General features: G+C 35.5%; 1 protein-coding gene across 1 annotated transcript; it reads right to left on the bottom strand.

The window, feature by feature from the left end:
* Positions 1-43,600: 43,600 nt before the first annotated feature.
* Positions 43,601-90,156, bottom strand: LOC133048458 (calcium-binding protein 1-like). Its single transcript, XM_061132119.1, has 5 exons — positions 90,011-90,156; positions 86,951-87,050; positions 83,335-83,457; positions 47,565-47,675; positions 43,601-44,335 (listed from the first exon to the last, which is right to left on the bottom strand). Exons 1-5 carry the CDS (start codon positions 90,154-90,156, stop codon positions 43,601-43,603), a joined length of 1,215 nt encoding a protein of 404 aa, XP_060988102.1.
* Positions 90,157-144,179: the final 54,023 nt, after the last annotated feature.

The raw sequence follows: 144,179 nt of genomic DNA, 5'->3' as shown, positions 1-144,179 counted from the left end.
AATGGCAAATGGTATTGAGCATCATTTTATGTACAGTTACATAGTTTCTTTGGAAAAATATATATGTATTTTTTTTCTTTTTTGGGGGGGCATGCCATGCATGGCATGCAGAATCTTAATCCCCAGACCAGGAATCCAACCTATGGCCCCTGCAGTGAAAGCCCAGACACTGGCCTACCAGGAAATTCCATTTATATGCATTTTCTTTGCAAAAATTTTAATTCTGTTGCTTCTCTTGTTATATGTGAATTGTAAGCCTCCTTTATATGTTCTGGATACAACTCCTTTATCAAATATATAATCTAAAAGAATTTTCTTCAATTCTGAGCTTTGTGCTTCAAGTTTCTTAGAAGTATCCTTTGTAGCACACACACACACACACATAAAGAAATGTTAATTTTGATTAAGTCCCCTGTATCTTTCTCTTCTTTCAGTGCTTGTTCTTTTTGTACTGCATATAAAAAAAGGTCTTCCTTAAGCAAAAATCACAAAAAAATGTACTCCTGTATTTCCTTCTAAATTTTATATAAGTTTAGCTCTTACATTTAAGTTTTTGATCCATTTGTACTTTATTCATTCATTTATTTAGTATCTTTTTGAATATGGTGTGAGATAAGGTTTCACCTTCATTCGTTCACATGTGTATATCCAGTTGTTCCAACACCATCTATGTTAACAGAATAAGTTACTATTTTCCCATTGAATTCTCTGGCATAGAATTTGGTCTAAACCTATCAAATTAATTCTTCATTCTTTTTTTATGGTTTTCATTTCCTGGAAATTTCAGTTAAACTCTTTTTAGCTCTGTACCAATTTTTCTCTCATATTTTCAACACAGTGTTCTCCTTTTCCAATTAATCCTTTGACATACTTAAACATTATTATCTTAAACCTATCTGCTAATTTTAACATTGAGGCTATCTTTGTAAATGTTTTTTATTGTTTCTTTGGTATTCACGTGCCAGATATTCTTCCTTTTTCCCATGTCTCATTATTTTTTAACTTACACTGAATAAAATAGGTAAGTAAGCAGATGAGATCAAAGTAAGTAGTATTTATCTCCAGAAAGTGGCATACTCCTTTTCAGGCTTCTACTATTGGGTGAATATTTAATCTTGTCTGTATTCTTCTTACTTTAGGCCTGTGTTCACCTTTAGATGAATTTATTTTGATATTGGCTTTAGATGTCTTGAGAGACTGTACAATGCCATCCTTTCAGAAGTGTTTGGAATATGAATATCAACAAGACTCTGGAAATCATCATTTCTCTTTCTTTCCATTTTTTCCTTTTTTAACCTGTTTACCAGCTTTGTGGATCACAGGAGAGTTTTCTTCACTACCTAATTTTATACTTTTTTTTTTTTACACTACAGAACGTTTTATCATAATCCCTTGCTATCTTATCCCCAATTACTCTCAGTCTGGACCAAAGTTGCACTGAAAGGATTAACGGAAACTGCTGCAATGCACACAGTTTTAACAGTCTATTATTTTGCATGTAATCAAGTCAACATAGGTCTCAGTTTCTTTCATCTCTCTCTCTGTCCACAACTTTCAAAATGCTCTTAGTAAATGCCTATGGGAAAGAGCTGGCAGGTAGTTACAGGTTTGCTCTGTGGCTGGTTGGTCTAGTAAGTTAAAAAAAATAAAAGTGAACTATGACGATGTAGCTTTTCCAGATACTCTTTATAATTGTGTTTCTTGCAATGTTTTACATCGTAAAGTGGAAAGTCTGAATAATTATATAAGTTTGGAAGTAATGGGAAATGAACTTTTTAATTATACCTTTAAATGCATATGCCATTTCTTATCATTTCTGTCTACATGGTTCATAAGAATAACTTGAGCATCATCATCATGGATATTAAAATATCAGTTCACAAGTAAAGATAACTGGCAACTAAGGATGCTAAGAAAATATTTCTGTTAATATAGAACTTATAACAAAGCATATTTTAAAAATTTGGTTTTGTCAAAGTCTAGAGAAGACAAAAAAAAAGAAAATCAAGATCAGGACAGTGCAGATATCTGAAATATATTCTACATTATGGTATAGAGACTAACTGCAAACCATAGTAATACTTTTGAGTGTGACTGAAGCTTTTTCTGAGTGTTGGGGATAAACTGAATGGCATAATTTATGTTATTCTATTTTTTGTTGTTGTTGTTGTTCTAGCCAATGATCAGTAGCACCTAAAATAGAAACTGGCTTAACTTAATGAATTATATTTGAATTAAAGTCATCTGATTATCAACAGACTTTGACTGTAATAATCTGCACTTCCCTGATGGCTCAGATGGTAGAGTCTGCCTGCAATGCAGGATACCTGGGTTCAATCCCTGGGTCAGGAATATGCCCTGGGAAGGAAATGGCAATCCACTTCAGTATTCTTGCCTGGAGAATTCCATGGACTTGGATATACTACAAGTTCATTGGTCGCAAAGAGTCAGACACAACTGAGTGATTCACTTAATCTGGACTTATCTTGACTGCAATAGCTACAGTTACATTATTTTCCTGCCCAGAGATATTTGTATACAAAAATGAAGAAAAATAATGTGAGGATAACACAATGTTTTAACAATTTAATTGACTAATATTAGAAAATATAACCGTATAAGTTATTTTTTCTGTTATCCACAGGTTCAAAGCAATAGAGCAAGCCCTTTTCTAAATGTTTAAGCACTTTATTCTTATCTATTTCTTTTCAGAAGTGTTTAGATGATTTTGTTTTCTTGCTAATCTTGGTTTTTATTTTCCATTTTAAAAGGTTTTATTATTTTGAGATATTATCATTTTTCCAATCACTAGTTAAAAATATTTAAACATTTGTATTATATATTTTAACATTATTTATTACAGATATATTCAACTAATTTTATATTAATGAACATTTTAGCTATTTCTCACTATTTCTCACTTCATGAATTCATATTAAAATGGAAAATCAAGAGGTAGGTAACATATTCTCTAAAAAATTGAGTAGTTTCAAAAGTCATATATCTAAATAAAAAGCTTTTCATTTCTATAGTCCAAAATGATTAACAATGAAATAAACTCTGATTAATAAGTGTTTTTCTATCAAATAGCCAATTCATTATTTAAATTACACACTGTATTGCCACTTTCCGTCTTACCCACAAGGAAATTCTCAAAGTTGGTGTGCACTATACACTAAATAAAAATGGAAATAAGTGGAAGAATAAAAAATGAATATGTAAATTAAAAACTCAAACTGAGATATACTTTCTTAACAATACTAATTCACAATCTACCATTTTTAATTTTAGAAAGTATGCAAATTAAAGAAGAACAGCCTTACTAAGCACTAATAATTAATTAAACTGAACATAAAAGTATGTTAAAGTAAGGACAGATGTTTTGGTGAAGTATGGTACGGGCAGATCTATGGTAGTGTTTTCTGCCATAAAAGGATCTGTTTTCGTCACTGATGTAAGATTAAGACCAAATATAACATGGAAAAGCCTAGTATCTCCTTTCCCATGGTTATAGCTTGAATTCTCAAAAAGGCCCAGTTCTTAGAGATGTTATATTTTGAATACCAAAATTACAGGACAAAATCATTCTCACTCTAACATACACATCTCAGTTTCTAAACACGTTTATGCAAGATAAAGGGAAAAATAAAGAAAAATGTCTTTTGCATTGTATATCACTACAAAGAATTTCTGCTAAAGTTACTTTCTGTTGTAAATATTAATATATGAGTTGGTTTAACAGATGTTTCTATATCATAATTTAGTCTAACTACAAGGGAAATAAGTAAAATGCATCAATTTTAAATGGACAGTCTCATTTTTCACCTGTTTTCTATACTCAGCACAAATAGTTTTCTTGTAAGTATAAAAAATACAGATATGATGCTGCAAAATTCATGAATCTTAAATTCGTGTACAACTTTCAAAAAGTTTTCTCCATTTAATAAAACAGGCACCTAAGTTTGAAATTGCTGTTATACTCAAGAAACTGAGTACAACTCACTCCATAGAATCTTTATCACTAGTTATTCAGAAGCACGAGAGAATCATGGTTATATACATATTTACTCATGTGCTAGTAAAATGAATTATTTTAAATATCCAGACTGCATACTCTGCATCAACATTTGTTCTTTTCACTTCTGTCTAATTGAAATTCAAATTGGAAATACAAAATAATATGAAGTACCACTCTATCATTCATACTGTATTTAAATATTGTCTCTACATGGGAAAAAAAATTAGCTCAAACTGGGAAAAAAAAATCACAAATGGGAATTAAACTACCCTTTAGGAATCCAAAAACAAAGCAAAAAAAACAATTGAAAATAACTGAAGACATATACAGAAGCTGAAGAATCTACTGAGGACATATGTAAGCAATCACTTAGCAAATGAAAAGTAACCTGGAACTTCCCTGGTGGGCCAATGGCTATGACTCCACCTCCCATTGGTTCAATCACTGGTCAGGAAACTAGATACACAAGCTATAAGTAAGAGTTCATGTGCTGCATTTAAGATCCTGCATGCCACAACTAAGACTCGGGACAAATGAATAAGTAATTGTTTTTTTAAAGAAGAAAAAAAAAAAAAAGTAGATAAAAGTAACCCACCCAGATATATTTCAGAAACTCCTATCATACAGCTTTACATGGCTCCTTAAACTTATCAGGGTCAGCTTCATGGATGTGTGACTTATGTTGTCGCCCAAGCCCTGCATTCAAAGGTTCTACACTTGGTTTAATGCTCTGCTTTCCTCCAGAAATTAAACTCTTAACCATCTAGCCTTTGAATTGTGTTTTGTAAACGAAGTCTGTTCAGACAGTGAAGCAATAGCATACGCAGAGCACTATATGTATAAAGCGTGTCAGCTACAGAATGGTAACTGTAGTTCCTTTTCCTCTCTCTTCTTTCTTACTCATCAATATACTGAAGGTTGGAAGCATTGGCATCATGCACATGAATCAAGAAATATAAACAGCTGAGTCAATGTGTGGAATATGTTTAAGGTTCTGAGAAGAAAACAATACATATGCATGCATGAGTGATGGAATACAAATTTTGTAATTTGGTTATTACACATAATAAGTGAAATGCTTTTATATTAGCATTTAAAACTGGTATGGCATATTGTAACCCTATTTATTTAACTTCTATGCAGAGAATATCAAGCAAAATGTTGGGCTGGATGAATCACAAGCTGGAAACAAGATTGTCAGGAGAAATATCAACAACCTCAGAGATGCAGATGATACCACTCTAACGGCAGAAAATGAAGAGGCACTAAAGGGCCTCCTGATGAAAGTGAAAGAGGAGAGTAAAAAAGCTGGTTTAAAACTCTATATTCAAAAAACTAAGATCATGGCATCTGGTCCCATCACTTCATGACAAATACAAGGGGGAAAAGTGGAAGCAGCGAAAGATTGTATTTTCTTGGGCTCCAAAATCACTATGGATGGTGACTGCAGCCATGAAATTAAAAGATGCCTGATCCTTAGAAGGGAAGCTATGACAAACCTAGACAGTGTATTAAAAAGCAGAGACATCACTTTGCTGACAAAGGTCTGCAGAGTCAAAGCTATGTTTTTTCCAGTAGTCATGTACTGTTGTGAGAGTTGGACCATAAAGAAGGCTGCTTGCATGCTAAATCATTTCAGCTATGTGTCACTCTTGGCGACCCTTTGGACTGTAGCCCACCAGGCTCCACTGTCCATGGGATTCTCTAGGCAAGACTCCTGGAGCGGGCTCTCATGCCCTCCTCCAGAGGATCTTCCCAATTGAGGGATCATACCTGTGTCTCATGTCTCCTGCATTGACTGGAGGGTTCTTTACCACTAGTGCCACCTGGGAAGCCCTGTCTCTGTTGATGTTATTAGATACTTTTTCTTACATTTCTTTTAATACCCTCCTACTGGATTCCCCTGTTATTTTTCTTTCTCTCCTTTGATATTCCATAATGCCATCAGTGTTACTGTTCTAAAATGCAAATTCAAAGAATTAACTCCTTAGCTCCAGTGACTCTATGTTGCCTGTAGAATGAAGTCTACACACCACACAAGGTTTCTCACTAGCTTGGCCTTCCTTCTATGTTCAAGCTCATATCAGAGTTTGCCTCTTCCCCCAAATTCCCTGAGTTCCAGCAATAACAAGTTGAATTAGCCATAATTTCTTATGTGTCCTTTTTTCATTTGCCTTTCCCCCACCCCCTATCCTCCGCCCTTAATATTCTGACATTCTTGATTTTCCTTTATGAAACTGGTTGCACAATATGAGCAGAGGCTACATAGAATAGTGAAGAGAATAGGCACTACATTATGATTATCCAGGTCATCTTGCATTCACTACTTGTAGGACACTGATTAAATCACTTAACCTCTGATCTACAGTAGGAAGAGACATTTTGACGGGCAACGTGTGATTCCCTCTAACCTTGTGGAGCTGTAGGAGGGAATACTTGAGCTCCATTGAATTGTCTTGGAAACCTATTTCCCTTCAAACAAGCCAGCAATATTTACTATCAGGAAGATATAACAGGTCTTTGGGGAAAAATTATAATAGACTATACTTGGTCTATCTTGAGTATCTTTTGACAATAAGCTTAGAATTTATGGATTGAAGGGACATGACTGCATGGAGAATGAAAATTATTCATGAAGAACTTTACTATCCACAAGACAAGTAGAATACATAGCTGAGAAGCTTTGAAAACTTATAATACAAAACTCACTTTAAGAAAACTGTTCAACAAGCACAGTAAAATGGTCTTTCCACAGTTACACCTAAAGCAAAAGTGTCCCAGAGGGGGATAAAGGGACAGTTAGGAAACTGCATCTTCAGATTTGGCACCTCTAGAAAGGAATGCTTCATGTCTGTCTGTTTCTTGCTTGTATCCTTTGAATTATTAGTAAAGTTTGTTTGGGGGCTGGGTATAAGAAGCTGTGATGCTACATTGACAATCCAACACTTTGACGTAAACACAGTGACAACACTGGCTTATTTTCTTTAAGGCCCATGAGTCATAACAGATAATGAATGCATTCTTGGGCAAGAAGAGGGAGGATGAAGATAAAGATGGTAAGTTGTTATCACAATATTTTTCCAATGTAATTTGGAGGAAATCAGTGTAGACCTTAGAGAACTAACTAAACAGAAAGACAAAGCACAAAGCAAACAGAACGTTAGCACACACACCATTTCTTGCTCATTAATAGCAGCTCTATTAACATCATCTAAAGGGGAAAATGGACACTTTGAAAGATTTTGAAAAAGAAACTCTGCCTTTTTCTGATTACTATAAACACTTAACGTGTTTCCTTGTTCACTTAGAAGACTATATTTATGAGCTAAGTAATCCTGTTATGACCATGATTTTGGCAGTCTATTTATGACTATTAAAGTAGCTATGTCAGTTGACTGTGAAAACTGATAAGCATCTTTACTATTGTGATTATTAACTATTACTCACTTAATACCACTGTATCATGATTGGTCAACAGAAAAATAATGGAATTCTATATCACCAAAATTACCACTTAATAGAAAAATCTGTGATCATTTTCTAAAATTCAGAATTACCTTGGGATTTTTTTTTTCCGAAAAATACAAATGCCCAGGTATTGCTGTTTTTTTTAATCTAGATCTCCAGATATATTTCTAATGAGCAGCCATGTTTAAAAATATCTGGACGATATGATGATCTTTTACTTTTATCTAATTTGTTTCACCTTTTCTATTTTATATTCAGTGTTCCCATTTCATTTAGTTTATGTTTCCCAATTTCTCCAACCTTTTTTTTTGATGCTTTCTTAAGCCTTTATCAAGCATAGAAAAACTTTTATGTGTATATATGCATATATATATATATAATATGTATGATATATATATTTTATAAAATTTATGCATTTTTGCCTAACTAAAAAAATTATGACATTTTGATTCCACTTGTTTGTTAGTATGGATAGAATGCTAGATTTCTGATTAAAAATAAATATGCAACAAGCAACAAAGGTTTACTGTACAGCACAGGTAACTATAGTCAACATCTTATAATAATGTAAAATAGAAAATTATTTAAAAATAATACATTGTATATGTACAACTGAATTGCACTGCTGTGTACCTGCAACACTGTAAACCAACTATACTTCAATTATTTATATATATTTATATATTTATATTTATATTATAAACTTATAATATAAGTTTATATTTATATTTATTTATAAAGAAAAAGTAAAATAGCTAGGGCAACTGCTAGGCAACTGCTAGGTAACTTGCTAAGAACCAAGATACTACACAAAAAGTTGGGAAACTTTACAGAGAAATGTCAGTAAAGACTGATTAATCCCAGCTAATATTCTTTGAATCAAACATCCAAGTGTCATATTCCTTATTTGAGAGTTTTCTATATGAAATATATTAGTTTGTTGATGACCAGTCTCCAAGCAGGTCCAAACTTCTGTGAGCAGACTCTTCTTGATGTTAAGATTTGCTAACTTGTTGCCATTAATAGGTGTGAGTTTGGCGGACTGTTTTCTTACACACATTTCCTGTCACATGATTTGTTTCCTTACATGTTAGAGTTGTTAACAGAATTCAGTTCCTTGAAAGGACTAAAGTGACCTTTCCCTTGTTGCCTGTATAGCCTGGGGGTCATCCCCAGTTTCTAGACCCATTGACATTTCTTGACTTGGGTTGCTTTATTGCATCTTCAACAAAAGCAACTTTCAAAGTTAGGGTTAAGTTTGCCTCTTGTCATGTTTCTGACATGAATCTCCTAGATTCCCAAAGGGTGATTTACTTCCTACTGTGATCTTTCTTCCAGTTTGGGATACTGATTAGAGACAACATTTAAATACAATATTAATGTTATATTCCTGCTTCATATTAGTTTGAATTTCCAAATGATTTCAGTTTTCCAGAAGCAAAACCAAATGTTGATTCTGAGTATGTAATCTGGATATTTAAAATAATTCATTTTAGTAGGACATGAGTAAATAGTTAAAAATTTTATCCTTTCTTGCTTTCTGAACAACTCTAGCAGTGAAGATTCTGTGAGCAAGTATTTAGAATCAATTTCTTGATTGTAATAGCACTTTAAAATGTAAGTGCCTATTTTACTAAGTAAAGAAAACTTTTTGAAAGTTGTGCACTAATTTAAGATTCATGAACTTATGCTGAATTTTGCAACATCACATTTGTCTACTTTTTATACTTACAGGAAAATTTCATTTGTGCTGAGTATAAGAAATAGGTAAAAAAAAAAAAAAATGAGACTGTCCATTTAAAATTGATGCATTTTACTTATTTCCCTTGTAGTTAGACTAAGTTTTATCTGTCATTTTTCTCTTCTACATTTTCTTCCACTTTCAAAGACTCATATAATTAGATTGGGCTAATCAGGATAATCTAGGATATCTTTCCATTTCATTGTTAGGTTCATTACCAATCTGAATTTCATTTGCCACCCTAATTAACTTTTTAAAGGTAATTTGTACTAATTTCCACAGAATAGGTAATGCACATCTTTGGTGGGAGGCACTAACCTCCTTACCAAAATAGCTATCACAAGTATAGCTAAGAGTTGATAATTTAAGATTCTGGAGGAAAGACTGTAACAGCTGATCTCTGTGTTCTAAAGAAGCAGTTACCCACTTTGTTAGTAAACTGATCAGAGGATATATCTCTGACTCAAGAGCCCAACCTATTCTGTGTCTAACATGGTACCTCCTGTATCAGTGAGAACAGAACCAATATAGTTTCCAAATAAACACAGAAGTGAAGAGAGTCATGTTTCCGTTTACACCAGGTGTTCTCTTTTCTGCTTATATTAAGATTTCATTCAAAATTATTGCTTTAATACAGTGTATCAATACTCCAAAATCACTATGGATGATGACTGTGGCCAGGAAATTAAAAGACATTCATTCCTTTGAAGAACAGCTGTGACAGATAGTGTATTAAAAAGCAGAGACATCACTTTGCCAACAAAGGTCTGTCTAGTCAAAGCTATGGTTTTATCAGTAGTCATGAATGGATGGGAGTTGGACCATATAGAAGGCTGAGTGCCGAAGAATTGATGCTTTTGAATCATGGTGCTGGAGAAGACTCCTGAGAGTCACTTGGACAGCAAGAAGATCTAACCAGTCAATCCTAAAGGAAATCAACCCTGAATATTCATTGGAAGGACTGATGCTGAAGCTGAAGCTCTGATACTTTGGCCACCTCTGATACAAAGAGTAGACTCAAGGAAAAGACCCTGATGCTGGGAAAGCTTGATGGCAGGAGAATGAGGCAACAGAGGATGAGATGGTTGGATGACATCATCAACTCAATGGATTTGAGTTTCAGCAAACTCTGAGAGAGAGTGAAGGATAGGGAAGCCCAGCATGCTGCAGCCCATGGACTCACAAAGAGTTGGATGTGACTTAGGGACTAAACAACAACAACAATCAAAAACAATAAAAAGATGGATTTCCAAGAGAACAAAGGACCTGTATATTACTTTGCATAGTCTTGTTACTTTCTTAGAATGTATATTACTTTGCATAGTCTTGTTACTTTCTTAGAATGTGAATACTGAATGATATCACCTAAGTAAATTAAGCTGAAAATGGTTAGAATTAATGCATACAATATCAAAGATACTCTAGGTAGACATTTTTTATATTCATATCCCACTGGTTGGACACATACTTAATCAGAAAAAGTAAGGAACATACTTTACTGAATACTGCTTTATGTATGCCATAGAAATATACCTGATGTAGATATTTTTCATGCTTTTATATAACTTATGTATGTGGATTATTTTCTCTATTTACAGATGAAGAAACTGAAACTCACTACGGCTACATGACTTGGTCTAGGACATTTAGATTCTAAACAAATTCAATCAGGTTAAGACTCCATTCCTGATTACAGAGTCTGTGCTCATTCTACTTCATGATGTGGGTTTCTATTCTCTGTAAAGAATCTCTGATGTTACTAAAATACTTCTGTATATGAAATAAAGCATGTGATCATGCTTATCTTTAGAATATTGAGTGGATGTAGAGTGATTATTTTATTTGGAGATAACTGATACAATAGAGAAAAGGGACAACTGGATGATAGATTTATCATCAATATGTTAACTCTTAACTGTCATTTTTGGTGAACATTTTAAAAAATAGCCTTAGAGTTAAAAATCACCCTAAAAAGATATATAGCTTTATATATATGTATATAATACATATATATACACATATATAATATACACATATATATACATGTATGCCTATATCTGTATGCATATAATAATGCATTGCTGTTATGACATATAATATATTATTACTATAATAATAATGTAATAATGTGCTATTATAATATATAAATTGTATTATAACAAAGTATTTTATATAATATATAAAATTTATATTATATATAATTATAACATTATGATATTATAAAAAGATATATGTGCATGCATATAATAATAATGTGTGTATGCCTATAAAAATTACATACTGGAAAATCATGCAAAAGATATATTAGAGACCCCTGGTGTGACAAGTTACATATGTAACAAGGGTTTTCAGAGAGAATGCAAGCAGAGAAGCAGCAGAACTCATGCTCACAACCAAGATCTCATTATTGCATACTCTAAGGCATAGTTGTTCCATATGCATGTCCTTGGTTCTAGGAGGTAGGGTCCTATCTGGGTAGCATGTTCAACATGAGACTGAAAAGCAACCAAGAAGAGAAAAAGCTTCACTCAAATACTGTATTATATTATGTAGATGTCAGCTGAAGAGGGAGTTAAGCAACACCAAGTTTCCATAGGTATCAGATTCATCGTGTTTTCAGTACCAAGAAATAACTAGGAAGCTGCATTCTAAAAATGAAGATTTACATACGGAGGATATAGGAATCTACCTTGCAACTTAGAATGCTGACATCATGCTAAAGCTTTGCTGTCTCTCAGCAGATAGGTTTAACCAATCTCGACCAGCTTTTTCTAAGCTTTGAAAAGTAAGAAAATGATCCTCTTGGGTCATTCAGATTTATAACTCTTCAAAAAATATAGCCCGTTATAAATATGCATATTTATAATTTATATCATATCCAAAGTCAAAATATGCATATTTGAATTGATGTCTGGCAATACCAAATTATTCTTAATTATCTAAAGTATTTCTTCTTCTACAGTAATAATCTTCATTAAGCAATAAATTAGAATAGGTATGTTAGATTAAAAAAACTGGACAAACAGCCGCTATGGAGAACAGCATGGAGATTTCTTAAAAAACTGGAAATAGAACTGCCATGTGACCCAGCAATCCCACTCCTGGGCATACACACCGAGGAAACCAGATCTGAAAGAGACACGTGCACCCCAATGTTCATCACAGCACTATTTATAATAGCCAGGACATGGAAGCAACCTAGATGCCCATCAGCAGACGAATGGATAAGGAAGCTGTGGTACATATACACCATGGAATATTACTCAACCATTAAAAATAATACATTTGAATCAGTTCTAATGAGATGGATGAAACTGGAGCCCATCATACAGAGAGAAGTAAGCCAGAAAGATAAATGCCAATACAGTATACTAACACATATATATGGAATTTAGAAAGATGGTAACGATAACCCTATATGCAAAACAGAAAACGAGACACAGATGTACAGAACAGACTTTTAGACTCTGGGAGAAGGCGAGGGTGGGATGTTCTGAGAGAATAGCATTGAAACAAGTATACTATCAAGGGTGAAACAGATCACCAGCCCAGGTTGGATGCATGAGACAAGTGCTCAGGGCTGGTGCACTGGGAAGACCCAGAGGGATGGGATGGGGAGGGAGGTGGGAGGGGGGACTGGGATGGGGAACACATGTAAATTCATGGCTGATTCATGTCAATGCATGGCAAAAACCACTACAATATTGTAAAGTAATTAGCCTACAACTAATAAAAATAAATGGAAAAAAAAAAAGAAAGTGCACAATAAAAAATAAATAAATAAATAAATAAATAAACTGGACAAGAAAAGCAAAGGGATCTGGCTTGGGGTGGGGCGCAGTATGTTAGACTTACGGCATATTTGCAAATAGAACATGGCACATCAGAAAACAATCTAGATTTCTATTTTCTTTTTTTTTTATCTGTAATTTTCCTTATTTCCTTTCAAGCATTCAGGTTTTAATTTACATTTTATTCTTCCAAAACCATTGTTATGACCAATATTTGTCTATTTACTTCATGTGAAAGTCTTATGCATATTGCCAGAAGTAACAAAATTTTAAAAGTTTTAATGAAATAATCATCCCTAAATTAATCTATATATTTAATGCAATCTTGGTCAAATTATCAGTGGCTATTTTGTGGACATTGTCAACCTGATTCTAAAATTCATATGAGGACTTCCTTGGTGGCCATGTGGCTAAGACATCACACTCCTGATCAGAGAACTAGATCCCACATGCCACAACTTAAAGATGTTCATGCCCCAACCTAGACTGAAGATCTGATATCCCACATGTCACAACTAAGACTCAGCACAGCCGAATCAACAAATAATATTTAAAAAAATTTAATAGCATTCATATGCAAAGAAAGTGGTCCAAAACAGTTAAAGCAATAATCACAATGGTGAATAAATTCAGAAAATTTAGATTATCAAATATCAAGATTTTATTATAAAGTCACCATGATTAAGGCAGTGTGATTATTTTTTGACTAAACAGCCACAATTAAGAAAATGGAAAATGTATTTTATAAATAATTTGTTAATAACTTTTATTTTTTTTTTCTTTTTTAATTTTTATTATTATTTTTTCCCAGTGGGTTTTGTCATACATTGATATGAATCAGCCATGGATTTACATGTATTCCCAATCCCGATCCCCCCTCCCACCTCCCTCTCCACCCGATTCCTCTGGGTCTTCCCAGTGCACCAGGCCCGAGCACTTGTCTCGTGCATCCCACCTGGGCTGGTGATCTGTTTCACCATAGATAGTATACATGCTGTTCTTTTCAAATATCCCACCCTCACATTCTCCCACAAAGTTCAAAAGTCTGTTCTGTATTTCTGTGTCTCTTTTTCTGTTCTGCATATAGGGTTATCGTTATCACCTTTCTAAATTCCATATACATGTGTCAGTATGCTGTAATGTTCTTTATCTTTCTGGCTTACTTCACTCTGTATAATGGGCTCCAGCTTCATCCATCTCATTAGGACTGGTTCAAATGAATTCTTTTTAATGGCTGAGTAATATTCCATGGTGTATATGTACCACAGCTTCCTTATCCATTCATCTGCTGATGGGCATCTAGGTTGCTTCCATGTCCTGGCTATTATAAACAGTGCTGCGATGAACATTGGGGTGCACGTGTCTCTTTCAGATCTGGTTTCCTCAGTGTGTATGCCCAGAAGTGGGATTGCTGGGTCATATGGCAGTTCTATTTCCAGTTTTTTAAGAAATCTCCACACTGTTTTCCATAGTTAATAACTTTTAAAAAAGTGAGTTGTCAGTTAAGTTTCACAGGGCAAAATGAATATAATATGACATGTGAATGATGAGTTAAGTCTCATTTGGGGAAAAATGAACATTATAGCCCAGAGGACAGCCTGTCAAACAGCTCTGAGGAACTGCTCCAAAGATGTAAGGGAGAAGGTCAGCACATATGTGATTTTAGTGAAGAGGGATACATACAGTCAAGCACACATTTTGGCAGAAGATTGCTGCTAGCCATGAGGAGCAGATGCCTTTGTCAACAATTTTGGTATTTTTCTGATACGACAAGATGCAATAAACTGGGCTCATAAAATCTTCTCCTGAAAATACCTAACCATCTGAAACCCGTTCTGTTCAGGGTACAGAGTGCTTCCTTTCTGATCTCCACCCTGAACTCCTTTCAGGGTGTGTTGAAGGTCAACAACTACAATGGGCTAGTGGTCTTACTCTTGTAAAAACCAACGGGCACTGACAATTTTTAGTTGTTGCTTCTGTTATATTCCAGGCACCACAGTTTCAAATTTAAAAAATAATCAATAAAGTTTCTTTAAAAAAAAATTAGAAGACAACCATCAGGTTCTTAATTTTCTTGTACAAGTGAAATAAGGCAATAAATAACCATTGTGAACAGAAAATTAAAATGGAGCTGGTATTGCTAGGAGAGCTCTCTAAATGACCTGAGAGGATAGTGAGGTAGTGCAACAAATGCACTGCTCAGCCTGGAGGGAAATTCAACTTTGACTATTTGTGGTTCTACAGATGATATTCAAGATATGTCTCAGAATCAAGAAACTCAAGACCCTCAAGATGTTTATCAGACCCTTACCCTAAAATAACTCCTGACAGCCTATGTGCTTATTGGAAGCTTTGGAAATCCCATGGACAGAGGAGCCTGGTGGGCTACAGTTCATGGGGCACAAAGAGTCAGACATGCCTGAAGTGACTTAGCACCATAAAAAAACTTGTGACACCCTATTCTGTAAGGACAAATATTTACTTTGTGTCAGAGTATGACATTGTGACTTTTGCCTTATAAGATCCTAAGTTTTTCCCTTCTCTGAAAAACTCTTTCAGTTTTACTAGAAACTGTGTCTCTACATTGTAATTCTTAAAGACCCCCAATAAGCTCTTTGTTCTCTGCAGGCTTGTTATTGATTATTGTTTTAACACCACAAAGGAAAAACAGGGCCATATTAAAGTTCAGAACTTTTCATCAAAAGATACCATGAAGAGAGTGAAAATAAGCCTCAATATGATAAATATATTTTCAATAGAACATCCAATAGAGGATCCATCCTAAAATACTAACAACACTAAGTGATGAAAGAAAATATGACATAATTTCTATTTAACTCATGATGATGATTATCTCAATCTACCTCCCAATTACCTGCCCTAACTAGTAAAGGAGTTAGGGTTGAGTCTGCCTATTAAGAAGAATAGAGTAGGTATTCACATAGTAGAAGACACCAGTAGATAGACGAATACAGATAAAAGTAGACAAATAACTTTTCATCAATAATTAACCATTTCCTGGTGTCTCAGATGGTAAAGTGTCTGCCTGCAATGTAGGAGACTGGGGTTCAATCCCTGGATTGAGAAGATGCCCTGGAGAAGGAAATGGCAACCCCCCTCCCCCGCCCCGCCCCCCAGTACTCTTGCCTGGAAAATTACATGGACCGAGGAGCCTGGTAGGCTAGTTCATGGGGTAGCAGAGTCAGACATAACTAAACGACTACACTTTCTCTTTTTCTTTCAACCATTAACAAAGATAATTATTAGTAAATAAAATCATTTCAAACTGTGGTTCTGGAGAAGACTCTTGAGAATCCCTTGGATGGCAAGGAGATCAAACTAGTCAATCCTAAAAGGAATCAACCCTAAATAATCATTGGAAGGACTGGTGCTGAAGCTGAAGCTCCAAAACTTTGGCCACCTGATATGAAGAGCAGAAACATTGGGAAAGATCCTGATGCTGGGAAAGATTGAAGGCAAAAGGAGAAGAGCGAGACAGAGGACAAGATGGTTGGATGGCATCACTGACTCAACAGACGTGAGTTTCAGCAAACTGCAGGAGATAGTGAAGGACAGGGAAGCCTGGTGTGCTGCAGTTCATGGGTCACAAAGAGTTGGATGTGACTGAACAACAGCAATAAAATCATTAGTAACTTTAAGGCTATTACTTACCCTTACTCAAGTGCACTGAAGGGCATCTTCTAAGAATCAAAAGCTTGAGTCGTGTCTGTCACACAAGTAGTACTATTATCTGATTTCCTAATCTCACTTGTACTCGTGTTATCACATTGTGGTACTTGATTTCTGATTAGAAGATACTGAATATTTATTAAGAAATACACATGCACGACTGCTTTCTTAACCTAAATTTCAAAAATTTTCAATATGTGAACTGTTTTGAAATATTCTTCCCAGCCATCTCCATGTTTCTTAAAATATAAAATTTAATGAGAAAATGCAAAGAGTGGACAAAAGGGATTAAATACCACAAACAAATCAACATTTGTGTACATTTCCTGGTACTCTCCATTTTGCAATATCTTTTGCTTTCTGCTTCTTTAGGATTTTAGTATCTGATGATGTGATTCTTTCTTTCTCACTCTATTGGTACTTATTAGTGGATGCCAGCCCACACAACTGCCAACTGAAAACCTTATTACACTTTTGTATTCATGCTCTTAAGATTATTTTCATGTTATCCCAAGGTCCAAACAACCATTTTATTTAGAAATTATTGTGTGAAAAGCCTTGCACTAGGTGGTATTGTAATGTACATTTAATTGAAACTAAACAAGAAGGTGACTTGTGTTAGTTCACAAATTACACAAACTACTGTTCATCCATTGTGGTTCATTCTATTTCACATTGAGCTTTTCAGCTGATTTCACAGATTTCATCCCTTTTGAATATCATATTTATGTTTCACTTTTATTTTAGTGAAGAATAATCTTTTCAAGTATAACCCCATGGTGACTTTTTTGTCTCTTTTCAGCTAGAAATGTGATTTTAGACTCAGCAAAACTCATTATCCTTTTCTTCAAGCTTCCCTTTCACATGCTTTTCAAAAGCTCTTCAGGATGTGATTTCTTCTCAATTTGGACACAATTGACATATGCCACTATATAAGTTTTAGGTGTACAATGTAATAATTGGTTACTTGTATATACTGTAAAATGATCACCACAGTAACTAGTTACCATTTAATTTCAAATATTTTTTCCTGCGATGACAACTTTTAAGATCTATTCTCTCGCAACTTTCAAATATACAGCAGAGTACTGTGAACCACAATTGCCACCTGTAAATTGCATCCCTGACATTCACTGTACAGCTGGAGTTTGTAAGTTTTAACTGTTTTCACCCATTTTGCCCACCCCTGTCTGGGGACCACCAATCTCTTCAGTACATCTATGAATTTCTGTGTGTGTTTGTTTTTATTCTACACGTAAGGGAACTTATACAGTTGTCTTTCTCTGATTTGTCTCAGTAAGCATAATGCCCTTGAGGTCCGTTCATGTTGTCACAAATGGTAAGATTTCCTTTTTTTAGGGCTGAATAATGCATCTACATGTATTTTCATTGTGTGTCTACACACACACATCCCCACACAGCATGTGTGTGTGTGTGTGTGTGTGTGTGTGTAGACTACACAGCATGTGTAGGCTTTCCATGGTGGCTCAGTGGTAAAGAATCTGCCTGCCAAGGCAGGATATGCAAGAGACATGGGTTTGATCTCTGGGTCAGGAAGATCTCCTGGAGGAGGAAATGGCAACCCACACCAGTATTCTTGCCTCGGAAATCCCACAGACAGAGGTGCCTGGCAGGCTGCAGAGTTGGACACTACTTAGCAACTAAGCATGCATGCATGTATAGATACATGATGGAATAGATGTAGATATAGATACATAACATTGTCTACATCCATTTCTCCACTGATGAATGCTTGGGTTGCTTCTGTGTGTTGGATATTGGAAATAATGCTGCAGTGACCATGAGGCTGTAGATATCCTTTACATATAGGACACATTTCTAGGTTTGTCCTTAGCTTAGACCTACCATCCTATTTCTTTTGCGTTTTAGATAATATTATATTTACATAATATTAATATTAAAATATTTAAATGAATAAAAACATAATGTTTTTCAAGTTCATAAGAAGCATCTTACATGTTATGCTTCATTTAATAATTTAGCATGGTTACTCAAGTGAAAAAACCACCCACTATAAAATGCATTTCATTCTTCCTTAACAGTATCAAAATAATGTTTAGGGGAAAATATTCCCTTTATTTTCTTCCCTCTGTGGACACTCATTCTCCTGACTAAACTTTATAGTTCTGTTTTGTAATAGCTGAGAAAAATAACATCCTCTTACTTCATAAATACAAAGATCATTGCAAATATTATGATATTTTTATCTTACACACATGTATATGGCAAGTATTTAAAATTAAGACTCAAAAGTCATTTAAATTAATCTACAATATACTTAATATTTAATATTATCTATAATATAATTTCATCTTAAACGTTAGTTTAGTGATTGTATCTTAAAGATAATGAAAATTTTGTTTCATTTTGCTGCTAACCTAACTCTTTTGCTCTGGCCAAACAGTCTAAGGATATGCTTCTTCTGTCACATATTCCTAGACTGTTTTGGCATTCCATTCCTTAAATTACATTTATTTACCTGTGATTCTACACCTCTCTCCTCTGAGTCTCTTGAGGGTAAGAAAGGGATGTTAGTTGTGTTTTTATAATTCACACAGACTTGCATATAATAAGTCTCCTGCTAAATTTTGATTAATGAATGAATGAATGCATGAATTGGAATCAATTTCTGACATCCGTCCAGGGGTCTGAGGTTACATGTTTTATGCACTTTAAGTTGAACTAGAATTGTTATAGGGGAATTAAGGAATTATTTTTTTGGAGTAGAGCCTACACAAAAGTGTACTAGATATTTAACATTTACCAAATACTAGGACCCGCCCCCCATGAATACTAAATTGATTTTATGCCCCTTAATTCTACCAAGTATATTCTTACTCAACTTTTCTATTTAAAATTGTATTTCTTTTTTAAACAGACATAATTAATTCAGACTGTTAGCACTTAAGACAGCGGTTATGCAGGATGATGGGGGAAAACAGCAGTGATGGGTTGGCATATAAAGGCATGTTCTGGGATGCTAACACTCTCAGTGCAACTTATAAGCATATATATATATATATATTTACTTTGTAAAAACAACCATTGTCCTGTATATTCCTATTTGGAGATTTTCTGATAAATACATTTTAATTAAAATTATTACCAAATATTCCCTTATTCCATTCAAAAATGCAATAAATTATTATTAATTTTTTAAACTGTTCTTATAATGTTCTTAGAACAAATTTTCTTACGTGGGGAATGACTATCAGTAAATAAACTAATTAAGAGCAATAACAACTCCAATTTCTACCACAGTAATTAACTTCTTCAAAACTGAGGGCTACTAAGATTATGGCTAATAGCCTTTCATTTCTCAAATTGTTCATTTATACTTTCTGCTTTTCAATCCACAGTCAATATTATCAAGTAGTTTTAGTTTACCAAATCCATTTTTTTGTTTTTACATTTTATTTTTTATAAGAACACTTACCCTTTTCCTAAAGACCCACCCTCTTAACAAATCTTCAAGGGTATAATGCATTCTTGTTGTAACTGATCTACAGTTACAATGTAGATCAGATCTCTAGAGTTTACTCATCTTAAGCAAATTGTTGCGGCTGCTATGGAACACTGTATTGAAGTTCCTCAAAAAATCAAAAGTAGGACTATCATATGATCTAGCAATTCCACTTATGGTTGTTCATCCAAAGAAACTGAAATAGAAGCTTCAAAAAGATATAAGTACTGCCATTTTCACTCCATCACGATTCACAATAGCTAAGATGTAAAAGCAATCTAAATGTCCACTTGCTGATATGGATACAGAAAATGTGCCATACATATACAATGCAATAATTCTCAGCCTTAAAAGAGAAGGAAATTCTATAATATGCCCAACAAAGATGAAATTTGAGAACATTATTCTAAGTGAAATATGCCAGTCATAGAAAGACGAGTCTTGTACAATTCAAATTTTACCTAAAATAGTCAAAATCATAGACTCGGAGTAGAATGGTGTTTGCCAGAGCCTGGGAGAAACAGGAAATTGGAGCTCCCAAAAAAACCATAGCATTTTTTAATCATTGTATATTTTATTTTTTAATCTTCTTTAAATTAGTACTAGAATGAGTCAATTTGCTCCCAGTTGCTCTCTTTTAAGAAACAGTCTAATTTCAGTTTTCATTGTGTTTTCATCATCATATCTGTAAATGCAAAAAAAAAATAATAATAATTCTAGTTCTTGTCCTATGCTTCTGTTATTTCAATAATAAATGCATCAACTTTACTAATTTTAACATGCTCATTTTGGCACTAAACAAGGCTAATACAGACCTAGAGACTATCTCTTGTGAAATGAATGTTATTAACAAAGGATTCTTTGCATAACCACTAACATATAATTGAGAGTATAATTTTACCTATGAAAATTGCTTTCTACAACTTGTCATAGTTTTACACATTTACAGGATAATTACATCATTTCTCTCCAATGAAAAGGAAATTGTAAAAATGCAGAAATGAGTTCATTTTGGAAGTTATAATCACTTATAACAATTTAGTCCAAATTATATGGATGAATTTATGCATGAAAACTTTTGTTATATGTGAATAAAATGCTTCTTTTGACAGTTCTGGGTGCTGGGATCGTCCACAAACATAACTTCAAACACATATTTGCACACATATATGAACACATATACACACACAGAAGCATAAACTGATAGAATATTTCTAATAGTCATTCATTTATTTACATATTTTTAATGATTTATTGCATTATATATTGGTTTACCCTATCTATCCAAATTAACTTTGATGACTATGAATATTTTTTATAGAAAATTCCCTTCTTCAGAATAAATCATATGCTTTTCTGTTTTGCTACTGCATTTCATTCAACCTCTACAATTGTGCAAAATGCAGTCATGTCATATCAAGTGGAATTTTTGGGCTTATGTAACAGATTCTTCTTGATCCAACTAACCCTGCTAGGAGGTTATAAGCCTTACTCATATTTAAATACCTAGTTCTAAGTACAAAACTTGGCATACAGTTGTTGTTCAACAAATATTTATTTACTTGATCCATGTTCACTCTAAAAAAAATAGGGTGTGATATTTACAAAATAGTAACTTTCCAAAGCTGATTCTATTAAAAGTTATACTGTATGTCTTCAATTATTATTTTTAAAAATTATGATTCATATAATTACATATGGGTGTCCCTGGTGGCTCAGACGGTAAGGAGTCCGTCTGCAATGCTGGAGACCTGGGTTCGATCCTTGGATTAGGAAGATCTCCTGAAGAAGGAAATGGCAACTGACTCCAGTACCCTTGCTCGGAAATACCATGGACAGAAGGAGCCTGGTGGGCTACAGTCCACGGGGTCATAAAGAGTCAGACACGACTTAGTGTCTAAACGACAACATAAATACATATGCATTAAATCAGTGGAAACTTTAGGCAATCAGAAATATCCCAAGAATATAAATATACATATTACATGCCTAAATGTCGCATACAGTCTAGTCAAATATGGAAATAGGGGCCACTGTTCTATTTTCAATTATCATATCAACACCGGGAATACTTAAAACAAATCAAAAGAAGTACTTACTTATCTAAAATTAATTTGCTAATAAGAGTCTAAGTGCTTATTATGGAAGAAAAAGGTTGTCCTTGTCTTTAAATATAAGTAAGTAACTCATAGATTCACTAAATCATTTTTTCTATTCTTTTTTAAAATGAAAGTAATATATGCTCATTGGTTAAAAAATGACATAGAAAAGAGTAAAGAATCGATTTAAAAAAATAAACTGTACCCCTATAACATAAAGACACCCGTTCTAATATAGAAATGGTACATTTCATTTCAAATATTATCTGTATATAGGCATGTACATGTGTGTATTCCCTTGCATATGTGTGTGTCCTTGCATATTTATGTTTATTCACAAAAAAGTGTTGGTATGATGTGACTGATGTGGAATCTAAGGTTTTTGTAGTCTGCTCAACATTATTTATCACTATCAAGACGAAATGAGAGAGTAGCATGGAAACATATACATTACCATATGTAAAATACATAGTGGGAATTTCTGTATGATGCAGGGAGCTAAACAAAGTGCTCTGTGACAACCTAGAGGGGTGGGACAGGAAGGGAGGTGGCAAGAAGGTTCAAGGGGGAGGGGGCATGCATATTCATATTCATATATGTTGATGTATGGCAGAAACCAACACAATACTGTAAAGCAATTATCTTACAATTAAAAAGAATAAAGAAAAATACTAATAAATATTAAATTAAAATATTTTAAAATTCTGTCATTAATATATTTTAATATTTGTATTACAATCTATTGAGTAGGTATCACAGTTTAATTACCTGTCTTCTTTAATCAGATATACAATTAAAAAAATTTCTGTCTATAAATTATTCTACCAATGATCTTTGCATCAATCTGTGCTGATATTTCTGAGATAATCCTTCATGTGCCTCAGATTTAAGGCCAATATCTACCTTTGTGATGATCAACTTCAATGTTTTTGTTCTATAGATCAAGTAAATTACTTGACTGAGCATGTCAAGAGAACTTCTATAATGAAATCTAAGTCTAAATATTCAAGGAAATATTTTATTGATGTTTCATATATTGTTTGTTAGAGACTAAATGAAATATATAGAATGCTTTGCAGAGTTACACTTTGATATTCACTACCAAAACTAGCTATGAGAATCAATATTATATTTCTTTACCACTTCAAATAAGATACAGTTCGTTAGAAGAAAATGTATTCATTTTTATATCCTTAAAGCTTTATGTAAATATTATGAGTTACTCTAACAGTGTAAGATAAAAAGTAAGTAACAAAATCAACATTAAGTATATGAAAATAGGTCACATTATAGTGTTGTGTGATACACATAATGTTAATTTCTTTATTATTTATTTGTTTTATTGACTTTTCTTAGATTTTAGAAGTTATTTCCAATGACAGGAAATTGTAATAACAGAATCTTTAGATGAAATCTCCCCAGTATAAAACAACATGAAAAGTACCCTCATTTTATAATTTCTTGTTAGAGAAATTAAGTGTGTTCAAAATTTAAAGTCCAAACCTGGCAGATGATAAAACTAGTGAGCAAAAATTTTTGCGTGACTACTGTAACCTTCACTGCTTGAATGACAGAGTGATGCTTATACAATTCAACTACGTCTGTGCTAACTGCAATACAACTTATAACACAGGTTACCCACTACTGTTCTCCAGCAAATATTTTTCAAAAGAGATTATGTAACACAATTTATCTGAGGCTTGTCTTTCTCTCCTGTGGGTTGAGTCCATCTATTCCTTTAAACATTCAGAAAATGTGAATAATAGAGTCCTGAGTAACTAATCACACCATATAAAAATACAATCATATTAAAAATGTATTTTTCTTCTAGCTTTAAAATTACTTCTGATGTTAAATTACTGGGAAGCAAGGCAAATAATATTGGTGCATTTGTACAGCTCTTTGACATCATGGAAAATACACATTAAAATTAAACTCAAGCTGAACAGGACAGGTGACTGGAGTGGAGAGAGCATTTTGATGCAAATGGAAAGAGAAAGACTTCTTGCAATAATGAAAAAAGCAATGAACCTGAGCTGAGCGTGACAGTCTATGAGAATCTTGTCCCCACATATATAGTTCACAGCTCCTATCTCCTCTCAGACTCTGTCCAAACTCATTAGAAAGGTAATTGCAACTGTCTGTTCAAATACTGGAGAACAGCAATTGCCTTTTTCCCCCTTTCCTTTCTATTTCGTTCACAGGTAATCTCTCTACTACCTCTGCTCATGATAAGGGAAGAGCAAACCTTGAATCCCTTGTAACCACTGGGCTATTCACTGCCAGAATGAAATCCAATCTCTGGTATTTAAAGTAGATTTAATATTTTTAGGCACTATAATTCTTGGTAGGAGTTAATGTATATTAATGTTAAAACTCTGTTAAAAGAGGATTACTCTTCTATCTGAGAAGCCAAATCAATGCTAGTCATTTTTAAATACTTTTGGCATTCACATACTTAATCTTTTAACATGCACCGCTGCAAAAATGTATTTCTACCTTAAAGGAAAGAGTGGATTCCTCACAGAGATTAGGTCTGTATCTTAACTGTCCATCATCATGACAAATGTAGTTTTGTTACTAACTTTCTAATGTAACTACCATCATTACTCTAGTAAGTCATTTTTCAAGGAGCTAAACCCCATAATCTAATTAGCAGATTAAACTAATATGTGATCTAACATAAAGCCATGTTCCTTAACCTAAATTACATATGATACAATGGAATAAGCAATGGTTGGAGTTATACTTTAGTTCTAGCTCTAACATGTGTTGGTCAACAGGTTATCAACTTTAAAATGCAAGTAACATACCATCAGTACAGTACTATTTCAAGTAAATAAGGCATTTCCTTAAGTCAGACATATAGTGATTTCTTATTAAATTATATATACATACCTTTATAATCTTATAAGCCTTTCTCAAAATTCTCTTTATTTATTTTTGTTGTTTCTCCCCAAAAAGATCATACATATTTATGTGTAAGTTATATCTATATTTATTTAAATTATTTTTCAAAAATTCTGTCAAATGTCACTGTGCATAGTCAAAAGATATTGGTCCTTATATATGTCTCCATAACTTATGGCAAAGCATATAGAGAGAAATGCATTGATTTGATGTCTAAGATAGAAGAGCAATCACTGTGGAACAGAGTTTTAACATTAATATGTTGTTGTTCAATTTCTAAGTTGTGTCTGACTCTTTGCAACCCCATGAACACAGCGTGTACCAGGTTTCCCTGTCCTTCACTATCTCCCTGAGTTTGCTCAAATTCATGTCCATTGAGTCAGTGATAACATCCACCCATCTCAAAATTCTGGCATAGCTGAAGGAGTTAAATCTTTATTATTTATTTACATTTTCATGTAGAACTCAAAAGTAGTTTGCAAATTTCATGAGCACTGTTACTCATCTCCAATAAGTTTATACAGACTTTGATTTTCTGTTTCTTTCTGACCCATAATTATGTCAAAGAGCAAAGGACAAACCAATTTGCAAAGCACCTGTTGTAGTCATCATAAAACATCAAATCCTATCATTTTGCTGTCTATAAAGTACAATTGCTTCCAGAAGTTTCATGATGTTAATTGTATGTCATTATTTACCAGGTTTCAATAGGAGACAAAAATACACCTAGAGATTCTCACAATATTTATGGATATTATTGCTATCTTGAAATACCTGGATTATTTATTAAGAAAGTTTGAAGCCCTAATTATTCAATGGAAGATAATAAGTATATAAACACTGATAATGGTATAAAACCTGTTTTTATGTACTATTACTGAAACCTTAATAAATGTATTGTGCTGTAAATACTCTGATATATAATCAATAAATTTCAATACGTTTTGAAACCACAGAACAATATTGAACAATGCCATGGCTATAAATTACACTTTTCATTCAGTAGATTCATTTTTTTCAAGTAAATTTTACCTTTGTAGGTGAGAAATGTGGTACTCAAAAACCCAATATTCTTTTGCATCAATAATTCTTAGAAAAAATATAGATATATAATATGCCTGTATGTGTATGTCTCACCAAGTTTTCCCCATTTAATTTACCCATCTATGAAAGGTAAACTCTTCCTTATAAAGAATCGGGCAAGAGACTATTCTACAATAAAACTTTGAAGTTACTTCTTACCGTATTAATAGTCTATTTTACAGTTAGGTACACTAAATGGAAATTAATTTTGAAATGTACCTCAGTAAATTATAAGGGTTCACATTTTATAAAAACTAACAACTATATAAGTAACTTTTAACATAAGTCCTTGGTTTTCTCTTCTGTATTTTTTGCCTGCATGATTATCATAGGTAAATTAGTAGTCTATTAAATCTCTCAAAAATCATATTTCTTAATTAAACAAATAAGATAATAAAAGGTGGTATTTATTTTGGTACAATATGGACTTATCTAAATTATTAACTATATAGAATGGTTTTATGCTAGAGATATCCAAATCTATGGTGGTGGTTTAGTCTATAAGTCATGTCCTACTCTTGAGACCCCATGTACTCTAGCCCATCAGGCACCTCTGTCCATGGGATTTCAGAGACAGGAATATTGGAGTCGGTTGCCAATTCCAGAAGATCTTCCCAAACCAGGGATCAAACTCAGGTCCTATGCACTGCAGGCAGTCTCCTGCATTGCAGGCAGATTTTTTGCTGACTAAGCCACCAGGGAAGCCCATCCAAATATTATAAGTTACAATTCACAGGAGTCATGGTTCCTTTAGCTTGTACATACATTCAAAAGAATAAAAATATTCATCATTTTTATAATGAACATAAATGAACACAGAAAATCATTAAGAAAATCTATGATAGTAATTAAGCCTTTGAAAACTCACCTCCTATAATGTCTTACTATCATCTCTCCCAAAGCCTTTCTTCTTCTGGTCAAATACTGTCTGTTCTCCTAGCCGTCTAATATGAGTTTAGACTTATCAAAGTCTGGGTCAGGGTTTTATAACAAATATACCATCACTGTCCAGTCAAGCACATTCCATGTCTGTGGTGACGGAATGTTCTACATATGCTCTTTCCATTGTGTCAGTCACTGGTCACATGTGGTTGCTAAGCACTTCAGATATGGCAAATATGATTGAAGGACTTAATTAAAAAAAAACATTTAATTTAACAGCTATATTTAAATAGCTATACGTGGCTAGTTGCTATTGCACTGGAAAACTTAGAAGTAGAGTTCTTTCCTAATATCAAACACAATATCACAGACGTGATGTAAACAGTACTTTTTCTAGACAGGATTTGTTCCCACTTCCCATGGTATTCTCTAGGCTGTTACTATCACCTGTAACTATAACTTGGTCAAGCTGTAGCATAAACCTAGCTGTGGATATGCTAGATCTGCAAAGAGAGGAAAGGGAATGTACTCCAAAGGAGCTATTAAACACTGGCAGGGTATACTTGATGGAAAATCGCCAATTCACAAAGAAAGCAGAAAAGTGGAATAAACAAAATAAGGGAAATTAAAAACAACCAGAAAACAATGAATAATGTAAACGTTAGTAAGTTCATATCTATACTATTTATTTAATGTTAATGAATTGGGTTCTCCAATCAAATGGCAAAGAGTGGCTGGATGGATTAAAACAAGCAAACAAAAAAATGAACAAACAAGACCCAGCTACATGCTGCCTAAAGAAACTCATATTAGCTTTAAGAACACATAGTCTCAAAGTTAAGACATGGAAACAGATACTCTATGCAAGTAGGAACCAAAAGAAAGCAATAGCAGTTAAACTTATATCAGACAAGAGTCTTTAAGCCAAAAATTATAGCAAGAAATTAACAAGTTTATTAGACAAAGTATTCAATTCATCAAGAAGATATGGCAATCATAAATATATACCTATGTAACACTGACTGTGTCATAAATAGTCAGTGTATGACATACACAGTATGTCATGACATACACAGTATGTGTGACATACACAGTATGTATGACATACACAGTATGAGGAAAATACTAACAGATCTAAATAAATAAACAGACCATGATACAATAATAGTCATACACAGTCAGTGTATGACATACACAGTATGTCATGACATACACAGTATGTATGACATACACAGTATGAGGAAAATACTAACAGATCTAAATAAATAAACAGACCATGATACAATAATAGTCATACACAGTCAGTGTATGACATACACAGTATGTGTGACATACACAGTATGTATGACATACACAGTATGAGGAAAATACTAACAGATCTAAACAGATAAACAGACCATGATACAATAATAGTAGGGGACTTCAAATAGTGCACTTTCAAAAATGATAGATCATCTAGACAGAAAGTCAATAAGGAAATGTTGGACTTGAACCGCATTTTAGACCATACAGATCTAACAGGTATACATAGACCATTTCACACAACAGCAGCAGAACACGCTATACTCAGGAACACATGGACAGAACATTCTCTAAGACACATCATATGGCAGATCAAAAAAACATTTGGTAAATTCAAGAAGACTGAAATCACACCAAATACCTTTTCTTATTAATTACAGGAGGAAAGCTAAAAAGTCTTAAATATGTGACAATTAAACAAAGCACTCATGACAATGGATATGTCAAAGAAGATATATCAAAAACATATTAGGACAAATGAAAATAGAAACAAAAAATCCTATGAGATGTAGCAAAAGCAGTTCTAAGTGGGAAATTTACAGCAACAAGTGTCTTTTAAGGAAAAAGAATGATCTTAAAACAACCTAACATTATACCTCAATAAACCAGACAAAGAATAAAGCAATTCCAAATTTAGCAAAAACAAAACAAAACAAAACAAAAAAAAAAAACAGATGAGAGCAGAGATAAAGGTAGTAGAGATCAAAAACAATATAAAAGATCAATAAAATTAAAAGTCGCTTTTTTGAGAATGTAAGCAAAACTGAGAAACCTTTAGCTGCACTAAAAAAAAAAAAAAAAGAAATTTCAAACAAAATTAGAAATGAAAGAGGAAGCATTACAACTGATACCACGAAAATACAATGAAAGAAATTACTATGAAAATTATACTCCAACAAATTAGATAACCTAGAATAAATGGTTACATTGCTGGAAATATACAATCTACAAAAACTGAATGATGAAGAAATGAAAAATCTAAACGGACCAATAATGAGTAAGGCAACTGAATCAGTGATCCAAACTCTCTCATCAAAGAAAACCCAAGGATCAGACAATTCCCTGGTGAATTCACCCAAACATTTTAAGAATTAACATCAAGATTTCTCATACTCTTTCTTTGGAAATCACTAATCCAACTTTACAAGACCAGTATTGTCCTGATACTAAAAACAGGCAAGAACTCTATGGGAAAATGAACTATAAGCCAATATTACAGATAAATGTCTATGCAAAATTCCTCAAAAATATTAGCAAACCAAATATAACAGCACATTAAAAAGAGCATATACCATAATAAAGTGGGATTTATACCTGGGAGGCAACAATGATTCAACACAAGCAAATTGATATATGTGATACACCACAGTAAGAAAATGAAAAATAAAATAAATAAGCAATTTTCAATTCATGTAGAAAATGCATTTGAGAAACTTCAACATCTTTTCATGATGAAAACTGTCAACAAATTGAGTATAGAAGAAATGTACCCCAAGATAATAAAGCCTATATGTGATAAGCCCATAGCTAACACCATATTCTATAATGGAAAGCTGAAAGGTTTTCCTCCAAGATCAGGAACTAGACAAGGTACACTCCTACCACTAGCATTCAACACAGTACTGGAAGTTCCAGCTAGAGCAATTGAGACCAGAAAGTAAATAAATAAACAAAAGGCATCCAAATCAGAAGAATATAAGCTAAACTCTGTTTACAAATATCATCTTACATATATAAAACCCTAAAGACACATCAAAAAGTTGTTGAAATTAATCAATAAACTCAGTAATAGTTACAGGATATAAAATCAACATACAGAAATCAGTTGAGTTTCAATATAGAAAAAGAAAGTTTCTGAAAAAGAAATATAGAAAACAACTTATTCACAGTAGCATAAACAAGCAAAATACTTAGGGATATATTTAACCAAGGATGTCAAAGTTTTGTACACTGAACACTTTTACCTATGACTGACTCATGTTGAGGTTTGACAGAAAACAACAAAAATTCTGTAAAGCAATTATCCTTCAACATAAAAATAAATAAATGTAAAAAAGAAAAAAGAAGACAATAAATGAAAATACACTTTATGAACATGGATTAGAAGAATTAACATAATTAAAATATTCAAACTACCCAAAGTCATCTACAGATTCAATGCAATTCCTATTAAAACTCCTATGCTATGGTATTTTCCACAGGAATTGAAAACAAGATATAAAATTTGTATGGGATGACAAAAGACCCTGGGCAACCAAAGAAACACTGAGAAAGGAAATACAGCTGGAGGCATCACACTCCCTGATTTCAAACTGTATCACAAATCTACAGAAATTAAAACTGTATGGAATTGGCAAAAAAAAAAAATAGACACACAGACCAATAGATGAAAAAATATTTCAAAACTAAACTTGCACATATACAGCTAATAAAAATTTGACCAAAGCCAATGATGTTCAATGCAGAAATTATAGTCTCTTCAGTAAATTTTGCTGGAGAAAACTAGATAATGATAGCAGTAAAATTAGGTTAGAGCCCTATCTCACACCTCTCACAAAACAAGTTAACTTGAAATAAATTAAAGACTTAAACATAAGGACTAAAACTGTAAAACTCCTATTGGAAACCAAGGCAAAAGCTCCTTGACATTGGTCTTAGCAAGAAATTATTTGGATGTAATACCAAAAGTGCAAGCATTGAAAGCTATTAACAAAATGTAAAGGTGACCTACAGGACGGAAGATGACATTTGCAAATCACATATATAAAAAAGTGTTACTATCCAAGATATTAGAGGAATTTATACAATTTAATAGAGAAGAAGCAAATATTTTTTTTAATGGACAGAGAAATCAAACAGATATTTTTCCAAAGAAGGCATATAAATGGCTGATAATTACATGAACAGATACTCAAAATCACTAACCAATGGGGAGATGACATTATAAAAACACAATGAGAAACCACTTTACATCAGTTAGAACGGCTACCATAAAAAAAGACAAGAGACAAGTGTTAGCAAGGATGTGGTGAAAAGGAAACCCTTGTGCACTGATGGTGGGAATGGGAAATTGGTTCAAACACTATGGAAAAATAGCACAGCAGTTACTCAAAAACTAAAAACAAAAAAATCCTACCATATAATACAGCAGTCCTACTTCTGTGTATTTACTTAAATGAAATAAAATCATTATTTCAGAGATAACGCACTCCCATGTTCAATGCAACGATTTACAATAGACAAGACAAACAGCCTAAGTGTCCATCTACGGATGAGTAAATAAAGAATATACAAAATATATACACAATGGAACATTATTCACCGTGAGAAGGGGAACATCCTGCCAGTTGGGACAGCACGGATGGACCTAGGGAACAGGATGCTAAGTGAAATAAGCCAGACAGAGGACACAGACTGTAGGTATGTATATTTAGAATAATAGAAAAAAAGCACAAACAATAGGATCAGAAAGTAGTATGCAGGGCTGTTGCCATGAGCTTAAAGGTAAGAGAAATGAGATGTTTGTCAAAGGGTATAATCTTCAAGTTATAAAACACACGAGTTTTGGGGATCTAATATACATCATGGAGATTATAATTTACAACAATACCCTACATACTTGGAAGTTTCTAAGAGGAGATTTTAAATGTTATTACGACACACACACACACACACAAACCAAACAGTAAATATATGATGGCAATATTAGCTAATGGTACTCTGGTAGTCATTTCACAATATCAAACCAGTATGATGTACATCATAAGCCATTAATAAAACATGTGAATTTTATCTCAATAAACTTGGACAAATATTAGTGCTACTTTGCTATGCTAATAATATAGAAACAACAATTACACCATAGCGATCTCCCTCAAATATGAAATATTGAGATTTGATATTTGTAATACAACTTGCACATTATCTCACTGATGGCATTAGAATATTTGGAGTACACACCCAGTACCCATTGCTTTATTGCCTTCATTTTGTTGTTGTTGTTGATATCCTATTAACTCACTCCAATATACCACAGTTCTGTATCCTGTAATTACTGTGCATCCTAGGAATAATGAAATACAACACATAAAGTGAGCATATATATAAAAGCATGGGGAATTCTGCACCAAATTGACTTTGTACATCTAATTATCTTTTTAAGTTAATATTCATGTCAGGTTTTTTTTAAAATAAAAATATCAGGACCAAAAGATGCCCAAGGCCATGTTTCAAACAGGAGGATAAAAATAGCAATTGGTCCAGATGTCTGCTGAGAGATTTTTCCCTTCTGCTAGAACATAAACAAACCACCCATAAATAACTGCACTGGCAAGGTGTAAACCTTTACCCCTCAGTCTTATTTTAGTAAAGTTTTGCAGAATTGATTTATCCTTACATTGTACCTACTATTAATACTATGTCAAAACAGCTTATTGGGCCTCTCCTCTTGATTATTAACTGATTATCATAACACAAAACTGAATAAGCTAAGGGTTTCACTTAGGCATTATAAAATGACTATTCAAGAACCAAAGCCCATGATATTGCTTATTATTTTAATGTTGTGATACTACTGCATAAAATAATGGGAGATGCAGATGTATTTATAACTGTTCTATTGAAAGACTGAGGGAGGATTTATTTTCTTCATGTTATTCAATTAAAAACACACACATACACTGCATCTTGCCACTTTCCACTACAAGACTCCAAAGGTAGTTTCAGTAGTCCATTGAGCATATGTGCAGTCCCTGATCTTCTGACATCTTATACTGTATATTTATTCATATGTTTCTGCTTTGCTGCTCAAAAAATTACTTTTATGCATTATGGTTCTGCATCATGACACACCAGCAGTGGCCTTGGATAAGCATGGGTGAATCACTGTATTGGCATCATCATAAAGATAAGTGTTTTCTATATTCAGGGTGAGAGATCCTATCAAAACAATCACCCCACCGTGTTCTTAAACAGAGAAAGAAACGTGATGATGGGATCTGAGCAGAAGCTGCCATGTTAATCCATGTCAGTTTTCCTATGGGAGAAAGAGTGGAAAGATGCCCCTGTGCTTTTCTTTTTTTCCATATTCACATTTCAGCTCTATCACTTATTAGTTATGTTCTTCTACAAATTAGTATCCTTGAGTCTCAGTGTCTCAATAGCAGTACTCTACCACTCCCTTCAGATCATCATATCTGGCCAAAAATAAGTACTTTTTTAATGATAAATTTGGATTTAAAAAAAAATACCTGATTTTTCTATGCTAAAACTAGGGTGATTTTTTACTGATTGGTAAAATCCTATAACACAAGAGATGAGTAGAAACTACATATTCATGACCATCAACCTACCTGCCTATAAATTCTATTGCACCTTTGTGGTCCCTGAATTAAAAAATGCAGTGGCTGTTACAATTAGCCACTCTCTTCAAATTTCCTTGTATCATCCTGATCCCCACTCTATATGTCTCTCTTCCTGGCACTAGATTACTTAACATTGTGTTTTATACAGATACTGGAGTTGTGAGACATAAACCCCTCAACCACCAAGTGGACCTACATCTGCAAATTATCCCATTTATTTAAACACAGAAGTGTATATCAGTAACTAAAAGTTTGTAAACTTCATTAACTTTTCTATGTAAGTTTTTCTTTCTTCCTGTCTTTACTGTGTTTCTATTCCTGATTTATTTTTTTAATTTTGATATTTAGTATTTCCCTTCTTCTACTTATTTTGCATGTAGTCTTATTTTTCTAATCCATTTATTTAACATGGCCTTATTGATCACTGATTTATCTATTTTCTTTAACACAGTCAGTTATAGAAAAATGTCCTTGTTAGTACTACTTTAACATGCATTCAATAACATTTTGGTATGTTGAGTGTGTGTGTGTTTCCACTCATCTCAGGGTATTTTCTCATTTCTGTTGTGACTTCCTCTTTGATTCACTGTTTTTTTATAACTGTTATATTTAATGTTCATATGGCTATAAATTTCCCAAATTGCCATCTGTTATTCTCTAATTTCCTTACACTATGGTCTGAGAACACCCATTGTATGATTTTGATCTTCTGATATGTATAACATGTTTTATGATCTAACATACAGTCTTTCTTGAAGAAAGTTCCATACACATTTGAAAAAAATGCATACCCTGTACTTTGTGTGGAACGTCCTATATGTGTCTATTAGGTCTAACTTGTTATAAAGGTTGTGTTGCTCAGTTCTTCTAGTTTGCTGTTGATCTGCCTTTTTATGCTTTTTGCTATCAAAGGTGGTTTATCATTCTCCTCAATTTTATATTTATCTCAATTCTCATTTTTATTTATATGTTTTGGTACTTCACTATTGTATGCATTTACAAAGTTTATAAAAGTTATATTTTCTTGACGGACACTTTCATTATTTCAAAATGTCCTCTTAGTATGCAGTATCAACTTTGTCCTAAATTTCTTCTATCTAACTATTGTTACTACAGGTTTTTTGTTTTTGTTTTTGTTTTCAATTACTATTTGCATCCTAAAGGAAATCAAACCAGAATATTCACTGGAAGGACTGATACTGAAGCTGAAGCTCCAATACTTTGGCCACCTGATATGAAGAATCAACTCATTGGCAAAGATCCTACTGCTGGGAAAGATTGAGGGGAGGAAGAGATGGGGTTGACAGAGAATGAGATGGTTAGATGGCCCATCACTAACTCATTGGACATGAGTCTGAGCAAACTCCAGGAGATAGTGAAGGACAGCAAAGCCTAGAGTACTACAGTCCATAGGGTCATAAAGAGTTGGACATGATTTGGTGACTGAACAACAACAATTTGCATCCTATATGATTTCCCACTCCTTTACTTTCAAATAAATGTAGCAATTTTCAGACTTATTTCTTTCTTTGTGCTTCTTTTGCCCTACTGTCTTCCTCTGAGATTTCACTGTGCATAAGTTTACATGCTCACTGTTGCCCCATGGGTCTCTGAAGCTCTGTTCTTCTACACTATTTCTATCTCAGTTTCTAAGACTGGACATTATAAGTTGATCTATTTTCAAGGTCACCTGTTGTGATCACAAATCTGCTGTTGACACCCTAGTATATTTTTAATTTTAGTTTTTGTACTTTCCAACATCCAACATCCAAATTTCCAGTTGGCTTTATTTTATGATTTCTATATCTTTACCAATATTCTCTAATTAATGAGATAACTTTATATTTGTCAGTTCTTCAGACTTTTTTACTTTAATTCTTTTAACATATTTAAAACAGCCAATATATGTTTTTCATTTGCTAAAATCTAATATTTGTGCTTCCTCCAGGACAGTTTCTATTGATTTTTTAATACCTATGTATGGGTCATGATTCCTTGTATCTTTACCTATTTAATATAATTTTCATTTGTTGAAAAAAAGTGAAATTTTAAATAACATATAACAACTCTGGAACAAAGATTCTCCTCATCCCCCCCACCCCTGGAGTTTGTTGTTACGTCTGTTTGCTTATTTAGGTGCTTTCCTGAATTAATTGCTTAAAGTCTGTATTTGCCAGCCATAGCAACTGGAGTCGCAGCTTAGTTCGTTTAATGATCAGACAATGACTGGGGCAAGATTATCTTAAATGCCTCAAACAAATAATTCTAGCATTTGTTGAGGGACTGTGTGTGCAGTTTAGGGCATATTCTCAGTGCTCAGACAGGAAGTTTATGGGTCTAGCTAGATTTCACTTTTTGCCTGCTTGGATACTTAAGATCGGCCAGAAAGGAGAGCTAAGGGCATACTTAGCTCTTTCCTCAGTAAACACATAAGTCTGGAGCTGTATGTGACCTTCTTAATTCCGAGGGATATGTTGAAACTTTTCCAAATCCCCTTTGGGTATCTCCTTCCATAGTTTTTTTTTTTTTTCATTTTAAATAATCTTCAGCCTTACATCATCCTCAAAAGTTAGCACCATCTCAGGCAGCTGCACTGGTAACCAGTTGCTACAAATTGTTTAAAAAAAAAAAAAAAAAAAAAAAACAGGCGGAAGGCTATAGTTAGCTTTGCAATGTCTCTCAGTAAGGTCAAATAAAGAAGAGTCTAGAGAGTGGTGTTCTACAGGAAATCATTACACAGGCCCAGTATGACCACTCTGTGGATATAGGACTTTGGGGGAGCTCCAATTCTGTTGCGTTCCATCCACTGGCTTTTAAGCTCTGGGTTTTCATAACCATTTTAGGCTGCAGGTGTTCAAGGCTATCCCAGAGATGAGGGGACAGAAATTGGAACAAAAATATTTGCAATACCACTATTACAAAATTACAAAGCTCACTATTCTTACCTAGATTTAACCATTTTTTGAAGAAATGCTCCCAAGATTGTTGCACATTCTGGTTAACTTCCAAAGTACTGAAAAAGTTGATGATGACAAATTTTGCCAATACTTTCACTGTTTTTTTTTTTTTTTTTGGTAAAAAAAAGATAACTTTTCTGGAAGTCCTTCCACCATTCCCAGTGGAACATTCCTATCTCTCTTTTACATCTTTGAATATCTATATTTTTAGTTTCATTTTCTTTGGAACACCAGTTTCATTTTTTTTTTTACATTTGTATTTTTCTACACTTATTATCTACCCTTAATTATTGTATAGGGTGCTCCTCTACCATTTAAAGTCTTGCATCATATGTGCTTTACTGCTCCCAGTTTATCATTCAGCTCTATTTAACATTTTAATTTTTATATAGATATTTCTATTTTCATCTTTACTCCTTTGAATCTCTATTTTCTCAGAATCTCATTTCTGAGGCCATATAACTCTTATTTAAAAAGAAAAAATTAAGCCTAGCATTTCTTTGAAATTCTAGAGATGTTTTCCCTGAACTCTGCTCCTATTTCACTGAAAATCATAATGAGAAAAATATCTTTTCATCTTCCATTTGCAAGTGTTTATTCCTACCTTTTTTTCTTTGATATCATTACCTAAGTCTTGAAAGTTCTTTTGTCAATATTACTCATTTTTTTTGAATGAGGGCAATTTTGCTCAAAACTATCATGATGAAGAGTGGGAGGATAAATCACAGCTTCAATTCACATTGTTATATCCAACAGCTTCTTGCCAAATATTATTTCCTTTGCCTTAAGAGCACATCTTCACTCCATTTTTACTATCCAGTTATTTAAGATGCATAGAATGATACATGTCAACTTGATATTTTCATATGGCCATTGCTGCCTTCTCTCTCCTTTATTCATTTTGAGAAAGTCTGAAAACCTGAGTAAGAGACTATGAAACGTGGTACTACCTCTGGGAATATAGTCCCAGTAATGTATTCATGTAGAACTCCTGCATTGAGTCTTGTCCAAGAGTGGGGGAATTCACTTAACTTAGATATAATTTTGAAATAGGTCTGATTTTGCTTCAAAGTTTAATCTACTGCTCTAAAAATGAAAAACATTTTATGAAAGTGAAAGAAAATTTCAGAGAAGAATGATGCTACATACTTAATTCAGTCACTGAAAAATACATGTCTGAAACAACTTGAGTATGTGAATCAATTTTTTCAAATGTAAATATTATGACATCTAAGTACAGAACCAGTATTTCTATTGAATGTTTATGTGTGTGCTCAGGTATGTCCCACTCTTTGCAGTCCCATGGACTGTGGCCCGTCAGGGTCCTCTGTCCATGGAATTTTCCAGGTCAGAATACTGGAGCAGGTTGCCATTTCCTTCTCCAGAGGATCTTCCCAACCCAGGGGCAGAACATGCATCTCTTTGTCTCCTGCATTGCAGGTGGATTCTTTACCACTAGTGCCACCTGAGAAACCCAACTGGATGTCTAGTACTCAAAGTAAATGTGCTGTAAATATAAATCACTCATTACAAAGATTTTTCCCAGCATCAGGGACTTTTCCAATGAGTTGTCTATTTCGCATCAGATGACTAAAATACTGGAGCTTCAGAATCAGTCCTTCCAGTCAATATTCAGGGGTGATTTCCCTTAAGATGGACTGGTTTCATTTCCTTGCTGTCCAAGGGACATTCAGGAGTCTTCTCCAGCACCTCAGTTGGAAGGCCTCAATTCTTTGGCACTCTGCCTTCTTTAAAGTTCAGCTCTCACAACCACATGTGACCACTGGGAAGACTATACCCTTGACTACACAGACCTTTGTTGGCAGAATAATGCCTCTGCTTTTCAACACACTGTCTAGGTTGTCATAGCTTTCCTACCAAGAAGCGACCATCTTCTGATTTCATGGCTGCAGTCACCATCTGTAGTGATGTCAGAGCCCAAGAAGAGGAAATCTGTCACTATTTTCCCCTTCTATTTGCCATGGAATAAGGGGGCCGGATGCTATGATCTTAGTTTTTTGTTTTGTTTTAATAGTTAGTTTTAGCTGGCTCTTTCACTCTTCTCCTTCACCCTCATTAAAAAGCTCTTTAGTTCCTCTTCACTAATGGAACACTATTCAGCTATAAAAATAATGAATATGAGTCTGTTCTAGTGAGCTGGACGAACCTCGTGTGAGTTATACTGAGTGAAGTAGATCAGAAAGAGAAAAAAAAATATTGTATATCAACGCATATTTATGGAATCTAGAAAAAAATGGTATTGATGAACCTATTTGCAGGGAAGGTATAGAGACCCAGACATAGAGAACTCACTTGTGGACACAGTGGGGGAAGGAGAGAAGGAATGAATGGATAAGGTAGCATAGACATCCCATGTGTAAAACAGATAGCTAGTGAGAAGTTGCTATAGTACACAGGGAGCCCAGCCAGGCACTCTGAGATTATCTAGTGAGGTTGGATGGGGGGAAGCTCAGGAGAGAGGCTCAAGAGGGAGGTGAGCCTCCCTCTTGCACATATATGTACAATTACAACTGATTTGCATTGTTTTATGGCAGAAACTATCACAACACTGTAAAGCAATTTTCCTCCAATTAAAAAATAAGCTAAAGATATTTAAATTGCCAGTAAAATATAGTGGAAAAATCCTTAACAAAGTTAAATACCATACTAGAAATCTTCACTTAGTGGAAAGGGAAGGCGTTAAAGAAGAACTGGGGCTTCTCTGGTGACTCAGACAGTAAATAAACTATTTGCAATGAGGGAGACCCAGGTTTGATCCCTGGGTCGGGACGATTCCTTGAAGAAGGGAATAGCTACTCACTCCCGTATTCTTGGAGGGCTTCATGGACAGAGGAGTCTGGCAATCTACAGTCCATGGGCTCACAAAGAGTTGGACATGACTATGCAACTAACATTTAAGGAAGAACAGAAAAGGATAAACATTAGGCATTTGGAAAGTAAAACTAAAATGGCAGACATAACTCCAACATCAATGAGATTATTGAATGTGAGTGGTTTAAACAGTGCAGGCAAAATGTAGAATCTGTCAGAGAGGATTAAAAACAAGATATATCTCTATGTTGCCTACTGGAGCAGACTTCAAATGCAATGCTACAAATTGGCTGAAATTAAAAGAATGGGAAAAGAGACATGCAAACAGCAAACACATGGAAGCTAAAGCTGTTATGCTAATACATGACAAAACAGACTTTAAAACCGAAATGTTATTAGAGATTAGGGATTCATTTCTAAATGATATAATATATCTAAAAGATTATAAATATACATTTTCCTAACAACAACTCAGAATGTAAAAAGCAAAAATTGGTATCACTAAAGGGAGAAATAATTCAACTCAATCATAATATCAGAGACTTCAATACTTTTCTTTAAATAATGGATATAAAAAACAATTAGACATTAAAATAGAAAACAGAAGACTTTAAGAACATCATAAAAACAACTAGATCTAACAATCACCCACAGAATATTATACTTGACAGCAGCAGACTACACATTCTTCTTAAGATCACAGAAAATATTCTATATAACAGGTGATATATTATTTCAATTAAATTTAAATTGAAATGATGCAAGTTTGTTTTCTGAACATTATTAAGTGAAATTAGAAATCAGTAACAGTAGAAAAATTTGAATTTGCAAATATGTAGAAATTAAAAAAACTTCTAAATAACTAATAAGTTAAAGATATAAATCATAAAAAATAAAAATACATCCAGGTGAAAAAATTAATATATAATATACACAAATTTATTGGATTAACCTAAGATAGTGCTTTGTGGCTCTGATTGCTTATATTAAAAAAACAAACAAAAAAAAACCCAAAAAAATCCTCAAATCAATAACCTAACTTTGTAAGTTAAGAAATTAGAAAACAAAACTAAACTAAATTTAAAGCCATAAAAGGGAAGTAATCATAAATACTAAAGTGGAAATGAAGCAAATTGAGGATACCAAAACACTAGGGAAAATCAAGAAAATAAAAACTGATCATTTGTAGTATCAACAAGAGTGACATAATTTTAGCTAGATAGATTAAGGAAAAGAGAGAGGAAAAAAAAAAGACTCAAGTGACTGAAACAATAGAAATTATTATTGACCTTTCAGAAATAAAAATGATTATATGAAACTACTTTGAGTAATTATATGCCAACAAATTAAATAATTTGAATGAAACAGGTTGTTGTTCAGACACCAAGTTCTGTCCAACTCTTTATGACCCCACGGACTGCAGCACACCAGGGCTTCAAGAGCAGGAGGTAGAACTCTGGACATGGCTCTTTTTTTAAGGATGAGTTTTGAAATCTACATGCTAGCCTTCTGCTTATCTATTTTACCAAACTGATTGCAGGACCTGAAATATTGTAATGAGTTTGAAGAATTGAGTCTTTCATTGGGCAGCAAATTTGGGAGACTATCAACAGCCTAGGCCCCAGATAATAACTGAAGTTCCTTTAGTAAAGAACATAATAACTCACAAAGAGTGAATAGAGTGCAAAGAGAAAACATAACAGAGAAAAGTAAAACTGATTTTAAAGATATAAGCAGATTTGAAAGAAAGAAAACCTCAGAGACATAATCAGGAAGCTACAGTCAAACTAATTAGACTATTGAGGTTGGGCGCAAATAATCAATCAAAATTTTAATGTGAAAATAGAATTAGACATCATAACTCAGAAATTCTCAAATTAAAGATAGATAAGTTTCAATCACCTGACTGGATGATGACTGCCTTGATCCCTTCCGTCTCAGAAAACTGATTTAGTTATTAACCAAATATGATCATAACTGTGTAGGTATTTACAGCCTTACTCCAAAGAAGTGCTTAGCATTACAAGGCAAGGAAAAATAATTTAACCTATCTCTATCTATCTATCTATGTACTTACCTACCTACCTACTTATATAAAATTAAGGACATTTAATGTTTGGAATATGGTGAACTGCAGTCATATTTTGGCCTATTTGGAATATCAAAGGACAAAGAAAGAACCCCAAATTTGATACCTGTAAAATATCTTATCCTGTCTTTCCTAGACACATTCAGCAAGCTAAATCGTATCTGTATTACCCTGCACTGCCCACCTATTCTAGAAACCACAAATATAGGGCAATAAAGCCTAAACATTTATAGTGTAAATGATCAAATAGCTTTGCATCTATTAACTAACTGAACTTTAACCTATCAGGTTGAAACAAATATTATCTCTATTATATAATTGAGGCAACTGAAGAACACCAACAAAGTAAGTTTCCTAAAATCATACAACCCCAGCTTGTAAATGATGGAGACAGGATGAAAATTCGTTCATCTGGCCCCAGGGCCTCCTCTCTCAAATACTATACAGTTTACCCTGATAATCTGAAATCCAGGAAAATCAGGACTTTTTGTTGTTGCTGTTATAAAAACCAAAATAAAGAATCATTTGAGGAAACAAGTGATCAAGAGCTTAAAATATTAAAGATAGATAAAAGATTAAAATATTTCTATGTAAGTGGCAACAAGGAAGTCATAGGTGAGATAATAAAGTTGGGTAATTGAGTATGAGAAGGAGGGCATTTTGATTTAAATGAGTCCTCCTGATAAAAAGAAGACACAGGCAAAGACACAGAGAAAGACAAATAGAAAGCTCAAGGGCATGATGAGTAGGGTACTGATGGCTGACATTCTTATAGTCATTAAACAATAGATGCAGAAATGACTAATAGATTAAAGCTTATCTTTGATCCCCACCACTGTGTGCATAGATCTTCTTGATGACTAAGCCCACTGATAAAGTGTTCTCTTGTTTAACACAAATCATTTAGCTGTGGCTCTCAGAGACAACTTCCTCCATACAATTTTTTCAGTTCCCCGTGTGGCTCTACTTCTGCAATTGCATTTGATGATTCTCATAGAATCATAGGTTGTTGACACATTTAAACTTCCAATTCTACATGTACAGATCTTCCCATAGCTTTGAAGCTTTGAAGTTCTAATTCCCAACTTAAATAATTTATTTCATAACTCACAATAGAGTCTGCTACCATGATAAAATATTTATATACTAGGTATCCTCCTATACCTCACAAAGCAAGTAAATAATATTTCAACATTGAGTGTGATGTAGGTGTTTTGTACATATAACTTAAAACACTAAGAATATTTCCATATCTAATGTGCTGAGTGTCTTTTAAGAAATGATAATTTAAACAAATGAATTTTATTCTTTTTTTGAGATAACCATATGTTTTTTAACTGTTTTCTCTTTGTAATAGGTTTTGAATAATAAAGCTTATATTCTTAGAATAAATCAGATATATTTATTGTAACAATTCAATTTGCTAAAGTTTTGTTCATGAGTCTTTGAATCTACGTTCATGGGGTTTATTTTCCTTTAACTTTTCTATAAGTGTAATATTCTCTAGTTAGTATTAGAGTTACACTGGTTTTAAATCTTAACTAATATTGGTATTATATCTTCTTTTAGTGTTTGTAGTTTTTATGAATGGGAGACTTTTAAACTAAAAATTCAACAGGCAAGAGATTAACCATACTTTTTTATTTCTTTTTCTCAGTTTTGGCAAGCTAAAACTTACCAAAGTTTTATTACTTAAAGAAATAAATCTATTTTTTTCTGGATTTTCATGTTTTGACATAAATTTCTTTATTATCTTTTTTAATGTGGGGAGGGCTTGAAAATAATGATAAACACCCATGTGCAAGCTTTTGCACGGATATAACATTTTCAAGTTCTTTGGGTAAATATCAAACAATTACTGGATTATATGAAAATAGCTTGTTTAGTCTTATTAGAAACTGCAAACTGTCTTCCAAAAGTGGCTGTACATTTTTGCATCCCCTCTAGGAATCAATGAGAACTCCAGTTGCTCAACAACCTCACTGAGGTCCACAACTCCGCTAATCTCCGCTGTGTCTCGGGGTCCCACCTGATGACCCAGGAGTTTCCTCGTGGCCTCTGGTAACTCATTGGTGCTTACCTCCCCGTCACCATTGGTGCCAAACCCTCGGAAGGCATCTCGCAGGTCCTTTACTCCAATCATATCTACTGTCTCCGCCAGTTTAGGTCCCATTAGCTCCACAAAGTCACCAAAATCTACGTGGTTACCCGGGTTAATATTGATCTGTTGAGACAGCTCAATGAGCTCCATCTCGGTGGGCATGTAGCCCATGGTGCGCATGCAGTTACCCAGGTCCCGGCAGGTGATGTAGCCATCTTCGTCCTTGTCAAATTCTCTGATGGCCTCCCTGAGCTCTTCAATCTCCTCTGGCTGCAGAGATCTGTCAGGCTGCCTGTTCTCCGCGAAGCCGTTACGCAGAAAGATGAAGGCTGGGCCCAGCAGGTTGTGTATGACCGCGCAGTTCTGGGCCAGCATCAGGAGGGGCCTGGGAAGCTCGCCGCTGGCTGCCAGCCCCTCTTCACTCGTCTGCACCACTGTGTAGCTAGTCTCCTCTTGGCACACCTTCCTTGAGAGATAGACCAGTGGAGGCTTGACACAGTTGCCTATCCTAAGCTGAGGCAGCCCCTTTCAGGATCCCGGGGGCCATGAGACCCGAGTCCCAGTCCGCGCCAACCTCTGCCTGCGCGGTTCTTCCTCCAGGAATGGCTGAGCCGTCTCTCCTGCGTGGGTGCCCTCTTACTCTTCTGCCTGCTCCAGCTCCCTGATTTTTTCTTTCTTTTTTTTTTTTTGGTGGACTGTGTGTGTGTTTCATTTTCTGGACACTTTCTTAAGGAGATGAAGGCAGGAGGGGGGAGTACAGGCACAGAGAAAATCGCCTGGAGAGCTGATGGCGGAGGGCAGCTGAGCTGGAGAAGGTGGCAGGATCATCTTCCCAGCTGTATGCATCTTTTAGAGGTATGTGTCTTTCAGAAATATTTTCTCCTAGTATATGTCATGGCTTCTAATTCTCTTCACATTGTCTTTTACTGGGTAGCTTTATTTTATTTTTTTTAATTTTAATGACGTCTAGCATAGCTACTATTTCTTTCATGATCATACCTTTGCTATTAAATATATAAAGCCATCACTATAACTAGGGTCATCTAGGTTAACTCCTTTGTTATCTTTTAGTTTTGTGCTTTACATTTAGGTGTGTAATACATTTTTAGTTTAGTTTTTCTTTTTTTGTAAGGGTGTAAGGTCTCTGTCATATTTTCTTGTTTGTTTGCATCTGGCTATCCAGGTTTTGTTTTTTGTTTTTGTTTTGTTTTTCACACATTTTGATGTATCTTTCTGCTATCAACATATATATTTTTTCTTACATTTTGTTTCACCACAATCTTGATTACTGAGATAATCCAAGATTGAACTTGAATCCTTGAAAATGCTTGTATACTAATAGTGCACATATATTCCAAAATTATAGCTATATAGGGTCAATAAAATTGTATAAAATATATATTTAGGAACTTATTTTGCTTTTGTTTCAAATGAGGGATGACTAGAGGTTTTCCCACCAAATGCATCAAAAGATGTAAAACTGGTAGAGATTTTGATCAAGCAAATTATATCAAGTCAAAGAATAATTGCTCTCAAGATTTATGTCTAATTGTGGCTCATTTATTAGGATACAGTTATCTAGGAGACAGCTATTACCTAAATAGCTGGGTATTCTTTAGCGTGAAAGCATGTTCTCAGAAAAGATATGAGATATTCCTATGTGCATAGATGTAAAGACTATCAATGAACATGTCCTATAGAGCAGTATCCCCAGTCAACTATGAGATTTATCTTACAAATTAAACATGCTTCTCTAGTGGATTAATACCATCAATTTTTTGCTATTAAAACTAGTCCTTGGAACAAAATTCTTCATTGAAATATGGTCTTGGTTACTGATTAAAATATGGAAATTATGTGTACAAGACCCCTAGAAATGGTAGAACTTCCGTATTCCCTATCTTTTTCTTTTAGGGCAGTCGGTTATTTAAAGGTAAAGGGAAAATAATGGCATGACTTACTACAGAATTAGTGCAACATAGTGAAGCACCTACAGAACCTTGGAAGCAAAGGAGCATATAACTTGTCAGCTAAGACTTGCACCATAAGCTTAAATAGTCTGCATCCTCAATTAATCTTTGAGTATAAGGAGAGAAAAAATGAATAATTAAATATGAGCTATTAATTTTAAAAATAAAGTAAAAATAAAAGCTACCTATTTACTTAATTTTATTAGATGTAGGCTATATAACACTGACAGTATTATCTCTGATCTCAAGGCAATTATAAACTCACTATCAGTCTATTGCCAGTTACAGAGAAAGTATAAAATAAAATGAAAATGTAATCCTCCATATCTATTTTTATTTAGAAAATGGAGCCCAGAAATAGAGTCACATGCTATTAGCTACAAAATCCAGAGGAATAAGTCTGATATTTTATTGATCCGTTATGCATAAGGTGATTTATCTTCTATTCAAAGACATCTTGGGCAGTTTTTATTCTGCTGAAACTGAATGCAATAAATAAAAAGGTAGTGACTTTTTATTAGAATTGATAATACAAGTGAATATTATTTATGAGTGCAAGTGGACACATTAAAATGCCAAATAACAATCATATTTCAGGATATATTTGGTTATTTACAAGTATAAAATGTGTGATTATATTATTTTTAACAAAGCTTAAGTAGGACAACTTTTTGTAAAAGAATGACTATTGCAATATTCATTATAATTATGAAGTGTTATTAGCAATGGACTTAGCACATTTTATGTGTTTATATTTGGTCTCAGCACAACAGAGAGATGTGGGCTACAGTCTATGGGGTCACAGTCAGTCACAACTGAGCATGCACATATGCATAAGACATAGTTGTAAGCACATTTAAAATATTTCATAATAATAATTAAATATTGTAAGTGTATAATTCATTGAGCTTATCTTGATTTTATATTTTAACAGACATATAAGAAATGCTGATTTAAAGTTGTGTTATATTTCCTATACTTTTGTTACTGTATTTTATCAGCCAGAAGCACTAATATTGTAGGATGTCTATTTATAATACAAATTGTTTTCAAATAGTTAAACTGGAGAGATCAATCAAGATGGCAGAGAAAAAGAACATGAAACTCACCTCACTTCATGAACACATCAAAAATACATCCATATGTGGAAAAATCCTCACTGAACACTACCTGGAAACCGGCAGAAAGACTTGTACAACCAAGGCTTTAAGCAAAGACAGACACAGAGTCCGGTAAAGAGAAAACAAACCATCAGGTTGGGATCTGTGTCCCCAGGAAGGAGACTCAGAGGGGAAGAGAGCTTACAGAAGCAGCAATTCGCCCTGTGGAGTGAGTGCTTCGACTGACATACTGAATGCTTACAAAGTGAAGATGAACCTGCTTGATTGGTTGGAGGGCTGGTAGGAGTGACAAGAGGGCTATGGAAATCCCAGACACTCTCCTGAGAAGCACATACATGCTGACTTGCACCCAAGGCCATGTGGAGGTGGGAGATTGAGGACTGCTCCAGGGGCTGCCTCGATTTCCATGACCATCAATCCCATGACCCAGCCTACACAAGCAAACACTCCAACCTTATTTACGCCATGTCACACTGGATCTAGGGCTGCCACAATGAGTGAGAGAGTAGGATCGTGGGCCAGAGGGGCAGACCTGGGTGGGTCTTGGTGGCCACTGCTGGTACTTACTTAGGCAGCACAACAGAAGGAGCCCGGGATAATGATGGTGTCTAGTCCTCCACGGTCCATACTCAGATACGTGTAAAGAGTCAATATGGGCCTTGCCTGCCCTGCGGTCTGGGGCGACAGAGGCTGGTGGCAGTAGTCAGTTGAGGCATAAAGTGATTTGGACCCAAGGTTAATTCTGAGCAGGTTGAGAGCAACACCTGCTGTCACCTAGAAAGGTAGTGCATCAGAAGGAACTCAGACTTCTACCTGCAGCCAATCCACTGCAGGTCATGTCCCAGCATGATCCAATAGCCTTAACAGGACCTTCTAGCTTCAGCATTCTCCCCTGTGGGGAAAAGGTCCTGGTGTTAAGAGAGGAGAAAGTTAAGCACTGAAAACTGAGGCAGCTCATAGCTGACCCTGTGTTTCTGGTCCAAAAACATGGGCTCAGGTCCCAACTGCAGCACACCAGTCCTCCTTGTTCATCACCAACTACTGGAATTTACCCAAACTCATGTTCATTGAGTCAGTGATGTCATTCAACCATCTCGTCCTCTGTCGTCCCCTTCTCCCACCTACAATCTTTCCCAGCATCAGGATCTTTTCAAATGAGTCAGTTCTTCACATCAGGTGGCCAAAGTATTGGAGTTTCAGCTTCAGCCTCAGTCCTTCCAATGAATATTAAGGACTGATTTCCTTTAGGATGGACCAGTTGGATCTCCATGCAGTCCAAGGGACTCTCAAGAGTCTTCTCCAACACCACAGTTCAAAAGCATCAATTCTCCGGTGCTCAGCTTTCTTTATAGTTCAACTCTCACATCCATGCATGACTACTGGAAAAAACCATAGCCTTGACTAGACAGACTTTTGTTGGCAAAATAATGTCTCTGATTTTTAATATGCTGTCTAGGGTGGCCATAACTTTTCTTCCAAGGAGTAAGCATGTAAACATCTTTTAATTTCATGGCTGCATTCACTATCTGCAGTGATTCTGGAGCCTCAAAAGATAAAGTCTCTCACTGCTTCTACTGTTTCCCCATCTATTTGCCATGAAGTGATAGGACCAGGTGCCATGACCCTAGTTTTCTGAACGTTGAGCTTTAAGCCAACTTTTCCCCTTTCATCAGGAGGCTCTTTCACTTTAATCAAGAGGCTCTTTAGTTCTTCTTCATTTCCTGCCATAAGGGTGGTGTCATCTGCCTATCTGAGGTTATTGATATTTCTCCCAGCAATCTTGATTCCAGCTTATGCTTCATCGAGTCCAGCATTTCTCATGGTGTACTTTGCATGAATGTTAAATAAGCAGGGTGACAATATACAGCCTTCACATACTCCTTTCCCAATTTGGAATCAGTCTGTTCCATTTCCAGTTCTAACTGTTGTCTCCTGACCTGCGTACAGATTTCTCAAGAGGCAGGTCAGGTGGTCTGGTATTCCCACATTTTTAAGAACTTTCCAAAGTTTATTGTGACCCACACAGTCAAAGGCTTTGGCACAGTCAATAAAGCAGAAGTAGATGTTTTTCTGTCTCTGTTGCTTTTTCGATAATCCAACAGAAGTTGGCAATTTTTTCTCTGGTTCCTCTGCCTTTTATAAAACCAGCTTGAACATCTGGAAGTTCATGGTTCATGTACTGTTGAAGCCTTGCTTGGAGAATTTTGAGCATTACCTTACTAGCATGTGAGATGAGTGCAATTGTGCAGTAGTTTGAGAATTCTTTGGCACTGCCTTTCTTTGGGACTGGAATGAAAACAGACCTTTTCAAGTTCTGTCGCCACTGCTGAGTTTTCCAAATTACTGGCATTTTGAGTGCAGCACTTTCACATCATGATCTTATAGGATTTGAAATAGCCCAACTAGAATTCCATCACCTTCACTAGCTTTTTTCATAAGTGATGTTTCCTAAGTCACACTTGACTTCACATTCTAGGATTTCTGGCTCCATGTGAGTGATCACATGGATCATGGTTATCTGGGTCGTGAAGATATTTTTGTTCAGTTCTTCTGTGTATTCCTGCCACCTCTTCTTAATATCTTCTGCTTATGTTAGGTCCATATTATTTCTGTCCTTTATTGAGCCCATCTTTGCATGAAATGTTCCCTTGGTATCTATAATTTTCCTAAAGAGATCTCTAGTCTTTCCCATTCTATTGTTTTCCTCTATTTCTTTGCATTGGTCACCGAGGAGAGCTTTCTCATCTCTCCTTGCTATTCTTTGGAACTCTGCATTCAAATGGGAATATCTTTCCTTTTCTCCTTTGCCTTTCATGTCTCTTCTTTTCACAGCTATTTGTAAGGCCTCCTCAAACAGCCATTTGGCTTTTTGTGCATTTCTTTTTCTTAGGGTGGTCTTAATCCCTGTCTCCTGTACAATGTCATGAACCTCCATCCATAGTTCATCAGGCACTCTATCAGATGTAATCCCTTGAATCTATTTGTTACTTATACTGTAAAATCATAACGGGTTTGATTTAGGTCATACCTGAATAGTAGTAGTTTTCCCTTTTCTTCAATTTAAGTCTGAATCTGGCAATAAGGAGTTCATTATCTGAGCCACAGTCAGCTCCTGGTCTTGTTTTTGCTGACTGTATAGAGCTGCTCCATTTTTGGCTGCAAAGAATATAATAAGTCTGATTTTGGTATTGACCATCTGGTGATGTCCATGTGTAGAGTCTTCTTTTGTAGAGGATGTTTGCTCTTGGTGAAACTCTATTAGCCTTTGCCCTGCTTCATTCTGTACTCCAAGGCCAAATTTGCCTGTTATTCCAGGTGTTTCTTGATTTCCTACTTTTGCATTCCAGTCCTCTATAATGAAAAGGACATCTTTTATGGGTGTTAGTTCTAGAAGATCTTGCAGGTCTTCATAGAACTGTTCAACTTCAGCTTCTTCAGCATTAGTGGTCGGGGCATAGACTTGGATTACTGTGATAATGAATGGTTTGCCTTGGAAATGAACAGAGATCATTCTGTACTGTTTGAGATTGCATCCAAGTACTGCATTTCAGACTCTTGGTGACTATGAGGGCTACTTCATTTCTTCTGAGGAATTCTTGCCCACAGTAGTAGATACAATGGTCATCTGAGTTAAATTCACCCATTCCAGTCCATTTTAGTTTGCTTATCCCTAAAATGTCAATGTTCACTCTTGTTATCTCTTGTTTGACTACTTCCAATTTGCCTTGATTTATGGACATAACATTCCAGGTTCCTATGCAGTATTGCTCTTTACAGCATTGGACTTGCTTCTATCACCAGTCCCATCCACAACTGGGTGTTGCTGTTGCTTTGGCTCCATCTCTTCATTCTTTCAGAGTTGTTTCTCCACTGATGTCCAGTAACATATTGGGTCCCTACCAACCTGGGGAGTTCATCTTTCAGTGTCCTACTTTTTGCCTTTTCATACTGTTCATGGGGTTCTCAAGACACAAATACTGAAGTGGTTTGCCATTCCCTTTTCCAGTGGACCACATTTTGTCAGAACTCTCCATATATATATATGTGTGTGTGTGTGTGTGTGTGTGTGTGTGTATACACACACACCAAAACATAAACAGACTCAGATTTTGTAACAAACTAGTAGTCAGCAGTGGGTCAAGGAAGGAGACGGGGCAAGACAGGGGTATAGGACTAAGTAATACACATTACTACATATAAAATAGATAAGTCATAGTATATTGTGCAGAATACAAGAAGTATAACCATTACCTTGTAATAAATTGAAATGGAATATAATCTATAAAAATCTTGTTCACTATGTGGTACAACTGAAACACAAAATATTGTAAGTCAGCTATGTGTGTGCATGCTAAGTTGGCTCAGTTGCAATCGATTCTTTGTGACCCCATGGACTGTAGCCCACTAGGCTCCTCTGTCCATGGGATTCTCCAGGCAAGAGTACTGGATTGGGTTGTCATGCCCTCCCCTCCCCCAGAGGATCTTCCTGACCCAGGTATCAAACCCAAGTCTCTTTTGTCTCCTATATATCCTGCATTGGCAGATGGGTTCTTTACCACTAATGAATGCCACCTGGGAAGCCCCAACTCAACTACACTTCTGTAAAAATTAAAAAAATAAATCAATCAGTCCCATATATTTCTGAATACAGTAAGACATAGTTCTGTAGCCAAGTTTCACATGCTTATACAGACCACGGGATTATATTTAATTACAGTTGTAATAATCTTACATGACAACATTGCTAGTTTAACTTTTCTAGCTACATTGTTTCCCAAAATTAAAAATATATATATATATATATATATATGTAAATATATCTTCACATCCAACATAAATACATAAAAGAATGCATGATATATCAATTTTAATACCATGGAAAATATTTTCTTTGTTTTCCTTTCAGGTTGGAACTGTTAAAAATTTACCAAAATCATGTTGCAAATGTATTAGAAATGGCTAGGGCATGGTATAATTGAAACAAAAAACACAAGAGAATGAACAAATATAGAGTTTTCTCTCAGTCATATACCAATTCCTGTTACTGACTGACTCTTCTCCATGTGGTGATTCATGGAATTGTGCCTCTTTATGTTGAGGACCACATGGCCATTGCCCATCTGTATCCATTCAAGTGTTCAGCAAAGATGAGAGAATAGAGAGAGTCACACTTATTAATAAAACATCCTGTCCCAGATTGATAAGCCCTGTGTATGCCTATGGTGCCTTCTACATATACACAGAAGCACTTTAAAATGTCCACACAACTCTAGCTAACTTGAGTAAACTCTGGGAGTTTGTGATGGACAGGGAGGCCTGGCGTGCTGTGATTCATGGGGTTGCAAAGAGTCGGACACGACTGAGCGACTGAACTGAACTGAACTGAAGGACCTGAAAACCGCCCTAAATCAGTGATCTCCCCATTCAAACATAGATGCCACAGAAAAGCATAAACACTAATTTGCTCAAACTGCTGGACCATAAACTCTGATCACTTGCTGATGGACTACTAAGCAATTCAAGCTAAGAGGCCACTCCTAGGATTCCACATTTAAAAAATTTAAAACAAGATTAACACCAAAAGCAACAACCAACTGAACAGTGACATCAGTGGCCACACACAGCAGGAGACAGAAACTAGGTAGATCGAGACACATAAATCTACAAAGCAAAGAACAAATAATCCACAACATGAAGCTTAGTCTTACATAGATAGGAAATAAAATGACTTCAACCTGTAAATAAATAAATTCTGCAATATTTATCGAAGTATACAATATGTAAACCTTTGTTTATAGGTAAAATAACTGATAAAAGTCAGGGTCCTATGAATCTTAGTTAAAAGTTGGAGAAGCATGAGAGAGAGGTGGAGAGGAGGTATTTTATATGTATTCTTCATATAACATTATAATATGTATAGTTATATGAAGAGTTGAAAAGCAAGATAAAATAATTAAAAAGTCTGAAAGTACTGCTTGAGATAAAAATGACGAGAGAAAAAAATCCTTTTTGAGGAGACGACTTTCAAGCAGTGATACAAATGAAGTCAAAAGTTGAAAGTGAAAGTCAAAGTCACTCAGTCGTGTCCAACTGTTTGTGACTCCACGGACTATATACAGTCCATGGAATTCTCCAGGCCAGAGTACTGAAGTCAGGAATGAGTTAATTTCTAGTTTGAAGGGAACAGAATGTCATGCGGATAGAGTAAGACTTATTCAAGAATGAACAAGCAGTTCAGTGTGCTGGACATCATACAGAAAGGTATACAATAATAGGAGATGAAAGTAGACATATTACCATGGATTAGGCCATATTGGGACTAGTTAAGTAATAGGCCATGGTAAATATTGCATTTTTAACACAATAAAAACATTTTGGATGACTTTGATAGTGATTTTAAGTGGACCCTCTCCAGCCTGTAGAGAAGAGATCAAAGGAAGCTGAGAAGGAAGGCAAGAGGATGGAATAAAAGATTTTTGACTTATTCTAGAATAACAGACATTTTGCTTTAAGATGGGATATAAGTAAGAGGTGAGGTGTGGTAGGTTTTGGAATATATTATTAATGCTCTGCAGAATATGATAATAGACTGGATACAGTTTATGAGAGTAGGAGAGGGATTAATATAGTACCAGTAATCTCTAGAAAAATTTGTGGCTCCACTTACTGAATGGGCTTTGTAGGGAGAAACAAAAGTTCAATTTTATGCATGTTAACTTTGAATGCTTATTATAGAGCCACATGATGATGTGTAATAACTGGCTTGATATATGAATATTTCGTTCATTTAGGGGAGAAATATTTAAAGTAGTAGAGCTAGATGGGAACATCCAGTGAAGATGCATATCTAAGAGGAGAAAAGTCTCATGGGAAGATATTTGGGACTCTCCAACTTCTTGAAGGAAAGAAATAATAGAATAGAATTCAGAAAAAGAGACTGCGGAGTGCCAAAAGTTGAGGAACAAACATGAGTATATGATATCCTAACAGCTGAGGTAAGAAAAGTTTTTGTCTCTTTGTTTTAATACAGGGAGTGATCAACTGTCTCTAAACATTATTGGAGGAGTTGAAAATGATCAGTCCATTTCAATTGTGGGGTTTACTGATGACTTATCATCATCTATTTCAGTCTAGAGACAGAGATAAATTCTTGATTTGAGTGGGTTGAGCTGAAAATGGAGAGGGAACTGGCAAACACATATTAGTCTTTCAGTGAGTTTTGCTTTCAATATATGGAAATAATAGCAGAGAATGGGGCAGAAGCCAAAAGTGATTTGATGTCAATGAGTGCTTTTCTAACTTTGTGTTCTGATGAGAATGATCCAGCAGAGAAGGAAAATTAATGTTACACAAAGAGCCAGGTCTATGACCATAACTGACTGTCTGACTGAGAAAAGAAGACAGGATTTCCAGGGAAAGTAGAGGAGGTGGTCTTCTGTCCTGGTCAGCTCTGGCGGCCATAACAAGATAGTGCAGGCCGGAGAAGTCAAAGAGCAGGAACTCGTATTCTTATAGCTCTGGTGGCTGGAAGCCTGAGATCAGGATGCCACGTAAATGGTTAGTTTCTGGTGAGAGTTCTCTTCCTAGCTAGCAGATAGCCACCTCCTCACTGTGCTTTACATGACAGAGAGAGGCCAAGAAAAAGAGAGGTTTAGAGGAGGAGGGAGGGACAGAGAGAGAGGATGGATGGAGAAAGAAAGGGAGGGATGGTTGGTCATTTGTATCTCTTCTTATAAAACCACCAATCCCATCATGAGGACTCCACCCTCATGATTTCATCTAAACCAAATTGTCTCCCAAAAGCTCCATCTCTAAATACTGTAATACTGGGGGTTAGGATTTCCACATAACTTGAGGGCGGGGCAGAATTCAGCCCCACAGCAAGATTGACAGAAGCAGAGGCAGAATGTTTGGGGACACACACCCTTCAATTGACAAATTTAGTAAATTTAGTTTTCTCTTATGAATACAATTACATATTTTTATTTTGTTATACTTTAAAGCCATTTTTATTTCCTTTCCTTTGCCCAGTCTGAAGAACTTCTTTACTTATTCCCTGCAATGAGTTAATCCGTGGAGAGTAAAAATCCAGGACAGCATGTTGGAAGTTTAACAAAGTGGAAAGTATGAAATTATCTTCTTTATACACTAGCTTGATATGACACATTTAAGGAACACTGACTCTAATACTAACAGCCAAAGATTGGAAACATCTGAAATGTCCATTGATGGAAGACTGATGAAATAAACAAGTGTGTGTGTGTGTGTGTAAAGGAATGCTATAAAGAAGGTAAAACACAGTGAAACTCTTATCTCTGTAATTTCCAATATTAACACACTGAAAAACTCAAATGTTCAGAGAACTTTATATATATTAAAAATAAGGATACTCTTGTTGGCATAGAATACTGCCAAACTGCTAAAATAATAGGGGGGGAAAAGCCATTAACAGAAATCATACCCATTGAGTTTATTTGCTTACTATAGTACTCATAACTTTGTGAAATCTGCAGTTCATATTCTCTTATATACACATATATGTATAATATGAACACATTCATTTAAAGATATTTTAGAGGGACACAAAATAGAGAAATAATGAAGAAAGAAACAGAGATTGAAGCTGCTGCTATGGCTCCTTGCCCAATGCCATCAACAAATATTTTTAAAAATTTAAAATAATGATGAATAACAGTAAAGGATTTGAACTGACATACTATTTTGTATCACTTTCCAGAATCACCTACTGACTGCGAAGCACTATCTATTATACACTTATTTAAAACAAGTCAGACTTCAAATCAAGGTTGATATATTTATAGTCTATATATTTATGCATGGAAATTTGATTTGAAGTACAAACTTTCAATAAAATATCCTTCTCCCACTTTACATATTATGCCAAGCTTTATCCACTAGGTCTGCTTCTCCTAACTTTTTGGATTGAACTAAAAGAAACGAAGCAGGAAAAGAATGGGATACTAATTAGAAAAAGTAGGGCGTCAGCAATCACCTTATTAGTGTCAAATTTTAATTTTCTCATTTGTGAGGAATTTCAACTGCATCAATAGTTGTGTTCTTCAAGCACATCCCTTTCCTGCTTTTAAATGCTGTTCGAAGGGGGTCACAGGATAATCAGTCCCTTTGAAATCTCTTGGCTAGAGCTAAACAAGTCCTAGCTCCAATTATATTAATGAAGCAGTAAAGGGAACAACTCATTAGGGAGGTGAAATAAAGTATTCAATTGTTGCTTGTGCAGCAGCTTATAAGATGCACATGCAAATACCTTAGAACTGTGTAGATACAACTCAACTGGGTTGGACTTAATATGCCCACGGTTAGTAAATCTGCACAATTTCATTTGTCAGTTTATTGATGAAATTCAAGTTTATATATTTTAATATATTCCCAAAAGTCATCAAAATAATTTTTTAATTATGAGTGGACCACTGAAGCCTTGTCAAATTTTGAAGATTTCTCTGATTCCAATGGCATGTGTGGTTGATGTGAATTTGCTGTGGGTTGTACTTCCATCACCCACCTCTTCCTCCCCTTCATTCTTCTGTATATGGTCTAATAGAAACATTTTGTGCTACTGTATTTGTTTTATCTGAAACATAAACAACCCATCATTTGGTGAAAGATTGTATTACCATTCTGATCTTAAAGAGTAAGATAAACATACAAATTTTAGTTGTTTTCAAGAATTACTCAAATGCTAACTTCTCTGTTGCATCTTTCTAGGCCTAGAGGTCAGAATGAATCTCACTCTTTCCCACATTAATATTTCACAAAATTTTCTGTAATGTCATTTTAACATTGTAGAGTTTTGTTTGGTGAGCCATTAGGAAAATGTATGTCTTCATTAAATTGAACTGCAGGGATAGGAAAGACTATGTTTCACTTGAATTCCATGTTCAACTCATTGTTCTCATAGAATGACAGTAAGATGGCTCTGGGTGGATTCAGTATTACAGTGAATTGACCACCTAAAGTTATACAAGTGAGTTAGAATACAGCAGATTTGCATTGCTCTACTCTATCTAATAAATCAGGTCTTATATTTTCCATATTGTACCACCCTAACAAGTTACTGAATACTTGACTCTTTCTGGTTACCTAACAAATTCTTTTTGTCCAGCCAGTTGTAAAAAATACGTATTTATATTATTCAAATGCAAAATATCAGTAAGTTAGTTCACATATATCTGTTAATTCCTGTTTCCTATGTTTCCATTGTGACAATGCTGGAATAAGGAAAGAAAGCAAAGACATTCTGACTCTAATAGGGTCAGTATGTTAATTTACTTGTATATATTACAGAAGGAATGAAACATGGATCTAAAGAGAAATGATCAATTGTTAGATTCTTATAGATCAAAAAGAAATAAAATACAAGTATATTTAAGTTAAATCATAATTTGTTTAGGAATTGATATTTAAACAGCATTAATGTTAATTCTGATATGGTAGAAATCCTTTTACTACTTTAACATGCACTGATTTTAAAATAATGACTGAGCAACAGAACTGAACTAAAAACTGATGCTCAAATTAGGAACTTTATAAAATCCTGGAAAATATAACCTTCACTCATAGTAACAATAATAAGACCAACCTACAATGACACCACCAAATGTAACATCATTAAAGAGGTGGAAGTGTTTTTAAAATGTTTGCAGAGTTGAGTCTATAAATGGTGATAAGTATAGCTTTTGAAATTTATCCAGCTCTTAGATTTATTTGCTACATTATTATCAGCCAATGCATTTAACTGCTAAATATTTAAGACAGAGTTTCTATTGATAAAGTAGAGAAAAAATGATGAGAATTAAAGATGAAAAGCTCTTTCATAAATTATTACTTCTTTATATTAATGTGTATTCCCCCCACCTCTGCTCTGTTTCTCCATTCCCTCCTTACTCTAAACCCATTTTTTACCATCTCTTTTTTTCTACTTTGTTCCTTTTTTCTTCTTTACCTTCTCCTTTTCACACCAGCACAACACTGACCAAGACTTGATAGTCCTGCCTCCTACACAAAATGCAAAGCTTAGACTATTTCTGGCCAAGCATTAAATGCAAATAAAATCTTTAACAGCACGTCTGTCCTAGTGAAGAAAGAATCCACTGTACCTATAAGAACAAGACAGGAGCAGCAGAGTACAAAAATACAATTTCTTACAAATGTTCTGTTACACAAGTGGAGATTTATACCAGTTGTATACATGACTTAAAGCAGTATCTTGGAGTTAGTGATTTTCAGACTCTATTGACCTCAAGGGGATTCACCTCTCATTGATTTCTGAGAACATCACCAATTCTAGCAACTATTATTAACATGATTGCCTTCTGTCAACGCATTATGTTTCCTGTGTTTTCTGAATACATCCAAATTATCCATAAGTATTTCTCTGTAATTACAATGCTACCACCCTTATACATGCTGCTGATCGAAAATTTTTTCACATACTGAGATATGAGCAAGTCATCCTGGATTATAGTTTGGCTTGAACGTTATGCTAACTAGAACAGCCTTTCTCGTGGCCTGTCAAACATGCATTGTACGTCTGCTTTGACCATTAAAGAAAATAATGCACTTAAAAATTAAAATGGAGTAACTGTTTCAAGCATCCAAAATAGAGTTCAGTGGACACTGCGTGTGTAGTTTCAGACATGTTCCTGCATCAGTAAGAACCTGACTTTTCTGAACTGTAACAAACTTAAGGATAATACCATTTTCAAAACAAGATCTGCTAGCAGCTGCCAACTTCAACTTTATGGTCTCACGGTCTCCCACTGTAACTATACAACCATTCTGATTATCAACCAAACCTTTCTTAATGAGCACCCCTACTTTTTACCAGCTCCAATCCTAATTCTTGACAAAGAATTTATGTAACTTTGTGGTTTCTGCCTATATGAATCTCTCCCATTCTGTAGCCCAGCGGAATATAGTTCAAGTGCTTCTTGAATCTGTCTCCCCCAGCCTATCGGCCTTAGTGTAGCTCAAACAAAGCTTCCCATTATTGACTGTTTACTTTTTGCATCAGCATTGCTTACCAAGGAAAGCATTTTTTTCCAGATTTGCCTTATCTTGGCAGTTTCAACTGATGCAGAAGGTTGTTATACACTTTTTTCTTTTTGTTTTATTACTATCCTCATAATTGTGTCATTATTTAGTCATATCTTACTATAATCTGATAGTCAGCTGTGAGAAACTAGTACTGTAATTTTTTTTTAACTCCAGAAGGTATCTTGCATTTACTATGCAAACAATATTTTTATGTGACACTTGATACTCTCAGTTTTAAAATTTTATTGTTTCTTAAAGAGAATTAAGGTTATACTTATTTAACCCTTTCATGTTTTTCATCTGCTAGTTTGGGCTCAGGAAGGGGGATAATTTAGGTATTTCTAAGGTAATGTGGGACCCTATATCCTTCACTGTGTTTTTAAGACTGCATTTCACAATAATTACAGTACACTGATTTCAAGGGTGAGTGAGTACATTCTGCAATTGTTAATGCAACACTCTTTAAATCCTAAACTTTTCCCATGCCATAGCTTTTTTTTTTTTTTTTTGCTTTTGCATGTTGAATCTTTATTGTGAGCCAAAAAATTGTACTTCTGCCCTGCAGAGTTCAAGATTATCTAACTCTTGACTAGTTTGCATTCCTGTGACTATGGGTAACTGCTCAGTCGTGTCCGACTTTTTGCAACCACATGGACTGTAGCCCTCCAGGCTCCTCTGTCCATGGGATTTTTCAGGCAAGAGTACTGGAGTGGGTTGCCATTTCCTTCTCCAATGCCATAGCTTTTATGCAAAGTATAATTGTTAGTTTTACATGTAAACACTAATCTAGGTGCTTCTGTGAATAAATTTTGTAGCTGTGGTTAATATCCACAGTCAGTTGAATTTAAGTAGAGTCTCCTTGATAAAGCAGGTGGGCTTTGTAAAATCAGTTGAAAGGCCTTTAGAACAAAAACTGAGGTTTCCCAAAGAAAAGATTCTGCCTCAGGTCTACAGACTGTCTTTATTTCAAATCCTGAGTTTTTAGCCTGCATGGCCACTCCACCAATTTTGAACTTGCCTGCTTTACAATCACTTAAATCAATGCCATGGATGGATGGTTAGATAAACAGATAAATGGGTATGAGAACATTTATCATATAAATACTATAGAGATACTGAATGAATAAAATTGTATAATCTCTTAGTAGCTATTCTATCCATAGATAAAGACTCCCCAAATCATATCAATAATGAAAAAATCCTTTATTTAAATTTAAAGGAAGTTAAGCAGTTTGATTATGTAAATTCCATGAAAGATGCCAGATTTGGCAAAATTTAGAAGAGAGACTGTTTTCATGTTTTTCTTAGTAGAGAACAATATTTTCTAGGAGATCACCCCAAAATTCTCCTACCTTATTGGTCACAATTAAATTACTTGCTATGGTGATATAAAAGGATCTGAGGCTAAAGTTTTAAAAAGATATGAACTTGAAGGGCCAGTTGCATACAATGAGGCTGATTTGAGCAACGCTTTAACAGGTTTACTTATGGGGCAAGACCCTCATAGCATGAGACACTCCAAAATATACAGCATTTAAAACTTGTATGGTAACATATATGAGTGAGAATAGTCATATATATATAAACACACAGTGAAGTTGCTCAGGTGTGTCCAACTCTTTGCGATCCCATGGACTATACAGTCCATGGAATTCTCCAGGCCAGAATTTTGGAGTGGGTAGCCTTTCCCTTCTCCTGGGAATCTTCCCAACCCAGGGATCGAATCCAGGTCTCCTGCATTGCAGGCGAATTCTTTACCAGCTGAGCCACAACAGAAGCCCATATAAACACATATATATTATACAAATGTATGGAGAATATAAACTTCAGGACAGTGTTACAAAAAGAGTGGAGGAAAGTAGTCAAAGAGGACAAATGCTCGCCCTCAGTTGTATGCACTGAACTTTATTTATTTTTCCCATTTATTTTTATTAGTTGGAGGCTAATTACTTTACAATATTGTAGTGGTTTTTGCCATACATTGACATGAATCAGCCATGGATTTACATGTGTTCCCCTTCCCGATCCGCCCTCCCTGAACTTTATTTTAAAAGATTTTCCAAATATGAAAAAAGCCATAGAAAAATGCTAATATATATTAAATATTATCTAATAAGTATTTGATCTTCTATGTATTTTTTAATCTATGGTTGAAATAATAAGTGATAGAAAGCAGAGAAAAAATGAATTACATGCCTATAAATTAAGATGTTTAGAGGATTCAAAAAAGAACACCAGAAAACATTATATAAAATAATACCATTATAAAAGAGTCAGAATAATAGTCTTTTATATTCCAGAATTTTGAAAATTCTGAAGTAATGATTATTTGTTGCCTTATATGAGCACATGACTTATAATCATTAATAAGATTCCAACTAATTAAAAGAACCCAAATGAAATAATTTCACTAGAATACTAACTGGTACAGTCATTGTGGGAAAGAATATAGTGATTCCTCAAAAAGTTAAAAACAAAACTACCAATGATACAGCAATTTCAAAGCAAAGGAAATGAAATCAGTACCTCAAAATGATATCTGTACCTCCATGTTCACTGCAGCAAGATTCACAATCTCCAAACAAACAAAAATGGAAGCACAACATAACAAAACCTATGAGATGTTTCAAAAGCAGTTCTTAGAAGGGAAGTTTATACTGATAAATGCATTTATTAAGAAAAAAGAAAATATCAAATAAATAAGTGAACTTTCCATCTTAAAGTACTACAAAGAGGAGCAAACTATGCCCAAGGTTAGGTAGGAAAGAAGACAATAACAAAAGTCATAAAGGAAACCATGAAACAGACACCAGACAAATAATAGAAAAAATATAGCAAAAGTAAGAGCTGCTTTTTTGGAAAAAATTTAAAAAATGACAAATCTTTATCTAGACTAAGAAAAACGAAAGCAGACAAATCAGAAATGAAAGAAGAGATAATACAACTGATATCATAGAAAAACATAGACTCATAACCATATACTATAAACAATAATATGCCAAGATTTGGATAACCTAGAAAAAAATGGATAAATTTCTGGAAACATACAATTTATTAAGACTGAATCATGAAGAAACAACAAAGAATAAGGTGAATGAATCAGTAATGAAAAATTTTCAGCACAGAAAATTCCAGGACTAGATGGTTCCATTGGTGAATTCTACCAAATATTTAAAGAAGATCTTTTCAAATTCTTCCAAAAAAGGGAAGCAGAGGAAACACTTCTAAACACAATTTACCAGGCCAGCATTACTCTAATATCTAAAGACAGGTGAGGACGTGACAAGAAAACCATAGACTGATATCCATGATAAATAATAGATGCAAAAATATTCAACAAAATATCAGTATACCAAATTCAACAGAATGTTGGAAGGATCATACACCATGATCAAATGTGGTTTATTTCATGGATACAAGGATAATTCAATATAATAATGCTAATAAGTTTTATACTCTTAATACATGAATAAAATAAAAGATAAAACTCATTCTGTCATTTCAGTAGAGGAAAAAAAGGTATTTTGAAAAATACAGTATCTTTTCTTGGTAAGAAACTTCAACAAACTGGGAAAAGTAGTAACAAACTTCAACACAACCATACTAATTTAAATGTTATACTACCTGAATAGAACGGAAGATAAAAATCATTCAGTCATCTCAGCAGAAGAAAAAAAAAGTATTTGAAAAATACACTATCTTTTCATGACAAGAATCCTCAACAAATTGGGAAACAAAGTAACAAACTTCAACACAGTGAAGGTCATATACAACAAACCTAAGGTGCACATTATTCTCAATGGTGAAAGTTTGAAATTTCTTACTCTATATGGAACAAGATCAGAGTGTGCATATTCAACATAGTACTGGAAATTCTAGTTAAGAGTTATCAGGCATGATTAAAAAATAAAATAAAAGGCATGCTAAAGGAAGAAGTAAAAGTGTCTTTATTTGAAGATGATATAATCTTATATATAGAAAATCCTGAAAACTTTACCAAAAAACTTTTAGAATCAATCAGTAAATCCAGTAAAGTTGCAGGATGTAAAATAAACATAGATAAATCAGTTGCTACTTCTATACCCTATTAATGAAATATTTAAAAGTAAATAAAACAATTCCATCCACAATAGCATTATAAAATACAAGTATTAAAGTAGCAACAAAATAGCATTAGAAACAATGAAGGAATAATTGAACCAAGGAAATGAATAATATGTAGAGTGAGAAGACTTTAATGAAACAAACTGAAGAAGACATAAACAATGGAAAGACATCCTGTGTTCATGGATCAAAGGAATTAATATGGTGAAAAGTTCACACTACACAAAGTCATCTACAGATTCAATGTAATCTCTATCAAAATTCTAATGGTATTTTCACATAAACAGAAAAAAAAAAATCTTAAATCTGTATAGAACCACAACGAATCCTACATAGCCAAAGCAATCCTTACAAAGAAGAACAAAGCTAGGGGCATCACACTTTCTTATTTCTAAACATGCTATAAATCTATAGTAAAAAAAAAAAAAACTATAGTATTGGCATAAAAATGCATACCTAGACCAGTGGAACAAAACAGAAAGTCTAGGATTAAACCCCTGAATATGCAGTCAATCAGTATTTGATAAGAGAGCCAAAATATTCCATGAGGAATGGAGAATCTCTTCAAAAAATGGGCTAAGGAAAAACTGATAACCACAACAGAAAAATGAAATTAAACTCCTATCTCACACTACTCACAAATTTCAAATTGAGATGGATTGAAGACTTAAACATAAGACATGAAAATGTGAAACTCCTATATAAATCATTGGGAGAAATCTTCTTAATATTGCTCTGGCAAAGATTTTCTGGTTATGACACCAAAACCAACACATAAAAAAATAAATAAATGGAACTGTATCAAACTCAAAAGTTCTTTATAACCAAAGAAACCATCAACAAAATTAAGTGGCAAAATATAGAATGGGGAAAAAAAAATATTTGCAAACCACATAACAGATAAAAGGTTAATATCCAAGAAACTGTGGTACATACACACTATGGAATATTACTCAGCCATTAAAAAGAATTCATTTGAATCAGTTCTAATGAAATGGATGAAACTGGAGCCCATCATACAGAGTGAAGTAAGCCAGAAAGATAAAGACCAATACAGTATACTAACGCATATATATGGAATTTAGAAAGATGGTAATGATAACCCTATATGCAAGACAGAAAAAGAGACACAGATGGACAGAACAGAATTTTGGACTCTGTGGGAGAAGGCAAGGGTGGGATGTTTCGAGACAACAGCATCGAAACATGCATATTGTCAAGGGTGAAACAGATCACCACCCAGGCTGGATGCATGAGACAAGTTCTTGGGCCTGGTGCACTGGGAAGACCCAGAGGAATCGGGTGGAGAGGGAGGTGGGAGGGGGGATCGGGATGGGGAATACATGTAACTCCATGGCTGATTCATGTCAATGTATGACAAAAACCACTAGAATATTGTAAAGTAATTAGCCTCCAACTAATAAAAATAAATGGGAAAAAAAAGATATGTAAAGAACTCATAAAACTCAATAATAATAAAAGATCAAACAAGCTAATCAATTTCAAAAATGGGCAGAGTAACTGAAGAGACATTTTTTTCAAAAAAGATATGAACATGGCCATCAGATACAAGAAAAGTTTCTCATCACTAATCATCAGGAAAATACTAATCAAAACCACAATGGGATATCACCTCCTTCTGTTAGAATGGTTATCATCAGAACACAAGAAATAATTTGGGGCAAAGATGTGGAAAAAAGGGAATCCTTCTGCATTGCTGGAGGGAATGTACAGTAGACATTATGGAGGACAGGATGAAGACTCCTCAAGAATTAAAAATGGAACTATCATATGACCCAGAAATCCCATTTCTGAATATATATTTGATGGAAATGAAAATGGAATATTAAAAAATATGTATCTGCACTTTATGTTTACTACAGCATTATTCAAAATAGCCAAGATATGGAGATCCTAAATGTCCATCAAAGGATGAATGAATAAAAATGATGTATATTCAACACAATTGATTAGGCAGTCACGAGAAAGAAGGAAATCCTGCCAGTGGCAAGAATATTGATGGATCCTGAGAGTATTATGCTAAGTGAAATAAGTTACACAGAAAAAGACAAATATTGCATGATATCACTTATTTGTGGAATCTATAAAAGCTGAACTCGCAAATGGAGAGTGAAATGGTAGTTACCAGTGGCTGAGGAATGGGAGAATGGGGAATATGTTAGTCAAAGGGTACACACGTGCAATTACATGATGAATAAATCCTAGAGATCTAATGATCAGCATTGTGGTTATACTTAACATTACAGCATTACATCATTTAAAGTTGGTAAGAGACTAGATCTTAAATATTCTCACCACAAGAAAACATATAATAAGTATGTGACGTGATGGAGGTGTTAACCAATGCCCATGGTGATCATCATATTGCAATATATGAATGTGTAATATCAGGTTGTACACCTTGAATTTTCACAATGTTATCTGTCAATGATATCCCCAAAATAAACCAGAATAAATATAAACCTAAAAAATAATTTAATGAACATTAACTGAGTGTTTAATATAAACCATTAAACCAGACATTATATACATATTATCTCATTCAAGCCTAAAAATTTTCTATAAATTGGATACTATTAGTCCATATTTATAGATGACACTTTAGTTGAAGAAGTTTAAAAGATATGGACTACACTACACAGCTAATAATTATCAAGGCAGTATATAACATAAGACCATTTAATTATAATGCAAGTATGTAGGGGGTACAATCTAATGTTACATACTTTATTATCTAGAATGTAACTATAGTAACTGGAACTATTATATGTGATTTGGGAAATTTCTTATGAATATTTAAAAATTCAAAATAAAATTTCCACCAAAAAATATACATAGTGACACTATCTTTTTATTCCACAAGAACTAGCTATCTGAAAGACTCTCAGAATGGCTGTATGAAGAACTTGACAAGTTCTCTTTTCCCCAAAACAAGAGTGTTATTTGACAAAATTGTCTTGAATACCCTTTTAAATCACCTGTGCTAAAGACAAGGAACACATTTAGAAGAATTTATTCAACTAAATCTACTCAATCCTAGTGAAAAGCACTGCTGCCATTCTACTCCAATTCAACTCCCAACTCAATTTCCTTCACCCCAGCTCCATGGTCCTGCCTAAGGAGCTGACATTATCTGGAGATGATCATGGAAAATCAATGCCAAAGAATGCCGTGGAAAAAATAATAATAAAGATCTCAGCAGCAAATAAAACATTTGACAACATCTGACACTGGTTAATGATAAAATCCTCAATAACCCAGGAATAGAAATATGAGAACACAAGGTATATAGAAAAACTAAAGCTCACATAATATTTAATGATAAAACACTAAATACCCTATCCTTAAGATCAGGAAAAAAGGCAAGTGTTCATTTCACCTTTTTTTTTAATAGTGTACTGGAGGACCTAGGAAGTGCAGTAAGTTAAGGAAAATACATATTAACAAAATGGAATATGGGAGAGAATAAAGACTGCCTTTATCCCCAGATCACATTATCTTACAGAGGAGTGTGAAGGAGGCTTACTTAATTAATGTGTTCTAAGTTGATGAGGTAAAGGCTTCTGGTCAGAAACATTTTTATAGAGGAAATAATTCCTGAGCTTTATATTAAACTATGAGTAACTATCTAAGTCAAAAGGCTTTAGAGAGAAAAATCATCCAAAAGAGAGGAAACTGAGAACATGGTATGTACAAGAAACCTCAAGCTCTTCAAAGTAAACAGTGTAAGAATAGTTTTTAAAAAATCGAATTAGAAGCAAAAATATAACAGATGTTTACATCTAAACTGCAGCTGATGGAAATCACATGCATTCGGTGTCATTTGCATTAGAAAAACATTCAGTAAGACTTTGGATGACACCACCCTTATGGCAGAAAGTGAAGAGGAACTAATAGCCTCTTGATGAAAGTGAAAAAGAAGAGTGAAAAAGTTGGCTTAAAGCTCAACATTCAGAAAACTAAGATCATGGCATCTGGTCCCATCACTTCATGGGAAATAGATGGGGAGACAGTGGCTCACTTTATTTTTCTGGGCTCCAAAACCACTGCAGATGGTGATTGCAGCCATGGAATTAAAAGACACTCCTTAGAAGGAAAGTTATGACCAACCTAGATAGTATATTAAAAAGCAGAAACACTACTTTGCCAACAAAGGTTCATCTAGTCAAGGCTATAGCTTTTCCAGTAGTCATGTATGGATGTGAGAGTTGGACTGTGAAGAAAGCTGAGCACCGAAGAATTGATGCTTTTGAACTGTGGTGTTGGAGAAGACTCTCGAGAGTCCCTTGGACTGCAAGGAGATCCAACAGTCCATCCTAAAGGAGATCAGTGCTGGCAATTCATTGGAAGGGCTGATGCTGAAGCTGAAAATCAGATACTATGGCCACCTCATGCAAAGTGTTGACTCATTGGAAAAGACCCTGATGCTGGGAGGGTTTGGGAGCCCAGGAGGAAAAGGGGCCGACAGAGGATGAGATGGTTAGATGGCATCACCGACTCAATGGACATGGGTTTGAGTGGACTCTGGGAGTTGGTGATGGACAGGGAGGCCTGGCATGCTGTGATTCATGGGGTCACAAAGATTCGGACACGACTGAGTGACTGAACTGAACTGAAATGATATATAGACAATATATATAGGTTATTACAGAGTACTGAGTAGAATTCCCTGTGCTATACAGTCAGTCTTTGTTTATTATCTATTTTATATAGAGTCATGTGTATCTGTTAACTCCAAGCTCCTAATTTATCACTCCACCCATCTTTCCCTCTTTGTAACCTTAAGTTTGTTTAGTAAGTCTATGAGTTTGTTCATTTTGAACTAATCAAAAAATAAAATTTGAAATCAAAGATTCCCCCCCCCCAAAAAAAAGACTTTGGAGGATTGATTTGAGAGCGACATAACTGATATCAGAAAGATGATTTGGGTGAGTGACCCAGATCTCCACATAAGTAATGTTGGAGACTTGAATCATGACCCAAGTATATAAAAAAGATGGAGAGGAAGAGATACAAGGACATGGAGAGTATAAAGACATTTGAGTTTTATGATTAATCGGTATAAATGGGTGAGAAAATTTTAAAAAATATAGGAGAGAATCTGATGTTTCAAGTTTGGGGGAAAAGGAAAACACAACAGTTGGGAAAAGGAAAACACAACAGTTTAGAAAAGGATAGAGCAAGATGATACATTACATTTCAGATGTGTTGAGTTTAAAATGCTTGTTGGGATTTCTTTGGTCATCCAGTGACCAGGACTCCATGCTCCCAAAGCAAGGGCCCGGGGTTCAATCCCTGGTCAGGGAAGTAGATCCCACATGCCCACAACTAAAAACATCACAGAAGTCAAAATAAAGATTGAAGATCCTGCCCCCATGCCACAACTAAGACCCGCAGTCAAATAAGCAAATACATATTTTTTTAAATGCCCATCAAAGTAAAATGTATAATAGAGATTTGGAAATACAATTTTTAAAAATACATTAATGAAGTAATACTCAATATAAAATATAATGAAGTTTCTGGTATACAGCACATACATATATATAATTCTTTTTTTAGATTCTTTTCCCTTATAGGTTTTTACATAATATTGAGCATAGTTCCCTGTGTTATATAGTAGGTCCTTGTAGGTTATCTATTTTATACATAGTAGTGTTTACATGCTAATCTCAGCCTCCTAATTTGTCCCTTCCCCCACTCCCTTTTTTCCCATTGGTAACCACATTTATAAATCTATGAAGAATGATGTTGGAAATAATATTCTCAAGAGGTAAACAGCAAAACATGGTAACTAACATGCAGAGATGAAATCAGGTGTGAGAAGCCCGGACTGGATTATAAAATATTAAAGGGTAATGATAGAAGCGACAGTGGGTAAAACAGGGCTAAAGCAAGAGGAGGAGGAGGAGAAGGAAGGAGGGTAGAGTGAAGGGAAGAGGCTGAGTAAGAAGAAGGAACAACATAAGAAGAAGAAATGATGACATACATGTAAGGGGAAACAGAGTCAGAATTTTAAGAGGGTGGGAACAGCAAAATAATTTAACAACAAAATAATTTTACAAAATAATTTGTAAAGAACAAATTAAATTCATTCCACATGATATTAAAAAAGTCTATTGCCTGACTTAGTACACAGCATTAAGTAGAATGATGGGAGAAGAACCTACATGGCAGTAATTATAAATCAGACTGAAAATCAAGAAAGGGGAATATTGAGAATAAGTGACTAGTACAAGTGGTTTAATTTAATAATCAACTACCTACAGCTAATAATCAGCAGTGGACAATCAAGGAGCAGCTACACAGCAGATAATCAGGAGATTTCAACTGTGGCATGTTTGCTCCCTAAGAAACACTTTTGTTATCGCCATTGCTGTTATTGTGTTGCTATCAATGGAGGAAAATAATAGCAGTGTAAAAAGTGAAATAAGAAGCCCACAAATAGGAAAATATTTCACATGTCAGATGTTACTGAATATGAAGAATTAGGTAAGTCAGTTACAAGTGACAATCTAATTTTAACTATTTCTGATCTCCTTTAAATTGTTTCACTGTTTATATTTCCTTTCATCACAGATATTAATCCTAAATAAATGAGGCAAGCCTCAATTTGATTCCATTTTTGTATGAAAAATATGTGAATGAGAAAATGAGATTCTAACAAAAATTGACTAAGAACTGCTAAACCAATCTTAACAGAGAATACCCACTACTCACAGCTCATTAAATTTGATATGATCTTAAAGACCACAAAGAAATATCTGGGGAGCTTTGAGGCACTTTGTTTCTCTTCTGTTTTATTATTAATAGTGCTTTATGTTCTTTCTCTGAGTGTTTGATAAATATGAACACAAAATCCACAAAAAGTATGATTTTTAGATTAAGATAAGGTCCTTACCTTAAAATTTTTATGGGACAAATGAAAACTTTTCTCTAATCCAAATATGGACATAAATATGTACATGTTAGTACGACAAAATAACCTCTTTGCAAGGGAAGCAATTGTTTTATAGGAATTAATTAAAGTAGTCTAAATTATAGAATAGGGTTTTCTTTCATCTGTTCAGGTATAAGATAAATAAATATAATCAATTTAAATTACAATGAAATTTGGGTTATTATAAATCTGTTAATGATACATTGCTTAACTTTAGATGAAACACCAATTACATAAAGTGTTATTTCTTTGTGTGTATTGACATTTGAAGGACCGGAAGAAAAAACAAAGAATGCTATTAAAAAGGAACTCCCTAAATCTTGTTACCATATGGTGTAATATTTCTGTACAACGACAATAATAACTGCATTACTCTAACCTCAAAGGAATTAATCACAATGATTTCCTCCCCCAAACAACATACATCTAAAACAGATTAGCTGAACGCCCCATATATTGTTTTCTGTGAATCAGTGAATATATTAGTACTATGACAGTTTGATTTTTCCAAGACACTCTCTTCACTCTAAAATTTACAGTAGTTTGTAAACTTTTACTGCAGGAAATGGTTAAAAGTTTTTCACTAGATGAAAAAATATAAAAATATAAGAATTTCTGAGAGGTGACAAAAGAATACTGTTTATTTTTTTTCCTCTTACTGAATCAATCATAGCTCCCCACTGAACACACCAACGATCAAAAAAGAGCAAAACCATCCAACAACAATGCCGGATGTGCTCTGCAGGTCATTTTCTCACAAGAAAATCTCAGAAGAGGCTTCTTTTTTGCATATCTAAACTATTATATCCATGTTTAATAGATGAGAATAATTATTTTTTCCATGGATTTGCTAGGTTAACAATGCAAAGTTTATTGAACTACAAAGGGACATGTAATTTTAGTAGGCCAATTAAGAATATTTAGTTTTCAAACTTGTGCAAACATCATTCCGTATCACCAAACTCTACTTTGCCTAATATGTATACAGCCTGGCATTTCCTCAGATCTCAATATGTTTGGTCATGTCCTTGATATAGCCATGTTGTGACAATCAGAGAGTAATTGGGAACAGAATAAGATGCTACAACAAAGAAATCATAGAGAACACTGGCCCAAAATTAAGGGGATACTTATTTTTTCCATAAACAGTAATCCAAATGTAGGAGGGGACCAAGACTCACAGAATAATTTTGTCATCCTCAACACATGCTTCTATCCAAGTCCAGAACACTGTTCCTTTTATTGCAGTGTTCAGTCAATGGAAGAAGAAATGGGAAAAATGTAGGAGAGCGATTCATTTAAAAGTTATGTTAAAAAGCAGCAGTTTATACCAAAATAATGGGATATAGTCCAGCACAATTTCAAAATTAATTTCTTTTTTTTTCCCTCTTTTCCAAAAACTATGACTCATTTCTCAGAGAAGCTGCAGTTGTTAGGCTGAAGTTGGAAGAGAAGAGGGGAAAATATTTCTCTGCTTGCTGACTAGTCTATCCTTCTTGTTTCCAACTCCTCCAGTCTCTGGAGAGACTGATATGTATTTTCTAAATTGCCCCACCCAATCCAGGCTGGACAATTTCTGCCTGAATGATGCCACAATCTCTGATCCTTACTAGCATCATTCTTTAAGCAGGGGTCCCCAGCCTCTGAGCCATGGGCCGGTACCTCATGTCAGATAATTGGCAACATCAGATTAGAAATAAAGTGCACAACAAATGTAATGCGACTGAGTTATCCCCAAACCATTCCCTCCCACTCAGTCCATGGAAAAACTGTCTTCCCCTGAACCTGCCCCCTGGGGCCAGAAAGGTTGGGGACTGATGCAAGGAATCTGAACTTCAAGATCAAATACAACTTCAGAATTACTGGGCTTCCCTGCTGGGGAAGTGATCACTGAAGTGATAAAGAATCTGCCTGCCAATGCAGGAGACATGAGTTTGATCCCACAAATCAAAGACATGAGTTCAATCTGGGAAGATCCCAGATGCCATGAAATAATTAAGTCCGTGTGCCACAACCACTGAGCCAGCACTCTAGAGCCTGGAATCAACAACTACCAAAGCCCACATGCTCTAAAGAAGCTCTGCAACAAGAGAAGCCACTGCAACAAGAAGCCCATGTAATTAGGAACTAGACAGTAGCCCCTGCTCTCTGCAACTAGAGAAAAACCCATACAAACAATGAAGACCCAGTAGCCAAAAATAAATAAATAAAATTATTTTTAAAAATCAGAATTACTGAACTCCTCTGCAATTCTGCAGAGGAATATGGTAGTATCTAGAGAGCATTTTCCAGGTTCTCTACTTTTCCCATGTCAGACCCATTACACAAAATTCAATGCCTCTCTTCATATCTGTTCAACTATTCTTTATCCCTCAGGTAGAGATGTTGCACTCATTTATCTCTGCAATTATGTACTCTCTGATAAAAATGGCACAGTGGAAAGCGGGCTCCACAACTCTTAAAAGCAGGCTGAGAGCTGTTAGGTTAGGGCATCTGGGAACGGCTATCCATTCCATTGTTCTGGCCTGGAAAGTTCCACGGACAGAGGAGCCAAGCAGGATACAGTCCATGGGGTCACAAAGAGTTGGACACGACTGAGATACTTTCACTTTCTAATCGTTTGCTCAGAGACTGGTCTAGAAGTCAGGGCAAGTCTCTTTAACTCCAGACTCCCTTGCTTCAAAGGAAAACCAGAGAGGGGCCCGCTCAATACATGGAGCTACAGCAGGACCCTTCCCATTTGTCTAGGGTCAGTGCTGGTACTATCAGACTACACAGAAGATATTCTTAACCAGACGGAAAAGGGGTGGGCAGAACACTGCAGAGAAGCAAGGACATGGGCTTGGTTTTCACAGGTGAATAAACTGTGGGGAGTACACCTCTTCCTGAAAAGCCATAACTGCTCAGGATCCGTATTCCAGTCTCAGTGGCAATTAGTCTTCCAGCCATTACCTACCTTCTCTTCAAGAATATTGTTTTTAAATACCAGAATAGCTGAATGTTCAAAGTTTCTTTTTCAGTCACTCTTATTTCTATAGTTGTTTTTTTCTCTCAAAAATTTTTACTTTATTTTCTATTTAAGTTTAATTTTAATTTGATTCTACTTTTCTTAACATCTACATCTCCTTTGATTCACATTCTGTTTCCCTTACCTGTGAACTTTTCCAAAGAGTCAGTTTTCCTTTCAAAGATCTCCATTAACTTTCATTAATATGTGGTAATAAGTGTCAATCATCAAGAATTTGAAATAGGGAACAAAATAAATATGAAAAAAGGGAACAGAGGCAATGGACTGGGTTTTCTCCGATTCCTATGATAATCTCTAACCACTGATAATCATGTTTGGATAATACGTGTCAAGACAAAAGTCCCTTAAATTAATAACAAACATACTTTACTACAACACTTTAATACATTTTAAGAATATTTGACACTAAGAATATCACAAACAAAATCACAAATCTGTTTCTTACCACTCTTCACTTTATATTATTTATAGTATTTTGAGTGTCTCAATAGATTGTAAGGAATTTAGTGTCAGATACTGCATCTCATTTCCCTGTAACAAGGTACCTTGGTACATGGTACATAGGCCAGGCTAGTTGATTTTAACTCATTTGTTTTTGCAGTTTATGTTATCCCTCCCTTGTCAACAGAATTAAACCAGCAGTAAATACATAGCCACTAGCATAATAAAAGCAGTGGATAAAAGGTAACAAAAAGCAGTTTAATTAAAAGGTAAATGCATTTACTTTCAGATCCCAAAATTAACATTCTGAAAACTGCTAGAATGAAATCTTAAAAATTACAAAATATTTCAATTGTTAGAACCATTTGCATAAGAAGTATAAGGAAAACTGTGAAAATCTCAGCCTTCAAAAGGGAGTGTGTGAGTAGCTGAAAAGAGTGGGAAAAGAAAGGGCTTTCAAAAATCACAAGAGGATAGAGTTTTCTGCAATACTAGATGTTATCTAGGAATAGATACTACAGGTAGTTAATGCCACAAGGACAGAGGAAGACCCACACTCATTTCAAGATGACTTATTTCTGAGTGGGGAACAGCAAGGGAAGAACAGAACCATGGAATGGCATGTAGATCACCCCTCACACCATGGTACATTGCCAGTATTCTGGCAATCCAAATATCACCTGATAGAAGGAAAATAAATTGTAGAAACATGTGAATGCTGACTCATTTAATAGGGACAAAAGAGACAGCGAGTATAAACTAGACATGCCTGAGTTTACCATGAACTAGCAAAATTATTCCATGAACCAAGTAAATTTCAGTTACAGGAAATCAGGACTGAAAATGTTCACAGGTGAAATGCATGTTTTTATAATTTCTCAGCTACTAAAAAGACAGCAATGATCAGATAGATTTCATAAACTTTAGTCTGACTCAGGGCCGGATCTCCTGTATCTGATATATTCAATCTCCCAAACACACTTCTCATTTTAACTCACCTCTTGTGTGACCCAGCCTTCCACCTTCTTTCCCAAAATCTAAGTGCTCTTCAATATTGACATGTCCATTGGTAAAAGTCCTTGTATCTATTTGTTAACCTGTTGTTATGATTTCTTCCTAGTTTTCCTTGAACTTTTGTACCAGTAAGACACTTTTAACTGCAAGCAATAGAAGCCTAACCAATGGAAGCATGACCAACACAGATATTATTTAGGAAGAAGTCTGAAGCCTGATTGTCTCAGAGTTAATCATAATAATCCTTGAAGAAACTAGGCTGTCTTCAGATTCCAGCTCAACCATAATAGCTGTTGATCTTTTTCACCATTAAGATTTTCAACTCATGACAACAAGATACTTGTTTTGATTCCAGACAACTTGTCAGCTATAAGGCAGGAATAAAGGAAAAGGAATGATGCCAGTGAAGAATCATCCAACATCTGTCTGTGTCAGAGTTTGGCAAAGGATATCCTCAAAGTATCCTATTAGATTTCCCTTTGTGTTTCATTGGTCATGAGTTATTGCTGCTGTTCAGTAGCTCGGTCATGTCTCTTTGTGACCCCATGGACTGCAGCACACCAGGCTTCCCTGTCTTTCACCACCACCTGGAGCATGCTCAAACTCATCTCCATTGAGTCAGTGATGCTATCCAACCATCTCATCCTTTGTGGTCCCCTTCTCCTCCTGCCTTCAATCTTTTCCAGCATCAGGGTCTTTTCTAATGAGGTGGCTCTTCGCATCAAGAGACCAAAGTATTGGACCTTCAGCTTCAGCATCAGTCCTACCAATGAATATTCAGGACTGATTCCTTCAGCACTGACTGGTTTGATCTCTTTGTGGTCCCAGGGACTCTCAAGAGTCTTCTTCATCTCCACAGTTCAAAACCATCAATTGTTCAAAGCATTAATTTTTATTTATGGTCCAACTCTCACATCTATACATGACTACTGGAAAAACCATAGCTTTGACTAGACGTACCTTTGTTGACAAAGTAATGTCTTTGCTTTTAAATATGCTATCTAGGTTGGTCATAGCTTTCCTTCCAAGAACCACGTGTCTTTTAATTCCATGGCTGCAGTCATCATCTGCAGTGATTTTGGAGCCCAAGAAAATAAAGTCTGTCACTGTTTCCACTGTGTCCCCAACAATTTGCCAGGAAATGATGGGACTGGATGCCATGATCTTAGTTTTTTGAATGTTGAATTTTAAGCCAGCTTTTTCACTTTCCGTGTTTACCTTCATCAAGAAGCTCTTTAGTTCCTCTTTGCTTTCTGCCTTAAGTAGGTTGAATAATGATCCTACCCATCAAGAATAAAATATCAGGTAATAAACTATCTTCCCTGAAGATTGCTATATTGGTATTGAACAGAATCGGAATTCAAAAGGTTTGGGCATCAAGGAAGTGTTTTCATTTTGTTTGTGATGAACTCTAAAGATTATGTCTCTTGGTTTCCCAACACAAAGTTATATCCATTTTCTTCATTCTAAAAGTTTACAATTTGCAATCATATTCCAAGTGAACCTGTACAATATCTTTCCCATTTACACCTGCTGAGAAATGTTTATCTTTTCAGAATTCAACATGCTAGCCTAAGGAAAATGACTATATGAAGCAAATTGGAATAGGATTATCTCCTTCCCAAACTGCCACAATTTGGTTCAGAAATAAATCCTACCATATCATAGCACTTATCAAGACAATACCTCTGCTTTCCAGAGGTACATTAAAACTTTAACATCCAAGAGCATGTGCAAATACATGATTCAGATGGTTGTCTATAATTTCAATGACTTCTCTTATCTGAAACGTTTTCACTGATGACATCAAAGAACTCCTAATTGTTTTAGCACTAAGAGAAGCCTCTTAAATTCTAGAAACAATAATTTTACATTTTGGCTTCAGACATCAAAATGAGAATTATTTTTGTTTCACCATCATGAAAAAACAGTGTACTAAAATTATCTAATAAACACATGCAAGGTGTGTCATCAATTTTAATTTGTGAAGAAATTAGATTGTACATGTTCAGTAAATGCCATAATGTAAAATAATATAACAAAATGTTACCATTTACATGTGTATTGAGAATACAGATAACAGACCACCTTAATTTTTACTAAAATTAATGAACTTGATTATTAAGTGTTGCAGAAAAAGCAAGTTAATCAGATAGTGAGTGTTCCAATGAAAGTATTTACTACTTCATAGTTATTTCTAAAATTAACCCATATCTAATTATGTGTGAGGAAGAGAGGAAAAAAACTTAGATTATATCATGGGAAACTTGCAAAGTCACTGACTCATTTCAGTCCAGTCACTCAGTCATGTCTGACTCTTTGCAACCACATGGACGGCGGCACACCAGGCCTCCTTGCCCATCACCAACTACTGGAGCATGCTCAAACTTATGTCCATCGAGTCAGTGATGCCATCCAACCATCTCATCCTCTGTCGTCCCCTTCTCCTCCTGCCTTCAATCTTTCCCAGCATCAGGGTCTTTTTTCCAGTGAGTCATCTCTTCACATCACATGGCCAAAGTATTGGAGCTTCAACTTCAGCATCAGTCCTCTCAATGAATATTCAGGACTTATCTCCCTTAGGATTGACTGGTTTGATCTCCTTGAGTTCAAGGGTCTCTCAAGGGTCTTCTCCAACACCACAGTTCAAAAGCATCAATGCTTTGGCGCTTAGTTTTCTTTATGGTCCAATTCTCACATCCATACATGACTACTGGAAAAGTACATCCATACATGACTACTGGAAAAATACAAATGATATCTGAGTACCACAAAAGTGACTCATTTATCCCTGTGCAATTTTTAAAGAGAACAATTTAAAATAGATCATTGTGTTCTTACAGAAGACTAGAGTTCAAATCATTATGATTGGTGTGTTGTAAAGCCCAAATGTCAGTCTATATTCAAAGTTAGTTACTGTCCAGTACCTAAAGATTTTCATTTATTTTATGTTATAGTTTCCATCCTCTAGTAAAATTACACTAGTTAAAGTACTTTATTATTATACTTAAATGTTTCATAACTACATGTTAAGGTTTGGTCCCAGATTCTTAAATATTTTCCTTAGTTCACAAACACTATTCTGCAAGAAACATTATAAACTTCACAAAATATTACTCCTTTCCACATACCACTTTCATTACAAATTATCTTAACCTTTTTTTACCTTCTCTGTCCTTACTTGAACCAACTTCTGGGAGAAGCATTTTCTGTTAAATCATCCTGTCTCCCTTTCCCACAAAGTTCTGGCTAGTCCTATTTTTTTCCTTCTCTTTAAAATAAAAGCTTTTTCCAGTTTTATTTTTGAGACACTTGTACATCTTGTACATCCTGAGATCAGCAATATATTTTGTGAGTACAGTTTCTTTATATAAGTTCTTTATATGGTTTTATTTTAAATGAAACCAGTGAACTTGGAAGAAGATCTTCACCTCAAATGTTGATTTCAGCCTTTTTAAGACACCAAGCTAAGTTGTGCTTAGATTTCTGACATAGAGAAACATGAAATAATAAACTTATATTGTAATGTTACTAAACTCATAATACTTTGTCACTCAGCAATAGAAAACCAATACGTATTGAAATGCACAACATGAACTTAAGTCCCACTCTAGATCACAACTTAAGGATTTGTTTTTTTTTTTTTCATTTTTTAAATAGAAAAGCTTACCTTTTACACTCCTACCAGAAACACACAATGACTCTAAACCTAATGGACTAGATAAACAAATCTGTATGCACATATTATTTAGTCTTAAAAAGGAAGAGGATTTTGACACATGCTACAACACTGATCACCCATGAAGACATTATTCTAAGTGAAATAAGACAATGACTAAAGTACAAATAATGTATGATTCCTTTAATATGAGATTCTGAGAGCAGTCAGACTTATAGATGACATAGAATGGTGGTTGTCAAAGGCTGGGGCATTATTATTCATCAGGTTACAGAGCTGCTGCTGAGGGAAGCTTGTGGAGATGGATGTTGGTGATGGTTATACAGCAGTGTGAATTTACTAAATGCCACAGAATTTTTAAAAATGGCTACAGTGTTAAATTTTATATATATCTTACAACAGTTATAAAGAAAAGAGTAAATAAATAAGAATAGACAACAAAAAGAAAAAAACTTCCTTAAGTTTTTAATATATTCCATAAAATTATTTTCCTCTGCATTTTATTTGATGGTAACTAGAAAAAAATCTTTAAATGTACTACAGTTATTATAATGGCTGATACTCATTTAAATACAATATTACATTAAAAAACCTCAAAAGTTGAATTATAATATTTAAAATAAGCTCTCCCAGGAGATGCCTAGATACTGGTGTTATTTCATGATCAAAACATTTCCCATGTACACATATGAGAAAATATGATAATATCTATACAGCATTGGTATTACACTCAATATTTGGATATGGAGCTTTTCCTTAATGAATTTCACCTACAAAGGAGAAGAAGTGTTCTGTTGATGGACCAACAATATTCAATTAAAGTAAATATTAGCAGACATGATTTCTACTTCATTTTCATTACTAGAACCATTTCTGGCAGATTGGAAAATAGGGACAGAACTTAGTAGAAAGGATAACGTTTATCCTAAGATGAGAGGACTTAGTATAACACTGGTTCTGACATTCAGTACAGTAAATATCTTTGTGAGATACTACAGCCAAATTTTGGAGATTTAGTTTTGACCTGCTAATAAGCAGATATTTATTTTCACCAGTTGTACAGTAGTTTGTTAGATCATCCCTGTGACGATTTATGGAAGTCTGTCTATTTAATCTTATCCAGAGGAATCCAAAGAGTTTTTTTTATAAATTATGATTTTAGAAAATGATATGTTTAATAATCTAACATACTGGGTCATACTTTGAATCAGAAGCTGTTTTTACAGATATTCTGTAACCTGCTGAGCTAATACACACTCCTGTGTCCCCTGGTCCTTTGCAGGAGATGTTGAAGATAAAAAGGCACTAGCCAGTCAAATACTGGGACACAGCCAAATTCTTCACTCTAGCAAAGTATCTCAGAGGAAGCACAGTACACTCAAATTATAACAACAATAATGACTTTTTTCAACTGCATCCGAAGAAAGAGTAAACTGATCATGTGATTGCTTCATCACATTCTTCTGTGTTTGCTCCAAGAAATTTAAGGATAGTAGTTGTTACTCTTCAATCTCGAAGTCATGTTATTTTGTTAAGGCAACAAATACCCAATACTCTATTCCAGCTTTGTGGATTAAATTTGCAGATTGAGAATAAGAGAATTGTTATTTCTGTCACAAAGATAAAACTTAAAGCTGATATTAAAAAGGGTTACAAACTTGCATAACCACACACACAGTTAAAACATGCCCAGCATATAATTTTTAAGAGGAAATATATATTTGCAAATTTTTAACAATGAATATGTCCAATAAATTGTAAATGGTACATGAACTTCATACTAAATATCTGGAAACTGGGCCACAAAGAACACAAAAAGAATAGCTGATATCTTATAACTAATTCATATTTTGAAATTTTTATATAAAATAACTTTTTTAGAAATGTTATAAGAAAAATTTTAAAAGACAGCTGCTCATAACAGTGTTCTGTTTCAAATTATCAGAAATAAAATAATTTTAGGCTTTTATTGAGGTAGCATCTGTCATTGATGAAAAAAGTAAGATTCATTATATAAAAACTTATTTTGAGAATTCATCATGGTATCAAGTGTTAATATATGTATAGAATACTAGTATAACCATATCATAGTACCAAAACTGATTCTAATTTTGAGATAATATGCTACTATTAATAATAATAATATTGTTTCAATGTTTAATTACAGGGTAATATTATAGGCACTTTAAATATACTTTATTTTTTAATCTTCAAGCAGCCTTAGAAGGTAGGTGCCATTATTATTAGTCCTATTTTACAAATGGGGTAACTAAGGCTCAGAGAGTTTAAGATTAATTCACCTAAGATTCATGACCAGCTATGGAAGTCTTCACTTATTCTTTCTATCCACTATCACAAAGATCTGCTAAGACCAACCACAGCATTGCAAAATAAGGAAACTTTTCTTCTCGGTTGCTCTCTTTCCTTCACGCTCCCTTAGTAGCAACCATCACATACTATGTCAGGATTCATGCATAACCACAAGCCAACCATGTAATATTAAAACAGAAAGGGATTTGGGAGACATTCTTCTATTAAAATTCACTCATGGCAGTGTACTTCTCAGAGAAGGTGGAGTTTTAGCCTTTTTTCTGTAAGTCTGAGACTGGCCTGTTTTTAAAGTCATTTGACCACAAACAATATATGGGCAAGTTATTAGGAAAAGGATCTGAGAGCTAAGCTATTTGGAAAGCTGCCCATGACGGCCATGTTGATAGTTTTGCTGCCCATGGCCTCTCCCTCTTCTAATCTCAAATGCCCAGATACCACAGATGATGGTTAGGCTATGGTGGTATAATGTTTGTGGACATAGGTCCCAGAATTTCAGCTGCTTCAAGCCTTCTAAGATGCAGGATAGAAAATATTGTTGCACAAAGCTATGGCCTCACTGGTATAGATCTGTGAAAGCCATAGAGAGAAAGGTTATGGACTGAAATGAGAGAATACCCAGAGATGGCCATGTTTTACAATGACTTCCTTGCTGATGGCCTCAAAACTACTTTGCCTTGTCACCTAACTGCTAGATTTTAAACACATCTTGCCTTGACAGGCCATATTAATTTATGAATTGCACATGCAGGATTCTATTATATACATTAAAATCTTACAACAGCAGAACTTACGACAGACAAAATAAAAATTATGATTTATTCCAGAACCCCTACTCATCCCTTCGTCTATGCTAAAAAATGCATACAATGCACATAGAAGACTACCACGACAGAAGTCTCAAGGGTTTCTCTGCCTGTTTCTCATAAACACATTTTTAAGCTTTCTTGCACTTATTTCCTTTCTGCTTTACCGTGAATGGATTCTTTCTCTTTAGAGTCACTCTGGATTGTCCCCATGATTTTACCTTCAATTTTATGTTATTTATAGGATTATTTAGATTCATATTTTGCTCCATAGGGACCCACTAGAGAAGACTCCAGAATCTGAAGTCAAGAACATGATACTGTCAAGACACAAATGTGTGGAAATAACATAGATAAACATCACAGATAATAATGGCCCAATCTTGTAGAGCATATTAAATAAATTGATACATGCAAAACACTTAGAATAGAGCTTTGTGGGTCAACTGTACTGCAATATACGTTATCTAAAATGACAAAGAAAAAGAATAAAAAGCATACAGGAGAATAGTGTGAAGCTTTGGGAAATGTTATTTTATATAAGACAGTCAAGGAAAATCCTGAGTATAATGAGGATATACTGTACTTGATCACAAATATCTATATAGACCTTTTTTAATATGTAGGGCTATGCTAGTTTCCCAGATATCTGAAACAGTAGGGATTTCTCCCCCTTTTTTAGTCTAAAAATTTGATTCCAGGTTGAACAATTGAAATGTGGGTTTGTTCTATTTATATGTAATGGGAAACTAACCCTTTGCAAAAAAAAGGCAAGCCACATAATCATTCAGGATGTACAGAAGTTACAACTGTTAGCTTTTGTGTTAATGGATAAAATATATGCATTAAGTTGCCACTCAGATAGCAATACATATTTATGTTATTTAATACTTAAGATTATTTATTTCTTTTGAAAAACTTGAATGATCTTAATAAACTCTCACTCTATGTACTGACTGGAAAAAGGATACATTATATAGATCTTTCAAAAAAATTTATCATCTGACAAACATCTGTCATTTAACATTAAAAACATATATTAAAAAAGCAAAATGGATAAAGTTAGGAAAATATAAGTAAAGAAAGTGAGCTGATTTTGAAAATGCACAGAATAAGAACATTACTGTTTGACTGTGGACCAGACTTAAACCGACCCCAGCATTAAAGTGTAGGTTATGAAATTCTTCCCAAATTTGGGTCACTGAGATGTGCTTCATTCCAATAGAAAGTTGAACACATATAGGAACAGTCTTCAGAATTTGAGGCTCAAGCTATGTTTCTCCATCTACAACAGTCACAAAATGAGAGGTGGCATTACTCTCTACCTAGTACCTTCTTTTGTTCTTCTAATAACACTAAAACTTGTTCACAGACACTGAACAGGAACACTAAGTGACGCTTAATTACTCCTGCCCCAAAGAATATTCCTTTTCTTCTTTTCGAACATAAGTAAGACTAATCAAACTGTCACTCAGTATTACCTTAGTTTTGGATAGGCAATGTCTTCAGAGTCTTTTTTAACACTGGAAAACAGATCACTATCACAAACCATGAAAAATGACCAATTTTAATTTAACACAAGAACTGCACTGTTATACTTGACAAAATATCAATGTTTTCAGAAACCCATGACTTTGCACAAGGTATACAAGTAATTTTTAAAGCATATAAATATATATATATGTTTTATATGTGTATATATATATATAAACATTTGATACTGAAAAATACCCAGTCATATAAATCAATACCTGCCCCGCCCCCACCCCAAATTAAAAGGTTAGAGATCCTCACTGTCATAACATATCAAACTTCTGTTTTATTATGCGCGACCTTACCTAAACTAGTGAGGACTCCAGTCTCAGGTTCGCTTCCCCTTTCCACTGTTGCAATTTAGGCTGATGTGTCTTCCCCAAAATAGCAAGAAAAACAAAACAAAATCAACCAAACTGCTTGTTTTCATTGGTCTCTCAGAGCGGTCTTTTTGAACTACAAACCAGCCAGACCTGCACGCTGGGCCTTTCAGCGCCGCGAGGCCTTTCAGCGCCGCGAGACTTAGGCTGGGCAGAACTAATAGCCTTGGGAGCCGCAGGGCACGCTGGGAAATTCACCTGGCAATTCTGCAGCACCAAGTCTTGCTCAGGTGTAGCTCATTCAAAAAGGCGAGCTTATTGGAGGTAGCCGCAGAGACAGTAGTACTAGGACAATCCTACAAAGAAGTAGCAGAAAACTCGGTGGAGGAGTTTGAAACGAAGGAAAAACCTGTTGTATGACCTCTAGGACTCCAGCAAGACCTCCAGCTTGCTACAGAGTTTAAGAATATTTTCCTTGCAGATGTACACAATTAATCAGGACCAGTTACCGCAATTTGACTATGGGCCAAGCAGGTGGAGGTTCTGAGGAACAATAAAGAGCTCGCAATTGTTAAGCAATTAGATGTTATAGCAAGGGAAATAGAGTGAAAAAAATCAGTTTGCTGTTATCAAGGAAACATAATGGAAGAGTCTATGTCTGTCTGAAACAACGGATGCCTAAAAAACCACACTGGTAATCTCTACAACTAGATGGAGGAAATTTGAGACTTGTGGTCAAGGGACAAGGATCAAGGAGAAATATGATCACAAGAAATCAGTGGATAATTTCTTATATCTGACAAAGTTATCAGACCTCTGTGGAAAAAACAAATGAAAACCACAACAGTGCAAATAAATCCTCCTCTTCACTCCTTATAAGATGAAAGAAAAAGATAAGATCATATAAGATGAAAAACAACAACTACGGAAGTGTGGTATCTGCAAAGATCATCGTGAAGTTTTTGAAGATTAAATAGAAAATTTGGACAAAAGACACCAGAAAAAGCAATTAAAAAAAAAAATCTGAGTCAAGATTGTTGGGTCAATAGAATGGCCAAGTTCCAGAAGACAACTGGTTCATAATGTGAGAGTGAATGAGAGTATAATAAAGGCAACAAAAGCAAGAAGGCCAAAGACAACAATAAAGACCTGAAAAATAGGAATGTTTTTGTTGTTTCTGTTCAGTCGCTCAGTGCTGTCGTACTCTTTGCGAACCCATGGGAATGTTTTGCATCTTATCAAATACGGAATCACCAAAGATAGATGCTGATAAATCCTAGGAGTGATATTCAATTCAGTTCAGTTCAGTTCAGTCGCTCAGTCGTGTCTGACTCTTTGCGACCCCGTGAATCGCAGCATGCCAGGCCTCCCTGTCCATCACCAGCTACTGGAGTTTACCCAAACTCATGTCCATCAAGTTGGCGATGCCATCCAACCGTCTCATCCTCTGTCATCCCCTTCTCCTCCTGCCCCCAATCCCTCCCAGCATCAGGGTCTTTTCCAATGAGTTAACTCTTCACATGAGGTGGCCAAAGTATTGGAGTTTCAGCTTCAACATCAGTCCTTCCAATGAACACCTAGGACTGATCTCCTTTAGGATGGACTGGTTGGATCTCCTTGCAGTCCAAGGGCCTCTCAAGAGTCTTCTCCAATACCACAGTTCAAAAGCATCAGTTCTTCGGCACTCAGCTCTCTTTATAGTCCAACTCTCACATTCATACATGACCACTGGAAAAACCATAGCTTTCACTAGATGGACCTTTGTCGACAAAGTAATGTCTCTGCTTTTTAATATGCTGTCTAGGTTGGTCATCACTCCTTCCAAGGAGTAAGTGTCTTTTAATTTCATGGCTGAAATCACCATCTGCAGTGATTTTGGAGCCCCCAAAAATAAAGTCAGCCACTGTTTCCCCATCTATTTGCCATGAATTGATGGGACCAGATGCCATGATCTTAGTTTTCTGAATGTTAAGCTTTAAGCCAACTTTTTCACTCTCCTCTTTCACTTTCATCAAGAGGCTCTTTAGTTCTTCTTTACTTTCTGCTATAAGGGTGGTGTCATCTGCATATCTGAGGTTATTGATATTTCTCTCAGCAATCTTGATTCCAGCTTGTGCTTCCTCCAGCCCAGCGTTTCTCATGATGTACTCTGCATATAAGTTAAATAAGCAGGGTGACAATATACAACCTTGACATACTCCTTTTCCTATTTGGAACCATTCTGTTGGTCCATGTCCAGTTCTAACTGTTGCTTCCTGACCTGCATACAGGTTTCTCAAGAGGCAGGTCAGGTGGTCTGGTATTCCCATCTCTTTCAGAATTTTCCATAGTTTATTGTGATCCATACAGTCAAAGGCTTTGGCATAAATAAATAAAGCAGAAATAGATGTTTTTCTGGAACTCTCTTGCTTTTTCAATGATCCAGCGGATGTTGGCAATTTGATCTCTGGTTCCTCTGCTTTTCCTAAAACCAGCTTGAACCTCTGGAAGTTCAGAGTTCACGTATAGCTGAAGCCTGGCTTGGAGAATTTTAAGCATTACTTTACTAGCATGTGAGATGAGTGCAATTGTGCAGTAGTTTGAGCATTCTTTGGCATTGCCTTTCTTTGGGATTGGAATGAAACGGACCTTTTCCAGTCCTGTGGCCACTGCTGAGTTTTCCAAATTTGCTGGCATATTGAGTGCAGCACTTTCACAGTGTCATCTTTCAGGATTTGAAATAGCTCAACTGGTATTCCATCACCTCCACTAGCTTTGTTCATAGAGATGCTTCCTAAGGTCCACTTGACTTCACATTCCAGGATGTCTGGCTCTAGGTAAGTGATCACACCATCATGATTGTCTGGGTCGTGAAGATCTTTTTATACAGTTCTGTGTATTCTTGCCACCTCTTCTTAATATCTTCTGCTTCTATTAGGTCCCTACCACTTCTGTCCTTTCTTGTGCCCATCTTTGCATGAACTGGCCCCTTGGTATCTTTAATTTTCTTGAAGAGATCTCTAGTCTTTCCCATTCTATTGTCTTCCTCTATTTCTTTGCATTGATCGCTGAGGAAGGCTTTCTTATCTCTCCTTGCTGTCCTTTGGAACTCTGTGTTCAAATGGGTATATCTTTCCTTTTCTCCTTTGCTTCTTGCTTCCCTTCTTTTCACAGCTATTTGTAAGCCTTCCTCAGACAGCCATTTTGCCTTTTTGCATTTGTTTTCCTTGGGGATGGTCTTGATCCCTGTCTCCTGTATAGTGTCACAAACCTCCATCCATAGTTCATCAGGCATCCTGTTTATAAGATCTAGTCCCTTAAATCTATTTCTCACTTCCACTGTATAGTCATAAGGGATTTGACTTAGGTCATACCTGAATGGTCTAGTGGTTTTCTCCACTTTCTTCAATTTCAGTCTGAATTTGGCAATAAAGAGTTCATGATCCAACCCACAGTCAGCTCCCGGTCTTGTTTTTGCTAACTGTATAGAGCTTCTCCATCTTTGGCTGCAAAGAATATAATCAATCTGATTTTGGTGTCGACCATCTGGTGAAGTCCATGTGTAGAGTCTTCTCTTGTGTTGTTGGAAGAGGGTGTTTGCTATGATGAGTGCATTCTCTTGGCAGAACTCTATTAGCCTTTGCCCTGTTTCATTCTGTACTCCAAGGCCAAATTTGCCTGTTACTCCAGGAATGATATAATGTGCATCTATTTAGTAAAACCAAGTTTACTATTTTGTCTAACAGCACTCGTTTGGCTTGCTAAATAAGGGTAAGTATACCTTCAGAGGGACATCATGATACCACAAGGTAATACTGTTAAACCAAATCACTCTCACGGTAATGATTCCAAAAGGACCGGTGAAGCAGGAAAGGTAATGCCTATAACGGAACATTATGTAAATCTGATAACTTTAGCAGCACTATATCTTAAAATTATCTCAAAGCTATACAAAATCAGTTAATTCAGAACTTTTGGATAATTAAATTAAAAATATCTAAGGAGAAAAGAAATAGGATTATTTCAGCAATATGTGACTACTCTAAAAATAATCCCAAACTTGTATCTGTCAGGTAACCAAAGATGATCAATAAAAAGTTCACTTTGTTTTAAGAGTAGCAGTAGGCATGTATGCTGAAACATTAATTGTAATAGCTCATACTGTACAACAGCTAATGCTTACTCAAACACTCCGTGTTAAGGCCCTCAGATTGTTAGCTGATCTTAAACTCAGTCTCTCTTTTTAAACTTACTCTCTGCTTTATTAACTATTCTCTGCTACACAAAGCTCAGGACCGAGTGTTTGCAGCTAATAAATGGGCAAATGTGCTGGAATTCCCTTTTGATGTCCATGTTTAGTCACCAAGTTGCATCTGACTCTATGGCCCATGGATTGTAGCCCATGACACTCCTCTGTCTATGGGATTCTCCAGGCAAGAATACTGGACTATGTTGCCATTTCCTTCTCCAGATCTTCCTGACCTCGGGATGAACCCTGGTCCTCTGCATTAGCAGGCAGAATCTTTACAGCTGAGCCACCAGGTAAGCCCTAGAATACCTCTTAGCAAAAAACTTAGTATGTCTTGTTCTTCCTTAAATGTACAATCTACTATTTCTGTTATGGTCAATGCCTTTAATACTTTTATAATTACTCATGTTTTTTCTAAGATGGTTAAGAAGTAAAAATGAGAAGATACTTGTATGTTGATATGCTATGCTTCTGCTGCTGCTGCTAAGTCACTTCAGCCGTGTCCGACTCTGTGCGACCCCATAGATGGCAGCCCACCAGGCTCCCCATCCCTGGGATTTTCCAGGCAAGAGTACTGAGTGGGTTGCCATTGCCTTCTCCAGATATGCTATGCATAACCCTCAAAGTTATTTTTGTCTTTTAGGATCCTATGTCACAAATATACAAGTTTTAGAAGCAAAATATGTTTTATTTAGTAGAGATATTTTTTCAAAGACAGCCTAATGTTCAGATAAAAAAAAAGGTCAAAGCAAGATAATTATATTTTTTGTCAACGAAGTAAATATAAAAATAACAAAACAATAGACATAACATTTACCCTTGTAAGTCATTACTCTAGAGAAATGTTGAATATTTTTAATAGGACCTCTCAATTAATATTCATTTGTGCAGTAAAATTATTGTAATAAACAATGCAAAGCAATGAAGCACTGTAAATGATGGTAAATTTCTTAAAAGCTTAAAGAAATAAATCATTTTTGATTGTTTAAATATGATTTATAGTTCATGGAATTATGGTTTCACTATTTTAATATATTCTGTTAGCCACAGAACTTATTTCAAACTGGCAATATAACAAAGTAATTTTTGGATCATTAGATGTTTTAATTTTTCAAACATCAAGAAAGCTTATTTTTTAAAAAAACTTTGGGATTTTCATTTGTATTTTTTCATAACTTTTCATTTGAGTTTTAAAAAGTATAATTTTTACTTGGATAAAACACACTTTCTAATAGTAATTGTAATTGCATTAATAAAAAATAATTAACATTTGTTTGTCCCCTGCTATGAGCCAAGACATGAGTTAGATACGTTCTAGGGGAAATTACTTTTAGTCATCACAACCCTGTAAGGCAGATAATTTACAACTACTATTTTATTATTAGGAAATTTTGTGCTAATAAAGATAATAGGAGTCCAAAGTTCTGAAGCTGATGAATGGAAAAGCCAGGTCTGTTGGAAACCAATATGTTTTCTTCATCTATAAGCAATGCTATCTCAAAATATAAATCTGCATATGTATAAGAATGTAGAGAAAAATGTAACCAACTAAAATATAATCAAAAGGATCAGTCAGGTATGATTCCTATAAAGCACTCTGGACCCACTGGCAAAGCTCATTAGGAGTGGAGAAGATTGTATATGATGGTCATGGGTATGACTACCATCAGTTCATTGTCATCACTGTTGATGTCTGCTGTTGATCATTCTTGGAATTCTTGGAGCCATCTTAATCAACCTCATTAATAAATATAATTTCAGAGAGAGAACTAAGATGGCGGAGGAATAGGACGGGGAGACCACTTTCTACCCCAGAAATCCATCGAAAGATCATCTGAACGCTGAGCAAACTCCACAAAACAACTTCTGATCGCTAGCAGAGGACATCAGACACACAGAAAAGCAACCCATTGTCTTCGAAAGGAGGTAGGACAAAATGTAAAAGATAAAAAGAGAGACGATAGAGTTAGGGATGGAAATCCATCCCGGGAAGGGAGTCGTAATAGAGGAAGTTTCCAAACACCAGGAAACCCTCTCACTTGTGGGTCTGGGGGAAGTTTTCGAATCTTGGAGGGCAACCTAACTGTGAGGAAAAATAAACAAAACCCACAGATTACATGCCTAAAAGCAACTCCCAGCAGAAAAGTACCCCAGACTCTCGCATCCACTACCAGCAAGTGGGGGCTGAATGGAGAGGAGCAGGCGGCATTGCTTAGGGTAAAGACCAGGCCCGAATGCCCTGAGGGCAATCAGAGGGAGCTAACGTGAGATAGCAACTTAAACTGTGGGATAGCAAGAAAGAGAGAGAAAAAATTAACCGGCCTGAACACACTGCCAGCAGTTCGCAGAACAAAGGGACTGAGCAATTCCAGGGAACAGCTAGCCGGCTGCAGGCTGGCCCATCCCCCACCTGAGGCAGGAGGAAGTGGGGAGGGGAAAAGGGCAAACTCGGCCCCAGAGATGGCATCCCCTACCAAACGGCAAACAGGCTCCCAGTTTCCAACCAAAGACTTCCTGAGATTCTGGATGGTCGACATCTGCCGGGAGGGTTGCTCCTAGAGTCCAGTTCCCCAGAAGAGACACAAGGTGCACCTGACCAGCGTGCACAGAGACTGAGGCTGGGACCGCGGGGGGATAAGGCGCTCCGCACCCGGGAGAGCGCACCCATCAAGCTCCTGGCTGCCTGAGCTGCTCGGGCGCGGGAAAGGCGCCGAACGCAGGCCCAACCGAGTCTGCATCTTTGTGGAGAACCCAAAAACCTGAACCTGAGTGGCTTAGGCCTGGGAAGTGCACGCAACTCAGAGCCCGCTCCCTGGAGAGCAGCCTGGAGCCTGAGCAGTGTAGACGGGGAAAGCACACACCCATGAGCGGGGGCAAACCCAGTGTGGCCGGAACACTGCGAGTGCTCCCCACACACGCCAGTGACATTTGTCTGCAGCGCCCTCCCTCCCCACAGCACGACTGAACAAGCGAACCTAAACAAGAGACCACCTCCGCCAGCTTGTCTCAGGGTGGAAATTAGACACTGAAGAGACCTGCAAACAGAAGCCAAAGAAACAAAGGGAACCGCTTCAGAAGGGACCGGTGCAACAGATTAAAATCCCTGTAGTTCACACTGACTACACTGGAAGGGGCCTATAGATAGTGAGAAGTGTAAGCTCGAACAAGGAGCTATCTGAAACTGAATCGAACCCACACTGCCCACAACAGCTCCAGAGGAATTCCTAGATATATTTTTACTATTATTGTAATTTTTTTAATTAAAAATTTTTTCTCTTTCTTTTTTTCTTTCTGCTTTTTCTTTTTTTTTTTTAAAGTCCTCTATTGCTCCTCTATTGCTCCTTAATTTTCATTTTTATAACCCACTATAACCTGGCCAAAAAAAAAAAAAAAAAAGGACCCTATTTTTAAAGCAAACTTCATATATATTTCTTAAATTTTTTTGTGTTTTTGTAGTTTTTTAATATTTTATTTTTAAGAGGCTAACCTCTACCGTAGACTTTTAATCTTTGTTTTTCAGTATTTTATATCAATTTTGGACATTTAAGAATCCAACCTTCAGTACCCATTTTTACTCAGGAGTGTGGTTACTGGTTTGATCACTCTCTCCCCCTTTTGACTCTCCATTTTCTCCCCCAGATCACCTCTATTTCCTCCCTCCCCCTTCTCTTCTCAATCTAATTCTGTGAATCTCTGTGGGTGTTCTGGGCTGTGGAGAACACTTAAGGAACAGAGTACAACCTAGATCTGTCTCTCCTCTCTTGAATCCCCCTTTTTCCCCTCCTGCTCACCTCTATCTCCTTCCTCCCTCTCCTCTTCTTCATGTAACTCTATGAACCTCTCTGGGTGTCCCTCACAGTGGATTTCACCATTAACCTATAGGTTTTATTATCAGTGCTGTATGGAGGGAGAAGTCTTGAGGCTACTGAAAGAATGAGACTGAAATTCAGAGGCAAGAGGCTTAAGCCCAAAACCTGAGAACACCAGAAAACTCCTGACTACAGGGAACATTAATTAATAAGAGATCATCCAAAAACCTCCATACCTACACTGAAACCAACCACCACCCAAGAGCCAATAAGTTCCAGAGCAAGACATACCACGCAAATTCTCAAGCAACGCAGGAACATAGCCCTGAACTTCAATATACAGGCTGCCCAAAGTCACACCAAACCCACAGACCCATCTCAAAAACTCACTACTGGACACTCCACTGCACTCCAGAGAGAAGAAATCCAGCTCCACCCACCAGAACACCGACACAAGCTTCTCTAACCAGCAAACCTCAACAAGCCAAACATCCAGCCTCACCCACTGGGAGAAACCTCCACAATAAAAAGGAACCACAGACTACCAGAATACAAAAAGGCTACCCCAAACCCAGCAATCTAAATAAGATGAAAAAGCAGAGAAATACCCAACAGGTAAAGGAACATGAAAAATGCCCACCAAGTCAAACAAAAGGAGGAGAGAGGGAATCTACCTGAAAAAGAATTTAGAATAATGATAATAAAAATGATCCAAAATCTTGAAAACGAAATGGAGTTACAGATAAATAACCTGGCGACAAGGATTGAGAAGATGCAAGAAATGTTTAACAAGGACCTAGAAGAAATAAAAAGGAGTCAATTAAAAATGAATAATGCAATAAATGAGATCAAAAACTCTCTGGAGGGAACCAACAGTAGAATAATGTAGGCAGAAGATAGGATAAGTGAGGTAGAAGATAAAATGGTGGAAATAAATGAAGCAGAGAGGAAAAAAGAAAAAAGAATTAAAAGAAATGAAGACAACCTCAGGGACCTCTGGGACAATGTGAAACACCCCAACATTCAAATCATAGGAGTCCCAGAAGAAGAAGACAAAAAGAAAGGCCATGAGAAGATACTCAAGGAGATAATAGCTGAAAACTTCCCCAAAATGGGGAAGGAAATAGCCACCAAGTCCAAGAAACCCAGAGAGTCCCAAACAGGATAAACCCACGGTGAAACACCCCAAGACACATATTAGTCAAATTAACAAAGATCAAACACAAAGAACAAATATTAAAAGCAGCAAGGGAGAAACAACAAATAACACACAAGGGGATTCCCATAAGGATAAGAGCTGATCTTTCAATAGAAACTCTTCAGGCCAGAAGGGAATGGCAGGACATACTTAAAGTAATGAAAGAGAATAACCTACAACCCAGATTACTGTACCCAGCAAGGATCTCATTCAGATATGAAGGAGAATTTAAAAGCTTTACAGACAAGCAAAAGCTGAGAGAATTCAGCACCACCAAACCAGCTCTTCAACAAATGCTAAAGGATCATCTCTAGACAGGGAACACAGAAAGGTTGTATGAACATGAACCCAAAACAACAAACCAAATGGCAATGGGATCATTCTTATCAATAATTACCTTAAATGTAAATGGGTTGAATGCCCCAACCTAAAGACAAAGACTGGCTGAATGGATACAAAAGCAAGACCCTTATATATGCTGTCTACAAGAGACCCACCTCGAAGCAAGGGACACATACAGACTGAAAGTGAAGGGCTGGAAAAAAATATTCCATGCAAATGGAGACCAAAAGAAAGCAGGAGTTTCAATACTTATATCAGATAAAATAGACTTCAAAATAAAGGATGTGAAAAGAGACAAAGAAGGACACTACACAATGATCAAAGAATCAATCCAAGAAGAAGATATAACAATTATAAATATATATGCACCCAACATAAGAGCACGGCAATATGTAAGGCAAATGCTAACAAGAATGAAGGGTGAAATTAACAATAACACAATAATATTGGGAGACTTTAATACCCCACTCACACCTATGGACAGAACAACTAAACAGAAAACTAACAAGGAAACACAAACTTTAAATGACACAATGGTCTAGCTAGACCTAACTGATATCTATACGATATTTCACCCCAAAACAATCAATTTTACCTTTTTCTCAAGTGCACATGGAACCTTCTCCAGAATAGATCACATCCTAGGTCATAAATCTAGCCTTGGTAAATTCAAAAAAATTGAAATCATTCCAATCATCTTTTCTGACCACAATGCAGTAAGATTAGATATCAATTACAGGAAAAAAATTATTAAAAATTCCAGCATATGGAGGCTAAATAACATGCTTCTGAATAACCAACAAATCATAGAAGAAATCAAAAAAGAAATCAAAATATGCATAGAAACTAATGAAAATGAAAACACAACAACCCAAAACCTATGGGACACTGTAAAAGCAGTGCGAAGGGGAAGGTTCATAGCAATACAGGCTTACCTCAAGAAACAAGAAAAAAGTCAAATAAATAACCTAACTCTACATCTAAAGCAACTAGAGAAGGAAGAAATGAAGAACCCCAAGGTTACTAGAAGGAAAGAAATCTGAAAAATTAGGGCAGAAATAAATGCAAAAGAAACCAAAGAGACCATAGCAAAAATCAACAAAGCTAAAAGTTGGTTTTTTGAAAAGGTAAATAAAATTGACAAACCGTTAGCCAGACTCATCAAGAAACAAAGGGAGAAGAACCAAATCAACAAAATTAGAAATGAAAATGGAGAGATCACAACAGACAACTCTGAAATACAAAGGATCATAAGAGACTACTACCAGCAGCTCTATTCCAATAAAATGGACAACTTGGAAGAAATGGACAAATTCTTAGATAAGTACAACTTTCCAAAACTGAACCAGGAAGAAATAGAAGATCTTAACAGACCCATCACAAGCACAGAAATCGAAACTGTAATCAGAAATCTTCCAGCAAACAAAAGCCCAGGACCAGATGGCTTCACAGCTGAATTCTACCAAAACTTCAGAGAAGAGCTAACACCTATCTTACTCAAACTCTGCCAGAAAATTGCAGAAGAGGCAAACTTCCAAACTCATTCTATGAGGCCACCATCACCCTAATTCCAAAACCAGACAAAGATGCCACAAAAAAAGAAAACTACAGGCCAATATCACTGATGAACATAGATGCAAAAATCCTTAACAAGATTCTAGCAAACAGAATCCAACAACATATTAAAAAGATCATACACCATGACCAACTGGGCTTTATCCCAGGAATGCAAGGATTCTTTAATATCCACAAATCAATCAATCTAATACACCACATTAACAAAGTGAAAGATAAAAACCATATGATTATCTCAATAGATGCAGAAAAAGCCTTTGATAAAATTCAACATCCATTTATGATAAAAACTCTCCAGAAAGCAGGCATAGAAGGAACATACCTCAACATAATAAAAGCTATATATGACAAACCCACAGCAAACATTATCCTCAATGGTGAAAAATTGAAAGCATTTCCCTTAAAGTCAGGAACAAGACAAGGGTGTTCATTCTCACCACTACTATTCAACATAGTTTTGGAAGTGTTGGCCACAGCAATCAGAACAGAAAAAAAAAAAACAAAAACAAAAGGAATCCAGATAGGAAAAGAAGAAGTAAAACTCTTACTGTTTGCAGACGACATGATCCTCTACATAGAAAACCCTAAAGACTCTACCAGAAAATTACTACAGGTAAACAGTAATGTCACAGGATATAAAATTAACACACAGAAATCCCTTGCATTCCTATACACTAACAATGAGAAAACAGAAAGAGAAATTAAGGAAACAATACCATTCACCATTGCAACAAAAAGAATAAAATACTTAGGAGTATATCTACCTAAAGAAATGAAAGACCTATACATAAAAAACTATAAAACACTGATGAAAGAAATCAAAGAGGACACAAGCAGATGGAGAAATATACCGTGTTCATGGATTGGAAGACTCAATATTGTGAAAATGGCTATTCTACCCAAAGCAGTCTATAGATTCAATGCAATCCCTTTCAAGCTATCAACAGTATTCTTCACAGAACTAGAACAAATAATTTCACAATTGACATGGAAATACAAAAAAACCTTGAATAGCCAAATCAATCTTGAGAAAGAAGAATGGAACTGGAGGAATCAACCTGCCTGACTTCAGTCTCTACTACAAAGCCACAGTCATCAAGACAGTATGGTACTGGCACAAAGACAGAAATATAGATCAATGGAACAGAATAGAAAGCCCAGAGATAATTCCACGAACCTATGGACACCTTATCTTTGACAAAGGAGGCAAGGATATACAATGGAAAAAAGACAACCTCTTTAACAAGTGGTGCTGGGAAAACTGGTCAACTACCTGTAAAAGAATGAAACTAGAACACTTACTAACACCATACACAAAAATAAACTCAAAATGGATTAAAGATCTAAATGTAAGACCAGAAACTATAAAACTCCTAGAGGAGAACATAGCCAAAACACTCTCCGACATAAATCACAGCAGGATCCTCTATGACCCACCTCCCAGAATATTGGAAATGAAATCAAAAATAAGCAAATGGGACCTAATGAAACTTAAAAGTTTTTGCACAACAAAGGAAACTATAAGCAAGGTGAAAAGACAGCCTTCAGATTGGGAGAAAATAATAGCAAATGAAGAAACAGACAAAGGATTAATCTCAAAAATATACAAGCAACTCCTGCAGCTCAATTCCAGAAAAATAAATGACCCAATCAAAAAATGGGCCAAAGAACTAAACAGACATTTCTCCAAAGAAGACATACAGATGGCTAACAAACACATGAAAAGATGCTCAACATCTCTCATTATTAGAGAAATGCAAATCAAAACCACAATGAGGTACCATTACACGCCAGTCAGGATGGCTGCTATCCAAAAGTCTACAAGCAATAAATGCTGGAGAGGGTGTGGAGAAAAGGGAACCCTCTTATACTGTTGGTGGGAATGCAAACTAGTACATCCACTATGGAGAACAGTGTGGAGATTTCTTAAAAAACTGGAAATAGAACTGCCATATGACCCAGTAATCCCACTCCTGGGCATACACACCGAGGAACTCAATCTGAAAGAGACACGTGTACCCCAATGTTCACTGCAGCACTGTTTATAATTTCCAGAACATGGAAGCAACTGAGATGTCCATCAGCAGATGAATGGATAAGGAAGCCAAGGTACATATACACCATGGAATATTACTCAGCCATTAAAAAAGATTCATTTGAATCAGTTCTAATGAAATGGATGAAACTGGAGCCCATCATACAGAGTGAAGTAAGCCAGAAAGATAAAGTCCAATACAGTATACTAACGCATATATACGGAATTTAAAAAGATGGTAATGATAACCCAATATGCAAAACAGAAAAAGAGACACAGATGTATAGAACAGACTTTGGGACTCTGTGGGAGAAGGCGAGGGTGGGATGTTCTGAGAGAATAGCATTGAAACAAGTATACTACCAAGGGTGAAACAGATCACCAGCCCAGGTTGGATGCATGAGACAAGTTCTCAGGGCTGGTGCACTGGGAAGACCCAGAGGGATGGCGTGGAGAGAGAGGTGGGAGGGGGGATCGGGATGGGAACACATGTAATTCCATGGCTGATTCATGTCAATGTATGGCAAAAACCACTACAATATTGTAAAGTAATTAGCCTCTGACTAATAAAAATAAATGAAAAAATAATTAAAAAATAAATGTAATGAAAAAAATAAATATAATTTTAGGTCATTATGTGGTAGAAATGAACTGCTGTTACTTGCTGAAAAACAACTCCTGCATTTTTTATTTCAAAATGCTTACATTTGAACAGCTATGTTATTTTGTGTGAAGGAAATTTTATTTTTTCCCTTCCAAAGCCTGTCACATGGCTATACACATTGAAGAGCTGACAAGTTCTATTCCTATGTATAGTTTGTGTATAAAGAATGCATGTGAATGAAATGAACTATACATTGCTAGTTACATGTACTGTAACTATAGCATTGTTACATGTACTGTAACAGTGAACCCCAGGCTGAAGTGAACTCTAACAAGGTAATCTTTACAAGGGAAAGCAGAATATCCTGATTTTATGTTTTATTAGTATTAGAATATAGATTTATGAGTGAGGAAGCCAAGAGGGAAAAGAAAAATGCAAATTTTCCTTATTTATTTTGTGAATAGTATGTTTTTCTTCTTTGAAAAGTTGTTTATGGATAAAGCATAACAATGCTTTTCCAATGCAATTCCAACATAATAATGGTTTTGATCCAGGTCAGATGAAGCATGATTACAGAGAATACCAAAAGGTAATAGATGATAAAAACAACTTATTCTTTTGTTAGATTACAAAAATATTTACACTAAAGTTTACTCATACATTATGAGTTTTTGAAGTATAGATGCACGGCACATGTGTTTCCTATTATTATTTAAAATAAAGAACCCACAGTCATAATTATGGCTCCAACCTGCTTTTATTTTCATTGCATTGACTGTATTTGATTTGAAGCCAACACAAAGCCTTATAAATTTGAAGCCTTATAAATTAAAATGGTCAATAAAACTCCCCAAATATACATTTCTAAACTTCTAACATTAATACATTAATAATGTCAATGTAATGTTTCTTGTCATCTCCCCAGAACTTCTGCAGTGAACTTCCATTGAGAGGTCCTGAAAAGGCCTCACAACAGCACTCTACAGTAATTTTTTATTTCCCCTCTAACTCCAAATGTTGGTTCTTATAGTTCTGATAATTCAACCACCATTCTCCAATTCACCCAGGCTAAAAGTCTGTTATTGGCATTGATTTGTCCCATAGCTTTCTCTCTGCTTAGCTAACTAGCCAAGAGATCTTGCTGACTGAGTTTTCCTTCAAAATCTAGAGTCATCTCATTCTATGTCCTCTGCCACAAACAAGATCCATGTCACAGAATCTCTTATCATGCATACTACAATAAACTCAATGCCATTTTAAAAAATGACATACACACACACACACACATATTTACCTATCTATAAAATAACTAGATTTGAAAGATTATTTAGGGCTTAGATATCATTTAATAGCTGTAACTTTTGGAAAACCAGTTAATCCATGAAATTCATTTTTCTCAACTAGTAAGTGATAATAATACCTAAACAAAACATCTAATATAAAGCTTAAAGTAAAATGATTTTATGAACATATTAGTCTTATGGAATAAGGCAATGGCACCCCACTCCAGTACTCTTGCCTGGAAAATTCCATGGACGGAGGAGCCTGGTGGGCTGCAGTCCATGGGGTCACTAAGAGTCGGACACGACTGAGCAACTTCACGTTCACTTTTCACTCTCATGCATTGGAGAAGGAAATGGCAACCCACTCCAGTGTTCTTGCCTGGAGAATCCCAGGGACGGGGGAGCCTGGTGGGCTGCCGTCTATGGGGTCACACAGAGTCGGACACGACTGAAGTGACTTAGCAGTAGCAGTCTTATGGAATATGCCCATAATTGGAAATATCTTTTACTCACCCTTTTGTTTTTAGTCTTTTCTTTCTTTAGCCAGCCAGTCCTTCATCTAGTCATTCATCTATTTATTTATTCAATGATAATCATTTGTTTGGGAGGCACTGAGCTAGGTCCCGGAAGTACAGATTTATTTCATGTGAATATAGAGTTACACTGGTAAATCTCTTATTCCTCAAAAATGATTAGAGACATTTCAGTTCCAGAGTCCACAAGCATATATTTTTTTGTCCTCTCTAATTTGGTGTTTGCCTCAAGGATAGGCACTAGGATAACCACTGTATCTGTTAATACTGTGATGTTTAAAATACTATTACAAAAGCATTTACAGTAATTTCCAATTCATACAACATATATTAGTCAGAATAAAAGTTAGGGAAAGACTTTAAAGAGGAGACACTGACACTGATATTTAATAGACAAGTATAAATTAGCTAAAAAAAGTAAAGGGTAGGCAGAAGAAGACGGATAGAACCACATATCAGGATGCAGATATAGGAAACAATATGGCATATTCAGGGATTCCCAGATGGCTCAATGGTAAAGAACCCGCCTGCCAATGCAGGAGACAAAGGAGGTCAGGAAGATCCCCTATGGAGAAAATGACAACCCACTCCAGGATTCTGGCCAGGAAATCCAACAGACAGAGGAGCCTGGCTGGCTACCGTCCATGGGGTCACAAAAGAGTTGAACACAACTGAGCATATAGCATATTCACATCCTTATTTATAGAATGAGGTTATAACTATTTAAAGAGAGTTTTATTGATATTATTAGAGTCTAATTATGAAGATAGTATACTTCATTTTTATTTGTGTGTGCAGAAGAGAATTATTTTGAACTTCAAAGTGAATATATACTAAATATGAATATGTACTGCGAGCATTTTTCTTTTTTAGAAAGCAGACTACCATAGTTTATATTCCTAGGAAACACCCTGAGATGGTAGTTTGCCTGAAGGAAGTTTACTTAGAATGTTCTGGCCATAAGACTTATGAGAGAGTGAGAGAGGTGATCCGTTGTTGAGTGTGGGCTGTTCTTGGGGAGGGGATTTACTCTGGGTGAGGCTGTGAAGGTCAGATCTAGGATAAGGAGTCAGCTGTGAAGCATATACACATATCTTTTTAGCTGGAAGAACTGCCTCTGTCCTTAGGAGGGATTTGTATGAGAAAGTACAGCGTCTAGGAGATATTACCCATTGCTCATGTAGGATCCACTGGCTACATACAATACAGTCATCCATCTGGGAACAACTTTTCCAGGATCTATATGGCTCTCTTTTTCTGGGTAAATTTAAAAAAGGAAAACCATGAGGATAAGTTATGTTCCTACCCCTGTATCTGGTCTTGACATCTCAACTGATACCAGTTGGCTCCCTCCATTATTCTAGATCACCTTCAATGTAAATCCCCTTCCCCTTTTGCCAGTACCTAGGCTAGACTACTGGAGAAGGCAATGGCAACCCACTCCAGTACTCTTGCCTGGAAAATCCCATGGATGGAGGAGCCTGGTGGGCTGCCGTCTATGGGGTCGCACAGAGTTGGATACGACTGATGCAACTTAGCAGCAGCAGCAGCAGGCTAGACTACATAAGACTGGGTGAGTTTACTTTTGATGTGACTCTGATGCAGATACAGATCCTCGGAACTGTCACCTTCTCCTTCTCTGTTTATAACTCCTATACTTGTCCATCTAATGTTCAATTGGATAGATAAATAATAAACCCATTCTCATGGATCATTTTGGTTCCAAATATGTTATTCCTTCTTTACATTGCATATCAGTATCCCTAACATTCCCCAATAATCAATTACTATACTGGTCGTGTACTCTACTTTAGCCAAGAGATGGTGACTCCTTTCTCTTTCCTAGGATTACTTCTTGACTAACTACCCCAAAAGTGATGGTAGGGGAGGAGCATAGCTGAGGAAATGTTTCAGTATTAAATTCATAAATTACCTAATATGCTAAGTAGGCTTAGGCTAATACTTGCAATACAAAAAGATTTCCAAAACAATATGCAGCCAATTAAGCATCAGTGTACATCTAAGATGGTATAATGTCTTCTGTATCTACAGAAGATGCTTTAACTGATGCTGACATTATATGATGTGCAGAATTTTTTTCTCTTCTTCATTAAAATATCACATATTTAAATCTTTAGCTATAACAGAAAGTTATTAAAATATTCATAAAAGACTGTTCTTAGAGGAATAAAATGAAAGCTGACATTTTAATCCCATGGCACTATTACTCATTGTTTCATAAAGAAAGAGAAAAACACTAACTATAGAGACTTGAAGAAAAAGTTCTGTAACCAGGATGGTGGCATTAGATATAATAGACAAAAAGTTGGTGACTACTGAAGAGATTTAACAAAGTGTTCATAAACTGCAGTGCAATGCTCTAGTGCATAACCTTTGTGAAGCAGCATATTTGATATACTTTTGTGACTTTTCTATTATTGTTTTCATAATTTTTCTTTAGTATTCAAGGTATAATGTTATCACATCTCCAAACTTCAAACAACATCGTCTTTGGAGAGCACATTTATGAAAAACTCACCAAGGCAACTTAGATCACTAGATTTAGTGAAAATTTACAAACTGGTTGAGATTTCATTTGTCAGGGTGCATTTTCTTGTACTCCTTAATTAGCAGTCATTTACTTTAGGCCAAACTGTGGGGCTTCTGTCTCTGTCACATATGAAAGGATACTATCATACTTATTTTAAAATCTGGTTTTCTTAAGTGTGTAGAGGATGTTTTCTTGTCCTAAAGAAAATCATCAGCATGTTTTACAAACTACATTATTATTGCTATTATTTTTCTGTATTTTAGAGTAATTTAAGTCTTATAAAACATAATTGTCATAAATATTTGGACCTCATGATGATTTCAAAATGTATAAGTAAATTACTTCATTTAGAGACAAAATGATGTTTCAGATAGGTTAGGAGAAAAACCAGGTTTTGAATTCTAAATTTTCATGTTTTGAGTTTTTCATTTTTTAAGTTTTCACAGATACACAAAAATGAAAGAATGCTGGAAAGAGGAACAGTTCTCTGTGAGAAAAAATCAATACTAGTTACCATCCAGACAATCTATGAACAACTTTGAAACATAGGTAGTCTCTTATTCACCTCTTCCTCAGAGATAAAATGGGAAGTCAATGCAGATGGCAAGATTGGACTCTCACCAGTAAACATTCAGATCCACAGGAAAATATAGTTTTATTCTATAATTATAACTCTCAGAAACAGAAATCCACTCCAGTATCCTTGCCTGGAAAATTCCAAGGACAGAGGAGCCTGGTGGGCTACAGCCCATGGGGTCGCAGAGTTGGACATGACAAAGCGCACACGCACACATGTGGGTATAAACACACACACACACACACACACACACAAAGTCACCATTAAAGGTTGCCTTCCTCAAAAACACTTTAGAAATATGAAAGTCTTGCCTGTTTAGACTCAATGAAGCAAACGTTTCAGCATGTATTTTTTACATACTTGCATATTGTTTTTAATAAAAAATTGTATACTCTAATTTTTAAAAACAATGTATTGCAAGCCTTGAAAATTTTCATTTGAGACCCATAGAGACAAAAGACATCAAGGCCTCAGATCTAGACTCAGCAATCAAGATTTAGAGAATATTTTTACCAATATGAATGCAAAAAAGACAGGAGAATCATTAGAGTGGATTAATTCAGTGTTCATGTTTGGGTTGCTGCTACTGCTAAGTCGCTTCAGTCGTGTCCGACTCTGTGCGACCCCATAGATGGCAGCTCACCAGGCTCCCCCATCCCCGGGATTCTCCAGGCAAGAACACTGGAGTGGGTTGCCATTTCCTTCTCCAATGCATAAAAGTGAAAGGTGAAAGTGAAGCCGCTCAGTCATGTCTGACTCTTTGCGACCCTATGGACTGCAGCCTACCAGGTTCCTCCATCCATGGGATTTTCCGGGCAAGAGTACTGGAGTGGGGTGCCATTGCCTTGGGTTAAGCGTACTGAAACACACAAACTGCAACCTCTTTAAGAAGGTATTACTTTTTAAAGTGAGAACAATGTCTAGTCATGTTAATACCATATAAAATTAGGATAAAGGGGGAGGGGTTACAGCCACTATGGAGAACAGTGTGGAAATTCCTTAAAAAACTGGAAATAGAACTGCCATATGACCCAGCAATCCCACTCCTGGGCATACACACCAAGGAAACCAGATCTGAAAGAGATACGTGTACCCCAAAATTCATCACAGCACTGTTTATAATAGCCAGGACATGGAAGCAACCTAGATGCCCATCAGCAGACGAATGGATAAGAAAGCTGCGGTACATATACACAATGGAATATTCTCAGCCATTAAAAAGAATACATCTGAATCAGTTCTAATGAGATGGATGAAACTGGAGCCCATTATACAGAGTGAAGTAAGCCAGAAAGATAAACACCAATACCATATACTAACGCATATATATGGAATTTAAAATGATGGTAACGATAACCCTATATGCAGGACAGAAAAAGAGACACAGATGTGTAGAACAGACTTTTGGACTCTGTGGGAGAAGGCGAGGGTGGGATGATCTGAGAGAACAGCATTGAAACATGTATATTATCAAGTGTGAAACAGATCGCCAGCCCAGGTGGGATGTATGAGACAAGTTCTCAGGGCTGGTGCACTGGGAAGACCCAGAGGGATGGGGTGGGGAGGAAGGTGGGAGGGGGGATCAGGATGGGGAACACATGTAAATCCATGGCTGATTCATGTCAATGTATGGCAAAAACCACTACAATATTGTAAAGTAATTAGCCTCCAACTAATAAAAATAAATGGAAAAAAAGGGGGGAGGGGTATCTGCACTTACTTATAGTTAAAAACAATATTTTCATCTATCATATGAATATTCCATTTTTATTTTTATATAATTCCTAAAATATACTCCAAAATTGACTATTATAAACAGTCAGAAGCATAAATCATATCATTTATTAATTAGTTCAGGCCCTGATGTTTGGACTTATATTAGTGTTTAAATTACTTAGCTTTCCTAAACTTATATCCCTCCACTTCCTCCAGCCCCTGAAGTGGCTAATTATAGTAAAATACTTTACATACAGATGCATTTTGTCTATATGAGAAAAAATTGTAAATGTTTTCAAAATGATTCACAATGTAAAAATATGACATATTTTCAATTTTTAATATGAGGAGCCCTATGTGGTTCCTTTTGATTCACAATTAATATAATTCCTTAGGAATATTGGATCTCTTCATCAAAAAAGAAAATTTAAGCATTTGAATATGTTTGCTTGTATCTATCACATAACCCTTGATTTCAACTTTAAAAATACCTGTTATGATATTTTACTTTCATGAAAACATTTGCTTTGTCCCTCCCTGAAGTTATGTTAGCTGCATTTATATTAAGCCATGATTCAGAATTTCTAAAGGTCAATAACACTGCCTGTACTCCTATATTAGCTTTCCCCCCATCTGTGATTAGTAGTTTCAATGGGATAAGAATTATCAAGCCAAAAGAAATGTGTTCATAATAAGACCATACAATGTACCACCAATCTATCTCTTTCTGAATATAAGGGGTGTAAAGTTCTGGAAAAAAAAAAGTAACTATGATGATGTTGCACTAGGTTTCTATTATAGGAGATTTGCAACCACCTTGTTAAGTGAGCTTTGACCAGTCACATTATTTCTTTGGATCTTTTTTTTTCCCCATGTAATCAAACTTGTGTCTTTCTGTCTTGAAAGAAACTTTTTCTCTGAAGATATTTTGTTTGCCTTATTAAATTTTTTTTATAGCTTTTCTATCCAGATAAATGGAGAAGGAAATGGCAACCCACTCCAGTATTCTGTTCTGGAGAATCCCATGGACAATCCCATGAGCCTAGCAGGTTACGGTCCATACGGTCACAAAGAGTTGGACATGACTGAAGTGACTGGGCATGCAGCACACATCCAGATAAAAGATTTTGTTTCCAAAAATAGCTATCATATATTGCTACACTTCTGACAAGTTTTCGAGAAGAAAATCTAAATGGAAATATATTATTAAGAAATATTAAAGGAATAATAACTTGTATTTCCTTATCACTTTAATTATTTGCCAAATATGAAGTAATGAAATACTAGAAAAATGGGTACTTGATTTACATTAAGAATAATACTCAATTTTTTTGAGTTTTAAAATATATTTCTTATTCCTGATAGTGTTGAGGTGAACATACACATATAAAATTGACTAAGAATAGAATGATGATATGTCTACAAATAAAAAAGGCATAAACCTTTCTGAACTGGAAGCAACTGAAGAAAAGGATGATACAAAAGTATTCTTTCGGGAACTGCCAGATGGAATTGATCTGTAGCTGATTTAAAACATGCAGGTAAGCAAAAAATGAAAACTAAGCAGGACAGGAAGAATAGAGAGTAAATCCTATTTATATAAATCACTTCCTCAAATCTCAGTAGTTCCAGAAATAAACGCAGAGGGAAAATTTTTTTAAAAATAGCAATGAAATAACTTGAGACAACTTTCCAACATTAAATGCAAAAAGTTACTAGAGAGAAAGGACCTACATGTGTCTGAAACATTGATTAAATAGAAACTCAGAGAGAAGTATGTAGGACTTTCTCAGGGAAAGTAGAGGTAAAGACTGTATATATATATACATACATATATATACACACACACACATATGTATATACATATGTATATATACATAAGGAGTATTGAATGATTTGAACTTTGGAATTCTCATTGATAACATTGGAAGTTAGGAGTCATTGCAACAATGCTTTCAAGTTCTACAGAAGCATGTTTTCTAACCAGAATCTAGAGTTCTATACTCAAACATCCATCCAATCAAGTCTCAAGTTTAATTACAGACATCAAATATTTAAGTTCTGAATGACTGACTGCCCACATATAGCCTCTCTTAAGAAGTGGATGGGAATTAGCATCTATCAAAATAACAAAGCAAAATGAAATTGATAAATATGGGATACAGAAACTCAGGTTCAACACAGGAAAGAAGTAAAATGATATCCTCAAGATAATGGTAAATGCATATCTTGTTAGTCAGATCTACAGATTAAGAATGACAATTTGAAGCGGGTCAAAATGCAAAAGCTGGGACATAAACATACATGTATGCTGTCATTATACACACGTCTGACTTGATGGAACTAAAGAATTAACTTCAGTGTTCTTCATATTATTCTGTTATTTATGATTCTAGACATTTTTTCACCCATGACCAGCAATAAATGTGGATAAGTCTAGGAAAAAAAAAATAATGCTTAGAATTTTAAACCAAATCACTGTTATTCTATATGTAAATTTTATGTTTCTCCTTAAAAATTATGTCAGTAACAGTATGAACACTATAGTTGCAATGTCCAGAGAATAGTAACAATGGGATTTTTATTTCTAACAGACTAAAAACTCTTTTACATCTTTATTGAGATATTCAGGATTCATCTAATAGTCTCATAAATAATAAAAATATACCTAAAAGTTCATTTTGTTGGAATATTTCAAGTGTAAACTAGTGAGGCTTGGTCACTGAAAACTCCTTCATGCATAATAATATAATAAAATATTTAAGGAAATTCAGGATAATCAATAATACCATGAAGATACTGTGTTTTAAACACTGGCAACCACAACGTGTGTAGTAGTGGGTTATCATATGTAGATCTTATAATTTCTATTAATAGTTTTTGAAATGCTCTATTTAAATTAACAAGAAATTATACATTAAATATTTTAGCAATGAATTATTTCTTTGAAGTACATACTTTCTGTCTTTCAGTCCTCAAATATAGGTTAACTGAATAATTTATTTCAGACATGATGGGAAAAAACATCTGAATTATTATATTTGCTGTTCAGTTGCTCAGTTGTTTCTGACTCTTTGTGGCCCCATTGCTGCAGCATGCCAGGCTTGTATCCAGAAGTAAAGCTGATCAATTCCATTAAAATGAGTTATAACAAAAGTTAGATCCAACTAGCTTTCCCCCCCCCCCCGTTTTGTTATTTTGTGGCTAACATATGTCTTATTTTAAATTTAGCTATAAATCTAAGCAATTAGGGAAATACACAGGATCCTAACTGCTTGTCATTAGTACATGGAAAAATAAAGGATGCTTATAGAGCTTTTTTTTTTTTAAATAAATAGAACTCCGAATTGTTTTTTTTTTTTTTAATACAAAAAACTAAGTATGTAATAGAAATGAATATTATGTGAAGAATCTAGTTTTATTTCTGGGAAATGGCCATTTTCAGCTAGAAGGATGTTTTTTTACATTTGCTGAAATAGGATTGCATGACAATTAAGTCTGTGGGGAAATTTGTGAGTTCAGCTTTGAACAGCTCAATTGGAGACTGTGGATTGTAAATATATCTATTAAGCAACTGGATTCTAGGTTGGTGCTATGAGAGAGATATGAATTAGGAAGTAGATAAGTCAAAAGGTAAGTCCACCAAATAATCCAAGGGAGTATGTAGATTAGTCCTGGACTGGACTAAGATAGAATCGCAAGACATATCGATAGTTAAGTTGTGCTCTGGCACTCCGTTGTGTGAGACTCGTTGGGACCCCATGGACTGTAAGCTGCCAGCTCCTGTCTACGGGGATTCTCCAGGCAAGGATACTGGAGTGGGTGGCCATGCTCTCATCCAGGAAATCTTCCCAACCCAAGGATAGAACCCAGGTCTCCCACATTTCAGGCAGATTCTTCACCCTCCGAGCCACCAGGAAAGCCCAAGAATACTTGAAGAGTAGCCTATCTCTTCTCCAGGGGATCTTCCTGACACAGGCATCAACAGGGGTCTCCTGCATTGCAGGAAGATTCATTACCAGCTGAGCTGAACACACACACACACACGCACACGCACATACACATATGCACACGCACACATTAGCATACAGATAAGTAAAACACAACTCAGTATAAAATAGCATTATGGAAGCCAGTGAAAGAATGTGTTTTGAGGGAGAATGACCAAAAATATCAAGCACTTCAGAGAAAACTTTGATAGCCTTGGTGACACTAATATAGAAGAATAATGGGCAAGGAAAATTAGATTTTATCCAGGTTGACAAATTATACAACAAAGTGACAAATAGATTCAAGTGATTAGACCTGATAGACAGAGTGCCTGAAAAAATATGGATGGAGGTCTGTGACATTGTACAGGAGGCAGGGATTAAGACAAGCCCTAAGAAAAAGAAACACAAAAAGGCAAAATAGTTGTTTGAGGAGGCCTTACAAATAGCTGAGAAAAGAAGAGAAGTGAAAGGCAAAGGAAAAGGAAAGATATACCCATTTGAATGCAGACTTCCAAAGAATAGCAAGGAGAGATAAGAAAGCTTCCTCAGTGATCAATGAAATAAAAAAAAAAAATAGAGGAAAATAATAGAATGAGAAAGACTAGAGATCTCTTCAAGAAAATGAGAGATACCAACGGAACATTTCTTGCAAACATGGGCACAATAAAGGAGAGAAATGGTATGTAACTAACAGAAGCAGAAGATATTGAGAAGAGGTGGCAAGAATACACAGAAGATCTATATAAAAATGGTCTTGATGACCCAGATAACCACGATGGTGTAATCACTCACCTAGAGCCAGACATCCTAGAATGCAAAGTCAAGTGGGCCTTAGGAAGCATCACCATTAACAAAGCTAGTGGAGGTGTTGGAATTCCAGCTGAGCTATTTCAAATCCTAAAAGATGACGCTGTGAAAGTGCTGCACTCAATATGCCAGCAAATTTGGAAAACCCAGCAGTGGTCACAGGACTGGAAAAGGTCCTTTTCATTCCAATCCCAAAGAAAGACAATGCCAAAGAATGTTCAAACTACTGCACCATTGCACTCATCTCACACACTAGCAAAGTAATGCTCAAAATTCTCCAAGCCAGGTTTCAACAGTATGTGAAATGTGAACTTCCAGATATTCAAGTTGGATTTAGAAAAGGTAGAGGAACCAGAGATCAAATTGCAAACATCCACTGGATCATCAAAAAGCAAGAGAGTTCTAGAAACACATCTACTTCTGCTTTATTGACTATGCCAAAGTCTTTGACTGTGTAGATCACAATAAACTGTGAAAAATTCTTTAAGAGATGGGAATACCAGACCACCTGACCTGCCTTCTGAGAAATCTGTATGCAGAGCAAGAAGCAACAGTTAGAAATGGACATGGAACAACAAACTGGTTCCAAATTAGAAAAGGAGTACATCAAGACTATATATTGTCACCCTGCTTATTTAACTGGATGAAGCACAAACTGGAATCAAGATTGTTGGGAGAAACATCAATAACCTCAGAAATGCAGATGACACCTCCATTATGGCAGAAAGCAAAGAAGAACTACAGAGCCTCTTGATGAAAGTGAAAGAGGAGTGTGAAAAAGTTGGCTTAAAACTCAACATTCAGAAAACTAAGATCATGGAATCCAGTCCCATCACTTCATGGCAAACAGAAGGGGAGAAAATGGAAACAGTGAGAGACTTTCTTTTTCTGGGCTCCAAATTTGCTGCAGATAGTGACCAGAGCCATGGAATTTAAAGACGTTTACTCCTTGGAAGGAAAGTTATGACCAACCTAGAAAGCATATTAAAAAGCAGAGACATTCTTTTGCCAACAAAGATCCATCTCCTCAAGGCTGTGGTTTTTCCAGTAGTCATGTATGGATGTGAGATTTGGACTGTAAAGAAAGCTGAGCACTGAAGAATTGATGCTTTTGAACTGTGGTGTTGGAGAAGACTCTTGAGAGTCTCTTGGACTGCAAGGAGATCCAACCAGTCCATCCTAAAGGAAATCAGTCCTGGTTCATTGGAAGGACTGATGTTGAAGCTGAAACTCCAATACTTTGGCCACCTGATGCGAGGAACTGACTCATTTGAAAAGACCCTGATGCTGAGAAAGATTGAAGACAGTAGAAGGGCGCGACACAGGATGAGACGGTTGGATGGCATCACCGACTCAATGGACATGAGTTTGTGTAAACTCCAGGAGTTAGTGATGGACAGGGAGGCCTGTGTGATGTGGTGCATGGGGTCACAAAGAGTTAGACACGACTGAGCTACTGAACTGACTGAACTGAACTGAACCTAGACAGCATATTAAGAAGCAGAGACATTAATTTACCAACAAAGGTCTGTCTAGTCAAAGTTATGGTTTTTCCAGTAGCCATGTATGGATGTGAGAGTTGGACTATAAAGAAAGCTGAGCACTGAAGAATTGATGCTGTGGTATTGAAGAAGTCTCTTGAGAGTCACTTGGACTGCAAGGAGATCAAACCAGTTAATCCTAAAGGAAATCAGTCCTGAATATTCATTGGAAGGACTTCAGTGCTTTGGCCACCTTAGGCAAAGAACTGACTCATTGGGAAAGAGCCTGATGCTGGAAGACAAGGGGACGACAGAAGATGAGATGGTTGGATGGCACTATCGACTCGATGGACATGAGTCTGAGTAAGCTCTGGGAGTTAGTGATGGACAGGGAAGCCTGATGTGCTGCAGTCCCTGGGGTCGCAATGAGTCACCCACGACTAAGCAGCTGAACTGAAGTATAGATAATTCTAAGCATCAGGAAAGCAACTGAGAGTTAGCCCTGCTCTGTAGTTCCAGAAATGAAGACGTCTCTGAAGACCTCAGCAATGAAGCTGGGATTCCCATAAACTTGTCATAGTCCCAGAGATGACTTGGGAATAAAGACAGTAGAATCATAAAGAACCAAGAACCAATTCTATGCTACAAATTTCAGAATGTTCTGATCCTAGATGGTATGTATATTGTACAGTAGTCACTTGGCTTCAGGCACTCTTCTACATACTAAACTTTAAGATGTACACTTGTGAATATTACTACATGAAGCAAATAGTAGTTTTACCATTATCCCACATCTTATATTTGAAGAAAGTGAGGTGTAGAAATGTTAATCACTTGCTCTAGAATTCAAAAGAAATGAACAGTAAACCATGACTTGTTCCTACCCTATTTGATCCAGAAATTAGGACCCTATCCATATTTTTGAAGTCCCTGGTTATTCAGATGGTAAAGGATCTGCCTGCATTGAAGAAAACTGAGGTTCAGTCCCTGGGTAAGGAAGATCCCCTGAAGAAGGAAATGGCTACCCACCATTTGCCTGGGAAATCCCATAGACAGAAGAGCCTCCCAGGCTACAGTCCATGGGGTCACAAAGACTTGGTCAGACATGACCAAGTGACTATCACTTTCACTTTCATCCATATTTTCACAGCCCCTTTTTAAGGAAGCTGTGGTACATATACACCATGGAATATTACTCAGCCGTTAAAAAGAATTCATTTGAATCAGTTCTAATGAGATGGATGAAACTGGAGCCCCTTATACAGAGTGAAGTAAGCCAGAAAGATAAAGAACATTACAGCATACTAACACATATATATGGAATTTAGAAAGATGGTAACGATAACCCTATATGCAAAACAGAAAAAGAGACACAGAAGTACAGAACAGACTTTTGAACTCTGTGGGAGAAGGTGAGGGTGGGATGTTTCGAAAGAACAGCATGTATATTATCTATGGTGAAACAGATCACCAGCCCAGGTGGGATGCATGAGACAAGTGCTTGGGCCTGGTGCACTGGGAAGACCCAGAGGAATCGGGTGGAGAGGGAGGTGGGAGGGGGGATTGGGATGGGGAATACATGTAACTCCATGGCTGATTCATGTCAATGTATGACAAAACCCACTGAAATGTTGTGAAGTAATTAGCCTCCAACGAATAAAAAATAAATAAATAAATAGATAAATAAATAAAAGAAAAAAAATAACAAACAATACTTACTAGTTGATGAAAGGAATGAGAACATGGTTAATGGGGTTTAGAAAAGAACGATGGCTTACTTTAGAAGTTAACGTCAAACGAAGTATTTCCAAAAATGAGAGGGTATATATTGGGCTTCCCAGGTGGCACAGTGGTAAAGAATCTGCCTGCCAATGCAGGATATGCAAGAGACGTGGGTTTAATTCTGGGATCAGGAAGATCCCTTGGAATAGGAAATGGCAACCCACTCCAGTATTCTTGCCTGGAAAATTCCATGGAGAGAGGAGTCTGGTGTTCTACAGTATATAGGGTCCCAAAGAGTCTGATACAACTGAAGCAACTTAATATATATATATATACACACACATATATATATATGCACCTGTGTATATATACACACGTATAGCTGATTCACTTGGCTGTATAGCAGAAACTAATGCAACATTGCAAAGCAACTATTCTCCAATAAAAATTAATTTTAAAAAGTTCAGCAATGAAAGTGTTCCAAAAATAAAAAGATTTACCATCAATTGTCTCAGATGGACCTTTCTTTTATCTGCCTTCCCTTCTCTGAAGTATTTCTACTAGTCAAATGTAGTCAAGCCAATTACATAATCATCTTCAGCTTTCCCAAATGACAAAATCTTCTGCTTAATTTGTAAATGCTATAATCATGGAATCACAGTTTACTACATAACCACCAGCTCAAATTACAGAAGTTGATTTTTAAAATAGTTGTTTAATAGAAAATATGTCCAAACATTAGGAGTTTTGATTTGTGAGGATAGAAAAAAAAATTGAGCTTGTCTAAAAATAGAGAATGAGAATTAAAAATAACAGAATAATGTAAATTCCCAAAGCGTATGTTCAGTTTAATTTATACAATAAATAATGTATTTAAGAGAAACAATAGGCTATCATTTTAAAATCTGTGAAGTTGATAGTAGAACACAATGGTTCATTAGATTCACTTCAGTTTGGTTCAGTCGCTCAGTCGTGTCCGACTCTTTGCGACCCCATGAATCGCAGCATGCCAGGCCTCCCTGTCCAACACCAACCCCCGGAGTGCAGTATACAATTAATAATAGAGTAATCAAGACATTATAATTTGATAGATAAATAGGATAGATTTATGGATGGGTGAATACATATGTAAATAGATAAACATTTCAATAAAGATAAAGACATATCAACAAAAGCAACAGATATTTATTATTACAATACCTCAGTATTTGTTCTCTAGGTTTCCTTAGCAAAGTACTGCAAACTAAGTGGCTTACATAACGGAAAGATTATATCTAATATAATGTTCACAAGCTGGAAGTCTGAGATCAAAGTGTGAATGTGCTTATGTTTGAACAAGTTTAATAAAAACAAAATTCTTCATAACAGTTACTTCGGGAAGAGATGAGATGAAATAAAAATAAAGGCATGTATAATATAACAAATTTCTAGTAATAGCTTAGCTATTAGGTAATACAGCCAATCAAACTGTTATCCTTCTGATGCAGAATAGTATTTTAAAAATTATACTCAGGATCCTCAATCCTTGCTTTTAAATTCTAGTATTTATGCATTGTAGTTATACATTCTGAGAAAGTTTAGTAGTCTTTCTAAATTGGACTGCTTTTAAAAATCTAAATATAGTAATATCGTCCTTCTACAATATTTCAAGGATTTAATAAATTAGTATTTGTGAAATACTTGGAATTGTGCCTCATACATTGAGAACATTGTAGGAGTATTCATTAAATAAAACATATCATTATTTAAATAAAATAAGATAAATGCAATGAAAATGTAATTTACCAACAATTATAATTAATTCAATATTTTGTGACTAAGTTCCACAGGATGAGAAGGAATGTGGTGAGGGAAAATAGCAGGAAAGTTTTTTTACAGTCATACATTCTATGTACTTTCAGATAGAAACATACAATTTAGAATTGTTTTTAAGGGAGTGGTCTGAAAACTGTCAGTTGTTTCCTACAATTTAACTAGAAAGGTATAAGCTGTTCACAGCAGAGAAAATGCCTCATTTTTCTGTTGACCTTTCTTTAGATAGTGTTCTGAAATCTTCTGCATGAGGAAAATTCAACCACTACCATTCTCTGATTGTCTCAAATCCTAATGTTTCTTTAATTAGTTATTCAACTGAAGACCAGCAATGGAGCCCTGGACAGTGACAGGTGAGGACTAAATGCATCATGCTCTATCTACCACCAAGAGAACATTATAATGTATGGGCAGGGGATAAGGCTCCTTTTATGCACCTTAGACATTCTGTCATGTTCTTAACAGACACCATTTCCACACATCACTCTCACTTTTCTATAGCTGAAATCCACAAGGGTATGTGGAGGGTGGGGGATTGGGTTCTTGTCCTATAGATAAATTGCCCCTTTGTTTATACCTCTTCCTGGGTCAGGATTTGCCTACATGTATATTTCATTTTTTGATTAAATAGCACTTAGCAATCTAATTCTAAACTCATTTATAGGCTTGGAATTTGCAGGCCTGGAATAGCAAATAAGCACTGATGGGCAGGCATTGAGGATATTGATGAAAAAATTATCTACATGAGCGAGTAGATAATTTTAAGGAAAGCAAGGCATAATAGAGCCCTGTTGAAAAGCGGAAGCTTTTAGGGGTATGAAGATTCTAAGAAATCAGAGAGCAAGGAGAATGGAAAGAGGTAAGGGGTGACAAGATTGCTATAATCAAAGATTGGGATATTGAGTTTTAATATAACATATTCTTTATTTATTCATCAGTTATTATTTAACTATTATATACTAATATGTGTTAAGACTTGTTCTGTACAAAGTATTAAATGTAGAATACAAACATCTTTAATTTCTGAAGTTTACAATCTGTTAGAGGGAAACAGAAATAAAATAACATATTTAGACTATATTATTGGAGAAAAAATGCAGTGATGAATATAGAGAGTATCAGGAAAGGTTAGTAATTTTAAATGGGGTGGTTAGAAAGACTTCATTGAAGAGAATTTTGACTAAAATATCTGAAGAATTTCATGTGAGGGAATGAACCAAGCAGGTATCTTGAGAAAGAGCACTTCGGGGAGCGTGAACAGCGAGCGCAAAAGCTGAGGGCAGCAGGTATGCCTGGCAAGTGTGAGATGTAGCAAGCTGACCTATGTATCAGCTGGAAATTTTAAAACACATCCATTAACATTTCTATATTGTTGTGCTATGATGGGGAAAGAGACTGACACAGAAATCATAATTTAAAAATATATAAATTTTTTTTCTAAAAATAAAAGTTTTAACTTGTCCCAAGATTATTTGATTGGCATGCTCTTTAAATAAAAGACTGGTTATGAGCTTTTGGTCAAATAATAGGCTAAGAGTGCCGTGGTCTCCTCCCTCTTGTGACATCACGTAGACTAGCAGTAGAAAACCATAGGGGCACTAGAAGAAAATTGCAGACAAAAAATTTACACAGAGTTTAAAATTTTTCCTTTTCTGTATTTTAATTCTGACATGGACTGATATGCAAATTTAAGTGCCTCTGGAGACCCTAAATTACTGCTCCGCTCTGTCCACTCTTGTATGCTTGGAGTTATGATGATAAAACCCGATTAGGAACATTCATTACATCTGCCATTTCATTCCTTACTCATTGATTCCAAAGGAACACATTTCTCACATTCCAGGTTCCAAAGAATCCTTGTCCTTTTGATCTAGCAGACAGAGGATTCAATGGAAGATGTTCTTCTTTGTTTATACTCTAGTTATTAGAAATATAACCTATTTCTCTATTCACTCCTACTGGGGAGATAAAAGCCAGGTATAAAGGAGACAGGTAGATGACATCTATTTAGTCAGATCAGGTAGAAGATAGCCCTTACCATCTCACTTTGAATAAGGGCTTAGTCTTTTGTCAGCTTTTTTTCTTAAGGGTTCATTTTTCAATAAAAATTATATGCAGAGATAAGATAATTACAAGATTAATAGTTCATGTTTATCTCTAATAGAAATCCCCTTTATCTTTTAAAACAATGTAATAGCAGGAGATAAATACTGCAGGTGTGCATAACACACACACACACACAAAGATACACACACACGCAGACATAAACACACGCATCTTTGAAACAGTAGTCCTGAACTAGAGTTAGGACAGGACAGTAGCACTCCATTAAGAGCTGCCTCTCAGCAGTGAGTAATCAAAGCATAACTGTTGAGTATGTGTAAAATAGAGTAATAGGGGAAAGAGTTTAATAATTAAACTTCACATAATAATAAAAGACTTATATGAATTTTTTAAACTAACTCAGTTTAGCTAATGAATTAATCACCAATTAATCCACTAATGAGAAGCATTAGAGAATAGCTCCTATATTTGACTCCAGTTGTTTGTTTTGCATACAGAAATTTGAAGAATTGAGAGTGCATAGTTGAAAATCTTGTCATAATAATAAAAAATGTTAAATATTTAAATGAGTAAGCAGAGTTAGATAATATTAGGTTTGGACACTTAAAAAATGAATAAATGTAAAAATGAGCTTTCCAGAGTTATGTATGTATCACACATTAACATTTAATTAATAAACATTTTTAACAAAAATAACAAGAAAGTACTATTTTAAAGCTATCAGTAAATGATGTGCATGAAGGAGGAATACTGCATTTGCTTCTTAGGTTCTTTCCTTAAATTGTAAGTGTGGTCAAGTTATTTGTCTTTGCATGATCTTTTAACTATGACTACCTCTCTCTCCATAGATAGATAGATAGGTATAAATAGATAGATAGATATAGCTATATACTGTATAATGACATATATACTTTATATATCATAAAATTATATCATATATCAAATAATATCATAAAATTATTTGCCACACAGTGTTTTCCTTCCCCAAGTACACATTTATCACTACATATATGTGTGTGTATGTATGCATGTGTGTATGAGGCTTCCTTGGTGGCTCAGATGGTAAAAAAATCTGCCTGTAATGCATATATATATATATATATATAATATTTTGCCAAATTAAGATTGGTTATAGGATCACAGGATTACATGTGATTTTTAAATTGTAGTAACATTATTGGATAGTACAAGTAAAATATATGTACACAAAAGTTATCTAAATTTGAATTCAGAATAAGATTTGTCTGGTTTACAAAAAGTAAAGGCAGAGTACGTTCAACTATACTACCACTCTCATATATGGTGTAAGGACTAAGGGGAAAAAATGGTACATGACTTAAAATAAATGTATTTTAAAGGAGAAAATATTTCTGAAGAAAAATCCACTTTTAATACATTTTGTAAAAAGAGATACTTTACCAGCCAAAAAAGACTCTATATTTTCTCTATTTGTTTCCATGAAAAAGACCCAGCCTTTTGATAACTTACAACTGTCTGTACAAAGTCCACTCCTTTCTGCCTTCAGCTCCCTAAGCTTTCTCTATTAGAGAAAGAGTGTTCCAGGTGTGTTTTCAGAAAATAGAACCTATTTTTATTAGGAGTCATCTTTTCAAGCCAAGAAATGACTAGGTAATTCTTGAGAATTTTCTCCTACAGATTGTTACCCTGATTATACTCTCTCAACTCAATTAGTTTTTTTTTTTTTTTCTTTTTTAATTTTTATTATTATTATTTTTTTTTCCCAGTGGGTTTTGTCATACATTGATATGAATCAGCCATGGATTTACATGTATTCCCAATCCCGATCCCCCCTCCCACCTCCCTCTCCACCCGATTCCTCTGGGTCTTCCCAGTGCACCAGGCCGGAGCACTTGTCTCGTGCATCCCACCTGGGCTGGTGATCTGTTTCACCATAGATAGCATACATGCTGTTCTTTTGAAATATCCCACCCTCACATTCTCCCACAAAGTTCAAAAGTCTGTTCTGTATTTCTGTGTCTCTTTTTCTGTTCTGCATATAGGGTTATCATTATCACCTTTCTAAATTCCATATACATGTGTCAGTATGCTGTAATGTTCTTTATCTTTCTGGCTTACTTCACTCTGTATAATGGGCTCCAGCTTCATCCATCTCATTAGGACTGGTTCAAATGAATTCTTTTTAATGGCTCAATTAGTTTTCTTTCTGGATTCCCATTTCCTAATTCTCAGAAACAAAAAAAGTAACTTTAGAGAATTTTAACTATTAATAAAAGTTTTCCTTTTAGTACCTTGGCAGCACTAAATTGAGCAAACTACAAAGCATAATGCATGTTTAAGCTCCTGGAACCTCCAGTGGTTTAAAAATAGCAGTGAATATAATGTCTAACCTTGACCTAAAATAATTTTAACTTTTTCTCTAGAATTCAGAATTGTTTCTATTGGAAAAGTAGGTTCATATTTTCAGCTTATCTTTAACCTGAATGTAAACCCTTCTGTTTATTAATAGCAATACTTTTATTGACTAAGTTACTCTTTCCACAAAGAAAATGTTTCAGAATGGGAGCACAATTATATAGAACAACAGCTACAATGGATGCAAAAATCAACGCCATTTCTGAAAATGTATCTTCCACATGACAGAAACCTTTAGATATCTCTATAAGATATTGTGAAGCTGTGTGTGTGTGTGATAAGTTGCTTCAGTTGTGTCTGAATCCTTGCAATCTTATGTACTGTAGCCCACCAGGGCCTTTTGTCCATAGGATACTCCAGGCAGAATACCGAGTTCATTGCCATGCCCTCCTCCAGGGTATCTTCCCAGCCCAGGGATCAAACCCATGTCTCAAGTCTCCTGCATTGGCAGGCAGGTTCTTTACCCCCAGCACCACCTGGGAAGTCCTATTGTGAAGTTAATACCAAGTTAAAGATAGAATTAATCAAATATGTAACTAGAGACCCAGAGCTTTCAATGTTTGCATGCAAAACCATGCAAATAAAATATTACTACATAATCAGACCCACGGCCAAAACCACAATGCATCCTTCAGATGCAGTCTTCATTCTTCAGCTTCCTTTTTGCCCCAGAAATTTTCTATTTAGATTATACCAAAGGATATGACCTCTGGCTTCCTTATTATTTTATCCTTTTAGCAGCAAAATAGCCTGAAAGTGACCAATTACCATTTATCAGTTCAGGGAGGCCAATCATTTGACCCCTTTGAAGCCCAATTCAAGTGTCAACTGCTGTGATCAGGTATCACACACAGATTAACTGCTACCAACTTATTCTCATATACTTACACCTTCATAAATAGCTTAAAAAAAAGTCCTCCTTGAGTTTTCCTGTAATGAATTTTCTAAATGTTTTCTATTGGGATAGCTTACATTCTAGACCTGTTACACTGAGGCTACTCACCAAAGACCTTATTTTCCAGGTAAATTACTAAATATCAGCAATGTTAGAAACAGTGGAACAATGAAAACAGTGAGAGACTTTATTCTGGGGGCTCCCAAACCACTGCAGATGGTGACTGCAGCCATGAAATTAAAAGATGCTTGCTCCTTGGAAGATAAACTATGACCAACCTAGACATCATATTAAAGAGCGGAGACATTACTTCATCAACAAAGGTTCATCTAGTCAAAGCTATGGTTTTTCCAGTAGTTATGCATGGATGTGAGAGTTGGACTACAAAGAAAAACAAGCACCAAAGAATTGATGCTTTTGAATTCTGGTGTGGGAGAAGACTCTTGAGAGTCCCTTGGACTGCAAGGAGATCCAACCAGTCCATCCTAAAGGAAATCAGTCCTTAATATTCATTGGAAGGACTGATGCTGATGCTGAAACTCCAATACTTTGGCCACCTGATGTGAAGAACTGACTCACTGGAAAATACTCTGATTCTGGGAAAGACTGAAGGCTTGAGGAGAAGGGGATGACAGAGGATGAGATGGCTGGATGGCATCACCAACTCAATGAGTTTGATCAAGCTCCGGGAGTTGGTGATGAACAGGGAAGCCTGGCGTGCTGCAGTCCATGGGATCGCAAGGAGTCAGACACAACTGAGTGACTGAACTGAGCAATGTTGGATAACTTAAAGAATGGTCATGATACAGAGTGAAGTAAGCCAGAAAGATAAAGAACATTACAGCATACTAACACATATATATGGAATTTAGAAAGATGGTAACGATAACCCTATATGCAAAACAGAAAAAGAGACACAGAAATACAGAACAGACTTTTGAACTCTGTGGGAGAAGGTGAGGGTGGGATGTTTTGAAAGAACAGCATATATATTATCTATGGTGAAACAGATCACCAGCCCAGGTGGGATGCATGAGACAAGTGCTCGGGCCTGGTGCACTGGGAAGACCCAGAGGAATCGGGTGGAGAGGGAGGTGGGAGGGGGGGATCGGGATGGGGAATACGTGTAAATCTATGGCTGATTCATATCAATGTATGACAAAATCCACTGAAATGTTGTGAAGTAATTAGCCTCCAACTAATAAAAAAAAAAAAAAAAGAATGGTCATGATCTTAATTATTCAGTGCAGTTCAGTTGCTCAGTCATGTCCGACTCTTAATTATTAATGAATTTCAAAATTTTACCTATTTTTAAAATATTTTTAGTATTTTTTTAAGTTTTACTATATGTTATAATATGCTGTGTGTGCATGCTAATTTGCTTCACTTGTGTACAACTCTTTGTGACCCTATGCACTTTGCGACCCCTCACTCAGTTCCTCGTCCACGGGATTCTCCAGGCAAGAATACCAGAGTGGGTTGCCATTTCCTCCTCCAGGGGATCTTCTTGACCCAGGGATCGAACCTGCGTCTCGTGAGTCCCCTGCTTTGGCAGCAAGGTTCTTTACCACTAGGGGCACCTGAGAAGTCCCATAATAGCCTACTGAGTGTTTAAACGAGAGAAGCTCCATGTCTACCCTACAGAACTGCCTGCAGAGCAATCCCATCAAATTGGAATACCAAGGTATTTGATACCTCATAACACAGCTTGAGAGATGTAGTGTTTAGGATACCCATAGAATTACATTTAAAGGGGAAAAAAGTCTGAAAATTAATCACCTAAATGTGCAATTTACAATATTAGGAAACAGACAAAGTAGAAGAGAACAGTAGGAAGGAAATTATTATAAGGGGACAAGATAATTAATTGGATGCCCAAGGAGCAGCAGAATTAAGATTTTTTAAAATGTTCTTTTTCTTACCAAATTTCTTACCAAATCACTTACCAGATTACCAAGATTACCAAAGCACTGATTTTATAGGAAAAGGGGTTTACTAAATATAAAGAAAATTAATGGATATATTCTTGTAAAACTTTTGAATATTTTCTGAACTAAATCTATAAATATATAACTAAAATAATTCTATAATCAAGAAATATAGTTCTACAATTAACCATATGTAGGTAAAGAATTATAAGAGATTGATGAGAAGAGAATGATGATAAGTGGTTGGGTATAGTTATACTTCAGAAACACAGTATGGGACAATCTACTAGTGAAAGAGATTTTGATACATAATCACAGAATTAGAGGAAGAATAAGAAAGGTACAGCATTACAGAAGAAACGCTGACCAAAATTTCAAGCAAGATGAATTTTCAACATGGGCAAAGAGTGCAGCATGAGCAAGAAAGAATGAAGATATGGTTTCAAGAATTTTTTTAAGTTAAAAATTAATAAGCATTTCTTAGGGAAAATGCAAATTATTTGATTTTCCACATGGTGCTCTTAAAAATTCATTCTACTAGCTATTCATGTGTCATTTTCCATAAGCAACATCAATATTACCTCAAATGTGTACCTATTTTATTGTCTGAAAAAAGAGGAGAGAAATATATATTTTCTTTTTTATTGGAATAACAGAAGCTCAGGCCAAAATTATTGATCTTAAGTATTAATATGTACATTAATGTTCATTTTTATAGTGAACACTACATAAAGGTGTTAAAAAATAGTTATTTGCTTTGATCTTTAATAATGTATTTCATTAATTTTTGTATGCTAACATCTTAGAAGGGATGAAAAAGTAACCCTGAAGTGAAATATTTAGGTCATATTTTAATACTTTCTTTCCTAAAACCACTCATCCTGCTTAGTATATTCACACATTATTTTCAATCAACTCTTGCAATGATTCATCATGGAATCTCATAGCCATAGAAATGTATTTCTATGTCCCACAGCAATAATGAAATTCTAAAACTAATTTTTTCTCTCTTTTCTCCTTGGATAGAAATATCTATTTATAAAACCACAATTGTCAATATTTATATTCAACTTAAATCAATATATTGCTAAACCTCAAAAGGGAAAAAAATTACAGTATAAACTTGAAGGAGTATAACTTCTTATAGATACACACATTAATCTCTTTTCCTAGGAAACTGAAATTCCATTATTAAAAGTTTCCTGTGATTTGCTTGCTAATTAGTGTTGCTAAATTCTCCACATGACCACACTAATGCCTTTGTGCTTATTGTTAAAAATATATTATGCTCACACTGCTAATCTAAGCATCTGAGTATGTTATGCTCACGAAACAAAAATATATGACAGGAGTACTCTCCACATTATCTAACTTAATCTCAAGACTTCATGGAGTTTATTGTTATCTTAATCGATAAAGGGCTTCCCTGGTCGCTCAGATGGTAAAATAAAACAAAACAAAACAAAACAAAAAAACAAAAAACTACCTGCAATGCAGGAGACTCAGGTTTGATGCCTTGGTTGGGAAGATCCCCTAGAGAAGGGAATGGTTACCCACTCCAGTATTCTTGCCTGGAGAATTCCACGGAGGGGCATTCTGTATATTATCTAGCTTAATCTCAAGACAAGGAGTTTATTGTTATCCTAGTTCTAAAAATGAATAAACTGAAAGTTATCGTGTATTAGATTGTCAAATAGGCATCTAGTTAAGTAGTCAAAATACAATTTGAAATCAGGTCTTGACCTCAGAATTCACTTCCTTCCAGTGTATCTTGCTGTATTGTCTTAATTGTTGCTTAATTGTCTGTATTTGTTGTACAAAGGTGTGTTCTTGATCAAACAGTAAGCTCGCAGTTCTTAACGAATGTTTTATCAAGGAAATCAGTAGGCAAGGAAGATAAGTCTCAATTTGAGTAACAGTCTAGTTCTAGTTCTAGTTCTTTCACGATCATCGTTATCCATTAACTCTACAAGTTTTGTTTTCTAGGCCATTTTACAAATGAGATTGCTTGGATTGAAATCTCAATCCAATTGAAGTAATTGAAATCTCAATTACTTCAAGTTTCACAACTCTTAATTTCTATGTAATGTAGACTTGGAGACACAGTGTCTCCCTGGCCCCCCAAAAAATCTAAATATAACAAGACAAAAAAAAAAAAAAAGCCTCTTTCCTTAACTCAATCTCTGAAACTCTATCCCCCACCTCCAAAATTCTAAAATTGTCAAAGGAATATAAAGGTATGTAGAAATTAACAAAAGGTAAAAAAAAAAAAGAAAAAGAAAACTGCATTCATTTAAGAAACTAAGAGTGTAACAAATTTTGAGGAACATCTACATTTAATGGGATCAAAACAAAGGATACCAATGTAAGACAATTCTTACATTTGTTTCTCAGAAAGTCGTCTAGTGACTTGTCATGGGGGGTTCAGCAGCAATGAAAATGCACTAATTACCTTCTAATTTGTGGACAGTAGGACCATAGGCAAGTTTCATTTGTAAGACATACAAAGACTATTATTGAATTATCTTTGCCACTACAAATGGTAGCATTAACATTGATATTTTCAAACTTAAATGTTTGCTAGTGATTTTCTTTAACATGTGATGTCCTAGAACAAGATTCAACAATGAAGACCTCCATTAATTCTCAGAAAAACTTTTATTAATGTGTGATTTAGTGTTATCTTTCACTTACAATAGATCCCTCTGTCCTTTTATAGACAGAGGTAGGGTAAATAGAGTGACTTTTGTCTATGACAATTGAGACATTTCAGAGGAAATGGAAGGAAAGGAAAGATAATGAACCACTTACCTTTTTCTCCTCAATCCCCACCCCCACCATATCCCAACCTGTCTAGCCTCAGGTATTTTTCCTTAGTGCATATCTGAATGGAATCTACCTAGAAAGTTCCAGTGACTAACCATGATCACTATTCTATGGTAGATCATCTTTAATATGTAATTAAGCATCCTCAAACCATAGCTGAGAGTCAGGAATTAATCCATAACTATGAAAGTGAAGAGGAGAGTGAAAAAGCTGGCTTAAAACTCAACATTCAAAAAACTAAGATCATGGCATCCAGTCCCATCATGTCATGGCAAATAGATGGGGAAGCAATGAAAACTGACAGACTATTTTCTTGGGCTCCAAAATCACTACAGATGGTGACTGCAGCCATGAAATTAAAAGATGTTTGCTCCTTGGAAGAAAGCGATGGCAAACATAGACAATGTACTAAAAAGCAGAGATATTACTTTTCTGGCAAAGGCCCATCTAGTCAAAGCTATGGTTTTTCCAGTAGTCATGTATGGTTTGTGAGAATTGGACCATAAAGAAGGCTGAGCACTGAAGACTTGATTCTTTGGAACTGTGGTGTTGGAGAAGACTCTTGAGAGTCCCTTGGACTTCAAGGAGATCCAACCAGTCCATCCTAAAGGAAATCAGTCCTAAATATTCATTGGAAGGACTGATGCTGAAGCTCAAGTTCCAATACTTTTGCCACCTGATGCAAACTGACTCATTAGAAAAGACTCTGATTCTGGGAAAGATTGAAGGCAGGAGGAGAAGGGGACAACGGAGGATGAGATGGTTGGATGGCATCATTGACTCCATGGACACAAAGTTTGATCAAGCTCCAGGAGTTGGTGATGGACAAGGCAGCCTGGCATGCTGTAGTTTATGGGGTAGCAAAGAGTGGGACACGACTGAGCAACTGAACTAAACTGAATTGATGCTTTCATCTACATATCAACCAGGATTAGAAGTTACTGAGTGTCCTCAGTTCTCAGTACACTATCTTATACCAAGTCATTAAAAAAATGTACATTTATTGAATTAATGTTGAATGCTATCTTTCTCTCTAAATTAGGTTAAAATTTCTGCAGATAAATGTTTAAAGTGGTTGAATAAATGCATTTTTAAATTTAAAACTAGCACTTCTTTATCAAAGAAAAAAAATGCATAAAACTTGTTATATTCTAAAATAACTATTGTCTGCTGTGAAACATCTTTACTGAAATCCAGATATAGGGGTTTAGGCACTTGAATTTTGTAAAAGTTTCATATACTTACTTATATTTTGAATGGCCTCTGTTCTTTCCATATCAGAGAAGCAGGCAAGTTGTATTGTCTCTGCCCTGATACATCTACAATAGGGAACGTATTGCCTTTACAACTTCCAGGGTATAATCTGCTTAATCAAGGAACTTGAAGTAAGCATTAAAGGAGTAACATAACATTATTGTTAAAAAATATAGAGGGAAACCTGCATACATACTTATATCATTTTTGTATTTTTATTAAGAATCAAGACAGTTCTCTTTAGTGGACTTCAATACAATGTGTGTTCTTTCCTGAAACTAAGGTATCTAGGGTAGAAACACACAGTTCTGGAGGGTGATGGCTGTATTTCATAACTACATTGACTATATTTCTCAAATTAGGTAGAAATGTATCATTTGTGAACCCAAATGTTCTCTAAATCCTTTCAAGGCAGTGCAGTGAGATCCATTACTTTTTATTATGACTAGTCATCTTTCAATGCATTTGAACATTATCTCACCCACTTGCAGCTCCAGTCTATCTCTAAGATTGATTATGGCTGACATCTCAGCAGTCAAAACATCTTGCAAATGACTTCTTAGCCTGAAGAGGCCAACCAGAATGTTGTTCACTTTACTTCCTGCCTAGCTTGTCTCCCATCTAGCCGTTGAAGCATTCACAAGAACACATTTTATTAAATTTGTTCTAAAGTGTTCAATTAGATGAAATCTTCTTAAATATTGCACTAGATGTGAATTGGGAAAATGCTAAATTGTCTCTGTACTTGGTAACTGTATTCTCAAAGGTAAATGAAGCTATATTACATCACTGAATTCAAGCAGTAAAGTAAATAGAAAAAAAGAAAAAGGTGTTCTTCTAGTTTGGTTAAATTTATACATTGGTCTCTTTTCTAGATACATTAGAATCTATTAAATAAGTGGATTGTAAAGTGATAGCCCTGGATAAAATGTCACACTTTATTTTCAATGCACTAATTTTATATGAGGGTAGAAAAATAGGCTCTCCCATCTAATATAAAAAAGAAGGACTTCCCTGGTGGTTCAGTGGTAAAGAATCTACCTACCAAAGAAGAAGACAAGGGTTTGATCCCTGGGTCTGGAAGATCCCCTTGAGGAAGATTTTGCTTGGGAAGCCCATGAACAGAGGAGCCTGATGGGTTATGGTTCAAGGGGTTGCAAAACAGTTGGATATAGCCTATCAACTAAGCAACAACAACAAATGGGGGAAAAGAACCAAGAGTCAGCTTAGTAACAGTCTTCATTCTCCTTATTTGATAAATGAGAAATTAGAGTCCATAATTATTTTGTCACACAGAGAATATATTCTGTATCAATGCTTTATTCCTTGGAAAACAGAGCATGCATTTCAAATAACATACAGATTATGATAGTCTATATAATGTACTAAAGATCAAATATGTTTGCTTTTCTTAATATTAGATATCATTTAATGAGAAGTATCCCTTTTAGTTCAGTTGCTCAGTCACGTCTGACTCTCTGCGACCCCATGGACTGCAACACTGTCCATCACCAACTCATGGAGTTTGTTCAAATTCACATCCATTGAGTTGGTGATGCCATCCAACCATCTCATCTTCTGTTGTCCCCTTCTCCTCCCGCCCTCAATCTTTCCCAACATCAGGGTCTTCAAATGAGTCACTTCTACGCATCAGGTGGCCAAAGTATTGGAGTTTCAGCTTCAGCCTCGGTCCTTCCAATGAATATTTAGGACTGATTTCCTTTAGGATGGACTATTTGGATCTCCTTGCTATCCAAGGGACTCTCAAGAGTCTTCACCAACACCACAGTTTAAAAGCATCAATTCTTCATTACTCAGCTTTCTTTATAGTCCAACTCTCACATCCATATATGACTACCTGAAAAATCATAGCCTTGACTAGACAGACCTTTGTTGGCAAAGTAATATCTCTGCTTTTTAAGTGTCCCTTAGAGGCTATCTAATACAAGCAGTGAAATAGTTGGACTTTTTGAAAGAGCAAAAAAAAAAAAAAAAAGAGAGAGACCTAAACCGGGAAATTCAAAATATTTATATGGGAGAGGGGCAAATTGCCCATGCTTTATTTATTTATTTATTTTCATAGACAGATTTTTGTTGCTTTTTATCTCGTTGTGTACATGTGGTGATATGTGCGTGCTCAGTCCTCAGTTGTGTCCAACTTAGTCATGTCCGACTCAGTCCTGTCCGACTCTGTGACTCCATGGACTGTAGCCCACCAGGCTCCTCAGTCGATGGGATTTCCCAGGCAAGAATATTGGAGTTGGTTGCCATTTCCTCTTCTAGGTGGTCTTCCTGACCAGGGATCAAATCAAACCTGTGTCTCCTGCATTGCTGGCAGATTCTTTATAATTGAGTCACCTGGGAAACCCCCAATGTGTATATGGATGCATCTAAATAACATACTGTGCTAGATGTAGGCAGCTCTGTAACTTTTTAAAAATAAACATTTCAATATGATTATCCCTTCTCATATCAGATATTTACTTGTATATCTGTTCACTTCTGAGGATCTTAATTGCTGATCTGTGAGCCAAAATTGAAATTACAGTTGCATATTTGTATTTGTTTTAGCTATGTGTGGATTTTGATTGTATGTTTTTGAAGAAGAATATCAGAGCTTTCATGAGATTCTTTGGAAGTTTGTGACTCTAACATAAAGGACCATGTTTCTAAATATTTTACGATGGACATTAAATCTTGAATTAATTGGAATGCATTATACATACTCAAATGTCAGATATAATTTCATTACTTATATTTGAAAATGATTTACTTTTCTCCTTTGTGCTTTTATTAATTTGGTTTAATCTATCCTAATTTTATGCAAGCTTATTTTGAAGAAGTTTGTAAAAGACAAAACTGAATATGATGAATCCCCAGCAATGACAAATTTTTAGGGTTTAAAGAAGAGAAATAACAAATGTTTTATTACATTATTAAAATGGTTTTAAGTTCAGCTCTCAAGCTCTTACTAAGCTAAAGTTAAAAAGTATGATGAATTACAGAAGTCAAGATAAAATAATACCAACAGGTTAGGGAATTCTTTTCTATGAATTTTTCCCTGAGCATAAAATAGTTAAATTACAAGGATTCTCATCTCCAACTCTTCCTTGTTCTGTGTAACTTGCTCCATTTCAATTTACATTATAAGAAAGGATACAGGTTAAGAAGAGCAAAACAAACGGAAGAGCCAGCTCTGCACATGGAAGTTTGATAGACTAAATGTAGGGAGAGGAATGCTATTCTTAGCACCTGAGAAGAGCTTGAGGCAAGGGCTGTATAAGGAGAACAGCTATAGTTACAATGAGAAAATTACAGAACAATGAGAAAGATACCTTTACGATTTTACCTCTGGCCTTTGCAATGCATTTGCCACCTTTGGAAGAAAACTAGCTTTCTGAGCTAGCCTTAGGGCTTTTGGAGCTGTACTTGGGGTGAAGGGTGTTGAATTAATTAACCTAGGAGAATATTAGATGGAAATGACTCTAATGCCATGGCAGCCTATATAAAAAGATAAAAATCTTCTGTAAAGCAATTATCCTTCAATAAAAAATAACATTAAAAATTTAAAAAAAAATAAAAATCTCAGCATGTAAATGACTTAAGGGATCAAAACCTAAAAGGTCAACAAATAGCAGACAGAGAGTAGGTTTTAAGCTATAGTGAATCAATAATTTCCTTTGCTTCAGTATTTCTCTGTAGAAGTGCCTTCCAAAGCTCCTATACATGGAACCCTCCTAACTACATTTGGTTTGGCACTAGCCTCTTCCAATAGATTTTTTCCTCAAAGTTTTAAAATTAACATAGCTCAGTTTATCTTTAACAAGTGATTGGCCATATCAATTTGCCTTAAACAAAAATCTGAAAATCTGAATTTACAGGAAAAGACTACTTGGGTTAAATGAAAACTGCTAATAATCTAAAATGTTATGTTAGCCGGTCCAGTTTTTTTTTTTTTTTTCCTCCACTCACTCCTTGATCCTACTTTGAAGGTAAAAATCAATGTTTCTCTATTTAAATATAATGCTCTTGGGAAATTTTAAGAAAATGGGCAATGAATGGGCAGCAGAAGATGTCAGAGGCCAGCAAATGATATGCCAGATGATTGAAAGGTCGGGGCATGCCCCAGGAAAGTGCTGCAAGGCAAATTCCGGAGGCTGGCTAAACTTCCAGGGGCTGGCCCCCTGCAGCCTTGTCCAATCAGGTACCAACATAGAGCCCTCGGACACTGACCACCGCTGTAGCCCGTGCTTTCTTCCTTATATGAAAAGACCTGGCCTGGACGCCCGGCCCGGACTATAAAACTCCTCCCCACCCCTCATACCTCGCAGATTCCCTTTGTCTCCTCACTCACCCACCCCCGGGAATTCTGCCCGAGAGCGGGGTTCAATAAAAGACCTTTACTACCGGTCATTAGAGGCGGCTTTTTTTTCTCCCGCGGCGTTTTCTAACAATGATAAACTCTGGAAATCGCAAAGACCTTGTTTATTTCACACCTGTAACATATTCAGTTCAGTTCGGTTGCTCAGTCGTGTCTGAATTTTTGTGACCCCATGGGCTGCAGCACTCCAGGCCTCCCTGTCCATCACCAACTCCCAGAGTTTACTCAAACTCATGTCCATCAAGTCGGTGATCCCATCCAGCCATCTCATCCTCTGTCGTCCCCTTCTCCTCTCACCTTCAGTCTTTCCCAGCATCAGGGTCTTTTCTAATGAGTCAGTTCTTCACGTCAGGTGTCCAAAGTATTGGAGTTTCAGCTTCAGCATCAGTCCTTCCAGTGAACATTAAGCACTGTTTTCTTTAGGATGGACTGGTTGGATACCCTCGCTGTCCAGGGACTCTCAAGAGTCTTCTCCAACACACCAGTTCAAAAGCATCAATTCTTTGGCACTCAGCTTTCATCACAGTCCAACTCTCATATCCATGCATGACTACTGGAAAAACCATAGCTTTGACTAGATGGACCTTTGTTGGCAAAGTAATGACTCTGCTTTTTAATATGCTGTCTAGGTTGGTCATAACTTTTCTTCCAAGGAGCAAGTGTCTTTTAATTTCATGGCTGCAGTCACCACTTGCAGTGATATTGGAGCCAAAAAAAAAAAAAAGTCTCTCACTTTCCACTGTTTCCCCATCTATTTGCTGTGAGTTGATGGGACCAGATGCCATGATCTTAGTTTTCTGAATGTTGAGTTTTAAGCCAATGTTTTCACTCTCCTCTTTGACTTTCATCAAGAGGCTCTTTAGTTCTTCTTTGCATTCTGCCATAAGTGTGGTGTCATCTGCATATCTGAGTTTACTGATATTTCTCCCAGCAATCTTGATTCAAGCTTGGGCTTGTGTAATTCTAGCTTGTGTAATGTATTAGCATATATATATATATATTTTTATTTTTCAGATGTTCACTTAACTCTGTGCATGTGTTAGCATGTGTTCAAAGTAGATGGTTTTATTTTTTAAGCCATATCTTTATTAAAATAATGAATAACCAAAAAAGTATTTCATATAATTTATTGTATTAACTTTCAGAATTTTTCTCTAATTATCTAGTTTGTAATAGTTCTAGCTGCATGCTTTTATCCTTAAGATGTAACATATGCAACTTCTTAAGTAATTTTAAAACAATCAGTATAATAAGACATATTTTGTATTATTTTATTCTATAGTCTAATGCCAGCCTAAGCTGTTTGTTTGGTTTATTGTATCTTAGCTTGATATAAGAATAGCTAATTGTACTACTTGTTTTACTGAGTGTGCAATTGCTTAATTTCCTTTCATTCATAGTCCATCCATGTATGTTCTGGATAAATTGAAAATATTAACATCAAGAGGAACATACTTTTTAATAATGGCAGCAAGTCCACTGAAATTAACACTATGAATTTTTAGTAATTTATTCTATTGGCAAAATAGAATTTTAAATATTTTTCCTTTCAGATCAACAACAATTTTTCCTTTTCTATATCAACAACATATGCTCTACAATCACTTCATAAAATTTCTGTCAGTAAACATGATTAATATTATATATGTATATTGTAAAAATCCAGCATTTATAAAGTAATTCCTCCTAAGTTAGAACATTTTTTTCCTTTTTTTTCACTTTATAAACATGTAAAAGAATAGAAACACATGAAATGATAAAATGTTATGTTATAATGTCCTGCTATATTTAGTTGACTCACTATCCCTTGAATGAGTTTTCCAACATTTATCCTTTTTGTTTTAAAATCATGTATAAAATTGAATTGAAAATGAAATTAGGATGATCACATCATTTCTATATTTCAGAGCAAAATATCAACACTTTTTTTTCACTTAATATCTCCAGTAATTGCAGATTGGAGAAAAATAATTAGCATTTGATAAATATTGATAAACACAGAAAACTAGGTTGTGTAATAAGACTCATAATAATCAGATAGAAAATTAAGATCATGTTCTACAAATACAGTTAAAGACAAGTATTTTACAGTCACATACAAAACAGAAAGTAGTTTAGGCCCACCAACACATCTCCCTCTAGCTTCCTTTGCATCTTAAGATGAGCTCTGGGTGAGATTAAAATATGAGATATGTCACTCAGACATAAGCTGTTATTGCTTACGAGGAATATTATTTTAATCATGGTACTCTCCGTTTTCATATGAAGTTATAGAACTTAATTGACATTTTGCAGCAAAATATAAGCCACAAAACTATAGATTCACATGTACTAATCCTACTAAACAATCCAGACAAATTAGGTACATACTGCAATGGCATTCCATGAAGGAGAATTTGCTAGGGATCTGTCATTAGCATATCTATAGGCTATTTAACAGTATCTTTTTTCCTTTATTTCCTAGGAAGTTTCTTCCAAAGAAGAGGGTAGACGAAGGGTTTTCTGTTAAACTTTTCCTTTACAAAGACTATTAACTTGTCCAGCACTTACTGTATAATAATTCTAGATTCATTCTCAAAATATCCTCATAAAATGTCATTGCTTTAATTATCTTAATCACTTTTTTAAATTAGCAAACTGAGGCTCAGGGATATTTAGAGATTCATTCAAGGACAGAATTGGGATTGAGATACCAAACTCAGATACACATGATTTGTTACATTTTCAAACATTTAAAAACATCTTAGACAAAATTAAGCTCAGGAAAAATGTGTTTTCTAGAGAACAGAATAATGTTTAGGTCTTGGCTTTCTGAACATCTGACATATCTTCTCTAGGTGAGTCCAACAAGAAGAGAAAAAAAAAATAGACATAGATATGGGAAATAAGAAAAATGGAGAAACCAAAGAATGTGCAGGAATTCCTATTTTAAAAATTTAGTAATCACATACATTGTAGAATTAGAACAATATTGCCTAGGGACCTGGAATGTAGGGTCCATGAATCACGGGAAATTGCATGTGGTCAAGCAGGATATGACAAGAATGAACATCGACATTACAGGAATCAATGAACTAAAATGGATGGGAATGGGCAAATTTAATTCAGATGACTACTATATCTACTACAAGGACAAAGATCCCTTAGAAGAAATGGAGTAGCCCTCACTGTCAACAAAAGTTCAAAATGCAGTACTTGGGTGCAACCTAAAAAACAACAGAACAATCTCACTTCATTTCCAAAGCAAACATTCAACAGCATAGTAATCTAAGCCTATGTCCCAACCACTGATGCCAGAGAAGCTGAAATTGTACAGTTCTACAAAGATCTACTACACTGTCTAGAACGAGCACCAAAAAATCATGTCATTTTCATCATAGAGGATTGGAATGCAAAAGTAAGAAGTCAAGAGATATCCAAAATAACAGGCAAGTTTTATCTTGGAGTACAAAATAAAGCAAAAACTAACAGCTTTGTTAAGTGAACATTCTGGACAGAGAAGCAGCTTTTTCCACACAGCACAAGACAAGACTCTACACGTGGGCATCACCACACGGTCAATACTGAAATCAGATTGATTTATGTTCTTTAAAGCTGAAGATGGAAAAGCTGTATACAGCCAGCAAAAACAAGACTGGGAGCTGACTGTGGCTCAGATCATGAGCTGCTTATTGAAAAATTCAAGCTTAAATTGAAGGAATTAGGGAAAATCATTAGGCCATTCAGGTATGACTTAAATCATATCCCTTATGATTATAATCATATCCCTTATGATTATACACTGGTGGTGCAAATAGATTCAAGGGATTAGATTTGGTAGACAGAGTGTTTGAAGAACTATGGAGAGAAGTTCATAACATTGTACAGGAGGCAGTGACCAAAACCATCCCTAAGAAAAATAAATACAAGAAGGTAAAGTGGTTGTCTGAGGAGGCTTTACAAATAGCTGAGCAAAGAGGAAAAGTGAAAGACAAGGTAGAAAGGGAAAGATATACCCAACTGCATGCAGAGTTCCAGAGAATAGCAAGGAGAGAGAAGGCCTTCTTAAATGAACAATGCAAAGAAACAGAGGAAAACAATAGAATAGTAAACACTAGAGAACTCTTGAAGAAAATTGGAGAGATAAAGGAATATTTCATGCAGGGATGGGCACCATAAGGAACAGGAATGATAAGATCCTAACAGAAGCGGAAGAGATCAAGAAGAGATGTCAAGAATATACAGAAAAAATATACAGAAAAGTCTTAATGACCTAAGTAACCAAGATGGTTTTTTCACTCACCTAGAGGACCGTCTTGAGTGTGAAGTTAAGTGGGTCCTAAGAAGCATCAGTACTAACAAAGGGAGCAGAGATGATGAAATTCCAGCTGAGCTAATTCAAACACTAAAAGATGATGCTGTTAAAGTGCTACACACAATATGTCAGCAAATTTGGAAAACTCGGCAGTGGTCACAGGACTGGAAAAGGTCAGTTTTCATTCCCATCCCAAAGAAGAGCAACGGCAAAGAAAGTTCAAACTACTGTATGATTGCACTAACATTACATGTTATCAAGGTTATGCTCAAAATTCTTCAAGGTAAGCTTCAGCAGAACATGAATCAAAAACTTTCTGATGTATAGACTGAATTGAGAAAAGGCAAAGGAACCAGAGATCAAATTGCTAACATTTGTTGGATCATGGAGAAAGCAAAGTGATTCAAGGAAACATCTTTTCTGCTTCTTTGACTACAGTAAAGACTTGACTATGTGGATCACAACAAACTGGAAAATTCTTAAAGGATGGGAGTACCAGAACAACTTACCTGTCTCCTGAGAAACCTGTTTGTAGGTCAAGAAGCAACAGTCAGAATGAGACATGGAACAACAGACTGGTTCCAGATTGGAGAAGGATTGCCTCAAGGCTGGGTACTGTCACCCTGCTTATTTAACTTATATTTAGAGTGCACCTTGTAAATCATAAGCTGAAACCAAGATTTTTGGTAGAAATATCAACAACCTCAGAAATGCAGATGATACCACTCTAAAGGCAGAAAGTGAGGAGGAACTAAAGAACCTCTTGAGAAGAGGAAAAAACCTGGCTTGAAATTCCACATTCAAAAGACTAAGATCATGGTATCCAGCCCCATCACGTCATGGCAAATAGAAGGGGTAAAAGTGGAAGCAGTGGCAGATTTTATATTCTTGGGCTCCAAAATCACTGAAGATGGCAACTGCAGCCATGAAATTAAAAGACACTCCTTGGAAGGGAAAATATGACAAACCTAGAGAATGTATTAAAATGAAGAGACATCACTTTGCCAACAAGGTCTGTCTAATCAAAGTCATGGATTTTCTAGTAATCATGTATGAAAATGAGAATTTGATCATGAAGGAGGCTGAGTGCCTAAGAAATGATGCTTTCAAAGTGTGGTCCTGGAGAAAATTCTTGAGAGTCCCTTGGACTTCAAGGAGATCAAACCAGTCATCTTACGGAAATCTACCCTGAATACTCATTGGATGGAATGATGCTAAAACTGAAGCTCCAATGCTTTGGCCACCTCATGTGGAGTGTCAACTCACTGGAAAAGATCCTAATGCTGGGAAAGACTGAGGGAAAGAGGAGAAGGGGTGGGGGCAGAGGATGAGATGGTTAGATAGCATCACCAACTCAATGAACATGAATCTCAGCAAACTCCAGGCAATGCTGGAGGAGAGGGGAACCTGACATGCTATAGTCCATGGGGTTGCAAAGAATCAGACATGACCTAGTGACTGAAAAACAGAATTAGAAATCGTATATAGATTTCACTAATTAGCTTTAGCTTCCTGAAACATGAAAAAGATATTACTAAATGTATTGAAAGGTATATTTTATTTTAACATTGAATAATATTTTTGAAATCTTTTGAATTACATCTTTTCTAGTTAATAGTTTTATTTTGTCTATTATTTTTATATTATTATTTTACTAAGGTAATTTTAATTTCAGTAAAATATATTAATCTCATATTTCTATAGTAGATAGCTTCAAATTAATTCATTATGAAAGTATTATATAACCAGTACTTAAATCTCAGTTTATTTATAAAATAAGATTAAAGTTCACCTTATTGATTTGGATAAATAATAATAAGAAATCAACGGGAAACATTTTTCTTATACCTTATGCAAATAATCTCACAGCACTTTCCCAAGGTCATGTGCATACATTACACCTAGCACCAATCGTTCCCAAATACAGCAAATATTAGGCAATAGTCTTGGTGCCATATGGAATGTTTATACTCTGTGGGTCCAGAAGAGCATGAGAAGATTTGCTTTATTTTTTTTTCTGAACTCCTTTAAAATCATAAAGAAATATTCAATTAGAAAAGTTCTGAAGAAATGATATTAAAGCACATTCAGAACTTCATAAAAAGAATTGTATGTAGTTAGTTCATTTCCTAAAAATTCTATTTTTTAAATTTCATATTAGATACTATTATCCTTTATAATTATCCACTTTCTTCCCTTGGAGAGGGAAGGACAAAAGACTTGACCTTTTGAAATATCTCAGATGTGGAATAAGAAGGGAAATGACATGTCTCACTCCCGGGTACAAGTCAAGAGCTGATATTTTCTCCCTTTAGTTCAGCTCCCAGATTGAAGATGTGAAACAGAGCCACGGCCAAATCTTAATAGATATGTAACTTGATGAAATCTTTATTATTTTAAATCACTGAGGTTTGTTTATTACATGAAAACCTGAACTACTGTAAATTATAGTCATGTTTATACAGTCTACCCACTCAACTTTTCACTGTTGGGTCCAGCATTTTCATATTCCCAAGTGATTTATCCCTGAATACTAACTTGGATAGAGGGCATAATAAACAGTTTCCTTTGTTAAGGTCGATGGAACTCTGCTAATTGTGACAGTGCAACAAGTCTCTACTGAACAATAGAAATCCACAAATAATTTCCTATCCTGATATCATATTAGTCATTAAATGAAAATTTTATATATTCTGATTCTCACATTCTTGATAATATATCTGTTCTATACTTGGAAACGTGTTGCTGCTGCTGCTAAGTCGCTTCAGTTGTGTCCGACTCTTTGCAACCCATAAACGGCAGCCCACCAGGCTCCCCCATCCCTGGGAATCTCCAGGCAAGAGTACTGGAGTGGGTTGCCATTGCCTTTTCCATGGAAATGTGTTAAGTGATACTAAAATACTGTGTATTACATATATCACTTCATTTAATCTTCACACAACCCTATGAAGTAGATGCAGGCTTTTATTAAGTATATTACACAGTCAGGGCATGACTCTGCTAGTGTCTCACCTGGCCTCAATCAGCATGTTTTACATTCTTCTTTACATACCCATCACAACTGTACTAAGTCATTTAAATCTTACGAGTTTTTTCCTGCCAGACTATGAGCTGCAATTAGATCCTGACAATGTTAAGTGCTGTTATTATTTGCTGCATGAATCAATGGATTGGAGAAGCAATTAATTAACCAAATATGCTCAGATATTTAAAGTAGGATACAATAGGTTTTAACCGGGGTCTGCTCAATCAATCCTCTTTGTATAAGGCCAGTTTTTCTTGAGGATTATATAATGACATGCTATAAATGCTTTGATGCTTTTGCTGTATAATGTCCACGGAAGCTGAAATCTGAGAGTCTGCACCTACTGAATGATTCAGAACAGTTATTTCTCTAATGATCTTGTCACACACTCATTATTTTAAATGGACTTGTTCTCTTATGGTTTTAATGTTGAAAAACATTTTAAAAATATACTCCCATTAATGTGCCAGTAAATTAAGCCCAAATAATAATTGTCAATAACTTTGTAGTTCTCCTCAACCTAAACACACTGATTTTGAAGGAAAATTTCAGATGTACATGAGCTACTTGTTTGTGAAAATAGTTTCTAAATTATGCTGAAAGGATACTAAAAGGAAAAGTATATGTTTTGCATTTTTCCTGTCTTACTCATGTAATATCCCTTCCATTATCATGCCTAATATGAGGAAAGACTACAACTTAAAGAACAGAATTTAGCAATTCTTTTTGCTTGAAACCTCTGATTTTTAAACCTGTCATTAAGCCTGCTTTTTATAATCAAAATTCACAGGTTCTTACATGAATAAATAGCACTTAGTAGATCAAGAAGCAACAGTTAGAACCAGACATGGAACAACAGACTGGTTCCAAATTGGGAAGGAGCATATCAAGGCTGTATGTTGTCACCCTGCTTATTTAACTTTTATGCAGAGAACTTCATGCAAAATGCCAGGCTGGATGGAGCACAAGCTGGAATCAAGATTGCCGGGAGAAATATCAATAACCTCAGATATGCAGGTGACATCTCCCTTATAGCAGAAAGCAAAGAGGAAGCGAAGAGTCTGTTGATGAAAGTGAAAGAGGAGAGTAAAAATGCTGGCTTAAAACTCAACATTCAGAAAACTAAGATCGTGGAATCTGATCCCATCACTTCATGGCAAATAGATGGGGGAAACAATGAAACAGTGGCAGACTTTATTTTCTTGGGCTCCAAAATCACTGCAGATGGTGACTACAGCCATGAAATTAAAAGATGTTTGCTCCTTGGAAGAAAAGCTATGACAAATCTAGACAGCATATTAAAAAGCAGAGACATTACTTTGCCAACAAAGGTCCATCTAGTCAAAGCTATGGTTTTTCTAGTAGTCATGTATGGATGTGAGAGTTGGACCATAAAAAAAAGCTGAGCAGCGAAGAACTGATACTTTTGAACTGTGGGGTAGGAGAAGACTCTTGAGAGTCCCTTGGACTGTAAGGAGATCAAACCAGTCCATCCTAAAGGAGATCAGTCCTGAATATTCATTGGAAGGACTGATGCTTAAGTTGACGTTCCAATATTTTGGCCACCTGATGTGAAGAACTGATTCGTTGGAAAAGTCCCTGATGCTGGACAAGATTGAAGGCAGGAGGTGAAGGGGACAAAAGAGGATGAGATGGTTGGATGGCATCACTGACTTGATGGACATAAGTTTGAGCAAACTCCGGGAACTAGTGATGGACAGGGGGGCCTGGCGTGCTGCAGTCCATGGGGTTGCAAAGAGTCAGACATGACTGAGAAATTGAACTGAACAGAACTGATTTTCTTTTTTTATTAGTGCTTGCAAATTATGGCCTAGGATTTCAGTTTTTTTTTTTTTTTTTTAATACTTAAGGTTACATCACCAGTAAAGGCTTTCCATGAAATCTAATCATACTTAGCTTCATCTCAAATCTCTATCACAAATGTATAACACATCGATATAGAGAAATGAATATAACCTTTGCTACATTAGAGATATATTTCCACTTATAGAAAGATTAATATAGGATAAGAAAATGATAATCATACTTGCATTCTGCTCTCTGGGTGTGCCTTCCTAAAGCCAACTAAGAATACAGACATTCAATTTAGCAGTACGACAAGTCTGACACACTGTTATAATATAAGCTTCATTGGGTTGGAATTTGATTAATTTGTACTCTGCAGTATCCCCAACAAATAATATATGGCATGTTAATGCTTAATAAATATTGAAACAAAAATAAAAATGAGTATCTACTAAGGAAGTTATTATTATAGATATTAAAGAGGCTTCTTAGTACAAAAAAGGGAGAAAAAGTCTTCAAAACACTGGAATTAACACATGTCAAAAAATAAAAATGAAAACATGTTTTTAAAATTCAAGGAGTACCAAGTTTGGCTGTGCATTGAAACCTGGATTGGAGTCAAAAAGATGAAGCTAAAGAGAAGGAATTGATATGAATGTCAGGGGTAGTCTCTAAGCTAAGAATCAGGATGAAGAATTATACTGGTGTAAGTCAGCAATGAAAAAAGTCAAGAGGGAAGTATAAAACAAAATAAGAGCAAGTAGACAACAGTGCAAAAATGTAGGAGAGGACACTGAAAATTCCAAATAGTCAAAGGCAGAATGAGAATGAGATTGGGTGTCAAAGTAAGACATCAGAGTAGAAACAAAGATGGTGTAAGAATAAGAATAGTCCAGGCAAGACGGGAATGCAAATGATAGAACCAGGGTGGTAGATTTTATAATACATGCCTAGTGGTTGTAATGCTAGTAAAGAGCAAGCCTGAGAGTCAGATCATGAGTTATCTGTGGCCAAGCAATGAGATTTGCACTTTATTTGGAAGGCTGTGGGGAGCTCTTGAAGAATTTTTAGCTAGGGAGTGACATGATTAGTTCTGTGTTGTATAAAGTTCACTCTGGCAGCTGTGCAGAGTGTATAATTGAAAATGGTAATAAACTTGCAGAACAGAATTTAGGCTTTCCTGGAGTAATTAAACGAAACCTTCTTTAATGAACAGGAACACTATTACCCAACATCCAGATCAATATATAAAACTTAATCAATAAAAGAACAAGGATTTCTGTTATAGAAGTCAAATCAACAGGTCTGTTAATGTAAGCGATTTTAGCGTCTATTTAAAACCAGTAATACATAGAATAAACATGTTCTATCTTTCTCTTATCTGAGCTCTAGTTCAGATATATGCTACTTAAAACTAGTTACAAAATTCATATTATGAATGGCAATTCACTAATAAGTATTTGTAAGGAACTTGAGCTTCCTAGGTGGTGCTAAGGGTTAAAGAACCTACCTGCCAATGCAGGAGATGATAAGAGATGAGTGCTTGATCCTTGGGTCAGGAAGATTCCCCGGAGTAGGGCATGGCAATCCACTCTAGTATTCTTGCCTGGAGAATCCCAGGGACAGAGAAGTCTGGCGGGCTACAGTCCATAAAGTCACAAAGAGCTGGACACTGAAGCAATTTAGCGTGCGCGCACACACACATAAGGAACTTATTCCAAAGATTAAGTCCTTCATATTGCACGAGTATCTTCATCCTACACTGAAATTATTAAGGACTCCAACACGTCCATTCCTTCTTGAATCTCATCCTTCAATAACAGAAACATGACATTCTTTTCCTTTTATCCATTGTTTCATACACACATGCTAGGGATCAAAATACACTATTTAGAGGGGAATCTGCTGTCGATTTCTTAAAGGAAGATGAAATATTCATTTCCCTTTCAAATAATAGCTGTTTTCCAATAACTCTTAAGTTATCTGTATATTTAAATATATCAACAGCACTGCTCAGTCACTATGCAGAGTACCAACAGGGGGAAGGCTAAATTAGATAGCCAAACATGTTTATTTCTGATCTCCAGAGTAAGTAGTAAAATTTTCTTAAGAAATTTTGCAGTAAAGAAGCAAAGGTCCCTGCAGATCTCAGCCAATCTAAACTGGACTTTTATTATATTCACCTCTCCTTTACACATTTAAGGAAATGCAATATTGTGACATGTCCCTTTGTTACCTAGTCCAAGCTTGTTCTGGTCGCAACACTGCAGGCCAATAAATCTGACAGATGAGATGTTGAGGCAAGAAATACAACTTTATTCAGAAAGCCAGCTGACCAAGAAGACAGCAGACTAATGTCTCAAAAGAACCATCTTACCAGGGTCTGAATGTCAGGTCCTTTTATAGAACAGAGATGGGGGACAGTGAGGAAACAAAGTAAAAAGTCATTAATTTTGCTTCCCAGGTGGTGTTAGTGGTAAATAAATAAATAAATAAACTACTTGCCAGTGCAGGAGACACAAGAGACACAGTTTCAATCCCTGCATCAGGAAGATCCCCTGGAGTAAGAAGCGGTGACCCACTCCAGTATTCATACTGGAAAAATCCACAGGAAGAGGAACCTGGGGAGCTATAGGCTATAGGGCTGCAAAGTGTCAGACAGTATACACACAATCTTGCAAATGTCTCCTAGAATGGCAAGTCTCAGGCCAGGGATGTGCCAAATTCTTCCTTCCTGCCATCCACAGGTGGACAGGGTCCTGAACAAAGGTTCTTTAGTTTAATAGTCAGGCAGAGGAGCAGGATTCTCTGAGGCAGGTAATTATGTATGATTATAATAACAAAAGCAATGAAAAGGAAGTCAAAGAAACAGCTTTAACATGGAGTATAATTTTTTTCCTTGCAACATCTATTGGACAAGAAACTGGTATTATCTAGTATCCTTGGGCTTTCCTGTGTGAAAATAGTAATAAAGATCCTACTGCCCAAGGTTACTAATAATATTTTACTCTTCATTTTTTTTTCTCTTTTATTTTTTCTAAACCAAACAACAACAAAAAAAGGGTTCAGCCTCTTTCAAGAAAACGGTTGTTTTTCTTAGACTTAAGTAACCTACATACAAACCTAGGTTGAAAGCCCATGAGAAGAACTTGGCATTGCAAACTAAGATCACATAATAATTTTATTTCATTTTTATTTTATTCAACTATTAGCAACTTCCTACATGCTGTGAGAAGAAGAACGGGTCTCATGTTCAAACCTAAGAGTTAGAATTACAACTGTATCTTTTCCACAGAATCTATATGAGGATTTGTTAGGGGCATCCTTTAAGATACGGAGGAGTCCCTGGCTGAATGTGGTATTAAACAAGACCACAACTTGCTAATTCATATTGCCTCTGGCAGAAGAAGCGATAATTGTCCACATTGAAAAATTTATTAAAAGGTTCACATTTACAAGACACAATTCACTTTTCAATAGAAAGCTAGAGGAAATTGAAACTATCTCATTTTAAAATCCAACTGAAAGAGAATCCAACAACATATTAAAAAAATCATACACCATGACCAAGTGGGCTTTATCCCAGGAATGCAAGGATTCTTTAATATCCGCAAATCAATCAATGTAATACACCACATTAACAAATTGAAAGATAAAAACCATATGATTATCTCAATAGATGCAGAGAAAGCCTTTGACAAAATTCAACACTCGTTTATGATTAAAACTCTCCAAAAAGCAGGAATAGAAGGAACATACCTCAACATAATAAAAGCTATATATGACAAACCCACAGCAAGCATCACCCTCAATGGTGAAAAATTGAAGGCATTTCCCCTGAAATCAGGAACAAGACAAGGGTGCCCACTCTCACCACTACTATTCAACATAGTGTTGGAAGTTCTGGCCACAGCAATCAGAGCAGAAAAAGAAGTAAAAGGAATCCAGATAGGAAAAGAAGAAGTAAAACTCTCACTGTTTGCAGATGACATGATCCTCTACATAGAAAACCCTAAAGATTCTACCAGAAAATTACTAGAGCTAATCAATGAATATAGTAAAGTTGCAGGATATAAAATTAACACACAGAAATCCCTTGCATTCCTATATACTAACAATGAAAAAACAGACAGAGAAATTAAGGAAACAATACCATTCACCATTGCAACAAAAAGAATAAAATACTTAGGAGTATATCTACCTAAAGAAACAAAGGACCTATACATAGAAAACTATAAAACACTGATGAAAGAAATCAAAGAGGACACAAACAGATGGAGAAACATACCGTGTTCATGGATTGGAAGAATTAATATTGTCAAAATGGCTATTCTACCCAAAGCAGTCTATAGATTCAATGCAATCCCTATCAAGCTACCAACGGTATTTTTCACAGAACTAGACCAAAGAATTTCACAATTTGTATGGAAATACAAAAAACCTCGAATAGCCAAAGTAATCTTGAGGAAGAAGAATGGAACTGGAGGAATCAACCTGCCTGACTTCAGACTCTACTACAAAGCCACAGTCATCAAGACAGTATGGTACTGGCACAAAGACAGAAATATAGATCAATGGAACAGAATAGAAAGCCCAGAGATAAATCCACGAACCTATGGACACCTTATCTTTGACAAAGGAGGCAAGGATATACAATGGAAAAAAGACAACCTCTTTAACAAGTGGTGCTGGGAAAACTGGTCAACCACTTGTAAAAGAATGAAACTAGAACACTTTCTAACACCATACACAAAAATAAACTCAAAATGGATTAAAGATCTAAATGTGAGACCAGAAACTATAAAACTCCTAGAGGAGAACATAGGGAAAACACTCTCCGACATAAATCACAGCAAGATCCTCTATGACCCACCTCCCAGAATATTGGAAATAAAAGCAAAACTAAACAAATGGGACCTAATGAAACTTAAAAGCTTTTGCACTACAAAGGAAACTATAAGTAAGGTGAAAAGACAGCCCTCAGATTGGGAGAAAATAATAGCAAATGAAGAAACAGACAAAGGATTAATCTCAAAAATATACAAGCAACTCCTGAAGCTCAATTCCAGAAAAATAAATGACCCAATCAAAAAATGGGCCAAAGAACTAAACAGACATTTCTCCAAAGAAGACATACAGATGGCTAACAAACACATGAAAAGATGCTCAACATCACTCATTATTAGAGAAATGCAAATCAAAACCACAATGAGGTACCATTACACGCCAGTCAGGATGGCTGCTATCCAAAAGTCTACAAGCAATAAATGCTGGAGAGGGTGTGGAGAAAAGGGAACCCTCTTACACTGTTGGTGGGAATGCAAACTAGTACAGCCGCTATGGAAAACAGTGTGGAGATTTCTTAAAAAACTGGAAATAGAACTGCCATATGACCCAGCAATCCCACTTCTGGGCATACACACTGAGGAAACCAGATCTGAAAGAGACACGTGCACCCCAATGTTCATCGCAGCACTGTTTATAATAGCCAGGACATGGAAACAACCTAGATGCCCATCAGCAGATGAATGGATAAGGAAGCTGTGGTACATATACACCATGGAATATTACTCAGCTATTAAAAAAAATTCATTTGAACCAGTCCTAATGAGATGGATGAAGCTGGAGCCCATTATACAGAGTGAAGTAAGCCAGAAAGATAAAGAACATTACAGCATACTGACACATGTATATGGAATTTAGAAAGGTGATAACGATAACCCTATATGCAGAACAGAAAAAGAGACACAGAAATACAGAACAGACTTTTGAACTTTGTGGGAGAATGTGAGGGTGGGATATTTCAAAAGAACAGCATGTATACTATCTATGATGAAACAGATCACCAGCCCAGGTG

The sequence above is a fragment of the Dama dama genome, chromosome 29 (assembly GCF_033118175.1).
Source record: "Dama dama isolate Ldn47 chromosome 29, ASM3311817v1, whole genome shotgun sequence".
In the NCBI taxonomy this organism is placed as follows: domain Eukaryota; kingdom Metazoa; phylum Chordata; class Mammalia; order Artiodactyla; family Cervidae; genus Dama; species Dama dama.
Note: the sequence above shows the minus strand (reverse complement) of the source record. Positions and strands in the feature narration are given on the sequence as shown.

What these genes read in the sequence shown, in the direction of transcription:
- LOC133048458 (XM_061132119.1), bottom strand. Translation starts at nt 90,156, where the DNA reads ATGCAGACTCGGTTGGGCCTGCGTTCGGCGCCTTTCCCGCGCCCGAGC. An exon ending in TCTCTGTGCACGCTGGTCAG is followed by an intron (nt 87,051 to 90,010) that starts GTGCACCTTGTG and finishes GTTCCGTTATAG; the next exon opens with GCATTACCTTTCCTGCTTCA. An exon ending in ATCATGATGTCCCTCTGAAG is followed by an intron (nt 83,458 to 86,950) that starts GTATACTTACCC and finishes TTGGTGCTGCAG; the next exon opens with AATTGCCAGGTGAATTTCCC.